Below are 144,179 nucleotides of genomic sequence, written 5' to 3'. Positions count from 1 at the left end.
TGGAGAGTATTTCTAATTCTTTTATTTACTCCATCAATCATACGAAAGTTTTACATACAATGATAATATATGTATTTTTATCTAATTATCATGCATAATGCATCATGCATAATGCTAATTATCATATATGTATATCATTATACCGGGTGTGGCCTGTAACACGAGCAAATAATTAAAACATAGATTGTACTCCTCAAACGGTGACACGTTTGTTCAACAACTTTTAAAAATTATGAAGAATTTATACTCTCTATTTTTCATACAAAATAAATATTATCTTCAATGGACGTCATCGCCACGCCATATCATTGCGATTGACGTTGCTTGTCACACCTTAAACATAACAAAATTCGCAATACATGGCGTCTTAGAATAAACTTTAAAGTATATTAAAAATCAAACCACAAGTAATTTTTAAAAGTCGCTGAACAAATGTTGGTCAGCATGAGGAGTACAGCCTACAGTTTAATTTTTTGCTCATATTACAGGCCACACCCGGTATATATATTAAACTAAATATTTCAAACCGTACTGGAGAATGCGGAAAAAAATTATATAGACTGTCGATCTAGTCAACACCGCAAGAGGATGAAAAAAAAAACCAGTTTACAAAGTGAAAGACTATCGATTCTTAATTCATAGACATTAAATATAAAAGTAAAGGTAAACTAAAATTAAAATAAGACTAAATAAATCTAAAATAAAACTATTATTAAATACACCTAAAAAAAGCCCCTGCCACGTTAAATTGATTCCATTTTGTTATAAAATTAAACTACCAATCAAACTCTATATACCGACATAAGTATACAGCTTAAGCCACTCTAAAAAAAATAAAAAATAAAACATAACTGCAATCAATTAAATTGTTATTGTTATGAGTACTTAACGTTGCAACCAGTTTGTGATACAAGACCGGAAGGATTTGATAAGGCTACATATAAATAATTGCTGTCCGTTATAATTGGTACTCATTGTTACTCAAACATATATGTATACAATCAGCTGCAGCGAAAATTGACACCCTCTGAATTCAATGCAAATAATAATTAATCTTAATCTCTTTAAACACTTTTCTGGATTATTGTAAAGGTATAAACAGAAATTAGTGAAATACTATGTATAATATTCCTATGGTGTAAGGTGTAAGTATTTTGGTAATTATTGAAAGATGTTAGGTGAGGTACTTATAAAGAGTATGAAACCGACGTTTTCAGAAAGTGACCTTTCCATCGTTTCGTTCAAAACCACCAAAGATATTTCGTGCACAAAAAGCTCACATGTTGAAATGTCGAACATTTCTGCCAGAGTCAGAAACATGAAATTAGCCGCGAACTGTTTGGAATTCGGAAGTTTTGAATTTGTGCTGAAAACGCTGGTTTTGGCCGCCGGTTAAACTGCTAGTTTTTATTAACTTTGCTGGATTTTAGAATAGAATAAAAATGGGTAAATTAAACACGAATCTGCGTGCGGCTGCGATGAATGAAATATGATAGTGAATAAACGGATGAGTTATGAGATAAAGAAACTAAACCGAGTAGAACTTTTGTATGTAATACTTATACATACATACATATATATAATCACGCCTATTTCCCGGAGGATAGGCAGAGACCACGGATTTCCACTTGCTACGATCCTGACATACTTCACTTTCATAACATTCCTCATACACACTCGCCGGTTTAGGGTGCTCTTGACCTGGCCTTTTTTCAGGATTTCCCCATTCTGATCAGAGAAAGTCCGCCGAGGTCTACCCCTTCCAACTCCAACTTCCAATTGTCCCTTATACACTCGCACTCCTTATTGTAATACTTATTCTCGCTATAAATTCTTTTTCTTAAATATTTGTTTCATGAATGGTCATGTTATTTCAAAATGTCGTTTCAGAATGTAAGCGTAGGTAGCGTTAGATATAGTTCGTTGAAGAAACGTTCTGGTCATTTTTTACTTAACGAGTACTTACAACTTCTTTTGGCTGATGAACAATAAGTACTTAATTTCAAATCTCGTGTCATTACCTGACATGATATGTCAGGTATGTGTATATGAATCAAATGGGTCTATTGTTTCCCATAAAGTTTGAAGTCATAATGTAATGTTTGCCCGAATTTTCGTTACTCATAATTTGGTTTTTCTCAGAAACGCGTGACTTTTAAGGATTGCGATAAAACAAACTTATCCTAACCTATCTATAGAATAACCTTGCAAAAATCCTGAAAAGTTAACGGTTTCGGAATTATGACTAATGATAATCTGACAATCATTACATTATGACTTGCAATAATTATGCCCAACAAAGAGATCCGGAACCAAACATATAATGCCAAATACTTATACCTCTGTAGGTGTAGATGGCTACCGTGGGTACATCCCTCTGTCGAAACTTACGGCTCGATTATTACGGCAAGAGAGTTATCTTTACTATATCGTATCTAGTTAATCTCTAATTTATTTCCCGAATTGCGCCGTTAGCCAAATCGGGACTAGTATTGATGACTGGCTGGTTCGCCCTTTGGCTGACCCAGATTTGTTTGTGGGCTTAAGTTTCTGACCGATTCTTCGAGTGCTCTTCTAATGGTGAGAAGTTAAATAGGATAGTTTGAAGACATACCGTACTTGTCCGTACATGTATTGGTGCGAGCGAGACGCACGATAGCTAAATGACATCATACAGATATCATTCTGATGTCAGTGTACGTTAGGGCCCCCCCACATCTGGCGTCTTTCGAGCGTCGGCGTCTACAATTCTATGGCCGTCGTCGACACAACGTGCGCAGCGACGTCATTTTCCATAGCGCTGGACCGACGCCGACAGACGACGAAAGACGCCAGATGTGGGGGGGCCCTAGAAGTCTAATAGTAGAGGTAGATGAAATGAAAAATGTTTTTTTTTGTACGGTATTTGTTTTTCGCTTCTAACTTTTATAATAATAAAAAAACCAGCCAAGTGCGCCTCGGACTTGCGTACGATGAGTTCCGTACGATTACGCAAAAAAACGGCCACAAAATCACGTTTGTTGTATGGGAGTCCCATTTAAATATTTATTTTATTTTGATTTTAGTATTTGTTGATAAAGCGGCAACAGAAATACATCATCTGTGAAAATTTCAACTCTAGCCATCGCGGTTCATGAGTTACAGACAGGCAGACAGATAGACAGACAGACAGACCGACAGATAGCCAGACAGACAGACAGAAAGACAGACAGACATACAGACAAACGGACAGCGGAGTCTTTTTCTTTAGTAATAGGGTCCCGTTTTTACTCTTTGGGTACAGAACCCTAAGAATCTAATAACGAAAAGTATAGCTGTGGTCAATATACGATAAAAATATGTAGAAATATATTCCATAATGAAAATATCCAGGAAAATGGGGACCTCTTAAAGCTTTCGGCGGTAAGCTTAAAAATGTATGTAGACACGGACAGGCCATTTTTACTCGCGGCCATCTTGTGTATTATTCAGCATCTTGTTTGGGCCGTTAGTTTTTATGGAACGTAATGAACAAAATTTCCGTAGGGGGCTGGCATAGGATTTGGTGCTATTTAAACATTTAAAACTGTATTTCCGGCCCGGTACGAACACGACCTTCAAACCTTCAAGACACTCACGGCTCGATTCGGGAAATGAATTAGAGACTCACTAGATATGAAATAGTAAAGATAAGTGACGTTCCACGGGTAAAGGTACCTTATGGCAGTTGGCGCTTACGCTATTATTAACGCCGCTCCAATATTATTGCGGCGCTAAGTATGCCACGTAATCACCGGCCATCATAAGGTACCTTTTTCCGTGAAACGTCACATACCTTCACTATTTCATATGGGTAAGTAATATAATATATACCAATTATTAATATAACATTCACAAGATATACGCTCACTTTGTATAATTTTGAATAATATAAGTTTTGCATTGTATAAAACCCAAATCATATAATGTCAAAACGGCTAATTTGTTTTTGAATAACATTCAATGTAGATAATTTCATATTGTATAAAACTTGAATTTCATAAAATTGATATAGTCGAACGATCAAAAACTATATCAGTTACTAGATCTAAGAACATAAATGAATAATAAATTCCGGTAAGTTATTAAACCATGGACCAATTCCGTTCTGGCGCTTCGCCGGCCGCTGCCGCGGCACGCTCGCTTCGCTCGCTCGGCTCGCGCACTGTTTGTTCGCAGTTCAACCTAACACTCCTCCTCGCTTCGCTCGTCGTCGTACCTAACGGAGACCTGTTTTAGTAAAGAACAACCGGCAGAAGATACTAATTACGTTGTTACATGTATGATCATATATTTTGGAAGGTATTTTTCTCATGTAATTATTATGTTATAATATATATTTGGTATTTCAAATATGTTTATTTGTAATAATTCCTATAAGTTATGAATGTTATATAAAAAATAATTAGCCAATACAAACTTTATATTATTTATTAATATATACGAAGTATGTTAGAGAATTTCTACCATATATGTTATAAACATATATTTTTTGTTGGTAGCCCCAACGTGTGTTATATGTTGTGAATGATATTAAAATTAGATTATATCAAATGTTGGTATATATTATACGACGCACCCATTTCATATCTAGTGAATCTCTAATTCATTTCCCGAATCGCGGCGCCAGCCGCCATAAGGTACCTTTTGCAGTGAAACGTCACATATCTTTACTATTTCATATCTACTGAGTCTCTAATACATTTCCCGAATCGGGCAGATTGTGTCAGCGGGAGAGCAATATAACTAATCACGTGCGATGACATAGGAATAAGCGGTTCAATGTACGAAATTCCTTGTGATAAGCGTCTTTTGTTTAACAAAGACTGGAAGAGATCCCTGAAAGGGATAAGTTCGCCTTTGTACCAATGATGTGTGTTCTAATGTTCTTTCATGTTTTATGTTTCTTTTTGTACAATAAAGTATTTTACTACTACTACTACTACTACAAAGGCTACATATTTAACCGACTTTCAAAAATGGTTACCAATAGTTGAAATCGGTTAGAATTGGACCAAGAAAAGTCTGCAGCAGATTTGATAGCCCATGCAGTGCAAGTGTTATTTTAAACGTCAAACTTCTATGAAATTATTACATATAAATAACACTTGCACTGCGTGGGCTATCCAGTCCGCTGCAGACTTTTCTTGGTCCGACTCTAGGTAGGTAACGGAGACGTAGTGAACAGTGGGGACAAGCAGGGCTTTATGACTCCTCTACACGATGGGCCAACACCGGCCAAGGGACGCATTTATGCGTTAGAGGGAGCAAGTGATATTGCTATCTCATTCTGCCGCATGGCTGCGTCCCTTGGAGTGGCCGGCGTTGGCCTATCGTGTAGAGGAGCCATTACGAAAGCTTGACAGTTGACACGTCTCGTCTAGCTCCGGACTTACTCTTACTTACGTCTGTCCGGATAATGATTTATGGTTCGGTGAATTAAGTCGAGGCCTCGGAGTAATTAACAATGGAGCCGCCATTAACAGGCGTTCCCCTCTGTCGAAAATAGGCGGCCAATGGTCAACCACATGTCAACCATATGTATGGACTGACGTTTATCTGACATGACGTACCTATACATTTGATGTGCCCCTCCCCCGCAAAAAACGGCAGACTATTTTGTACCGAATTTTTTTGACATGGCGTCTCCATTGGTTATATCCTCTAAGGTCGAGGCAGGAAAAGTTTGGCGTTGTCCTTAGAATCCTACTGAATATACAGTATGTGTCTGACCATGGGGCTTTAATTCCAGGGCTTGATTTTACTCGCTAAAATGAGCTAGGTACTTTTACTATGGGACTAACCCTAAAATCGGGGATTTTTTTTTGTCTTTTCCATAGAAAACATCGACATCTGATCAGCCAAAATGTATGAAAAAGTAAAAAAAAAAATCGGGATTTCGGGGTTGGTGCCATAATAAAAGTAGCTCAGTTTAGCGAGTAGAATCGAGCCCTGGATTTAAAGCTCGATGGTCAGTAACACCCTGTATGTCGGAAGATAAGTCATGACAAGTTTGATCCCACTGGAAACGTGTTGTAAGACGTGACTTGAGGTTGAGGCTCAAGTCAATCTCAAATAAATGAGTCAGGGCAAAATACTGGACATGGCATTTTTAAGTCTGTTTTAGCCATAGTAACAACACATTTTTATGTTAATCATACTGCGACGTAAGAAATAGTTAGTAATAATCTATTACATGTTTTAACGCTGCATAATACTGTCATATAGAAAAATAAATAAATATGGGAATAATGATTTGTCGCATGCTTTCTTGCAAGTTCCAAGTTCTGTAGGACTGACAAAATATTATTTTGTTCACACTGCTTCCTAATATTTTTTTATTTACTATATGTTTATTGCATTGAATAAGTCATTAAAAAGACAAATAAGTAACTTATGAACTAAATTTTATTTTGTTTGTAGTTTTACTTTATTTTATATTCAATATGTTACACATTGTATTGTTTGAAATAAAGTGTCATCAATACATCTATGATTAATACTAAATTTAACAACCCTAAATATAATATATCTAAAATAAAACAAGTAATATAAAAACTAAAAATAACATATTATTATTACTTATTACTTACGCTACCAGGAAAATATCGCTATGGTTTAATATTTGATGCAGATTTTTTTTTTTGGATGTCCAGTATATAGGACGTTATGGGTTATGGAAGGGTTAAGAAGGTATTCTTTGCGGGATGTTTTAATGTTTTAAGTTTTAATGTTTATTTGGGCACAAACGGTACATGTGTCTTATAACTAATGTCTATACATATTTCATAAACCAATACAGTTGCCACCACTTATATATTAGCTCATTAAAGAAAAACAAAATACGGGATAACTAAAATTAAAAAAATAACAACAGTCAAATTAGGACATACGGGATAAAAGTAAGTACGCTATTATTCTCTTTATTTATTTATCGTCTTAGGTTAGGTATTTTTATAATATGAATATAAAAGTAAAATATAAAAACACTTACAAAACAATAAAAATGCCCCGCTGCTGGCGGCACCCTAGGTTAGGTTTTTTATAATGTGTTTATATGTATTTTTATTGTTAAGTACGCTATAATTATTATCGTGAATCAAATGGCCTTCATACATCACTTGGGCTCCATTTTGTACATAAGTCATTCTATTCTACTTGGATCTACATATTAATACCCAAGCGAGTCAAATTGCGAAAGGGGAGAGTTCATTTAAAACTTTCGCGTTTTAAACACATAAAATCATAATTGGTAACGGGTGGAACCTGCGTTGAAAAGTCGGAAAAATAATTTTTTTTTTATTTTTTTTTATTTTAGTACATGGAAAACCAACAGCGCTATATATATCCAAAAATTACAATAGAATCACAGAGCCAATTATAGGTTCTCACTTACTTATAATACACAAAATAGGCTATCGGCACGTCACTGTGAGTCCGTACCTGCAATAATATAATTATTACTCTTCCAAGGCCGCAAAAATATGTGACGCGCTCTTATGGTTCTACAAATAAGATCGTGTCAGATATTTTTGCTGCCTTCGTTGCATATATTATTGCAGGTGACTGTACCGTCACAGTTTTTTCGGCGGCAGTGTGACCGATCCTACAACCAAGGGATCGCTGAGATTTGACACTGATGTAGCAAATGTGAATCAGAGAATAAAACAATTCATATTGAATTGGTTTCCGCTTATTTGTGGGTAAAACAACAATTTATTGGCTTACAGACGGGAATATATTTTTATAGACAAAGTTTGAGTTGTTTATTTATTGAGGATTGTTTTTTAGGGTCAACGGGCCGGAGGTTTGTAGGTTGGATAGAGTAATATGAAAACTTTTAGGCCTTTATTTAAGACGAAACAGGAGCTGAGTTTTAAATATTTTAGGTAAAAATATACCCGTCTCAATTACGGAAACGGCTCCTAAAACTAGTGCGATAAGGACAAGGCGAAAAATCCTGCGTAAAAATCTCAAAAATCGAGGTTTCGTACTCGACTGTCTCCTCCTCCAAAACTTAACCAATCGTAACCAAATTTGGAAATCTAAATGATTGTGAAATTATCTGTGTCGGACCGTTTTGCTTTTTTGGCTAATTGATATCAGTTTTGAATACTACGCCTCTCATTGCGGCATAGTCAATGAGGCAATTTTGGCCATTTTTGAAGGGCTCTAGCGCCTTAAAAAACAAAAATATCAAAAAAAAAAAAACGGTCTGACACAAATATTGACAATATTAATCTGTGTTGAAAAAATCATTGCTCTAACACCCACGGAGGAAACAGTCGAGTACGTTTGTATGGAGAAAGGACCACTCCTGTTGGGTCTTAAGAGTTGTTACGAGATGAGGTCGATAAATATTCCTCTCAACATTCCTATAGCTCTCGCTTCACATGATGTTCCGACGCCTTGAAGACTCGTTAAGTTGGGGGTGATTCAAAAAATGGTGAATATAACTTACTTATATTTCCTGGCTTATTTCCTAATAAGTAATGCTCAGAGAAGTTCGCTAGCAAAATCACAAAGTTTTAAGTGATGAATGAAATCATCGAGGTTCGAGTATATGCGTTGGTAACTTTAGTAATTGGTTAGAGTAGTACATCAGTACAAGTTCGTATTTTGCTTAGCGCAGGTTGCAGGGCGTTTTAGACATTTTTAGGGTTCCGTAGCCAAATGGCAAAAAACGGAACCCTTATAGATTCGTCATGTCTGTCTGTCTGTCTGTCCGTCCGTATGTCACAGCCACTTTTCTCTGAAACTATAAGCACTATACTGTTGAAACTTGGTAAGTAGATGTATTCTGTGAACCGTATTAAGATTTTCATACAAAAATAGAAAAAAAAACAATAAATTTTTAGGGTTCCCCATACATAGAACTGAAACTCAAAAAAATTTTTTCATCAAACCCATACGTGTAGGGTAATATGGATAGGTCTTCAAAAATGATATTGAAGTTTCTAATATCAGTTTCTTCTAAACTGAATAGTTTGCGCGAGAGACACTTCCAAAGTGGTAAAATGTGTGTGGGGGGGACACCTACTGTAACTTCTAAAATAAGAGTATGATAAAACTAAAAAAAATATATGTTCAAACCAATTTTTGGTGGAAGTTTGCATGGTAATGTACATCATTACCATGCAAACTTCCACCAAAAATTGGTTTGAACAAGATTTGGTACCTACGTCATAAACTATTAAACCGCAATTTTATTATGTTACTTGCTGTTACGGAACCCTTCATGGGCGAGTCCGACTCGCACTTGGCCGCTTTTTTTAATAGCCTATCGGCTCGATTCGGGAAATGAATTAGACACTCACTAGATATGAAATAGTAAAGTGTCATTCCACTGCAAAAGGTACCTTACCTTATAGCGGCTGGTGCCGCGATTCGGGAAATGATTAGGGAGTCCTTAGATATGAAATAGTGAAGATATGTGACGTTCCACGGAAAAAGGTACCTTATGGTGGCCGGCGCTTACGTCGCATAGCGCCGCAATAATATTGGAGCGGCGTTAATAATAGCGTAAGCGCCAACCGCCATAAGGTACCTTTACCATGGGACTACACATATCTTTACTCAGTATATCGTATCTAATTAATCTCTAATTAATTTCCAGAATCGCGCTGTATGTTGTGTCCCACTGCTGGGCAAAGGCCTCCCCTGTCTTTCGCCACTCGTCACGGCTTTGTGCATGCCAGTCGCCACAAAATGAGTCCAAGTCGTTTCGCCATCTCATTTTTGGTCTGTCTCTTGTTTTAAATAAATATAGACTGCTGTTTGATTTCTGTGCCTTGTAACAGTGACAGTGATTAAGATCTCTGCCGACAGAATTATAATCCATGATGGTACGTATATCAAAAGTAACTAAAAACTGTGCTGAATTTCTTCAGAATATCATTTCGGCTCTGACGGAATGGTGGTCTAAAAGCCCGCGAGGCCTACTTTGCAGTTTAGAATTTTAAATGACTGCTCAAAGGCACACATAACGGTCAGTGCCACAGATAAGAAACATGGCGTATTACATTTAAAGAGCGCTCGTAAAGAGGAGAAAATTAAAGTGTGGACACGAAAAAATCTGGTCATGCATGATATGCTAACATTTTTAAATGAATCTTTTGAATGAATGACCGCCTGTTGTTTACGTCTGTTTGTATTTCTGTTTTCTTTTATTGAGTGTGTGCAATAAAGAATACCTAAGTATTTGCATTGTATTGGACGTGGATTAAGTACAGTGCAAATTCCTATTTTGACCTTGATTCTATATTACATTTTCGTTACAAAAGCAGAAAATCACAACAAGCGGATATCTAAAATCGCATCCGAATCAAATCTATTTTTATTATTCGACCTCAATAACAACTCAATGTTCAATGATAAACAATACAATATAGGGCAATGTTACAATCTCATCCCCTCATGTGTACGAGCAAAATGTGATCTTCGATTATCTTCTCAATAGTATAATATAGGTATCTTATGTGAAGGGTATTACACGGAAAGAATATGTCTAGTCACTGTGACAATGTTTTGAGTTTGAATGGACTTATGTGCCTAATAGGGACCATGCGAGTTGAAGGGTCTGCCATCTTGTGGCCTGAATCGAAAACATATGTGCACATATATATTGCCAAAGCAAGTGCTACCATCTACCGTTCCCGTCGGTACGTTTCCTTGTGTATAGTAGGTTCTAGCAGCCTATGGGCTACATCGGAAGCATCAACGACACATTTACGCCTTGCGTCAAAAATCTGACGGCTCCTATGTGCTGCCCCCTATATTTCATGCACGGGGCCTATTAACCATATTATTTTCGTGTATGCAGGTGTTTTTAAGAAAAAAAGGAGTTATATTTTAAATTATACTGCTGTAATTATAAATATAACTTCTTTTTTAACAGAAGTTGTAACTAATTAGGCTCTAGATTTTGAGATTAAAATCTTGTATTCCAAAAAAGTTTTAATCTTGTCTCGAAAGATTCTTTCCTCCTTCCTTCCATCCTTCCTTGATCCTTTACTTCACTTCACTTGTACTGACTATAAAATTTACTTCGACAGAACGCCTCTATACTAAATTATCTTTAAAATTCAACAAACCACGATAGATAATTTGCAAAAGCGCGTGAACTCAGCAATTCATGATAACAGCGAGTAATGATCAGAATCCTATTTTTATTGGCTTCTAGTTACTCCAAGTAGGTTACAACAAGCAGAATCACACCAATATATTTAAGTATATCTTTACGATGTAAACAATGATAAAGGTTGAAATAGGAGAAATATTGATATTAGATTTAACTTGCCAACGTGTAAGTACTTGTGTTCTAGGTTACGTCACTCTAGTTACTTCTCAAGTTTTAACTAAACTAAAGAAAATAGAAAGCCACAATACATGTTACTCCAAAATCAGAATAACAAAGTTTAAAGTACCCCCGAGAGTTGAGCGATTGCTTCGTCGAACTAAAATTACATCGCTCCCAAGAGATGGCGCCACTCTCAGTTGGAAATTGGAATCTCAACTGCCAATTGTTCTTTGCAATGGACGTTTCGATTGTATTGAATAACTAAGTTTTACCGGTCAGCCGGATCATTAAGAGGGAGCGTAATACCAGGAAATTAGAAGAAAACAAAAGGTATGGTGCGCCGTGTAACACTTACGATGGAAGATTTAGCGATTGTGCGGGTTTTAACGATTTTGCTTCAACAAATCTTAAAGTAAAATTCTGTTTAAAACGTTGTTTATCAAATCCCTTGGCTATATCACTAGTTATTTCATTCAATATACTGGTATATATTTTATTGAAGCCATTTAGTATGAAATAGGGCCGTGGTACACTAGAGGATAAATATACTGATGAATCAAAAACAAGAATTCCTAGCATGTTTTGGCCACAAATTGTGTAAAATTCAATTAACAATATATAATGTACCTATTACTAATTCTACTTTTGAAGACTAGGTAATACGCTGTGAAGGTTTACCTAAAACGGTTTATTCTGAATTGTATTAAATTATAGACCGACCGCTTAAATGAGTGCTCGCCTGCGCGGTACGGGGGCGACGGGGAGGGACGACTAAGGGTGGCGGGGAACGTGCGGGCGCCGTACGCCTGCCGCCCGCAACTTCCCCGCGACCCTAAGTCGTCCCTCCCCGTCGCCCCCGTACCGCGCAGGCGACGACTCCTTTAAACGGCCGGTCTATAGAAAACTCCATTTACCCTGGACCGTCCTAATTTTTACTAAATTCATTAATTACTCTCCAAAATACCCTAACTGAGGACCAAAAAGGTTCGTCTCGACTTTTATTTATAATTTTAACACAAACGAGGATTCCAAGAGGCTCATAATAAGGCTTTTGTCAATGTATTAACACACGCGTTCCTTATTACAGGAGACCGATTCAGCAACGTTTGAACTGGTTTTGACACGAACTTGATGATAGTGATTGGCATGCGTCTAACACACGGCTTTCACTTCATTTCGCACTTAGTTACATCTTTACAAAGCAAGAAATAGGGGCTCGATTCGGATTTTGAAATAGACATCTATTAGATATCTTTTAGACATCACAAAGATACGATAACGATATGTTTAAGATCTAACCTGTCAAATTTGACATTTGCGCGATTCTGGAGATACTCTTAAACGATTTCCTCAGGATATGACTTAGAGATCCAATTCACATCTAATAGATATCTTACACTATCTAACGTAAAAGTGAAATTGGTTGTCCGAATTGCGCTGCAAGAGGACTAGTTGACATGTAAACTATAACGTATCTAGAATTGATCTAGTACGTGTCGTCTCTTGTGAATATCTTGAAGTTGGAATACGGCAGTAGGATAGGTAAAAATCACGGACCACCTCAACTACTAAACGGAGCATAGAAGTCAGTCGAGATCACCACACATATGCTCTCCTGTACACATTTTGTATGGCATAGCGACCGCTTATTTCAGCTGCGCCCACAATTAGGACCACTACTCGGATATTTTAAATATATTTATAATTATTGAGCTTTAAAGGTGTTCTTGGGTTACTATAGTATAAAATAGCATAGAATATAACACTATTGTGTTGCTGGATTCGTAGCAATTTACAAGTAAAATTGCACATATGTGTGGTGACGTCATGCTCTTTGTAAACGCTTCGTAATGCTGTCTCTGTGTAGTCTGTGGGTAAAAATATACTCGTGAATAATTTGGACGGTTTCTTTTAAAGAGATTTCACAAAATGTTCATTAATAAAAAGGACAACCGCCCGAAGAGATGGACATGAAAATCAGCATAATTTCTCGCGCAACATTAATTTCGTTTATAAAATGACACTTCCAAAGAAAATGTTTTAGCACGACAGCATTTAGTGGTATTTTTATACACAATATACTTGTATTTTATAAATTATTGTTCACAAAAATTTGTGGATGATGGATGTAATGAGTCATTTCTCAACAGAAGAAAATATATAAACGTCTTATAAAGGTAAGGTAGGATAAGACGAACATAGTTTATTTTGCTCGGGGCAAGACAATGAACAGTATGAGAATTCCATACAAGTGTTTGTCTAGCCTCGGTGATAGTTTTACCCCACCTTACCTTAGAAAGTTTAAGACTAACGAACTGAATAACTATAGAAGTGTTACAAGTTACAAGCTCTAGCCCAAAAGTTTATACGTGCAAAGACATATGTAACTTCGTATAAGATGAATAAAGGCTGAGGAAAAAAGCTTGCTAGTCCGTGGTCTCCATTCGAGCGGGCTATAAAACGTACTAAGCAGCAATTTTTTGGTTGGTGTTGCTACTTAATACCCTTATTTTTTTCTTCTTTCTCTTTCTTTTCTTCGACTCTTAAGAACGACAAGTTGTAGTATTTTGGCCGTGGTATTGTAATATGTCAATAAATGGTAAATATGTCTAAAATGTTATTTTGGAAAAGCCACATTCTTGAGACATCATCAATTGAAAGTGACTGTCAAAATTTTCTTTTCAAGAACGTACTAACTTCGAAAGTAACTTTTTGAAAATGATGAATGTACCCTTTAATTTGAGGATCCAGGTACAAAAAATACAACGAAAACAGAACTAATATAAATATATATTACTTCTTGTAGTGTGTGCATTTTCCCCATTTAAACCCGAATGCACTCAAACTCCCAAGCTGTGTACACTACACTTGAAAACGGCGTGCATTTTACTGGAATTGAAAAATGATCCTGCATTTATAATTTTAGATGTAAGCTATTAATATATAATATTATGTGTAGAGTTAAAGGTGACTCAGCTCAGGTAAGAAAGCACATCAAATTGTATGAAAGCATCTCATAACAATCAGTCAGATTCATATAATATGTATTCTCATTTCTTTTATTGATTTTAATTTCTTTTCCTTTTGTAAGATTTGATATGTTTTCTGAAAGAGCTACGTATTTGTGATTTCATGTACATATATGTTTATTTTTTTATATCAAATTCTATAAAGTTATGTACTCACTGAGTATAATTGCATGAATTCTATAGTAATTTAAATTGTATTTTTCTTAATTACTCGTAATGCATGTTAATTATAAGATGTAATAATGTTTTGAAAAGATGTGTCCCGCCGAGTTTGTTGCCGGTCCCATATTGGGATACCCTCCTCCAATTGAGGGGGGATTTAAATCTTCTCGGGGCAGAGGTGTACGGTTGGAGCCGGTAAAGGTTTATTTGACGTTCATAAGCGCATTGTAATATGCCTACTTGAATAAACTATTTTTTATCTTTTATCTTATCTTATCTTTATCTTATCTTTTAATGTAAAATTATAAATTTTATTAATTTAATAAGAGTAATTGCTACAAGAGATAAAATGAATGAAATGGAAATGAAAATAAAAATAAGGATTTTCTCTGAATAATAACTATAAAAAAACAAAATATTAAATTACATAAATTACTATAAGACATAAATAGGATTATAAAACTAAAACTAACTACTATAAAAAGGCATAATTAATACATAATTATGTTCATTATGGGTATATAATATATTAATTTATTTTTCTTTTTAATGTTTCTGAAACTGAAATTAATGTTTTTTTGAACTTATATATTCTAATTGATTTCAAAGAATTGTTGTAGGAAATTTCAAAACCAAAATCGTATTTAGAAAGCCACAATACATATACCTATTTCTACAGGATGTAGTGCATAATTATTTTCCATCGTATTTTCACGGAAACTTACGAACGTGTTAAGGCTATTTCAGTCCGTTTCGGTACAAAAAGTTACCGATATGGACTGAACATGACAAATACGAACGTTTCCAACAAAATACGACGAAAAACGATTATGCACTACATTCGCAGCAATAAATGACCTTTAGGTACGATTTTATTTACGATTTAATAGTACCGTAAAATTTGGGTGAAATTTGACTTTCAAACCTTGATATTAGATTTTATTTTTACATGTGAAAACTGAATGGTGTATATGTCGGCGGCAGATCGTAAAATCGGGCATATCGAGATAAGTATTCCTAGGCATATCATGAAACGCCGCCGTTTCATGATTTGACTAACGACTACCAGCCATATCGTTCAAACCTCAACGTTTGACGATTTGCCTGGCTACGTTTAGGCATATCAAATAAGTAGGGTGTGATATTCCTAGACAGATCATGAAACGCCGGCATTTCATGATCTTCCTAGCGAACACCAGCCATATCGTGCAAACCTCAAGGGGTGATATTCCTAGGCAGATCATGAAACGCCGGCATTTCATGATATGCCTAGCGAACACCAGCCATATCGTGCAAACCTCAAGGGGTGATATTCCTAGGCAGATCATGAAACGCCGGCATTTCATGATGTGCCTAGCGAACACTAGCCATATCGTGCAAACCTCACGGGGTGATTTTCCTAGGCAAATCATGAAATGCCGGCATTTCATGATCTGCCTAGCAAACACCAGCCATATCGTGCAAGCCTCAAGGGGTGTTCCGTTCTTAACGTTTAGTTTTTAAGTAATTAATCAAATTTCTGCGCGCTTCTACCGTTTATCGATGCAAAGCCAAAACGCACTTCACAACGATACAATATTGACAATTTAGCCAATAGGATCGTCCGAAAGTCTCGGGCGGCACGCTCAGGACGAGCCTCAGCAGCGCCTCTGTTGGCGAAAAAGAGAACTAGCGAGACGCCGCGAGCGGATCGACCGCTATCGATTTAAATCACATTATATGTATTAAGCCTCCAAAACTAAGTGTTTTAGTGATATATCGTGCGTGACAAAAGGCCTAAGACTGTTTAACGTACCGCCGGCCGGCGTGTGAAAGAGGAGAAGGTGCTGAACGTAAAAAAAGAACTAGTGGCATCGAGAGGATTCCGCCATTGCTGCAGTATCAGCTCAGTCCAGTGCGTGATATCCTTTGGTTATTTTATCGTGTTGTACCGTTTATTACCGGTGAGTACCTATAGATATTTATGCTCGATCCAGAATGTTGTGAATTGGCATTGCATCTCATTCCAAAACCGCGTCGTTTTGCAACAAGGGGTGATATTCCTAGGCAGATCATGAAACGCCGGCATTTCATGATATGCCTAGCGAACACCAGCCATATCGTGCAAACCTTACAGAATGATATTCCTAGGCAGATCATGAAATGCCGGCATTTCATGATATGCCTAGCGAACACCAGCCATATCGTGCAAACCTTACAGAATTATATTCCTAGGCAGATCATGAAACGCCGGCATTTCATGATATGCCTAGCGAACACCAGCCATATCGTGCAATCCTCACGAGGTTATTTTACGATGCGCCCGGTATGAAGCCAGGAATATCAACGAACGCCAATGCTCTGATCGATCTGCCGCCTCTTTTATAAGGCAGATCGTGATATGCCTGGGCAAATCTTAGTCAGATCATGAAATGGCGGCGTTTCATGATATGCCTAGGAATATCTCGATATGCCCGGTTTTACGATCTGCCGCCGACATATATAATATTAATAAGTGGTTCGGACGTTTGTATTTTAGTTTGTATTTTATTTTTATTTTATTCCATTTCATAACTTTGACGATAAAAGGGAAAACCCACCTCACCCCGTAGTGCCTCGTATTTGGGGTGAGAGGGTTTTTCATACAAAGGTGATTTTGGAAGATTGTTGGATCGATTTTTTTTATTATTCGTATTACTATAGCCCATTTTAAATTGGAATACATTATTTTTGTAGCAGTAGCCTTAAAATCCCTTCTCACCCCCCTCTCAAACCTTCTCTCCCCATTCATAACCCAACTCTCCTCGCGAAACCTACTCACCCCGTTTTACGGTAATTAAAGTGCAGATTAAATCTTCAAACTTACATGGGTTGAAAACGCCAAAGTATTGCAATAATTTCAAAACCAGCGGCAGTTTCAAGAGAAGGTATTCTGTACACCGCTTATATTTTGCGACAAACTTTTTATGAAATGCCTCCGTGAATAATAGCAGTGTTTCAAAGCGTAATTTATGTACCTGCCGTAGGAAAATGCAAATAACGTTAAATACTTAAATTCCTCCTATGGACGTTTCTTGGAAATAACGTTGTTTTTGGAAAACGTTTGCGAGAAAATTCCTCTATTTAAAGAAATATAATTTAACGTCCGTTTTTTATTTTATTTATGAATGCTAATATTTGGGCTAGGATTATTCAGGCAAATTATTGAAAGGTATTTAGAGTAGGTAGGCATTTAGCTTGATAAGAATCCAGATTGCATTTCAAAATACGTTAGGTCGAAGAAAAGACGCTCTAGGTTTTGAAGTAAATTAATTTATCAAAATGAATATTTGCTTATATTTAAGAATATTTTACGCTGTCCATCGCAATCCAATGCGACAACGCAGCGAGCATGATAGGCACCTTTATGTCAGGGACAGCCCGCGGCGGGTTACAGTAGGAAGATATTTATGCATGTTTAGTTATAGTATATTTAAGTTGTGAAATTTTGTAGGTACATACCGGGTGTGGCCTGTAATATGAGCAAAAAATTAAACTATAGGCTGTACTCCTCATACTGACCAACATTTTGTTCAACGACTTTTAAAAATAACATGTGGGTTGATTTTTAATATACTTTAAAGTTTATTCTAAGACGCAACGTATTGCGAATTTTGTTATGTTTAAGGCGTGACAAGCAACGTCAATCACAATGATATGGCGTGGCGATGGCGTCAATTGCAGATAATATTTATTTTGTATGAAAATTAGTGAGTCTAAATATTTCATATTTTTTAAAAGTTGCTGAACAAAAGTGTCACCGTTTGAGGAGTACAATCTATGTTTTAATTATTTGCTCGTGTTACAGGCCACACCAGGTATATTATGTATAAACATTCAATTATGATTAGTGTCATTTACACAAAAATTGGTTCTATTTTAGCATCTGTGTGTAAAGTCCCCGTGTACTTATAAAAGTACAAATTAAATTCGAGTTTTGAACTCATATAGAAATAAAGTTCCTAATTCATAAGTGCAAAAATTGCCCTGGTTACGAGGTTAAGTCAAAACAATTTAGCGTGATGGAATAAACATATCAATGAGCATATTTTAGACCGTGGACCATACCGTGGGGTGACAAGCAAAAGTCACTAAGTACTATCAAAAAGTTAAAGTAACAATGCACTTTATTATAATTGTAACACGGTTTATTGTCCAATAATTTTAATGGTGTTAGTTAGTGACTTTTGCTTGTCACCCGACGATACATAAATCAAGGCAATTCATATATTGCGCGGGGACAAATGTATGAACGTCTAATTAGCGGCCTAAGATGAAAATATGATAATAATTATGAAAAGTTGAGATTAGTATCAGAACTTCCATACTAAAATAATTTACTACACAGTAACCATAATACACAGTAAGTTATTGCTCCTGAGTTGAACAAAACACGATCACAATCTAAAATGCAATTATCAGTATTATCATAAACAAAACAATATAAAATTGCCATCAATTTGAGAAGCGAGGCTCTTATAGTTTATTAATACTTAAACCCTGTTATTATATTACGTTAGTCATTTTAATAATGTTATTAATACTTTATTGCCTACAGTAACCCTCGCCAAGTTTGTTACCAACGCTGAATTATGGCTCCTCTACACGATGGGCCAACCAAGGGACGCAGCCATGAGGTAGAATGAGATAGCAATATCACTTGCTCCCTCTAACGCATAAATGCGTCCCTTGGAGTGGCCCATCGTGTAGAGGAGCCATTACCCATTAAGCAGTAATGATGTTACCGATACAAAAGCCACAGAAGATTATTTTGCAATAGCTTAGCTCTATGCAACATTAGGAAAGTACTTGTAAATTGTTTTTAACATTAAATTATTACCAAACCTCTTCTCCAGATTTACCTTACTTGTATAATTATTTACTCCACAGTAATAACATTTTCTAGGCAGTTTAACTTTTGAGAATAATTACAAGTTACGAAAAGCAATTTAAGCACAGTTGAATTGTTACGAGTACAAACACAGTCATTAAATGTTGAATACAATATGTGACTTGGACCGATGTTGGCTGCCAAGTACTCTACAGTCAATGATGCTTCAAACACAAGCGGTAAAACTATAAGCAAAACATTTTACGTGCGAATACTTTATGAAACTTTGAAAAGTAAAGCTTGGGCAAGTTTTGACAGCTCAGTAGGTAATTAGGGGGGCCTACCGCGAACCACGTTCGACGTGTTGCCTCTCTGTCGCACTTGTAAATTCGCACGTAAGTGTGACAGGGAGGTGACACGTCGAACATGGTTCGCGGTAGGACTTCAGGTGAGCCAGTGACCCAGACCCGCGAGGTGGACACCAAAATGACATATTGTCAGCAACGTCATACATAGATGTATGCAAAATATTACCTCATTTAAGATGAAAAGTTTTGAGTCGAGATTTTTTTTTTTAATTTTGTTGTTTAATTAGATTAAAACATTTACAGAACAAATAAACATCTAATAAAAGTATAGTCAATACATTAGGTAGGTACTCATATACTATTGACAAAAAGACAAATTTTACCGAAATCTGACGATAAAAAAAATCAACAACAAAATAAGTCTAATCTACAAAGTCAAGTAGGTATTAGCTTAGATAAGGCTCTGGTAATTATCAAGTTTTCTGTGATATTGCCAGCCAGTACAAAGAATTCCGAGGATAAATAAAAATAATGGATGTCCCGATAAGAATGGCCGTCACAGTAAAGATGGCCACTGACGAGCCATCCAACAGTCCAAATAGCGTGGCTGCAATCCAAAATCGGTCCGTGAATGTCAAAAACGTACAATGTTTAATATTAGGATGCCGTCCATTTGGATGAATCCATTGTAACGGCATCCATTTGGAAGGCTCGTCAGTGGCCTGCTTTAGATTGCTGCCAAAAGTCGGATCCATCATTTATAGTCCATGAGCCGAACATCAAATTCTCGATAATAATAATAATGCGGAACAGTCAAATCAACTGACTGTATTTTATTACAAGCTTTTATTTACTTTCACCTGACCGTTGTCTGTCTGTCTGTGTCTGTAATCAAATCTTGTAAGTTAAATTTGATCCACTTCCCGGTGTCCGATTGAGCTGAAATTTTGCATACATACGTAAGTCGGGTGACAATGCAATATTATGGTGTCATCGAGCTGATCTGATGATGGAGACCGGAGGCGGCCATAGGAACTCTGTGATAAAACAACGAAACCTAATTGTGTTTGGGGTTTTTAGAATTGTCTCGATGAGTATTAGTTGCCTGTGGAAAGAAAAGTACAGTCAGTGATAAAAGCTTGTAACAAAAATGAAATTTTTGCCAAATTCTTATTTTACAAATGGATTTTTGCGTTTTGCAGACTGAAAGTTTTAATTATTCGATCTGTTTCCGATATCATATTGATCTGTCAGTGTTAAAAGTGACGGTTTCGGCTGAAGAAACGTCACTTGACACTAAATGATCAGTATCATATCGGAAACACACTGTTTTGTACTAACCGTACAATTTTAGTCGTCGTATTTAGCTCCTAATACTGAGCTCCTAATCCTACTACTTGATACTGGCGAAATATGGTAACATTCCATTTCTAACCGCAGCTGCACTCCCGGTACTGAACGCGTCGCTGTCATTGTCAATTTCCATACTAAAATGAACAGTAATGCAGCTGCGGTTAGAAATGGAATGTTACCCATAGTCCCACTGGACTGAAGCCATAATTTTAAAAGAATGAATGAATTAAGAGCGAATAACTAAAACTCAAATTGGCCTGTTTTATAGACAAGAAGAGAGGCTTAAAATACTTCTTTTAAATTTTTACATACCTAATCGATATCGATCGATAAATGGGAAATTTCTCATCAGATTTCCTTTCAAACTGACAGGATTTTGAGTTCGAAAGTGACTTTAAATATGGATAGCGTTATTCATAAACGAATTACAAGTATCAAGTAGCTGCTATCTATCGTTTGTCTTAAATCTAATCTCTAACCTAATGGCTCCTCTACACGATGGGCCAACGCCGGCCACTCCAAGAGACGTATTTATGCGTTTGAGGGAGCAAGTGACGTTGCTATCTCATTCTACCGCATGGCTGCGTCCCTTGGAGTGGCCGGCGTTGGCCCATCGTGTAGAGGAGCCATAATCTGTTATTTGACCTAGGTATTTGTAAGAAAGGTATAAAACATAAATTAACTAAATAGAGGCTTGCGAAGTTACATGAATAAGGGGGTTACGTAAAATGTATTATAATAGTTGCTAACAGAGAAATCATCTAACCAGGGTTTAGTCTAAAATCTAACACAAAGAATCTTGAACATAAGCGCTTTTCTAACGGCGCGATTCGGGAAATGAATTAGAGATGCACTAGATAAGATATAGTAAAGATATGTGACGTTCCACTGCGAAAGGTACCATTACTCCGACTGAATATTGGAGCGGCGTAAGGTACCTTTTGCCGTGGAACGTCACATATCTTTACTATTTCATATCTAGTGAATGTCTAACGGCGCGATATCTTAAAGTTCGAATCGCGCCGTAAGTTACCTCATTATATAGATCACTCAGATATTACTTAATTTATGACGTAGCTAAAGTTACTTTTATCCCTCGGCCTACAAAGACGATAGTTGCCAAAAGATTGTATCCTATATTTTACCGAGCTTAGGAAAGTTAGGGTCGTTAGGTGTGTGCGTGTTTCAATATAATTACCAGTGAGAAAATTGCGACATTGAACTTGCGGTACTTTTATAATGAGCGTCTCATGACCGCGTCTGAAATGGACGTAGATTTGGAAGCTTATATGATATGAGTTATATGTATATGTCGGAGAATGGCTGAAATGTGCCATCTGTCGCCTTGAAGAGGCATTTTATCACGCAAACCTTGACAAATAGAGCAAACTACTTAGGGTGTTACGCACACCTGAGTAGCGTTCGACGCAGTCCCGCCAAGACGTCATAGAGTGCGCTGTTAAAATAATTGAAGTCGAGAACAATTGAAGTTATGCTGTCAATCAATCTTCAGAAGAAGCACGATGAGAACGAACGGGAGAAGAAGACGTCTGTGGCGGCTCCTGGGTCAAATCCACTGGTTTGCTTAAGATAAGAAACGTATCGCGTGCTGTGATTTGTAATGAGTCTCGTGCAGTAAAGTTTGTGAGTTGGACATTGTATTTCATTGAAGGCCCTCGTCATCCACGATTGAAGGTTCTAATGTTCTGCCGATAGTATGATACGCCCACAATTCCCGACATATATAATGCTCGTTGTTTGTACACAGATGAAATAAGGCGTTTCGTGAACTAAAGATTTCTTTTGGTAGGATTGATCCCAAAGCCACCCAATTTTTAGGGGGGGGGGGTCTCAACTCTATCTTAATACCTAGGTATATTATATATTTACGTCATTTAAGCTACTAGGCCAAGTTTGGGATCGTTTTCGTATATATGCTGCATTTATTTTCATAATTTTTACTCATTCATTCATTTTCAAAATTATATACATATTTCTGTTGCATTTGATTTTGAATGCATATCCATTCCGCACATAATGGGGAGCACTGAAGATCTCAATTTTATTGCAAAGTAACAAAATAAAAGAAAAAAAAGTCGGCCCTAATCCGATCTCCGCTTGCCGAGTATATATTCATCGCTTCAAGACAATTTTAACCATCCAACTAATTAAGTTTAACCAACTGCATAATTCCATTTAAAATAATTTAATAATCATACCGTCACTAACGGATTAGCTCTCGAATGGAAACGAAACTTTCCCGTTTCTATTTTTCGTTCGTTAAAAGAGCCAATGTTGGTTAAAAATGAGAGTGATTTAAGACTTTTTGTAGATGTGACGTTTGGTAGCGGAAAAATACTAATGAACTAAGATTGGTTATTATTGCCAAACGAGCATTCGCCTCAAATTATTTATAAACTAAATTACGTGGTCTTCTTTCCGCCATCACTCTACACGGCAACATTTCAATCAACCACTTATGGCGCCTCTACACGACGGGCCAGCGCTGGCCACTCCAACGGTCGCAGATATGCGGTAGAATGAGATAGCATTATCACTTGCTCCCTCTAGCGCATAAATGAGTGCCTTGGAGTGGCCGGCGCTGGGCCATCGTCTAGAGGAGCCATTAGACGGTTGGCAGTCCTCAACTGTGCGTTTTTCCAAAAAAATCCTGCCGCTCACAGCACTGTGGAATGAACTAACGCCCGCGGTATTTCTGGACAGAATTCTTGTAGGTTTAAAGGTATCTGCTGTTGAAGGTGACCATGGGCGACGGTGTTTGCCTACCATTAGGCGATTCGTCTGCTCGACTGGCTCTAAATAGCATACAAAATGACCTAGTTGCTGACCTAGTTCTTATGATGTCTTGACTACTTGGTCTTCCTGAGGTGACTTGACTACAGACCTTCTTCTTCCTTGTGTTATCTCGGCATTTTGCCACGGCTTATGGGAGCCTGGGGTCCGCTTGAAAAGTAATCCCCAGCATTGACGTAAGCACTGGTTTTTACGAAAGCGAATGCCATCTGACCTTCCAATCCAGAGGGGAAACTAGGCCTTATTGGGATTATTCCGGTTTCCTCACAATGTTTTCCTTGACAAAAAAGCTACTGGTATTATCAAATGATCTTTGGTACATAAGTTGTTTTTTATTATGAATGGGCTTACTCATGGCCAAGTTTCGAAAAACTCATTGGTACGAGCCGGGGTTTGAACCCGCGACCTCCGGATTCAAAGTCGCACGCTCTTACTGCTAGGCCACCAGCGCTTTTGAGTCAAATACTCGTTAAGCGATGTAATTTCTACCGGTTTTTCGAGTGTTCGGAGGTAATTGGTCGCCGGAATTAGTTCTTTTGTAAGCCTTTTTCTTTGGGCCTTTGAATGCAACGAACTTTGAGACAGAATCCGATTTGGCTGAACGCAGAATAAAGATACGGTTCGGTAAGTGTTCACTGTGTTTGTTTTTCATACCATCATGGTGGCAAAAAAGTACTCAAACTAATTTTTATCAAGTAAACACGTCAGCGACCTATAGTTTTACTTATAAATTAAAGGAAAATAATCTGCTCTTCGGTCAACATACTTCGCAAGTTCGGGTTTTGCCGGAAGCGATGAATTTGTGGCATGTTTGTTTTTTCATAACATCTCGCTGGCAAAAAAGTACACGGCCTGTACACTTCTATTTTTGTTGAATGGTTTTCCTAATATTTTGGTGGATAAATATTTATGTACAGCTGCTGATACTTGTAGTAGGTTTTGACGACCGGTCTGGCCTAGTGGGTAGTGACCCTGCCTATGAAGCCGATGGTCCCGGGTTCGAATCCTGGTAAGGGCATTTATTTGTATGATGATACAGATATTTGTTCCTGAGTCATGGTTGTTTTCTATGTATTTAAGTATGTATGGGTGATCAATCTAAATGGGTCAGTATGGAGAAGTCAGAAACTATAAGAGATAGCGAAATCTGTTCTTAGGAACCATGGCTCCGATTTTAGATTTAATAATAATGGCATTCAATTTTTTTAAAAATCTATCATACATAACCGGGATTCGAACATGGTCAATATTCTTGTTGTTTGTTTGTATGGAAACTTTTAAACGATGCGTGATAGGTGGGGGGTGCTCGACCAAATATCATAGAGGGCCCCGAGACAAAACAAAGTACATTAAAAAAAATCAAAATGGCCGACTTTTTTTTTAATTTTTTCAAGTTGGTCCGAGCATGCTGAGAATTGGCATGCGGCGAGCCTGAAGGCCCAATATTACAATGTCAAAAAAATATTTTTGGAAAAATCCAAAATGGCGGCGGACACGGGCAAAGTAAAATTTTCAAGTAGGTTAAGCGAGCCCGAAGGGCGACCTTCATGCCGGGAGGCCGAAGGCCGACCCCGGTGGAAGGCCGAATGCCCTGAGCCGAGCATGCTGAGAATTGGCATGCGGCGAGCCTGAAGGCCCAATATTACAATGTCAAAAAAATATTTTTGGAAAAATCCAAAATGGCGGCGGACACGGGCAAAGACTAATTTCCAAGTAGGTTAAGCGAGCCTGAAGGGCGAGCTTCAGGCCGGGAGGCCGAAGGCCGACCCCGGTGGAGGGCCGAAGGCCCGAAGCCTCCACCCCGACGCCCAAAAAGCGACTCCCAATAGGAAAAGTGTTGGGTCGTGTTTAAGCTCCAACTTCCCCCTCTCGTGTGACGCTTCGGGCCTTCAGCCTTACGCAGAGCTCGGCCTTCGGTCTTCGCAAGCCTCGACGCTTCGCCGTGGGGCATTCGGCCCGCCGGCTTCGGTCACCAAGACAGTTGACTTGGTAGAACGCTTGGAAGCACCGAATTCACGCAGTTCGGCCTTCGGCCTCGCGTTTTGGGAGTCGGGGTGGAGGCTCAGGGCATTCGGCCTTCCACCGGGGTCGGCCTTCGGCCTCCCGGCATGAAGGTCGCCCTTCGGGCTCGCTTAACCTACTTGAAAATTTTACTTTGCCCGTGTCCGCCGCCATTTTGAATTTTTCCAAAAATATTTTATTGACATTGTAATCTTGGGCCCCCAGGCTCGCCGCATGCCGAATCTCAGCGCGCTCGGACCAACTTGAAAAAATTAAAAAAATGTCGGCCATTTTGATTTTTTTTAATGTACTTTGTTTTGTCTCGGGGCCCTCTATGATATTTGGTCGAGCACCCCCCACCTATCACGCATCGTTTAAAAGTTGCCATACAAACAAACAACAAGAATATTGACCATGTTCGAATCCCGGTTATGTATGATAGATTTAAAAAAAAAAATTGAATGCCATTATTATTAAATCTAAAATCGAAGCCATGGTTCCTAAGAACAGATTTTGCTATCTCTCATAGTTTCTGACTTCTCCATACTGACCCATTTGGATTGATCACCCTGTATATTATACAGGGCGTCCCACGGCTATGCCACATGGAGGGAAAGTACCCTAAATATTGTAGATGGAACATTTTACTGAAAGAAGACATTATTTTAATTTAATAAACAATTTAAACTGCATTCATAGATTTTTAAATAATTACGTGGTTGAACCGGGAATCGAACCCGCCGCACGAGAAAAAAAATCACCCTGTAGCTTTATCATACCGATCGAAAGGCTTGATCATAAGGATTATTTTTTGCTAAATGACATAGTGTCGGAAATAAAAGGAAGCCCATGAATTTTAACATTTTTAATTCAAAATTAATCAATTTAATTTATCAAATGCTCAAAATGTACTCTCATTCTGTTGAATACAAAGCCGCACTCTTTTGATTATTTCGCTAAATTTCACATCAAATGTTAAAATTCATGGTCTTCCTTTTGTTTCTGACACTATGTTCTTTAGCAAAAAATAATCCTTATGATCAAGCCTTTCGATCGGTATGATAAAGCTACAGGGTGATTTTTTTTCTCGTGCGGCGGGTTCGATTCCCGGTTCAACCATGTAATTATTTGAATATGTCTTCAGTTAACATAACGTGACAGTGAATTAAAATTTTCTAGATGTATGTATAGTGTAAAGTTTTGCATGCCTATATAGTGGTGAATTATGTTGAACTACCAAATCAATGTCCACCGTCTACAATGTACCATAATTCTAGCAAATAAATACTATGACTATGACTATGACTATGACTATTTAAAAATCTATGAATGCAGTTTAAATTGTTTTTTAAATTAAAATAATGTCTTCTTTCAGTAAAATGTTCCATCTACAATATTTAGGGTACTTTCCCTCCATGTGGCATAGCCGTGGGACGCCCTGTATATATTGTTGTCTGAGTACCCACAACACAAGCCTTCTTGAGCTTACCGTGGGGCTTAGTCAATTTGTGTAAAAATGTCCTATAATATTTATTTATTCATAGTAGGTGGTCTCAAGAGTTTGACACTTCGTCTATTATAATTCGTCGTTATCCGTTATTACGGTCCGCTTTCCTACTTGGTTTCCTCCACTAAGAGTTTGACACTTATTTAAAAGAAACAACGATTTAAGATTTTGTAAATAAAAAAAACTTTCCCGCCGTTTAAAACAAATGAAAGCGACAAAAATATTTTAGAGTGAAACTCGAAAATTCACGAAAATATTTTTTTTATGCCTGAAACTATTACTAAGAAAATAGTAATATCTTTTTAACACAGCGTATATTTTATAAAGGCTCTGTTTTATTAGCTCTTAACATGATACTGGGAACATTAGACACCGGCCTCACCAAGAAGATAATGCCTAAAGCACTGAAACCACAATAAAATCCCTATATTTCCTACAGGCGTCTGAAAAAGACGTAAAAAGACCATTTTGCGTACCTACACTCATAAAAAGAAATCCACTATATAAAAACGGGCTGGTACTTACAATTGTGGCTACAATAAAATAAATTACCTACTTACTTACTTATTACGCAGAAAGGGTGAGTATTTGGAACTTATGTACTGAATATCATTTGATATTGATATTTAGGTACCAGTTGCAATGCAAGGAAGAAGAAGACTCACGCAGAGAAGAAAGCTGTCATAAAAATCACTACCAATGTTTAACACTTTTAGAGACTTTGATCCTTATTTTTTCACTGATATGTGTAAAATTTTTGAAATTTCAAGAAGTATCGCCATATACTTGAGAATGGGCCATAGTCATGGCACCATCGCTCGAAAAGATGGCACCATACCTTTTGCCGATCATCGAGTGATATTTAAACAATTTAACACATATCAGTGAAAAGATAAGGATCAAAGTCAAATGGCGTTCTAAAAGTGTTAATCATTTGTGCCAAATGATAGCAGTAAATGTACTGACTACATAATTTACTTTGACAATATTCCTCTAGTCTGAATTCTCTTTGACAATACTAAGCAATCCGTTTTGCTGTTAAATAGGTAAGTATAATATATGTAGAATATAGCATTATAACATGTACGTTTAGAATAGAAAGGAACAGAATCCGAATCATTTATTTTGCTAGAACATTACACAGATGGTACAATTTATCATGTCAGTAGAAGGGTTACATGAATGCATGTTCTGCCATGTTATTAATTGTAGGTATGTACCTATAGTCATAATAATAATAATTTACCATTAAATGAGTAAAACAATTGTTAAAATTATTAAATTGCTTAACGGGACTTAATCGCGAATTTAAGTAGTTTAAGTAATGTTAAATAATCGTGGAAGTTTAAATAAATAAATAAATATAAATATTATAGGACATTCTTACACAGATTGACTAAGTCCCACAGTAAGCTCAAGAAGGCTTGTGTTGTGGGTACTTAGACAACGATATATTTAATATATAAATACTTAAATACATAGAAAACAACCATGACTCAGGAACAAATATCTGTGTCATCACACAAATAAATGCCCTTACTGGGATTCGAACCCAGGACCATCGGCTTCACAGGCAAGGTCACTACCCACTAGGCCAGACCGGTCGTCAAATAATTGTTAAAATTCATGATACAAGATACATAAACGCAAGTTATTTTTTACTTAAACCACAAAAACATTTAGTTCCTTTCATGCTCTTATGTAAGCAATAAATAGAAAAACTTTACACTTTTCAGCAGCTAAATAGTAAATTAAAACACATTCTTACCTACATAAGAGCATAAAAACAAGATTACAAAAGGTACAATTAGGCTTTTATACAGTAAATGCTCTCCTGAGGATAAAAATGAGTGAGTGAATATATTCCCTATTCCTGTAGCTTACCGAGAGTTTGCAAGTTAAGCATTATAATATTAAAGCAAACGGGACACGGCTATAAAAAAAAATGGAAACATTAACAAATATTGATGACGTGACTAAACATTAACTTTTCCATTGGCGTTTGAGTGCTTTAAGCCTGCTAAATTAAACAAAATAAAATCAGAAATAAACGAAACAAGATGAACAATTTGTCAATCATATAATTGAATCTTACACGCGTATTCGGGAAACGAGATAATCACAAGATCTAGAAACGATATAGAGATCAACTAGATTTACATTAGATATCGACTAGATGTCACTTGGATATCTAAGTCATAACTTGTCGAAATCGTTCAAGAGGGCCTCCAGAATCGCGGAAACGTCAAATTTGACATATCTATCTTACAAATATCTTTAAATTATCCATATCGTAACTTGTTGAAGTCTAGTAGAGATCTAATACATTTTCAGAATCGAGCCTTTAGTTTCATCAACCAAAATATCTGATCCCTCAAATTGCAATAGGGTGTTTGATAAACATTGCAAGCAGACCGGTAGACCCCCGCGAACCACGTTCAAAGTCTTCTTCTTCTTCTTCCTGGCGCTATCCCGGCATTTTGCCACGGCTCACATAGGAGCCTGCATGGGGACCGCTTGACAACTAATCCCATGACTTGACGTAGGCACTAGTTTTTACGAAAGCGACTGCCATCTGACCTTCCAACCCAGAGGGGAAATTAGGCCTTATTGGGATTAGTCCGGTTTCCTCACGATGTTTTCCTTCACCGAAAAGCGACTAGTAAATATCAAATGATATTTCGTACGTAAGTTCCGAAAAACTCATTGGTACGAGCCGCGGTTTGAACCTACGACCTCCGGATTGCAAGTCGCACGCTCTCACCGCTAGGCCACCGCTCTCAGCGCTTCAACCACGTTCAAAGTGTTGCTTAGATATCACACTTACGTACAAATTTACAAGTGCGACAGAGAGGCAACACGTGGAACGTGGTTCGCGGTAGGCCCTGCTACTTTGCCTCTTATATGATAGAAAAAGTGCTTAACACTTTTAATTGATCGCCTCGGGGTCGCAATAAATACATTTAGTAACTTAAACTAAGCTAAGTAATTAAATTCCTTGAGCTCCTAACTCCGTTGCGTTTGGTAGCCATTGCGAATAGCAAGTCTGAGGGCTTACCGCAAACCACGTTCGACGTGTTGCCTCTCTATCGCACTTGTAAATTTGTCCGTAAGGTTGACAGGGAGGTAACACTTCGAACGTGGTTCGCGGTAGGCCCTCAGTATCTTTCTTTAACGTTCCGGAAAAAATCTAATTATGTCTCTCTTTTCTGCTGTTCTTGCTGGCTGTGTTGCGCATAATTTCATTGAAAATATGGTTTGAGACTTTTTTCTTGTAGTCTGTTAGATTATCGAGGATAATTAATTTCCTTTTTCATATTTTTTCTAAGATTCTTAGCGTAATTAAGTAACGTTTTGCAGATAAAGACACCAAATACGTAGGTATAAATACTTCGTAACTCTACAGTTAGACGAAGAAAAGTCTGCAGTGATATTGACAGCCCATGTAGGGCAAGTGTTATTAACCGACGAAAAAAACGGAGGAGGTTCTCAAGTCGACGAGTATATATATATTTTTTTTATGTATGACCACGCATAATTTTAAAAGTCAAACTTCTATGAAATTATTATGTGAGTATAAATAACAGTTGCAGACTTCTCTTGGTCTAACTCTACTGTAAATAGGCTATTATAGTAGGTATTTAGTGGCCTTATCTACAATCTACGGTACAATACCATATTTCAATAAAAACAATTACTATGCATTTACAAACATATTAAAAGTCGTACGTCACAAAAAATTAATCACACTTAAAACTAATTACTGCTACTTAACCTTAACCTAACCAAGCTATAACTAGATAAAACTAAAACATAACTAAATATAAAAATCTCCCTCAACTCACCCGCTTCCGGGAAACTCCCCACACAACAATTATCTTAATTAAATACTGTTGGATGACTCACGGTACGAGAGTCCGGGTCCGAGCCGAGGCGATGCTTCTTTTTGCATAGAAGCTGATGCTTTTTATTGGTGAATACGTAATCGTCGTAAAAATTAAAATAATAATCGGAATTATAAAGTTAACAATAGCTAAAATAATACAAACAAATTCGTATTTCCCAATAAGAATCGTCAACACACCACAATATAAAAACAATGAATAGGAATCTCCCAATAAAGATCGTCTTTACGATGAAGAAAACAATGTCAATAACAAACAGTATAATAAAACAACTTCTGAATTAAAATGTGATTACGATTTCATTTACTAAGTATAGTTAAAATTTTTTGAACTGATCTTGTTCACTTACCTGTACTAACAATGGCATTGTTCTATTACAATCCTATTATCTGGTGGATGGTAAACCACAAATTAGGATAATCACCTCGTAGTAAAAGCGGATTATAACCGCCTTGAAATGTTAGTATAGATTAACGACTCTATTTCTTTAAACAATAGACTACAAAATACACTAACTAAATAATGGCTAACCTAACTTTTTTGCATTTAACCACCATCGACACTCAAAAAGAATGCACTCAGTAGAAAAACAGCTATGAGATACCATAATATTTCATTATATTATCGGCTCTACAGTCTTATCATAAGGATAAAATTGCTTTGAAGGTAAGAATAACACTTCATACGTTTTGCATTTAGAGATAACAGATGTGCCGCCAGGGTCGTACTCGCATTGTTGCAATTGATAAGCACGTGGTTTATCTGTTTATGTCGGAATGTTATTTAGTGGTAATTTTTTCTGACCTATACCTAAAAGTATACCTAATAAAAGAGCGAGCGAGACACCAATAAAAAATAATTACCTGGCCTGTTATCAAATTGTGCGTGTTAAGATTATAGGCATATTTTTGTATAAGAATCTGTTGATTTTGGACACATGGGATTATTTTTTTATATATACACTTATGTAACTTTTTTTGCCTCTAGTAGCATGTAAAACATTTCGCAGATTGAATATTGATATATATTTGTATAAGAACTTGTTGATTTTGATTAAATGTGATTATTTTTGTTAACTAATATGTATAATAAATTATTATTAATAATTATACAGTTTTATCTTTCTACATATTTTATTTAACACCAGAATACGTCCCTGTCGTGGCTAAGGTGCATGTGACTTTCCAAAAGATTCAATATGATATTATCTTTTTAGACCATTTTAACCCCATTCAACAAGAAATAAGGTTTAAAATTCAATATACATGCAATGTACTTCGAACTTATTTTGTAAGTAAATTGGTTGGCGCCTACGAGAACAAAAGCAGATAATAGGATTGTAATAGAACAATGCCATTGTTAGTACAGGTAAGTGAACAAGATCAGTTCGAAAAATTTTAACTATACAGAGGGTATTCCAACAAAATTGCATTTGTTACAAGATACCAAATACTTATTCTTTTCACTTCTTAATTTGCCCTGTAAAAGCCTAAGTAAAATTTATTTTACTATCAATAATAATATGTACATATTGAATATAAAATAACTTATTAAAATAAACTAAAACTACAAACAAAATAAAATTAATACTAAAACTTACCCATAAAATAAGAAACCTAATTAATAAAAAGAATACCCCCTCTAGTAGGTCCGCCTGTGGCATGGTACCCATGACGCTGGCGGCGTTTCCTCGCTGAACCGCCAGGGCCTAAGTTCTACAATAAAATTATTACAAGCTCCCATTTAAAATTCAACTAAAGAACCGTTTTCAACCTGGTTTCACTCAGTTTCACGATTAAAAATACATGAATCGCCTCAAAGATGTGACTGTTTTAAATATTTATTTACGACACCTCGGTCATTAAAATTTCAAAGAGTCCAGTGGCCAGTTTAACTGAGTCTATCCAAGTATCTAGTCTACTAAAAATAAACTGTCTGTCTGTTAATTCTCGGATGGGCATGGAGAAATTCTGTTTGGATCAATATCAACAACGTTTCCATCTTCACCACTTGGCACCATCACATTAACCCGGGGTTAACCGGTTAAACTATTAACACAGTGTCAAATTGTACTGGTAGCCATCGTAAGCCCGGGTTAGTGGGATGGTGTAAGTGGCGAATAAATGGTTGGCAGTCCTCAACTGTGCATTTCTCCAGAAAATTCCGGACCGATGGGTACGACTTTAAAACTTTCAGAAAAGGACGTTGAAGCGGTATGGCCATGTCGTTAAGAAGCCAGAAGATCACATGACTAGACAAGTCCTTAACATCAACATCGGCCCCAAAAGATTGGGCAGAGAGGTAGCCCCATACAACCTGCATGTCCGACATTAACAAAGACCTTAAGAAAGCCCAAAGAGATGTCTCGACGACGCAGAACAGATAGGCCTGGCGAAGAATGACGAGGAGAGCCGACGCCAAATGATATGGGAAAAGGCTAGGCGAAGAAGAAGAGAAAAGGGCGTTGAAGGCCAGCCTCACACTAGCAACCTTTGTGGTGTTGCAGGTGTCCATGTGTGACGGAAATCGCTTAACATCGGGTAATTCGTCTGATCATTTGTCTCATATGGGGGTTACAGTTTAGTACGAGAAAATTGGTGGGAGGCAATTTAATGTATTCTACGTAAAGCCGCGGGTAAGGCTAGTATTTACTTAAATGCTGCTATCTCGTCTGTGGAAGGGATCAAGCTTCAGCGGCTGCAAGTTTTAGGACTGAAATGGATGGCGGCCGCAAATAGGGATGTACGCCGAGAAAATTCTTTTCTTGAGGGATTTGAACTTAAAATATTAGCGATATTGCCTTTGTGGCCCCGAGAAAGACTGGCTAAAGTTGACGTCATATATTTTAGCTGCCGGAGTTTTTGAAGTACCAGCACTGGTTTTGTTTATCTACTTGAATATTTTGCACACTAGGGAACGTTGGAAGTCAAGCATATTTAACTTACTACTTTATTTTATATACGTTTAAAAATTATTTCTAGTTAAGGTCAGGAGGGATAAGGGAAACATACTTTGTTTTTTATTGAAAAGTCCTTCTACTTAAAGGTTTTAAGTAAATTTTATGAATTAGCTTTATTTTTAGTATTATCATTTAATTTAGTTTTTAATATCTTTAAGTATCTCTGTTTATTTTCCCTACAAGTGTCCACCTTCTCCCTTAGTTCCTTTTACCCCATCTGACCTTATCAATAAATAATATGTAAAAGTCGTAGAAGTTTTAATCGGTAGGAATATTTGTATTTCATGAGCACGAGTGATACTTAATGTAATCTTAATCGCGAGCCAGTTCGGTCAAAATGTCGGGACCTATTTCTATTAATTATGCGCGATATAAATGCTATTTAAACACTTTCGTTTCATAAAACAAGTTCCCCACAAATACGCATCACTAGAGTTCCAAAGATTCAACGGGATCTTAGCTTAAAACTTTGTCTGCCATTTTGTTTCGCAATACAAAGACAGCATGGAACATTAGTCTGAGTGGCATTTTAATAATGTACTTTCTAAGTCTGGCGGGTTAAAGTTTTCGTACACATTTCGTGTCAGCTTTATTATAAAACTCGTTATAATCTTTAGTGCCGGTATTATTGAAGAATATTATTTTTCTATTATCGACAAAGTACTTAAAACGTCCCAAATTACAAATAAATTAAATACCATTTTTTGTATTTTATTACATAAACCACGTTAACACGATATCAGAGTTCTTCAAGTTTAGGCCCACTTTCTTAAAAATTTGACTAAAGAAATTATCTTTAACTAAAAGATAGTATGTTAATATGTAGATACTTAATATCCTTTACCTTAATACAGTCACCTGCAATTTATCATATGGCACGCTTCTATGGGTTATCTATTTGATCGAAAAACATTTTTGCACATTTTATAGCACAACATATAAAATAGGTGATTTTACCTACAGTAGCAATAAGGTAAAACTATGTTTAACCTTATTAATGAACAGTCAAACATTTGAACGAAATTCTTCAGCTCGCTTTAACCCGAGGTAACTAAAGGGGTAATTAAAAGTTTGATTGCAAGCGACTGGTGAATAAACTCCCGCTTTCCTGCCTTGTGACGAAAGGTCGTATTTCCACGGAAATAGTAGATAAAAGCGATGTTTTGTAAGGTGGCGAATGTAATGACGCTCGTTTATTTCTAGATCTTGGTAACTAGTTCGTTAACTGTCAAGTTTGAAAGTGGTGGATTTCAAGATACAACCCCTCTGGTGTTATGACTTGCCATGGGCCAACGTAATCGTATGCCAATAGGCGATTCGTCTGCTAACGGCGCGATTCGAAAAGTGAATTAGAGATTAACTAGATACGATATAGTAAAGATATGTGACGTCCCACGGATAAAGGTACCTTATGGCGGTTGGCGCTGACGATTATTAACGTCGCTGCAATATTATTGCGGCGCTATGCGACGTAAGCGCCAGCCGCCATAAGGTACCTTTTGGGAACCTCACATATCTTTACTATTTCATATCTAGTGCATCTCTTACTCATTTCCCGAATCGAGCCGTAAGTCTGCTCGTTATTATCATAAAAAACCAGAACTCTTCCTATATCATCTTCTTTTAGCAAATATTCACAAATCATTTTGCAATGCCAATTTTACTTTTAATTGCTACAAAACATAATTTCATGTAAATGTACAAAATTAAACCATGGGGCTTTGTGGCAAGCGATTTGGGAACGTGCGAAGTCGGTGGCACTGATGATCGTCACAAACACAGGTAATCATATGGAATGTCCGACATTAGTACTAGCGGCAGCCGCTGTAACTAATTTTACTCCATAAGATTTAACGTAGAAATTCCGACAAAATGAGGGCAGCACCAGTCGTGCACATAGCGAATAAAGTAAACATCAATGTGGAAATACTCTATTGACCTAGCTGACTAGCTCTTTACAAAATTAACCAAAAGGTCATGTCATGACCCACAATAAACGCATGTTAAATTTGGCCCAGAACTTGTGTTAAACCCGAGTTAAGGCGAGTTTCCATGCGCTATTCATTAATTATGAATTAAACTTTAGTGCGCAAGTTCTAAGGAGAACTTTGGCTTAAGGACTTTTGACAGGCGTCGTGCTGAAATTTAACTAATATTTTGGGGGTTATAGAGTCAAAGCAAGCAATAACAAAGTGTGACAGTGTCATTATTAATGTCCAACGTCTATGAAATGGTCACTGACAATGGAGCGAAGTATTCTGGGTGTCCGAAGATCTGACAGGGTCAGGAACACAGAGCTTCGTTCCAAAACCTGAGTCGTTGCTGTTGGGGTGTAAACCGCCAGGTTAAAGTGGGACTGGGCTGGACATGTCTGCCGGATGCATGATGACAGATGGGCCTAAATACCTATAGCCACTAGCTGGCATCCCCAGTGTAGTCGAGGCAGAGGCAGACCGAGAAAGAGATGGCGGGACGACCTGGATGCTTTGCAGCAGGTTTGGCGGGATCTTGCTCAGCACAGGGAGGATTGGAAAGGGAGAGGGGAGGCCTTTGCCCAGAAGTGGGACACACACATAGGCTAATAAAAAATATAATAAGAAGGATGATGAAGAGAAAATTACAATATAATATTATGACAGTCCCACTTAATCTCCTCTTCAAGAAGGCAAAGTTAGCCTATAATAGACTCTATTACTTTGACCAGCTATTAGGGTTCCGTAGCCAAATGGCAAAAAACGGAACCCTTATGGATTCGTCATGTCTGTTCGTCTGTCTGTTTGTCTGTCCGTGTATGTCACAGCCACTTTTTTCCGAAACTATTATAAGAACTATACTGTTGAAACTTGGTAAGTAAATGTATTCTGTGAACCGCATTAAGATTTTCACACAAAAATAGGAAAAAAAAAAACAATAAATTTTGGGCGTTCCCCATACTTAGAACTGAATCTAAAAAAAACTTTTTTCTTTAAACCCATACGTGTGGGATAGGTCTTCAAAAATGATATCATTTTTTCTCAACTGAATAGTTTGCACGAGAGACTTGCAGAGAGAGAGATTTATTCATTAACCCTTATCTTGGCAAGGCTCAAAATATCTTAAATATAGACATTTATTTAGTTTTTTGTCACCTATTGAGCATACTAGGCTATTAAAAAATAAGGAAAAAAATCCCGGATTTTCCAGTTTTGGAAAATCATATGTATCATATTTGATACAATGCCAATAACTCGACAAAATAGTTACCTACTTTTTAGAAGAAAAATGAAGATTTTAATAAAAATAAAACATGTAATGCAACAGAAATTAGCATTTACTGCTAATTAAACGCATTCTAAAGCATCAGATGACTATTAAACCTGTAAAAATAAATTATATCTACGAATACCTGATCACATGGGCGGAAAATTTGATCCCGTAAAGTTTCAAAAAAGTCGTCAGCATATAGTTGAGTAAAATATGAAAAGTAAACAAATAATTAAAATTAAAAAAAAAATACATTTTTTTTACTTTGGGACCATTTTTTGCCATACACATATTTTTCCGTGCTACGGGCTACGGCGTAGCAATAATGCTACAGCGTACGAATATATAGTTAAATAACATCTAGTAATTAAAAAAATCAAAGTTTTAATAACTAAATAAAACGACAACTAATATTAAATAATTGAAGCATGTTTTGTAACCCCACAAAAATAATAAAAAATAAAAAATCATGTAAAACTATTTTGACGATAACTTAGCAATGTATTAAATGCAATACAGTCCTTTCGATATGTACATTTCTGAGTTCTTGGCAGTGTATCAAATATAATACGTAACAGTTTCATGTAAGGTTCTGTGTATTAAATGTTTTTAAATTTGAAGGCATTGTAAATATGTATGCACTAAGAGACAGTAAAGATATCAAAATGTAGATTATGGAAAAATATATACTAACATAAGAAATAATTGCAAAACTTCCAGTACGAACCGAAATCTATTGTTTCCGCAGCGCCATGTTGATTATTACTAATTAATTTACAATGACACTCGTGTCAATTATTTTTTTCTATAATTAAGGAGGGTAGCTCGACATATTGATGGCAGAATTATTCTGTTAGGTAATAAAGTGAACCTGCTAGATTTTTTTAAGTTCCATGTATCACGGGTGTTACGATGCCAAGATAAGGGTTAATAGCGTTAAAACCTGAATTAGCTATGAATCGTTTGTCTTTATCTGTCATTTTAATTTACGTATTTGTAAGAAAGGGATAAAACATGATAACTAAATGAGGCCCATAAAGTTATATGAATACTTCTGGTATGCAAATCTTTGTATCTAGAAGCTCAAATCTTACAAGCTATTAATCGCTCTCGACCTTTCGACTCAGCTTTTGAAACAAAAACACTCATTCAGTGCACCCGTGTTCTCGGTAGTCCCTCTCTAACTACACAGTAAAGAAAGGGAGGCAGAAACGAGTAAACAACATGTAGTAGGCTGGCAGACAACAACGAGGGCAGGTCAAGAGCCCTAGACGCTCGCGGCTCTGTTTTTAAATATTTTCGCAACATTTTAAACACGTATTAACAAGAATTTCGAAACAGAAACTACAGTTATAATGATGTTGTGGGGGGTTAGGAGATTGGTATATTAATTCTATTCTTAAGGCCCATTTGCACCATTCTACAGTCGCCATCAGATATATCGGAGCGGCCAAGGTGTTCACAATATCTGAACACGCACTCTAACGCCCTGACAATAGAGGCGTGTTCAGATATTTATGAGCACCTTGGCCGCTCCGATATATCTGATGGCGACTGTACTAAAAGGTTAACCGTTAAACCTGGAGTTACCATGGTTACCAGTACAATTTAACACTAGGTTAACGGTTTAACCGCTTAACCCCGGGTTATCGGGATAGTGCAAGTGGGCCTAAGTATGTGAATGGTACTTAATTTCCGCATTGGGTTAGCGTTGGTACCTTTACCCCAACAGCGCAAGTGCAAGTGTTATTTTAAACGTCAAACTACTATGAACTTATAACGTATAAAATAACTTTGCACTGCGTCTTTTCTTGGTCTAACTCCAATAATATTAACGTATTAGTCCTTACTAATACCTACCTACTTATATAGGTACAGTCGCCATCAGATATATCGGAGCGGCCAAGGTGTTCACAATATCTGAACACGCACTCTAACGCCCTGACAATAGAGGCGTGTTCAGATATTTATGAGCACCTCGGCCGCTCCGATATATCTGATAGCGATTGTACTAACCCGAGGTTAACCGTTAAACCTGGAGTTACCATGGTTACCAGTACAATTTGACACTAGGTTAACGGTTTAAAGCTTAACCCCGGGTTATTGGGATAGTGCAAGTGGGCCTAAGTATGTGAATGGTACTTAATTTCCGCATTGGGTTAGCGTTGGTACCTTTACCCCATCAGCGCAAGTGCAAGTGTTATTTTAAACGTCAAACTACTATGAAATTATAACGTATAAAATAACTTTGCACTGCGTCTTTTCTTGGTCTAACTCCAATAATATTAACATATTAGTCCTTACTAATACCTAGATACTTATATAGGTATAGTCGCCATCAGATATATCGGAGCGGCCAAGGTGTTCACAATATCTGAACGCGCACTCTAACGCCTTCACAATAGAGGCGTGTTCAGATATTTGTGAGCACCTTGGCCACTCCGATATATCAGATATATCGCCAGCATAATTTGTATAAGCACACATTAGTCGCTTATCGAAAGAAGACAAACTGTCGCGTCGCTCTGCTAACACGCGATAAGTCCGCCGACAGCGAGAAATAGCCCGGCTGAAGATAAATCGCGATCAATGGCGTATTACTGGACGATATAGGTGCTACTGTGGCTTCGATAGTGTAAAGCTGGCTCCACACCGCACATAAAAATAATTACACTTTAAATTATTCCCCTTCATTTGTTTCTTTTTTCGATTTTTAAAAGTTAGGAGTTTTCAAAAATATGTAAGGTGTAGCGGGACAATTTCGACGGCGGGGTAATTTCAACTAATCGAAATATCTTTCACACATCTTTTTCGCTATTTGCACGTTCGCTGCACTCTAGTTAATATAATGTATAACATGAGAGATTTTGCGATTAGTCGAAATTGCTGCACCTTATGGAATTTGCTATCGCAACTCCTATAATAATCATCTTAACCTATAAAAATCTAACGTAACTCAAACCTAAAGGCATAACTATGGTTAATATGCATCCGATTGTATACAATCTTTAGAAAGTCGTCGATCGTCTGCTATCCTCTTAAAATGTCTGTTAATTGCAAAGCATACCTAATGAACCATATTTTGTATTAATATAATATTATAAATATTATTTCAATTAAGTTCACGTTACATTGCTATTCGCCGAATGTTGTCCTCGCCATATGGAGTAAATGGGATATAATTCCCACGAACGAGCGCATCGGTGTCAGTTGGTGTCAGTGACGCACTGCGTCGGTATACCTACACACTATACACGTTTCTCACCGGCGGTATGAGTTTAGACAGAGGAACAACATTATCCCGGTGAGTAATAAGAATTTAGTATCTTCTGAAACATTTGACGGTTAAAAGAAGATAATTTCAGCCATATTTTTTTTATCAAGCAGATATACGTCTGCCAACGATACTACAAAATTTTACTAAAACCTTAAGAATTCTGTTTACCAGAGGCGTGCGAATTTTTACCCGGCTGCGTCAGAAGGAGAGTAGTGTTTTTTAGGGAGGGTATGTATGACCATTTGTTTGCAACGCTCTACAGCCAAAACGGCTGGATTTTAGATATTATGAGGTGTCCTTACCTTGAATTCGTCAAAATTGTGATAGTGATATTAGGCTATAGGTATATGTCACCGTAAAATTGTAAACACTCGTCAGTTTATAAGTAATATCGAAACTCCCTTCGGGCAAACTCGGCTCCGTTCGGCTCAGCATCGCTCCGAGCAATTTTTACGGTTGATACAACTTGACGTCCCTTTGCGTGCACGTCCACAGATAAGATGATGACTTAAATTTTGACAAACGCTAAATAGCCGAGAGGGATAGTGTCATACATTAGAAAGGGGTAGCATGATTCATTCCTGAATCGCTGTCGAACTTCGGTTTTGTAGGGAGTTTCCTTTCTGTACGGTAGTACTATTATTTAATCTGTGGCCGCGGCTCCTTCCTTTACTTTTACTCGACATCGGTAAAAGTCGTTCATCAAAATTCAACTCCGTATCATTAGACGGTAACAAAATACTTTGTAAGCGTCATAAGCTTTTGTATACAATACACTCGTAATACATTTTACAGGCTATAAACCCGGTTTATCTAACGGCAGGAATTTGTACCGTAAAGCGTTTTAGAGGCTGCCAAATTGTTTTCATTTGAGTGAGGAAAGTTTGCTGGTGAAAAGTTTTACAAGCTGATTTACTTATCAAATTTAGGCGCTGATGTGTTGTGATTGTTTTTGTTAATATTTGAAAATAGAATAGGCTACTGCTACGTAAATAATATATTCTAATTACAAATCAAGCTATTATAATTTTCATAATCCCAAAGTGTCGATCCAACAATTTTCAAAACTCACCTTAGTAGGAAGTTCCTCGTCACGGGGTGAGCTGGGATTGCCTACTATTATGTGTTGATCGTTTAAACTATGAAATGAAACAACAAATTATCATTGACAAACTAAAATTCATACATCCGGAATACTTTTTTTGTATATACTCGTAGGTACATCAATGTGCCATATAAAAATAAACTTTTATCCAGGTTTGAACTTCGATTTCGTCCCTACTCACCCCATTTTACCGTACTAAATTGATTAATACAATGTGACCAGCTGATTTGCCACGTAGTTCAAAATTAATACAAAAGCAGCATGATTATGTGGTAAATTGACCAATCGAAATAACTTTATTTTTGGTACCAAAGTTAAGAAAACTTTAGGTTAATTACATCATCTATTTTAGTTTTATTCGTATAATAACTGAAGCCATTGAACGTGCCACGACTTCATAAATGTATGAAAGTGTATAAGCAATCGCAGATAATATTTACTAAGAATAGTAAGAATGGTGAAAATCTGAGAACTATGGAGAATATCGATTGAGGTTCTGTTAGTTTACCTAATCTTATAATTTTATTATGCCATTCGGCTTGTCTAAACTTGTTATTTTGTTTGGCATAACTTATTTTTTTAGTTTTAGTATGCTAAGGTAAACGTACTAGTGCTCGACATGCTAATGCCCAATAGATGACACCTTGTTGTCATCTCTATTGACAATGACTTAAGTTTCAAAATGACATGCACTCGCGTCGAGCACCAGTACGTTTACCTTACACATCTTTTGTATCTGCTCGGACCAGTATAAATAATGTTTCCAATCGAATTTGTCACGTCATTTCGTTACAACCTTGTTTTCCAACAACATTTCACCACTCAAAGCCTGATTGAGTACCTTAACGTACGCATCTAAGTTTGACAAAGTCCTTCAAAGTTCACTCTATAGATTCTCAATAAATTCTCCTGTAGCTCAAGAACCTTTTCAAACTCGTCGCATTAAAACCCCCAGCCTCAATCACTTTCATTACCAAACTTTGGCGCGGCTCCAACTCAATATCCAGCCAATTTTAGACTTTAGCCTACTTTTTTTAGAGCTCTTTACGGTTCGTCACGTTTTTTAAACAATCGAACTCTCGCAAAGTGATTGCTCTGAAACAGCTGTTCAGATCTTTTGTGTTGCCGACGCAATCAATGATCCGTTAGGTAGATCAATGTTAGTTACGCGAATGGGTTTTGGATGTGTAATTTGATTGAATGAGTCTTGTTTTGATCGTGATTCGCGCATAGGACTTTTAGGAATAAACTATGAAGCGAACATTTATCAATTTTTACTTTTATTGACTGGGGCTACTTATTTAAAATCGTACATACCCTTTCATCATACGTTATCCCGGCCTAGCGCCAGGGTCCACTTTCCTGCTTAATCTTTTCCACTTCGGCATCCTCATGCTGGTTTGAGATAATATATTCTCTATGAATGTATAATAAATATACTTATAATTATATGTATAATAATAGTTTGTATCTCCCCCCTGGGAGCGGACGCGAAAAACATGGTGCGCGACATAGGCCGTCGACTTAGGCAGAAGGGGGAGGACCCCCGCTCCGAGTCGTTTCTGGTGCAAAGGCTATCCATAGCCATCCAGCGCGGCAATGCCGCGAGTATTATGGGCACTTTTGCACCGGAAGCGTCTAGGAGCGACCGCAGTGTTTAGTTAGTAACTTGTGTGTATTTAGTTTGTAAGTATGACTAACTGTACGTATGTTTTGATTTAAATTTAAAATAATAGTTTGTAACTTGTTTCAGAAAATGTCGAGCACAACGCGACTGGCGACGGCGGCGCTGATCCTAGCGCTCGTGACGTCGTGCGCGGCGCTGAAGTGCTGGCAATGCGGGCAATACAGCGACGGCGTTGGCTCCATAACGCCGTGCGCGAATCGCAGCGCCGCGCGCTTAGACAACTGCCCAAACAACGCCAAATATTGTATCGTAAGTAGTTTCAAAATTATAGTTTAGCAAGTTAGGAAACGATTTTAGTGTCCATCAAAATTTGCCATAAAAACCATCTTTAAGACAGCTTTACTAAAGAAAACATTTCGGATATATGGTTAAAAATAACAAAGCTAGCATTAATGCATCGCACTTCACGATATAGTGCATCGCGCATATAGCGATATGCGCGAATTAAGAGTGCCAGAGCTAGCACACTATAGTTTAGACACCAAGTGTGTCAAGCATAACGCTGGCGACGGCGGCGCTGCTATATACTAGCGCTCGTGTCGGCGTGCGCGGCGCTGAAGTGCTGGCAATGCGGGCAATACAGCGACGGCGTTGGCTCCATAACGCCGTGCGCGAATCGCAGCGCCGCGCGCTTAGACAACTGCCCCAACAACGCCAAATATTGTATCGTAAGTAGTTTTAAAAATATAGTTTAGCAATTTAAGAAACGATTTTAGTGTCCATTAAAATTTACCATCTTTAACTTTACTATAGAAAACACTTTGATTCGTGTGTCGCACTCTAATTGCTATATGCGCATCGCGCATGGTTAAAAATGATAAAACTAGCATTAATGCGAAAATGACAAAGATAGCACTATTTCTTGGACACCAAGTCTGACAAGCAAAATGCTGGCTACGGCGGCGCTGATCCTAGCGCTCGTGTCGGCGTGCGCGGCGTTAAAGTGCTGGCAATGCAGGCAATACCGTGACGGCGTTGGCTCCATGACGCCATGCTCGAAACGCAGCGCCGCGTGCTTAGACAACTGCCCTAACATCACCAGATATTGTATCGTAAGTACAATAAATAACTAAGTAACTAATGATGTGGCACTGCGATCCACGTCTTGGCCTCCGAAACAAGAGCATGCAACTTTTTCTGATTCTTCGCGGTTTCCTGCCAATTATACACCCTACCTATTTACCTTCTAAACACTATTTATGGCGACAGAACGGCGCGGCGTTGTTCGTCTGTTTTTGCGTCGGTGTCGGGTTGTTTGGATTATGCTCATGTAAATGATACATAACTTACCTAAAATCTATCTGATCACGTTACCTGACCGTGATTTAAGAGGCGCTTTAACCAAGTTTTACCTGTAAGTACCTATATTTATCGCACCTACTTATATGGACGTTGTTATCCAAGTTGTGGAAGCAATCTCCAACCACCTTTTCTTGCCAAAAAACTTTTACTTAACCAACAAATCAATATTATCTAGGTTACATACAGGGTGCACATTTCAAGGGGTCAAAATTGAAATAGCAACTAGTCGTTCCTTGATTTACGCTCGGTGACGCGTCTATAACTACATGTACCTATATTATACTATGGCTATGATTTTTCCCAACTCCATGGCTAATCGAAATCAGTTTACAAAAAGGAGATGACTTGTCAGTTAGACAATATTATAACAAACAGGAATTTGCCTTGAAGAACAGCTGCGATTAATGAAAAAAGTCAGTATCGCATAACACATATCCGGTAATGGAACCCAAGTCAATTTTGTTAAAATTACCGGAAGTAACGACTTCCGGTTATTTCCGGTGTGTTCCGGAAATTGATAGTATGGGTGGGCTGTAAAATTGATTTTACCGTGGAACTATATATTGTATAGGATATCCGAGTCGTTTTATTTATAGAAAACTAAATGGATAACGATTTTTGAAAGGTAATTATTGATAATTCTGTGAAGTTTTCCTGTCGTAATTTTACACCATGCTTTTTTTAAAGACGTTAGATAAAATTATAATGATACGTACAGCTAATGTTTGTTCCAATGTATCAAAATGTTCTTTTACAACGAAGGAGTACCACTATGATACAGTCGCCATCAGATATATCAGAGCATCCAAGGTGTTCACAATATCTGAACACGCACTCTAACGCCCTGACAATAGAGGCGTGCTCAGATATTTGTGAGCGCCTTAGCCGCTCCGATATATTTGATGGCGACTGTACCTTAATACTTATAACTATTACCTATACGAGTAGATTAGGTACTTAAGCGCTTCGCACACCTAACTTAATTCAGTAACTAACGACAGAGACGCAGCTATATGTTAGACGAACTACGTATAGCTACGTCTGTCCCTGTCATTAATTACTGAATTAAGTAAGGTGTGTGAAGCGTTTTTGATACATTGATACCTATCAAAAATCGTGACATTTCACAAAATTTCACGCCGAACGCGCCTTGTGTACTCAATGGCTTTTATTCTGGCTTCCATTTAGACCCATTGGTCCGCTCACTCTGTATAAGAAGCCACTTTCGAAAGCCGTAAAAATGGACTCCACACACAGACAATTCGCCACCCGATCTGATGAAATATGACACAGCTTAGGAAATGATCACCTTCGCGCCATCAATCTTTCTCAATACCTTGGGGAGACTGTTTCAAACTGCCAATGATCGAATCCGAGCGGTGAAGGTGTTGGAAGTTTAATTTTGCAGTTATAGAAGCAGCCATTACAAATTGTTAATAAAAAATATTACTTTGCTAATCCGCGAAAAGATAACGTGCTAGTCAATCAGTAACCCGTTATACTTACTTGCGTATTTTTTACATGCAATTAATATTTCCACCCTCCCACTGAAAAAATAAATATAACCACCACCAAAAGAACATTACATTAAGAGCCAACAGGAATGGTCTTTTCTCCATACAAACGTACTCGACTGTTTCCTCCGTGGGTTTTGATGCTAGAGCAATTATTTTTTCAACTCAGATTGTCAATATCTGTGTCGGACCGTTTTGCTTTTTTTGATATTTTTGTTTTAGGCGCTAGAGCCCTTCAAAAATGGCCAAAACGGCCTCATTGATTATGCCGCAATGAGAGGCGTAGTATTCAAAACTGATATCAATAAAATTAGCCGAAAAAGCAAAACGGTCCGACACAGATAATTCCATAATCATTTAGATTTCCAAATTTGGTTACGATTGGTTAAGTTTTGGAGGAGGAAACAGTCGAGTACGAAACCTCGATTTTTGATATTTTTACGCAGGATTTTTCGCCTTGTCCTTATCGCACTAGCTTTAGGAACCACATCCGTTAGCGAGACGGGTATATTTACCTAAAATATTTAAAACTCAGCTCCTGTTTCGTCTTAATGAAAGGAAAATAGAGAAACTCACCAACTTACTTACCTAATGTTTTACGCAACCGTATCTTTACTGTGCTACATACCTTATGGTCAAGAATTTATAGTAAATACAAATCAATCTTAGTCTCTTTACGTTAGCTTAATTCAAAATACAACCTCAGTAAGAGGCTCAGCGTACTTTGAATTGAGCCTTCTAAAGGGTTCCAGTAGCCCGGCACGTAAGTTTAAGATTTATGTCGCTACATGTACGTACATGTGTGTACATGTGATGTATGATGTGTTTGACGACCGGTCTGGCCTAGTGGGTAGTGACCCTGCCTATGAAGCCGATGGTCCCGGGTTCGAATCCTGGTAAGGGCATTTATTTATAATTATGATACAGATATTTGTTCCTGAGTCATGGTTGTTTCCTATGTATTTAAGTATTTATATATTATATATATCGTTGTCTGAGTATCCACAACACAAGCCTTCTTGAGCTTACCGTGGGGCTTAGTCAATTTGTGTAAAAATGTCCTATAATATACATATATTTTTTTATGTAGCATATCACATCGCATCAATATGTGACGTGAGCTGAACGGGAAATACGAAGATGTCCATTTGGGTCGTCAATCAATATGAAAAAACCATTTAAGAATATGTGCCATTCTCAACCAAAAAGGGTACTTCTCGTCGGTTGTCAATAAGGCACTATTTATACATAGCTTCAATTTGAAATCAACTTTATCGACCACCGATAATGTGGTACCTTTAAATGTGGGTAAATTGTTCCGTGTGAAAATCGTACTTAGATAAGTACGAGTAAGTTATTTTATTTTAGTTTTAACAAAAAACCTTAGTTTAACAAAGCTTAGTTTGGATCTAATACTGATCCCAAAAATTTACTGAGGAAAGCCTCACAAGTGTATCGCAAAGGAATCTCAAGAAGGCGATCGAGAAATACCTCGGCCAAGAGAAAAGTAACAAGAAGAAGTTTATGGAGTATTCGGCTTTATAACCTAAACCTTTTCCATACAAAAAACATTGCGTTATATTAAATAATTACATGCTATTACTACATAAATATGCGAGCATCTATCTACTTTCGAATGTCTATTGCGCTAAATTGATAGTAAAATATTGTTTTATACAGAAATCACGCAAAAAAAGTTTTATTTTTTAATAATGCAATACCAAAATAACGTTTTTTGCGTGATTTCTGTATAAAAATACGTTTTACTTTTTCCATTTTTTTAACCATTAGAACTATAAAGGATGACTTTAGACGTTAGACCGGGCCGTGTTCGGGCCGGAGCTTCCGGTGCATCGTTTTCTATGGGAAGCATCACGTGATCACCTGTCATGTCATAGAAAAATAAGCCCTGGAAGCTCCGGCCCGAACACGGCCCGGTCTAACGTGAGTCATCCTTAAAGCGCCGAAAAAATTTGAATTCACTATTTTCCGCATTTTGTATCTATTTGAGAACCGAGACACCTCAACAAATTTATGTTTTTCATGTTATACTTAATTTGCAAACTATTTATCTATATCTATCGTTTAGCAACTACTTTTTCCAAACACGCGACCAACACGCTTTTCCGTCCACCATTTCGCGTCGTTCCCAAAATGGCCGCCTCGTCGAATGGACGGTGAGCGATTAAGATTTGTCTTTGTGATATCCCCCGTTCGACAGCTTAGGCCGTTTAGATCGCGTAGACAGATGTTTTGTGTGTCAGTAGAAGATATCAAACTTGAAATCATATCCTTTAAATGGGAGGTTGGGCGTCGGCATTGAGAAATTGTGATAGACACTATACCGGGTGTGGCCTGTAACATGAGCAAATAATTAAAACATAGAGATTGTACTCCTCAAACGGTGTCATTTTTTTTTCAACAACTTTTAAAAATTATGAAGTATTTAGACTCTCTATTTTTCATACACAATAAATATTATCTTCAATGGTCGCCATCGACACGCCATATCATTGTGATTGACGTTGCTTGTCACGCCTTAACCATAACAGAATTCGCAATACATTGCGTCTTAGAATAAACTTGAAAGTGTATTAAAAATCAAACAACAAGTTATTTTTAAAAGTCGCTGAACAAATGTTGGTCAGTATGAGAAGTACAGCCTACAGTTTAATTTTTTGCTCATATTACAGGCCACACCCGGTATATACTTATAGTAGGTACATAGTTACTTACTTTTATGATACTTACTTTCATAAACTTAACTCTTAAAAAAAATATTAATATCGGTAACTTTGTAACGTGCACAGATAAGTTTTTAACCCACACGTCAAATTAGCTCCAGGGAGCAAGCTGAAAAAACCAATCTTCTAATAGCCTAGCCTAGGTAATCTGTCGGGTCGTTGAATAGATACCCTGCACCAGTTAGTCAATGGATGAACCTTTGCTGGGTTATAAATGTTATAATACATATATTTAGAATACCTGCCGAATCCTACGCCGCACCGGATCAGACGACTTTACTTGTATTGTTAAAGTATTTTTCATTTTTTTTAACATCGCAGTATAATTAAATTTAATAATTAAGCTAGTTTTAAGCATTTTAAGCTTTTCGTCTTAATTCAATTGAATAACTTACTGCAGGCGTATTATGGGTCGCTTTATCCACATTTATCCACGTGATAAAATAACTGTCACTTTTTAACCAGCGGGATAGAAAACGACAGACACCGTTTTATCACGCTGTCACGTAGACAAAAACAACCATCATATCCGTACTGAAGACTACGCAATCAAAGTACATTTCATATAATTGTTTACGTCTAAGCCTTGATACAATAATCGAAACTTCTAAGCATGAAAATAATATTCTCTACACCATATCGCGTATTCTCGTCAGTTACCATTTGGTGTCAGACTAAATCGCTTGCAATAAACCATACACTGAACCAGCCAAAGTGTTAATGGTTATAAACCCGTACTGTGTCCACTTTGCGCCGTCTCCGGAAATTAGCCGCTGCCGAATAACGGATACAAGCGCCGAGTGTATACTTTGGTGTCGTTCCAAAAGCTATACTCGTAAAGCACGATATGTATGGCCTCAGAAGATCCTGTATATGTAAAGCTACCGTTCTGATACAGACAGCAGATTACTGCTGCAGTAATGCTACGCAACTGGGACTGGGAAATAGAGTCTGAAGATCGCAACCACTGGAGGAAGACCCTGGGAGAAGAGGTAGTTTCACACGATGAATCGTGGTTTAATCTTCTTCCCACTAGGCGAGAACTGAGGCGCCGCTCTCCCAACTTCGTCACCGGACACGGCATTCTCCTGCCAGCTATGCGGTCGCGGCTGCCGCTCTCGCATTGGACTTAGTCTAGTCATTTGCGGAAGTGCTGCACTCTTATAGACGCTGTTTGAACCATCATTTTATTGATGTACAGGCCAATGATGATAAATGCTACGCGAAATTGCTGCCGCAAATGAGAAAAATCCGGGCAGTACCATCAACTTTGTCATTTGCGGAGCGTAATGCTAGTGTAACCTGAATCTGAAAGGTACAATCGCCTGCGCTCACAGTGTTCCACCCTTAAGGCGATTGTCGTTTGAACGCCTTGTAGGTAGCAGGTAGTAGTGCAAGGCAGTTTTTTCTTAACTGAAATTACGCGAGTACAGGCGATTCTACCTTTAGCTCACGTGTAGTTAAATCTGAAATGGGCTCCAAGATTCGACTCCCCACACTCGTTCACTGATGAGAACACGACCGATACTTGATTCAAGGTCGAAAGGGCAAGTTTGAGGTTACGAATGGAGGGTCTTTGATGTTGTAAGTGGAGCTAGAGTAGTATCTAATGAGGGTATAGTGACTTCAGCGATACGTTTTGGATACGTAATTTGACGACCCTGCATGTGAAGCCGATGGTCCTGGGTTCGAATCCCAGTAAGGGCATTTATTGTGATGACACCGATATTTGTTCCTGAGTCATGGTTGTTTTCTATGTATTTAAGTACATATTTATATATTAAATATATCGTTGTCTGAGTACCCACAACACAAGCCTTCTTTAGCTTACTGTGGGACTTAGTCAATCTGTGTAAGAATGTCCTATAAAATTAAAAAAAAAATCAGAGATGAGGATTTTATAAATATTATAGGACAATCGAACACAAATCGACCTTCTACTACAGTGAGCTCAATAAAGCTTGTATTGTGAGTACTAAGTAGACGACAATATTCATAATAAGTAGATATGTAGTAATAAATACATAAATATATGTAAGGGTTAACTGGCGTGGACTCACGGAGCGAACGAGCGGGTTAACGAAATATAGTATGAGCAACGCTAACCGCGGGTGCGTGAGACGGATTTTACAATGGCACCGGCATGCGTGCGCGCAGCTCCGTGTACCCGCGCCAGCTAGCGGATGGCATAAAAAACCAATAACTCAGGAAAACATATCTATTTACACACAAATAAATTACCTCATCAGGATTCGAACCCGGGATCTTCTGATTCATAAGCAATTCGACTGACTAGGCTAAGAGGCCAAAAATAAAACATAATTATCATAGATAGGTACATACTTAGAAACAGACAAAGTAAGGTTAGGTCTTACGTAAACTAATTTAATTTATACCTACCTGGCAAATGTAAAATATATTTTCTGGAACAAAAATGGCAGGCAATTATTACTTCTTATCAATATATTTAAATCTTTTAAATATGCAAAATTAATTCACTGACAACCCAATTTAGTCAAAGACTTTTGTCTGTTCTACTTCAAAGGGCAGATAATATCTAAAATTAAAATTGTACCTTACAAAATTGTCAAAGATATTCCTTATCTATGCTGAATCTTGAGAGTTTGGAAAGTTTTCGACGTGAAGGAAATTCTTAAAATGTAAAAAGACCTTATTACTGTATATTATATATGTATATATATATATGTAAAGTAAGATAACAAGGTTGTATTATCAAGCTGATCCGGTGATGGGATAGGAAATATTTATTTTTAAATGTAAAATAATAAGTCAAAATGGCAATCGTAACGCCTTAAAGCTCTCTTTACCAATGGGCCAAAAATAGATGTTTGTTATGTATCAAGATGTTTCTCCATTTTGGAATTCACGGGCCTACAAATCCCGGTCTTGTGATAGGCCTGCGTGGGGATATAGATCCAACACGTAGAGGCCCCTCGGAGAGCTTTAATGTCATGTAGAACGCCTGCTGGAACCCGGCGTTCACAGGCGCAACAATAAACACCCATGAACCGGTACCGGACTATTGTAGAAAAAGTGAATAGTATACCGGTCTATGCATTGAAGTTTGGATGGACAATGAGACTGGGCTATTGTAGAGAAGTCCGGACACCTGCCATAACAATGCTAAAACACGTTATCGAGGCAGGTGGTGACTTGCCGCTGACTAGATGGGCCCCTGAAACTGCCGTCGCGAAGACGACCAGGAGCAACATCGCTGTGAGCGGCTCAGGGGTGTCGAGAGGTGTGCGCCGCTTTCTACCCAGTGGCTGTTAGTTACCAGCCACTGTGCCAACTCGCGTCTTAGGCATCTTTCACTTCCACCCCTGGAGCATATAGCTCTAACGACTCCTCTCTGGACGGCCAATTAAGGCAAGCCAGAGCTGAGAGTCCTGCGGGTCCCCTTGGGGTCCACTCCGACCGACGAAGATCCACCGGAGACGGAGACCCTGACCGACTCTCGGGAGCACTCGGGTCCGTGGGGAGCAATTCAATCTACGATTCTTCTATTTCTGATTTAATAATTAATTAGAATAATAATAGTACTAATTTATTAGAATAATAGTACATAATTAGAATACTTCTTAAACGATATTATTTTTTATATTTTTTCATGTTTGCATAATTATATATGTCGGAGAATGGCTGAAATGTGCCATCTGTCGCCTTCAAGAGGCGTTTTATCATGCAAACCTTGACAAATAGAGCAAACTAGGGTATTACGTACATCTGAGTGGCGTTCGACGCAGTTCCGCTAAGACGTCATAGAGTGCGCTATTAAAACAATTGAAGTCGAGAACAATTGAAGTTATGCTGTCAATCAATCTTCAGAGGAAGCTCGATGAGAACGAACGGGAGAAGATGACGTCTGTGGCGGCTCCTGGGTCAAATCCACTGGTTTGCTTAAGATAAGAAACGTATCGCGTGCTGTGATTTGTAATGAGTCTTGTGCAGTAAAGATTGTGAGTTGAACAACGTATTTCATTGAAGGCCGTCGTCATCCACGATTGAAGGTTCTGATGTGGTGAAGATAGTATGATACGCCCACAATTCCCGACATATATTATAGATTACAGATGTTGCAAAGAGTAGCTCTATTGATCTTTATGGATTTCCCATCATTCTTATTTATAACAAACGTTCAAGATTTCAACCAATTTAGATAACTTTAAATTCTAGAAAAAACAGGAACATTTATGGTTTTATTGAAATTAAGTAAATTACATTCACTTAATTCGGCACGGGATATGCCAAAATTGTATGCTTCCGTAATAATTATAGCCCAGAAACACGGACAACGAATTTGAATCTTAAACTTATTATGACCTTACCCCACAATATAATGCCCAACGAGCAAATACCTTAGGCATACCCGTGATTAGAACCCTCCTCAACCACAAGCGTACTTGGTAAACAAGCTTCTGTGAGTCTGAATTACAATCAACAATTATCCACCTTAACTAATTTGCACACTACATAACAAACTTAGTATTCAATTGAAAACTATCCTTCTGGGATTGTGTTAGAGTCCAAATTAGAATGTTTGATTCAGAGCGATAGGAATGTACAGTGTAGTGCATATTTGTTTTCCATCGTATTTTCTCGGAAACATCCGTATTTGTCATGACAACCACAGTATTAAACCTCAGTACTTTTTGTACCGAGACTGTCTTGCACACGTTCGTAAGTTTCCGTGAAAATACGATGGAAAATAATTATGCACTACATCTGTAAATGATTTTGTACTAAATTTTCGACAATTTCTAACGCGTATTCGGGAAACGAGATAATCACAAGATCTAGAGACGATATAGAGATCAACTAGATTTACATAAGATATCGACTAGATGTGACTTGGATATCTAACTTGTCGAAATCGATCAAGAGGACAAATTTGACATATCTATCTTACAAATATCTTTAAATTATCCATATCGTAACTTGTTGAGGTCTAGTAGAGATCTAATTCATTTTCAGAATCGAGCCGTATGGCTTAAACAAAAGACAACAACATATATAATTAATATTTATATCAAAGTTCAATATTGACGGGATGGATATTCCTATAAATCTAAGTTCGTAGACTTCGTAGCTTCTCTACGTATACGTGTCTACGCCGTAGCACGCGTAGCCAAGTAAATAGATTGGTACGATACAATCCATTACCCCTCTTTTTATCCTTCTTTGGCCACATCTTACAAAGAAATTAGTGAAATTACTACTATCAGTCCAATATCAAAAGGTCGTATCACTCATTTGTTTTACTCGAATCTAAACCTTATTATAAACCTGATAAATTCTTATTTTGTATGTGGGAGAAGGTTTGCGAAAGTTAATCGATTTGTGGTTAGAATTACATTATGTTCTGAAGTTAGGAAAAAAGTAAGACGATAGATTAACGTAAGTGGTTTTTGTTAATAAGGTTCGGTCTCAATTTTATCTATATTTTAAGATAATTAAACTTTGGCGATACTTATATACTTTGATGATAATACATTGAACAAGATAGCCCAAAAATTGCTATTTTCAAACCACCAAATGCGTTAGTATGACGACATCGAAAGCACAGCTGGATCAAACTGGGTACAAATAGCACAGAATAGAACAGAATGGCAAAAATTTAAGGAGGCCTACATCTCAAGGATTGAAAAGGGCTACAAAGAAGAGAAGAGAAGAAAGCTAAACAAGAATATTTTGAAGATAACACGTTTTATTTTAGTCAAATGATTGTATAGTTTAAATATTTAATGACATTTTGTATAATACGTGTAGGTAAGTAATAAAAATATTCATAAAAATTTCAGTAAGAACATTACGAGCGGGTGCGGTAAAAAAATAGCCCATATTTTTTATCTTTCTTTAAGATTATTACCGAGGGATTTGCTTGCAGCATAAAATATTGGCTCGGAATTTAAAAATGCGTAAAATGTGAAATGTACGTGTAACATTCATGGCTTAATTGTGGCATTATCGCCCGACAATGGAGTGGAGAGCGCTGGTGGCCTAGCGGTAAGAGCGTGCGACTTGCAATCCGGAGGTCGCGGGTTCAAACCCCGGCTCGTACCAATGAGTTTTTCGGAACTTATGTACGAAATATCATTTGATATTTACCAGTCGCTTTTCGGTGAAGGAAAACATCGTGAGGAAACCTGCATACATCTGCGAAGAAATTCAAAGGTGTATGTGAAGTCCCCAATCCGCATTGGGCTAGCGTGGGGACTATAGCCCAAGCCCTCTCGCCCTCGAGAGGAGGCCTGTGCCCAGCAGTGGGACGTATATAGGCTGAGATGATGATGATGAATGGAGTAAAGTTTGGTTGGCTACTGGCAGAACTCAGTATCAGGTGTTTTGGAAAACTTATTGAATCGAAAAAATTAGAGTCAACTAGAAGAAATCGCTCTTTGGTGGTATAAGGGGCTACCTGCGGTTTTCATCGATTCTTGACAAGTTTGGAATCGTATCTCCTTTATTTGCACTACAGATAGATTTATAAGACAAACGGCTATCTATTCTTCAATCTTTTATCTCCATTGTTGTCTACCAGATTTTGAAAGAAATTAATAGGTACTTATTGTTTTATGATTTTTTAACATCTAACGAATTTTTAACGTCTAAAAAAACACTTTTTTTTCGCAACTAGATTGCTGTGAAGGATCTTACATATACGAAATCTACATATTTGGGTTCGTCTTTGACGTCTCAAAAAACGTGTCTAGGATTTTAATATTAAACTAATTAACACAAAAGTTATGGGCAGAAAACCAGTTTTTTGGCCTTGAATACGTAAATGATATTTTCTATATTTAGGTATGTGGTTTTTATATGGATGAACATTACCCTCTTTTGGCTGAAAGTAACCCAAGTTTACGGTACTTTTACTTGGTTTTAGCTGTATACAGTCGATGTTTCACGATTTTTTGCGAAGAAATTGCGGACGTGATGCAAGGTATGGGCCCGATTCTGATTTTGAAATAGATATCTATTAGATATTTTTAGACATCACCAAGATACCATAAAGATATGTTTAAGATCTAATCTGTCAAATTTGACGCGCGATTCTTGAGATACTCTTGAACGATTTCCACAGGATATGACTTAGAGATCCAATTCACATCTAATAAATATCTTACTCTATCTAACGTAAAAGTGACATTGGTTGCCCGAATTGCGCTGCAAAAGAGAACTAGTTGATACCTAAACTATAACGTATCTAGAATGGATCTAGTACGTGTCGTCTCTTGTGAATATCTTGAAGTTCGAATACGGCAGTATGGCTTACCGGGGCTTTTTGTGTTTCGGGAGCACACGGGAGCTTTGCTTACTCACACTTGCGCTTTATCTGATCCGCACTCGAATACTGAGAACTAGAAGATTTATTCGAAAATGTGTATCCAATTTCCAATGGATTGGAATAGCTATAAAATCTGACTATTAGATAGAGAATAGTTCAAAATTACCTACAGGTAAAGAGAATACTGTATTAGAGGCGGATTGTCATAGTAAATTATGTAGCCACTGTAAATTTACTGCCATCTATCGGCACACGACTAAAACACAAAATGAAAACGTATAAAATTATCAAAAAAATGTATATATATATGGATAAATGATTTTATTATTTTTATATTAATCCATGTTCATTCACTCATATCTATGTGTTAAAATTGTTAAATATGAAACGGTGTCGTTTCGCCATCTAGCCGAGCATAGGCTAAAGGTGTGTGCGGCATCTATCCGAGAATAACTTTTTCTTGATTTCCGAGGCACGTTTTTTCGTTAGACTTTATTCATCTTATACGAAGTTACATATGTCTTTGGTTCTAGCCATAATTATAGTTAGGTACTTAACATTCCATCTCTTAAACGTCAACGTTAATATTAACCCTCCATCAAAAAACTTTGTTTTCATACGCGATTTTAACCCTGCCTTCCGCTGATTCGTGTTTGCTTGCCCCGTGACTCCTTTTCCACTATTACTACACTCCCCATTCAAAAATGATCTTCCTTCCCCTACATTAAAGTTCCTTATAGCTTGTCACGATGTTGTCGATAAGGTGTTTTTGTCGTAAGGCTGTGTAGCATGGTTCTAATTTTTGTCTGTTGTGAGGAAACAATGAAGGTAGTATGAACGTGTAAGATGGGGTTAATATGGGGTGTGTGCAAACAGGGAAAATGGGGATGCGAGAAAATATATTTTCTATTTTTATAAGGTAAGCAAATAAAGTAACTTATGACATAGACACGCGTGAATTTGGGTCCAGTTCGCGTTCTTAAAAAGATACATGTGTATATACTTAGATTAACATCCATAACTCACGGACCGATTCGAACGTTAAGACACGTAAAATAAGATTAACATCCATAACTCACGGACAGACATAAGACATGTAAAATATTACGACTAATCTTCGGCAACCTTAATTCTTATTTAACAACTTTCCAAGTATACATTTTAGATATCAAATATACCTAGTAGCAGGCGTGGCTCACTCCGCGATTTCGTCGCTTTGCTACAGGTAGCTAAAAGTCCATCCGTTCGACCCCAATTTTGGGCTTTGCCATAAGGCGCGCGTAGCGCTATCGCCACCTAGCGGCCATATCTGTGCTGATCGTGACAGACGCGTTTTGTTAGAGAGTGAGTCAAGTACCTAGTACCTACTATTAATTATTCTGTGCTAGTGGTTGGTTATTTTTATTGTGTAATTTTTCTTTTTAGGTAGGGGCAGCAGATATTCGGTATTCGGCGGAATAGTAGGAACATTCGGTCGAATACCGAATATTCGGCAAAGTGGCCGAATAGGCCGAATACCGAATAGTTGCCGAATATTCGTAGCATTGGGAATTTCGTGGTAAACTAACTATATATGTTTTCTAAATACATTTATAATAGGGTATTATACTGTATGTAAAATACATTATTTTACACCATGCATGAAATAAAGCACCAGATAATTATTATAAAATCACAGATGGAAGTTATTTTTAAACACAAGTTCTATTTAATAAATCGGATAGAAATATAAAAATTAGGTGAGTTGACCGAGACGTCACGATGTAATGTTTCATATAAATTCCATGTTAGCAAATCGTTTTGACAGTTGTATAAAAGTAACTGATTTGACTAGTAGGAAAATACGCTTTTGTAACACAATACGCTTGTATGAAATGTAGTTTGGCATGAATAAATGAGTCTCGATTCTTGTTAAAAAAATGCTGACTCATCGAGTCGGCGTATCCTCATACGAGCTCTCAAATTAAGATAGATTCGAGCAGATACTCGTACGAGTAGAATCAGGGGGCCTACCGCGAACCACCTTCGACGTGTTGCCTCTCTGTCGCACTTGTACATTCGTAAGTAAGTGTGATAGGGAGGCAACACGTCGAATATGCTTCGCGGTGTTCAGGGCCCGGATTTTAATTTTTTTCTCGTAACGATACGAAACCAATGACAGCGTGATTGGTGACTTTATTGTGTGGAAAACAAAAGGGAAAATATATTAGGTTTCGCTTTTATAAGCGAAGCTAATATATTAAAAGTATTTTTATACCCCTGGGTCGAATTGGTTTATAAAATATGGGATTGGACTATGTATGTAATTTTAATAGTATATAATAAGTTATTTAATCACTAAAACACACTGCAAGTAAAACAAGCTTTTAATTGCGTTTTTCACTTTTTCTTAACTTTTTCACCCTCGCAACACTCAAGATTCTGCTTTTCGTAGCAGTTCTATTTTGAAATCTTTCGCTTGCACTAACAAACTGTGCTAAAAAAACTTTTTTCTATATAAAGAAAATAACTATTTCTCAGAGTACTGTCACAAAAACAGGGCAAGTGCGAGTCGGAGTCGCGCACGAAGGGTTCCGTACCATAATGCAAAAAAGGCAAAAAAAAAACGGTCACCCATCCAAGTACTGTCCCCGCACGACGTTGCTTAACTTCGGTCAAAAATCACGTTTGTTGTATGGGAGCCCCACTTAAATCTTTATTTTATTCTGTTTTTATAGTGGCAACAGAAATACATCATCTGTGAAAATTTCAACTGTCTATCTATCACGGTTCGTGAGATACAGCCTAGTGACAGACGGACGGACGGACAGCAGAGTCTTAGTAATAGGGTCCCATTTTACCCTTTGGGTACGGAACCCTAAAAAAACGCTTTCAAATCAATAACAAATAAGCTAGGTAATAAGTCACGCCCGTAGCGTGTTCGGGGCTGATTATATCGGTAAATACCTATCATATTTCCCAGAATCAAAGCGACATAAGTCCAAGACCTTACACACAATTTGAAACCGTATACATAGGTTGATAAGAGATAAAATCGCGTATAAAAATACAAAATAAGTCACTCGGATTCTTGAGTTGTATGCTTGTGACATCGTACATTTAGGCCCGTTGTTATGAACATCTTTATGTCTTGGTTTATTGCTCTTATTCTGCTCACGCGCTTGAGAGAGCAGGAGGTGAGACAGATTGTTCTATTGTTTCTCTGCCTGGAATAACGGAGGTATAAGAGTACCTAAATATTAGTTTTATATGTGTAACATGTTCTTGTAAATGTAAGTTTTATATATATAACATGTTCTTGGACCCGGACCCGGATGGACCCGGATATGTCCTTAAACCACGTCCAAGACCACCGGTGGACGGGCAGCAGCGTCCCTCAAATTCGGTGTACTCGACTGCGATCGCCAACCCGCCTGCCAAGCGTGGCGATTATGGCATTCACCCCCCAAAAAAGGGGGAGGCCTATGTTCAGCAGTGGACGTCTTATGGCTGAGATGATGATGATGATAGGCGTACCTAAATATTAGTTTTATATGTATAACATGTACTTGTAAATGTATAACATGTTCTTGTTTCTCTTGGTCGGTCCCTCATGTGTGAGGATCGTGGTCAGTATTAGGGTTGCATCTGGGGCGGATGATGTGCCTCCGCCGGTTTCTGTCCAACGTCTCTGACGACCGTGTACAAAGCAGATGATGACGAGGAACGAATCACTGGATTGAGCTACATAAACCCATAGTCCTCTCCAACGAGCGACACTATTAACCGCGGATCGTAAGAGAGGCGACTGAAATTAAAAAAACACCCTAAAAATTTCAATCGAGAGGACGGGTACAAATTATCGTCTACTTGGGGGCAAGTGACTCAAATGTTGAAACCAGCGGATATATCTTCGGACCAGTGTACGGATACTGTGAGTGTTGCGTGTCGTGCCGTGGACAATAAACATTGAACATTAACGGGTAGTTGCAATTTCTTTGTCTACCCCGAACATTTTTATACACTAATTTCGGGTAGTTTAGTGGTGTTTTATTAATATCTCCGTTGACATTTGTTGGGACGTCAGTCTTTCCGTGACACAGCTGGTGCAACTCAGCTGAAACGTCGGAATTAAAGGTAAAAACAAAAGTAATTAAACAGATGATGACGAGTCTTTAACTTGATCGGTCCATCTTATTGGTGAACGACCGCGTGATATTCGGCCTTCGGTGCATTTGTTTAATAGCGATATGATAAAATGCGGCCCGATTCGAATTTTAAGATACCTACGTCAAAAAGTTACGATATGATCGGATGTGTTAGTGTCAAAAGTGCGTTCTTAAAGGTCGAATCAGGCTAATGGGTAATATTACAGACATTATTTAAACAACAATAGCGTACGGGCCGTCAATAAAGAACCCTATTTTCTTATTTAAGACCCTCTTTATGAACAATTATAGTCCATTTCAAATGCCATTTACTCCAAAATGAACACAACATCTTGAGACAATCTGATTCCGGATAAATCCTCTGAAAATATCTCTAACTCTAAATATTACGCTATTCAAGTTACAACTGTAACGCCATGAATTTAAAGTTCTAATTCGCTTGTAATTATAAGGAAGGCTGTTACTAATAAGGTTGTATGAGGATACAACCCGACATTTCTTGGCGTTTATTACAGTCGCTCGCCGAGGTAGAGTTAGACCATTATAAGTATGCAACGATTTTGATAGCAGTGCAAGTGTTGTTCGTCACTACACCTTATAAAACAAAGTCCCCTCTGCGTCTGCCTGTTTGTGTGTTCGCGATATACTCAAAAACTACTGAACGCATTTTATGCGGTTTTAACCTATCAATAGAGTAATTCTTGAGGAAGGTTTAGCTGTATAATTTGTTAACCCGTGCGAAGCCGGGGCGGGTTGCTAATATGTCATAATTTCATAGAAGATTGACATATAAAATAACACTTGCACTATGCGCCAAGCTGAAGACAGGGCGTTTTGGCGCTCTTTAGGGGAGGGCTATGTCCAGCAGTGGACTAATGTAGCCTGATGATGATGATGATGATGAGACATCCGAACATCATCTTAAAAATGTAATAAATTATCTGTAACGTTCAAGTAATATTGATAAAAGTTATGTAGATATTTAGGTAATAATTTTTTTTTTATTAATTGATTTAGACCAAGATAATTCTGCAGAGATTTTGAGAGCACACGCAGTGCAGGGTGTTATTTTAAACATCAAACTTCCATGAAATTATGGCGTATAAATGACACTGGCACTGTGTGTGCTGTCAAAATCTCTGCAGACTTTTCTTGGTCTAACTCTAAGGTTCGTTTTTATTTAGCATTAGAAAGAAGGCAAGATTTGACAGGTCTCTTAATTGAAAAACGCTTTTTTAAAATCAGTAACTATGCCAGAAGAATATAATTGATGATCGTATGAGATTCATAATCGTTACATATTTGCCGAGACTTATTTTAACGTGTTTTTCAATAAAATGAGACATCAAGATTGTTTACCTTATTTCTAATGCTAAAAAACGAACTATAAAGGATGACTCACGTTAGACCGAGCCGTGTCCGGACCGGAGCGTCCGGCTTATCGTTTTCTATGGAAAGCGTCACGTGATCGCCTGTCATGTCATAGAAAAGTAAGCGCCGGAAGCTCCGGCCCGGACACGACCCGGTCTAACGTAAGTCATACTTAACGCCACTCGCTTGGTCTCTGTAGGCAATGTGAACAGAGCCTTAGGGCCCAAATGGTCGGGTTGAGCCCCCACGTTAATTTACCGAACGACCTCCCGCTCTAAGAATATACACAATGTTTATTTACGTACGCGTCTTGGGTTCCGCCATAGACAAAACATCCTCCAGACTGAGCAAAGTCGCGCTACCCCCTCTGCCACGCATACGGTAATTTTACTCCATGTTCGAGACGAAAGTGTCTTTGTGTGACGTCCGAGTCTTTGAACGGACCAATCACGGCACGGGACTTCGCTCACCTCGTCCCGCGCACGCCCGCATTTTTGGCATCATCGGTTGCATGAAATAATTGCTCTAAACTCGGTCTAGAGGATTCCTAGTCTATGGGTTCCGCACAGTAAAATACGTCTCAGTAATGAAGGATAAATGTATATAGAACCACTTTCACTACTCCTTAGCTTTCTCGTTGTATTTTTAAGGCTGCCTTTGCCTTGCTGACTGCGAAGCTTAGTTGACTAATAACATTGGTTTTAATCCAGCTGAGAGTAGAAAAGAAAAAACTGGGCAAGTGCGAGTCGGACTCGCGCACGAAGGGTTCCGTACCATAATGCAAAAAAAATAATAAAAAAAACGGTCACCCATCCAAGTATACTGACCACTCCCGACGTTGCTTAACTTTGGTCAAAAATCACGTTTGTTGTATGGGAGCCCCATTTAAATCTTTATTTTATTCTGTTTTTAGTATTTGTTGTTATAGCGGCAACAGAAATACATCATCTGTGAAAATTTCAACTGTCTAGCTATCACGGTTCGTGAGATACAGCCTGGTGACAGACGGACGGACGGACAGCGAAGTCTTAGTAATAGGGTCCCGTTTTACCCTTTGGGTACGGAACCCTAATGAACTACATCTAAGGATATTGGTAGATTCCCGCACTTCTATTTCTCCTTTCATCTTTGCTGTCGTAATCATTTCTTCGGAAAGGCAGCCTAAAGGATGACTCACGTTAGACCGCGCCGGGCTGTAACTAGATGCACTAGCTGATCTAGTTAACATAAATAATGATTGACACAGCTGATCAATCGATAATATTTTCATAAATTTTAAAACCTCAATTATTATATACAATTGTTAATTAAAATAAATACATGTAAGTAACTATAATATATGCATTCAGTAAATTAATTTTAAATAACAGCAAAACATTCTCACGAGAAATTCGAAACAACAAACAAAAACTTAACTGAGTCAAGTTTGTAGTGGGCCATTAATCAGAAAAACTGATTCGCTGAATCCAAAGAGAATGGAATGTGTATAGAGAATTACTGTCGGTGAATTTTGTAGTCACGAAGATTATGCTGCCATCTGTTGACGCAGTATTGAAACTAAAGATGAAAATGTGTAAAAATATCAATAAAACATATATATTTACATATAGACATAAATGATTTTTATTAATTTTGGAACGCCATGTGTTTTGATCCATGTTTTTTTACATTGATGTGCATTAGAATTGTTGAATATCAAGAGAGTGGCGCCATCTGTTAGAGAGTGGCTTTGTCTTGATTTCCGAGGCAAGGGGTTTCTTTTGACTTTGCTTGTCTTATGGGATTCACATCTCTTTGCTAAAACCACTCAAGATTGGAACTCGAGTTTAAAGGAAATAAATAACAAAGTTTTTATTTTGAAGTGCGCCTAACGCGTCAAATGCGTCAAACGCGTTTCGTTAATGTCTTTTATGGTTATAAATACCCCCACGCCAAGCTGGGAACGGGTGATTCTATTTTTGTCCGTCGGATTGTCACGATCTCTGGCTCGCCCGTAGACGTTAAAACAAAGGTGTTATTTTTACGGTTGAATGTTTGACATTACGTAGCTACTATGCTGCTTTTTGTCAGACTGTTCAATTGCTAGTTCAGTGTAAATACTTACGTGTGTTTTGGTGTTTTTGTGTTTTAGAGCCAGATTAGTGTCTGATTGCACGGTCAATCAACCGAAAACGCCTAACCTAGCGGTGATAAGCAGGCTTTTCCGGGAATCCAGTAGAGTGTTAGGTCCAGGTCGCGAGAGGGGCCTGGCGTCAACCTTTTTACCTACACAGGTGACGATTATACCTCTTACGTTATCTTCAAGGTCTGACAGAGGGATGTGAGGATCTCACGTGTGGATCATTAAGAGTAATCTTTACTCACTGAAATCTGTTGGTAATTGAAGAAGCGTGGTCTTGTTATATATATTTATATATTCACATTTTATATTTGGAATAGGGCGCCTTATTCGTCAGTACCCTTGGCTACGGCCTATACTGCGGAGGGAGGCAAATTACACAGACACTAGGGTTTGCAATACCTCGGTTTTGTCGGCCGAACGTTTACAGCTTAAATTAGGGTCCCTCTCACACACTTCCCCCCCCCCCCCTGTAATACTAGAGGTTCGCTTCTAGTCTTACACATTAGAATAGGTGAAATTGGGGTAGAGTTAGGGTAGAGTCATTATTTGGGTGTTAGGGTTAATTATTATTTCTTTCTTTATTATTATTTATTCTTTCACATGTATTTTAGTTACATACAGTGTTAAAATCATTAGAGAGTTAATTGTTTTAAAATACAGAATAAATTAAAGTCTAGTTTTAGTAGTATATGGATGGGTTACTGAGGCTCGTATATTAAATATGATTTAAAGGTAATACATTTTTATATTTGGTGAGATAGGGGAACAAAGTTATTTGAGGACATACTAAATAATTTTGTTATAGGGAGCTAGTGACAGGCGAAGCAGTTCACTAGTGACAATTTGAGCTTTTCTATATTGGGTATCTAAGGGTTAAAAAGTCATGTTTATTAGACGATCGCTTTAGTATTCCATACATTTATAGTATATTCAGATAAGTTTCTTGGCGTTTCTTCTTGTCTGAAAATAGGTTCCGAAACGCAGATAAAAGTAAATATTACATAGTGTTTAGGAATACCTATTAAAAACAAAACAAAATAAAATAGGTATTATTTAGTTTAGAGACCCGACTTCATCCGAGGCGTGACAGTAGATAAAGTATGTTTGTACGTATTAATTTTTGCAACATTTACATATGCATATTTTCCTTTAGCTAGCTAGATTAGCGAATGGATATAAAAGGAAAATATAATTACAAACAACAAGGGCTTACACTACTGTTCATGGTAACTGGTCACGGTAGGGCTCGGTAGAAGATAAATTCTAAAAAATATAATTTATTATTTAATTTTTTTTTTCATATGATAGTGTTATAATATAGAAATACAGTAGAAATATTTACAATTACATAGGGTATTTTAGGGGTAGTATTTTAAATCCAAATCTAATCAGTCTGCACATAAAAGACGAAGGGTACTAAGGTTCACAACGTATTAATTTCACTAGACGATCACATGGCCAAATTTATTAATTTTTATTTATTTATAATTAATTCTGGATGAGTTTTATTAAAGTAGATTAGCTAATAGTGGGTTAAGGTACATTTTTGGTGCCGTGACCAGGATTAAATATATGAATAGTTTGATACATAAAGTAGCCTTTTTGGCTACATTTTTGCTGCCGTAAGAAAACTGGAATGTGAACTGATTTGATTTGGAGTTAATTAAATATAAAATAAAATATTTCTATATACTAGTATCTAAATAAATCAAATTCTCTTCCTCTGCTTCATTGTACTGACGTAGCTTGCGAGTTAGGGACTTACATCACCTGAAACAAACATAAAAATACGTTAGTGTAAATAGACAAATAAAATTACCTAAAAATACGATGCGTTATACAAGTCCAAAAGAAAATAGGGGGCGATAGTTAAATGTTATCAATCAAATATATGCATATTTGTATATGTACGGACATATACTTATATGTATTAAAATTAAACTATTAATACAGTGTAGAAAACCAGTGAAAGTTAATTGTTTTAAATAAGTGTTAAATTAGCGTTATTTTATAAAATTAAAAATAAGTGTTAAATAAGTGTTTCTTAAGTGTTTTAAATAAGTGAAAAATAGTGTTAAAACAGTGTCATAAAGTAAATTAATTAACTAAAAATATATTAAAATGGAGAGATCTACAAGACAGCGAAAGGCCGCAACCAAGTCTAAATCTACACGTCAAAATATACAACAAACTACGCCATCTATCAAGAGAAGCACTGTTGATCGAGTTAATCAAAAAGCACGAGTAGCTCGTAAAAACATAAAGAAGAAACCAGATGTTAGACGTGGATTGTTCTATCATTTGCTAAGACAGACCGAACAGAAAATGACAGCGGGGCTTAGTCAACTACGTAACGAGCTTGCAACGGCAATTAGTCCTGTACAAGTGGAAACTATAGAGACTGCGGTTACAACATCGGAGCAACCAATGGAAGATACAGAGCATGTTGAAACAGTTTCAGGCAGTGAAAAGGAGCTTTCTACTGAAGAGAAGAAGACAATCATATACAATATTAAAAACACTAATATTGAACGTCCCAAGTTTGGCAAAACTAAATCGCATCCAGTGACATTTCTAGAAGACCTAGAATTTTATCTAAAAAGGGTCGTAACTGATGGAAATGAGATAGAAGCGGTTCTCGAATGTTTAGAGGGAACAGTTCGCGATTGGGCCAGATTGTATAAAGACAGGTGGACCAGTGTAGCAGAGTTCAAAGCCGATTTTCTGAAAACCTACTGGGGGACACACGAGCAAAATGAATTACGTAGGAATATTGTTCATGGAGTTTGGGACAAAACAAAAGTAAATAGTATGCATGATTATTTTGTGCAAATGGTTGGACAAGCAAAAATGTTGACATATGTTATCTCGGAGAATCAATTAGTGACTGATATAATGAGGCACTTTCCTCGTTATATACAACAAGCGTTTGCGTCATCAAAAATTACTACTATCTTTGAAGCTGCCGAGTTTCTACGTGCGATGGACGATGTAAACAAACAAGAGCCGCGAGCAGTACCATCAACGTCGGGGGCCTCGAAACCATCCAATCAGCCTATGAGAAAAAATCAGACACAATATCAAAATTGGCGGAAACCAGAAGCAACGACAGCTGTTATAGAGCAAGAAATTGTTATCGACGACTCGGAAAACTAATATCTGCTGATAAAAACGTCCCCGGGTCAGCTACAGAAACAGATGATAGGGTCAAAATTCTAAAAATGATGTATAAAATGAATTGGTTGCCAGGCCAATTGTTAGGAAAAAATAATAATGGGTTGCGAGCGCCAATAGAACTAGAAATAGTCAATGGTGAGCAAGGAGTGGGATTAGGTTATAGTAATTTAGAAACGATACAGTTAATAGGGTTACATGACTTAATTAACGTTTTAAAATTAAAAAGCGAATTGATCGAATTTGATGTAGATGACGAATTTATCGCGTCCGTGTTTGAGGAAGAAAAAGAAATACCGGAACCAAGTTCGTTTAAGAGTGAAGTAATTATACGTATGCGAGATTTTCTTATAAGAGCTTTGCTAGATACAGGTAGCGATGTGACGGCTATGTCTGAGGAATTTTGGGAGGTTGTAAAAAATAAATATCCTGAAATACCTGTAATGCCGATCAAGCCTTTTAATATCAAATCAGCGTCGGGGCACAAAAGTAAAGACATTAAAATAACAGCATTGCTACCTATCGGTATAAATGACTTACAGATGGAAATCGGATTTGTAGTAATACCTAATCTAAGTTTTCCAGTGATATTAGGATTTGACTGGATTAAGGAAAATGTAGTATCGATTGACCTAAGAAAAGAGAAGTGTGGAGTCAATATCGAATATAAAGGTGAAACCACTTGGATACCATTTCATGATCGATATAATGGATGGCAAGATCAATGCAGCATAGAGTCGTCAAACCAACCTCAAACGCAAGTGACATGTAAGGTCGGAATAACATTAGTAGAAAGTGAGAAAAAAGCTTTACATTCGGTATTAACAAAACATAAAACATTATTTGACTCAAAATTAGGCAGGGCTAATTGTTATCAACATGTGATAAAAATGGAATCACATGCACCTGTAGTAAAGAGAACGTACCCCGTGCCATATGCGTATCGCGAGAAAATAGAATTAAAATTACGCGAATTAGAAGAACAGGGAATTATTAGTCGTTCACAAACTGAATATTGTAGTCCGTTAACATTTACATTAAAGAAAGACGGAACAATAAGAGTCTTATTAGATGCGCGTGAAATCAATAAGAATATGATTTCTGAAACCGAAAAACCAACTTTACAATTGGACGTATTAAACTCATTTCACGGAGCGAAATTTATAAGCGTAATTGATTTGAATAATGCGTACTTTCAAATACCACTATCGGAAGAAAGTAAAAAATATACAGGTTTCAGTTTCAATGGGAAATCTTACGTGTATAACGTGTTGCCGCAAGGGCTCAAAACATCTGTGGGAAGTTTTAGTCGTGCTATGGATTGCATACTTGGTCATGACGTTCGTGAATTTTGTGTCAATTACTTGGACGATTTAGCCATAATTACTACCGGTACCTTGCAACAACATTTAGAACACTTAGACATAGTGTTGGGAAAGTTAGAAAAAGCGGGCCTAACTTGCAATTTAGAAAAATGCAAATTTCTATGTAAAGAGGTGCACATGCTAGGATATATAGTATCAGTAGATGGAATAAAGACCGATCCGGATAAAATTAAAGCGATTCAGGAATTTCCAGCTCCAAGAAAAATTAAACAATTAAGAGCTTTCTTGGGATTGTGTAACTTTTATAGAAGATTTATCCCTAATTATAGCGAAAATGTACAATCATTGTGTCATTTATTGAAAAAAGGAGTGACGTGGCAGTGGGGCGTCGATGAACAAAAAGCTTTTGAGACAATAAAAAGGACTTTCGTAGATGTTATTCAATTGCAACATCCTGATTTTAGCAAACCTTATTATTTGCAAACAGATTCCTCAGGTATCGGTTTATCAGGCGTACTTTATCAACTTGATGATAATGGGCAAATGAGAGTTCTCGGGTTTCATAGTAAATCTCTAAGAGGGGCTCAGTTAAATTATTCGACGACTGAAAAAGAATTTTATGCCGTTATTAATTGTTTAGAAAAGTTCGAAACTTATTTGAGAGGTACAAAGGTTATTATTCAAACGGATCATAAGGCTTTACTGTTTGTCAAAAACTGGAAATTATATAATGCGCGAGTAATACGTTGGATCAATTACTTAGAGCAGTTTCAATATGAAATTGAACATATAAAAGGTAAAGATAATATAGGTGCGGATGTGCTATCTAGGTACGTACCTCAAACTGATCTTTTGCAGGAAGATAAAGTACGGCTGCCTGAGATTCTTTATACTGAAACAGAAATAAATAAAGAATTGATAAGTAAATTAAAAAAGGTTAAAGAATTACAAAAACAAGATCCCGAAATTGACGAAATAATTCAAGGCCTAGAAAATGGTGATAGTAGTGATAAAATCGGTCGAATAATTCAAAGATGCTCGTTACAGGATGGTGTATTGTACTTCACTCCCGATAATAGTTCGAATAAAGTTCTATTTTTGCCAAGAATGTTAGTATCGGATATTATAAAACAAATACACTTAGAAATGGGTCATCAAGGGGCTTACAAGGTCATAAAATACATAAAAGACAGATTTTATTGGAGGGGTATTACGCAAGATGTTAAAAAACTAATAAGAACTTGTCATACTTGTCAAATGGTGAAAAATGATAATATCAAACACGTAGGACCGTGCAAGTCAATAGTGAGCAATGATATCGGAGATTTAGTCATGGCAGATCTTTATGGGCCTTTACCATCAGGACAGTTCGGAATGAGTTATATTTTGGTAGTTCAAGATTCATTTAGTAAATTCATCAAACTATTTGCGTTACGGAAGGCTACAGCGTTATCTGTGGTAGTTAGTATGAAAAAATTCTTTAAAATCATTCAACCAAAGGCAATTTTAACAGATAATGGCTCGCAGTTTATTAGTGATCAATGGAGGCGTTTTATGAAAGAAGGGGGGGTCAAAACTATATATACAACAGTTAGAAATCCTCGCCCAAATACGACAGAACGCGTGAATAGGCAACTTGGAGTATTATTCAGGACTTACTGTGAAAAACGACATCAAAGTTGGGTGAAAATATTACCAAAGATAGAAACTCTATATAATAATACGTTTCATGATAGTACAGGGTTCACTCCATGTGAAATAATGTATGGTCAGCCTACGCAATTAACATTTGACAAGGAAATTATTAGTCATATGAAGAAAAACATAGCGGACATTAGGCAAAAGGTTAGAGAAAATTTAAAGAAAGCAGCTGAGATAAGGCAGGCAAAGTTTAATCAAAATTATAGACTGATTCAGTTTCAAATAGGGGATTGGGTTAAAATAAAAAAATTAAATAAATCAAATGCTCAGCAAAAGATAACAAAAAAGTTCGAAGCAATTTATGAGGGACCTTATGTAATTGCAGCAATTCCCTATCCAAACGTATATATTTTAGTAGATCCATATACAAATATATACCGAGGTAAATACAATACAATACATTTGTCAAGATATTATAAAGGCGAATTTAGTAAAAATAGCTGATCCGGCAAACGTTGATTTAAATGTAATGTTTGACTGATATTTGTTAAAGACTGTATTTTTATTATTATGTATTAGATAAATGAATTGTTATGTTTCATGTTGATAAAAAGGTTTGTCTAGAAAATAACTGTTAAAAAAAATAGGTTAGATATTATAAGGATAGGTGTATTAGACATTGAATAATATTTTTAAATTTTTATAACATTGAGATTAATGACGTGTTTAGATGTACTTACCAAGTTTAGAGTAGTAGCATAGAGGTTTTATTATGATGAGTCGAGTGCGAAGGTGTTGAATGTTGTTTTGTAGCTGAAATCATTAAGAATTTTATTTTATTAAATGTAAAAAAAAAAATATACATAATTATTATTGTTATAAAGGTTATAATAGAAAAAAAATGTCAAATTAGAATAAGTAATTTTTTGGACTAAGTAATATTGTTATAGAGATTTTTAGTAGATGTTATAAAAAAAAGTGTCGAATTAGAATAAAGATTTTTTAGAATTAAAGAAAAAAAAATGTAAAAAAAAATAAGTAGGTAGGTTAGAATAGGGTCTTCAGTCCACATCCGGCATAACAGTAGTCCGTATGTGTGAAAGTAACACTATTCACATATACAAGTCGTTTCATGCATATACAATTAGACTAGGTAACTAACTTTGGTTTTGATTTTGTAATAACTTTGATTTTGTGTAATGGTAATTATCATTTATAAAAAAAATATATTAAATTACAGTAACCTTTTAAGCATGTATTCTAAAGGGTTGGACTACCTTATGTTACCCGAAGGCACAAATAGCGGTAGTGGATTTTCTTTAAAAAATATATATATATTATTATAAAAATTAAATAATTAGTTAAATATATAAACAAAATATTTTTAAAATAAAAGTGAGATAAACAGTAAATATTTTGAATTCATTAGTTATTCTGAAAAAAAAAAGTATTAATTAAAAATAGTATCATTATTGGTATGTTAATAACAAGTAAGCATTTTTATTACCTTAAAATAAAAAGAAGGGACAGCATTCAGCGACACTCGGTCTCTTGTCATGTGGAACATCTGAAAAATGGGAAGTATTCAGTTTAGACAGAGAACATAGATGTTTTGTAATTATTTTGGCAGACATAAATTTCAGTGGATGAAAATTATCAATAATTATTAATTAGACATACATATGTAATACTTTAAAAAAAAGTAGTTGGAAAAAAAATCATTTGAAAAATAATTGGAGTAAATGTTTCATTATTGTGATATAGTTCATTAAAATTGTTTTATTTAAATAAAAAAAAAATTAGGTTATGAAAAACATACTTACTTAGAAAATGATGTCTCATAATTAGGAAGACTAATTACATATAATCATCTTACACGAACGCCTAATGTATCCTGAAATCATATTAAGTAAAAATTTAAAAATCTTAAATTCAAAACAAAAGTTCTAAAAATAGCTGAAATACATCGTGAGACGCATTCAGCCACTTATAAAAGATCGGGAAAAAAAAAGGTTAGCAGGTACTCCTTTAGTGTGTGTGACGACGCTTTCATGTCGTGTTAGTGTAAACAAAGATTTTAAACGAGAAAAATAATATGGTGTAAATCAATGAGTTGGATTTACTAATCATATATATACGTTATGAATAAATAAAATGACACTAAAATAGTATAACAGATTAAATGTTAAGTATAAATTAGCACTACGTAATACATACTATATACTGAAAGTTCTGATCGTGTGATACCAAATTGATATTCCTAGAAAAACATTGTAGTTTATATTAAAACAAAAATGTATGATAGTAGAAAGAACAGAGTATTACTTACATTAAATAGGATCATCTATGTTGTCTAATAATCCGGCTTCATTTATGAGGGCCTGAAAAAAAAAATTAAAAATTAAATAAACATTATTAAGATTCTATGGAATCTGAAAGTAAAATAAATGTAATTCAAATTAAAACAACTTACATTGAAATCCAGCGGAGGTTCTTCGTCTTCATCTACTTGCTCCGGGATATCAAATAATAAATTTTGTAAACTTGGTGTAGGCTGTAAAATAAATAAACATAGTTAAATGCAATAAACATGTTTATATGTACAACAATAACATTATTGATTTCTTAATCATACATACTTCAACATTAATAACAGCGTGGTGTGGAGACCCCGGAGCTGCTTGAATTATTTGTATAACATATCTGAATTGTTGTCCGTTGGCTACTAATTTTTTCTATAACAAGAAATATTTTGTTTTAGCGTTAAATAGTATTGTGATAAAAATTTACAGATTATTAAAATAAAATATTTGCCAAAACATTGATATAATATAATAATTATGTAAATAATAATATAATTATGCAATATAAATATAATTAAATAAATGTATACAAACAAAATTATATACCCTTAATCTGCGGAGACGGTCCTTGAAATTCCTGATTTTCTTGTTTAACATTTCAAAATTATAATGAGGTTCGTCATTCATACACAGTATTAAAAGATCTAGACGGGCAAGCTCGGTCAGAAATTCATCACCATGATATAAATTGTTGATGTCCCAAATTATTGGAAATTGCAATATCTTATAGTCAATTTTTTAAGTTGCATTTTTAATAGTGTACACTTCACAAACACAAGCTAACACTTCAAATGAGGGTTTTTCGTTGCGTATAGTATAACCAATTGACAATTTGAAACCTATGGTTTGTGCCAGGGGGCGCCACTGTGGACGCCATAGACAAAGCAAGGGAAGTACTTATAGTATTCACCAATGATGTTGCTAGCAAACAAATTAATTGAAATTGAATCGTTTACAATATTTAAACTTGGATTTAAGTAAATATCATTAAACACTGTCATGAAAACATGTTGAGGTCATAAAATTTAGAAAGTTGAAATCGAATCTATCGATCGTATAAACAAAGGACCGTTTAAGACAATAGAATTACAAGGAAGGGTCATATTGAATGCACATGTTGGAGTTTGTAGTAAAAAAAATCAGCCAACGGTTCGAGGGGTTTTTTACCTGCTGTTGAAATGCGTGGTGTTTTGAGTACAAAGTTAGAGATAAAGTGTTATTTAGTTAATTTAGATAGTAAAAATACACACAATACATATTGAATAAATATATAATGAATAGTGATTTAGATTGAATACTGATTATTCAGCAAAGGTAGAATGCCGAATAATTGCAAATATTTGTAGCATCTCTAGTATTTATAGTGTAAATGTACAAAATAATAACATGTTTAGAAACAGGCTATATAAAATATGAAAAAATGGTATTTTTGAATATAACATAAATACTTTAACCTGAAATTTGTTACATTATCATAAAATATGAAAACTATATATAAAAAATATGAAATTAAATATTTATCTTATTCTGCATATATCAAGAGGAAAATCTATATTTGAAGTTATTACTTTAAAAATAATATTATATATAATAATAAATAATTTATGCGAGAATTGGTGATAAAATAATACACGTGGAATATATCATACAGAAACATGGCATAAATGTACAAATTTAACGAGTTAATTTGTATAAATAAATAATTAGATAAGATATAGAATTAAAAAGTAAGAAATACATTCAAACTTACCAATTATTTGTTCAACAGCAAAATACACTATAGCATTACACTTCACAATAGCACTCAACTTCACTACATCGGGTAAAATTCAAAACTGGTCAATGACAACGGACAGTTATGCGACGCATCTCCCTATTATCATTTCCGAGACGCATCTTTGCGGGGTTGCCATAATAAAATAATGAGTTATTGTATTACCATAGTAAGATATAAAACGAAACGTTAACTAAGATAGTATTAACGTTATTTCAATTGTTTTTTTTAACTTTAAAATAAATAATTTTGCAAAAACAAATTCTGTTTAGTATTATTATTATTAAATAGGAGGGAGATTGGGGTTATGTCAGAAACATTGTTTTTATGTTTCATAAAAATTTAAGGTTTATTTGGTACATTTTATTATGATTGCAAATCATTGACGTTGGCTATCTGTAGAAAGGGCCTAGTAAGAGTTGAATGAACTGGCAATTGAAAGGCAATGAAAGATTATTAACTGATTTAATTATAATAATAGATAGATGGACATTTGTTAATTTTGCAAGAAGTGTGTGAAATTTTGTTTATTTTGTAAGAATGATTTTTACGGTTAGACAAATGTTAAATTGCAATCAACCTGGATTTGTTGGTATTTTGTTGCGAATAATACACAAAATAGTCAACAAATTCTTATCAGTAGGCTAAAATCGTATGACGATTCGACCCATTTCAAAGGGTAGTTTTTGTTGACTATACACTCCACAAGAAGCTAAGACCATGACTAATTACACACCTCATCGTGAATAAGATCTTTGATATCAAAAGACGATGATGACATGTCAATGAACATGCATTATCACATTATTATTTGCGAAAAGAGTTATTGAAGCATTATTTTTAAATATATTTTATCGAGTTATTTGAGATATGGTTTTGTATAAAAAATGGTTTTAAGTTTTTTTTTTTTAATAGAAAGATAGATAGTTGTATTAAAATGTCTACAAGTAGGACTTATTTTCATATATTATAATGATGAAGTGTTTACAGTAGTGTAGGTATTTATAAATTAAATGTTTTTGTATGTGTTTCTTTATAAAGATTTTCAATGGGATTTATTTACAAACATTACATAGTAGTTTTGATTTAAATCTATGTTATGTTTGTGAAGGTAATATTTTGATACAAGTATCAGGATATTATCATGGTATTTTTAGGTTTCATTAACACTTTATTATTAATATGGGAGTAAGTCTGAAGTCAAATATCTTGTTCATGTATGGGACATTTTCCAAGAAAACTTGATTGGCAGGGGTGATTTGGTAATGGAATTTGGATTGAATTTTGATTAATGAAGTATGAGTATCCTAGTACTTATATCAAATGATTTTTCTACTTTGTGAGGGGAGGTTTTATTGGTTCATTTATTAACCGGACAATGTGGTTAAGTCGCCGGATAGAAAGATCCATAGACTAGGATGAAACCATAAAACCGAGCTACTAGAGTTTATTGGATTCACGACCCAATACCCTAGACCGGCAGGAAAATCGTGACGAAAAGATAATCATAACACATTATTAAAATTCAATGATCTGGGTTTCATATTGGATCAATCACAATCAATGAGTATTGGTTTTAACACACATCATACACCACACGTTTAGTATACAAGGGAGGGAAAAAGGGGATAATACCAACAAATTAAGGATATAATTTTCATTTTTTTATTGGAATAGGGTCCGAGAATTCTACATGTATGTGTATACGCATACATTGCAAATTCTCGAGGGGGCGACTGTAACTAGATGCACTAGCTGATCTAGTTAACATAAATAATGATTGACACAGCTGATCAATCGATAATATTTTCATAAATTTTAAAACCTCAATTATTATATACAATTGTTAATTAAAATAAATACATGTAAGTAACTATAATATATGCATTCAGTAAATTAATTTTAAATAACAGCAAAACATTCTCACGAGAAATTCGAAACAACAAACAAAAACTTAACTGAGTCAAGTTTGTAGTGGGCCATTAATCAGAAAAACTGATTCGCTGAATCCAAAGAGAATGGAATGTGTATAGAGAATTACTGTCGGTGAATTTTGTAGTCACGAAGATTATGCTGCCATCTGTTGACGCAGTATTGAAACTAAAGATGAAAATGTGTAAAAATATCAATAAAACATATATATTTACATATAGACATAAATGATTTTTATTAATTTTGGAACGCCATGTGTTTTGATCCATGTTTTTTTACATTGATGTGCATTAGAATTGTTGAATATCAAGAGAGTGGCGCCATCTGTTAGAGAGTGGCTTTGTCTTGATTTCCGAGGCAAGGGGTTTCTTTTGACTTTGCTTGTCTTATGGGATTCACATCTCTTTGCTAAAACCACTCAAGATTGGAACTCGAGTTTAAAGGAAATAAATAACAAAGTTTTTATTTTGAAGTGCGCCTAACGCGTCAAATGCGTCAAACGCGTTTCGTTAATGTCTTTTATGGTTATAAATACCCCCACGCCAAGCTGGGAACGGGTGATTCTATTTTTGTCCGTCGGATTGTCACGATCTCTGGCTCGCCCGTAGACGTTAAAACAAAGGTGTTATTTTTACGGTTGAATGTTTGACATTACGTAGCTACTATGCTGCTTTTTGTCAGACTGTTCAATTGCTAGTTCAGTGTAAATACTTACGTGTGTTTTGGTGTTTTTGTGTTTTAGAGCCAGATTAGTGTCTGATTGCACGGTCAATCAACCGAAAACGCCTAACCTAGCGGTGATAAGCAGGCTTTTCCGGGAATCCAGTAGAGTGTTAGGTCCAGGTCGCGAGAGGGGCCTGGCGTCAACCTTTTTACCTACACAGGTGACGATTATACCTCTTACGTTATCTTCAAGGTCTGACAGAGGGATGTGAGGATCTCACGTGTGGATCATTAAGAGTAATCTTTACTCACTGAAATCTGTTGGTAATTGAAGAAGCGTGGTCTTGTTATATATATTTATATATTCACATTTTATATTTGGAATAGGGCGCCTTATTCGTCAGTACCCTTGGCTACGGCCTATACTGCGGAGGGAGGCAAATTACACAGACACTAGGGTTTGCAATACCTCGGTTTTGTCGGCCGAACGTTTACAGCTTAAATTAGGGTCCCTCTCACACACTTCCCCCCCCCCCCCTGTAATACTAGAGGTTCGCTTCTAGTCTTACACATTAGAATAGGTGAAATTGGGGTAGAGTTAGGGTAGAGTCATTATTTGGGTGTTAGGGTTAATTATTATTTCTTTCTTTATTATTATTTATTCTTTCACATGTATTTTAGTTACATACAGTGTTAAAATCATTAGAGAGTTAATTGTTTTAAAATACAGAATAAATTAAAGTCTAGTTTTAGTAGTATATGGATGGGTTACTGAGGCTCGTATATTAAATATGATTTAAAGGTAATACATTTTTATATTTGGTGAGATAGGGGAACAAAGTTATTTGAGGACATACTAAATAATTTTGTTATAGGGAGCTAGTGACAGGCGAAGCAGTTCACTAGTGACAATTTGAGCTTTTCTATATTGGGTATCTAAGGGTTAAAAAGTCATGTTTATTAGACGATCGCTTTAGTATTCCATACATTTATAGTATATTCAGATAAGTTTCTTGGCGTTTCTTCTTGTCTGAAAATAGGTTCCGAAACGCAGATAAAAGTAAATATTACATAGTGTTTAGGAATACCTATTAAAAACAAAACAAAATAAAATAGGTATTATTTAGTTTAGAGACCCGACTTCATCCGAGGCGTGACAGTAGATAAAGTATGTTTGTACGTATTAATTTTTGCAACATTTACATATGCATATTTTCCTTTAGCTAGCTAGATTAGCGAATGGATATAAAAGGAAAATATAATTACAAACAACAAGGGCTTACACTACTGTTCATGGTAACTGGTCACGGTAGGGCTCGGTAGAAGATAAATTCTAAAAAATATAATTTATTATTTAATTTTTTTTTTCATATGATAGTGTTATAATATAGAAATACAGTAGAAATATTTACAATTACATAGGGTATTTTAGGGGTAGTATTTTAAATCCAAATCTAATCAGTCTGCACATAAAAGACGAAGGGTACTAAGGTTCACAACGTATTAATTTCACTAGACGATCACATGGCCAAATTTATTAATTTTTATTTATTTATAATTAATTCTGGATGAGTTTTATTAAAGTAGATTAGCTAATAGTGGGTTAAGGTACAGGGCCCGGGACGAAGCGTCCGACATGACGGCTGATCGGTGATCACGTGGTGCATTCCATAGAAAACGATGCCCCGGAAGGTCCGAGTTCTAAAATACACCGAGCTTTGCTCCAAATTCGGTGCAGGATAAAAGGAATCGGTTATATTAACAATTGACTGTGAAATTTCAGTGGAAGTTTTACTTTTCTGTGGAGAACCCAAAACGTTGTACTTCTTCTTCTTCTTAGCCCTCCCACATCTAGCGTCTTTCGAGCGTCGGCGTCTACAACTCTATGGCCGCTGCTCGACGCAACGTCGACGCAAATGCGCAGCGACGCCATTTTCCATAGCGCTGACCAGACGCCGACGCTCGAAAGACGCTAGATGTGGGGGGGGGGGGGGGCTTAGTCAGCGTCTTCATTGCTGAAGGTCGTCTCTATAATAGACGCCAAACGATCGTTCCGATAGGGTAATACGAGTAAACCAAGCTGTCAACAAGGATGGAAGCTGTCAAATGGAGGAATAGTTTGAAGAGTATGTACTATGTGCCTAAGTCTAAGTTAACATATTAATAGTAACGTAATTGTATAAAAAGCATGTAAGCAATAATAACCTATAACCACTTGACCGTCCGACGATAGCATAGTATCCGAAAAAAATATGTTCTTAACCGTCCGCGGGAACCTTACTATCCAAAAGGGTGGAAGAAAGAATTGATTTCAGAGCCATATAACGGAATATTTCGGCATTATTTACTAATTCTCTTGATGCGACAACATAGCCTAACTAACTAAATAGTTACCTCTAAAAAAAATTAGATGGCAGGGTAGTTATAATTTTTGTAGAAAATTGTGAATGCGCTGCGCGGGGCGTGCGTCGCTAAAAAAACCCGGACGGTTGACAGGAAAACAGTCTCGCGGGCCGGACGGTTGAGTGGATAAATGTGTTATGTTTAGTTTTACTTGCTCTCTCTCTATATACTTGGATACCTAGAATATAACACAATACATCTTCGGTAATGTCTCGTATCACTTGATCTCCATTCGACCCTCCAACTACCAACTCATCAGAAGTACTAAATGAAATGTTTTTTAAACTCCTTTTTTTCTTCTTTCAATATTCTCCTTTACCTTTGACATTTTGAAGTACTGTTCCAAGCTACCCTGTGCCAGATGCTTCGCCAAAGATAATGGCAGCTTATTTGGCACTTGGCACGCCGACGGTTGGCACAATCTGATTCTGCCGTTTGAAAACGGAGCAATAAATCTTGTTAGGCTTTTGTTTTAATCAATGTACGAGTATCTAGAACGGAAGTCTGCGTTCAATAATCTGATCTAAGTTTTATACAGTTTTGAGCGCATCTCAGCACCAATGCACTGAGCAACTTTTACTATGGGACCAACCCCGAAATCGCGAAAAAGAATTGGTTACTTTATACATTTTGGCTGGTCCGTTTTCTATGGGAGGGTAATTTTATTTTCTCGAGTACGCGGTTGGTCCCATGGTAAAAGTTGCTCAGTATAATCCCAAAACATCCCTGGCAACGGGAATGGAGTTATTTTTTAGGGTTCCGTACCCAAAGGGTAAAACGGGACCCTATTACTAAGACTTGGCTGTCCGTCCGTCCGTCCGTCCGTCCGTCCGTCCGTCTGTCCGTCTGTCTGTCACCAGGCTGTATCTCACGAACCGTGATAGCTAGACAGTTGAAATTTTCACAGATGATGTATTTCTGTTGCCGCTATAACAACAAATACTAAAAACAGAATAAAATAAAGATTTAAGTGGGGCTCCCATACAGCAAACGTGATTTTTGACCAAAGTTAAGCAACGTCGGGCGTACTGGTCAGTACTTGGTTGGGTGACCGTTTTCTTTTTAATTTTTTTCCGTTTTTTTTTTTTTGCTGTATGATACGGAACCCTTCGTGCGCGAGTCTGACTCGCACTTGCCCGGTTTTTTTAGCCACTGTGTATATCATTAGGTATCTAGTTAGTTGAAAATACTTGTATTATAATAAGAATTCTTACCCCGGCCTGTGTTTTACTCTACTCTTCAAAGGTGCGATTCCAGGAATAGTTAAGATGGAAAATACTTTGAAAAGAATCTCCGCCGTAAGCTTCAAGTTTTCTACGGAGTGAAGACTGAATCGTTCCCCGCAATTTTCTGCATGAAATCCAACCCTAATTGGTAAGATATTGTAGTTACTTGCGTTATTTTTCTGCCTAGGCCTATAAAGATAGACTAATTTGTTATAATTAAAAAAATATGTCGGGAATCGTGGGCGTATCATACCTACTATCGGAAGTACATTAGGATCTTCAATCGCCTCTTAAAGGCAATGGATGCATTCAGCCGTTCTCTGACAAATATATATATTGAATTTTAAATGTATAGCTGGATAAAATGATATTGAGCGGACGGTCTAGAACGCAAAATGACTAGTGTAATATTTTGCCTATATCGCTTTTAGTCTACATCGCGAACGGCCTAGAACGCAAAACTTTTTTATATCACACCGGTAGGTTAGGTTCTTTAGTTATCTTCAAATGGCCGAAGGCCAAACGGTACAGAATAGGAGCCCCGCGGAGCGGGGCTCCGTCGACATCGCTAATGTAAAGATTAAACGACGGAAAATGATGTAGGCATTTTGCGTTTCCGGACCGTTCGTGATGTAGACTAAGAGCGATATAGGCAAAATGTTACACTAGTCATTTTGCGTTCTAGACTGTCCGCAAATAACCCGATAAAAGCGGCCAAGCTAAAGTGGGACAAACCGGGGATCCGGCAGACCTTGTCGGCGATGGCGGGATAACTTGGAGACTGGTCAGATGTAGCTCAAAGCCGGGACGAGTGGCTGAAAGGGGGGAGGCCTTTGGCCAGCAGTGGGACACAACAGCTTCGTAATAATAATAAAAATTGAATTTTAGAGTTTTTTGACAATATTTGATATAAATATCGACTTCTGGCCGAAATGTGTCGTGTTTCGGAGGTTCCGGGGCAAACTGCCGAATCCGACACAAGAGCAGCCGATGCAACGGAGCCACGCCGTTTTGTCGACTAAATAGTATTTAGTTTTAAGTTTATAAAATACATATATGTATTTTAGTCTGTAAGGTATTTGTAATATGTGCCTTGTTGCCTGAATTAAATTTCTAAATAAATAAAATTAATAAACGGGTCTAATTTTATCATTTATCAGGTGGTTCAGCTGGGTTTCACCAGCTGTGTCCACTGACAAACAATATTTAGACAAAGCTCCAGCGTAACGATTCAGCGTGCAACATTTAAATATATTATAAAGAAGATAGATACGCTTTCCACATAGATTTTTGTAGCTCATATAATGACAACCGGTATCTCGGGCGAGACAACAAGGGCTCATTTAGACGATGCGAGAACTCGCATGCGAGTTTCATTACATTGCCGGTTGTGATCGATCGGCTGAATTGGATGGAACCAACAGTCCGCAATGTAACTAAAATCGCATGCGAGTTCCGGCCGTCTAAATCAGCCCTAATAAATTATGCGCGTGCAATAGAGATAGCATAATTTTTAAGAAAAAAAAACCGACTTCTATGGGGGCCGGTGAAAGATTATTGTAGATGGTACACTATGTAGAAAAGGAGGTAAAACCACCCACTTTTTTACTAGCATTTCGCTTCTGTAAGGGTCGTAGTTCTAGCCTAACCTAACCCACTTCTCTGATAGCAGTTCAGTTCTGAGAGGATCGCAGTTCAAACCTAACCTAACCCACTTAACGGCCCATGCGGTGCGGTGTACGGGGGTTTAAGCGGGAGGGGCTAGTAAGATTGGCATCATCATACTTATATACTTACACATTTTATGGTAGGTAATCATAGTGGTTTATTTAGTTAAGGTATCCTAGTGGTTTTCCGGGTCAAGGTCCGGGTCCGAGTCCGGGTCTGAGTCCGGGTCCCAGTCCGGGTCCGAGCCCGGGTTTGAGTCCAGGTCCGGATCCGGGTCCGAACCGGATCCGGGTATGAGTCCGGTTCTGGGTCCGAGTCCGGGACCCAGTCCAAGTCAAAATCGAAATTCGTAATCACCAAATGTGTACTATGCGTTGTTGAAGAGTTCTATTCTGGTCATCATCAGCAGTTCCATTTCATCAAATGCGACAGTTTTTAATGTAAATGCTTGATTTTATGATGAAAATACAAAAAAATCTATGCGTATGCCTTTAATATTTGAGGAGTTCCCTCGATTCCTTATGGATCCCATCATCAGAACTCGAGCTTGACAAAAATGTTGCTTAAAAACTTAACTTGCTTAACAAACATAACGAAGAGGAAAAATCGCCAAACGTGAACTATGCGTCGTTGAAGAGTTCTGTTATGATCATCATCAGCAGTTCCACTTCATCAAATGCGACAGTTTTTAATGAAAATGCTTAATTTTCTGATGTAAATACAAAAATCTCTATACGCATGCCTTTAATATTTGAGGAGTTCCCTCGATTCCTTATGGATCCCATCATCAGAACTCGAGCTTGACAAAAATGTGCATTAAAAACTTAACTTGCTTAACAAACATAACGAAGAGGAAAAATCTCGAAACGTGAACTATGCGTCGTTGAAGAGTTCTGTTCTGATCATCATCAGCAGTTCCACTTCATCAAATGCGACAGTTTTTAATGAAAATGCTTAATTTTCTGATGTAAATACAAAAATCTCTATACGCATGCCTTTAATATTTGAGGAGTTCCATCGATTCCTTATGGATCCCATCATCAGAACTCGAGCTTGACAAAAATGTACATTAAAAACTTAACTTGCTTAACAAACATAACGAAGAGGAAAAATCTCGAAACGTGAACTATGCGTCGTTGAAGAGTTCTGTTCTGATCATCATCAGCAGTTCCACTTCATCAAATGAGACAGTTTTTAATGAAAATGCTTAATTTTCTGATGTAAATACAAAAATCTCTATACGCATGCCTTTAAGATTTGAGGAGTTCTCTCGATTCCTCATGGATCCCATCATCAGAACTCGAGCTTGACAAAAATGTGCATTAAAAACTGAACTTGCTTAACAAACATAACGAAGAGGACAAATCGCAAACCGTGAACTATGCGTCGTTGAGGAGTTCCGTTCTGATCATCATCAGCAGTTCCACTTCATCAAATGTCACTCTTTTGGATGTATATGCTTGATTTGATGATAAAAACCCAAAAATCACTATATGTATGCCTTTAACATTTGAGGAGTTCCCTCGATTCCTCATGGAACCCATCATCAGAACTGGGTTTTGACAGAAACGGGACCAATCTGTATGCATATACATTCAATCAAAAAAATAATTTTCAAAATCGGTCCAGTAATGACGGAGATATGAAGTAACAAACATAAAAAATAAAAAAAATAAAAAAAATAAAAAAAATAAAAAACATACAACCGAATTGATAACCTCCTCCTTTGGGATTTGGAAGTCGGTTAAAAAGGAGGGTTAATGTACGAAAATCTATATGAAAAACGTTCTTTAATACCTCTCTTTAAAATATTTAGTTTTAAAAACCTGTTATTTTCAGTGTTTCCAGCCGTACCAGTTTCTTGGGCGGGATTATTAAAATTATTTACCTCAGTGGCACAAAAGAAAAATAATATTCTTTTCTCCGTTAGTTTTTTCCTTTGAACAGTAGTGTTGCTCTCAGTGAGAGACAATGGAAATAGTAATTTGGGGGAAATAAAAAAAAAAGTGAAATAATAATCGCTATGCAAATATATAACAAGTGAAAATATTTAGACTTCCGGATATAAGTTGTACGCCTTTTTAGGTAATTAGCAGAGCTCGGATAGGGTGAGCTATTTGCCTTATATATGACATAAGACATGTCAAATTATAATTACTAATTAGGAGATACAACTACGAGTGCGCTGGTGGCCTAGCGGTAAGAGCGTGCGACTTTCAATCCGGAGGTCGCGGGTTCAAACCCCGGCTCGTACCAATGAGTTTTACGGAACTTATGTACGAAACATCATTTGATATTTGCCAGTCTGTTTTCGGTGAAGGAAAACATGCTGAGGAAACCGGACTAATTCCAATAAGGCCTAGTTTCCCCTCTGGTTTGGAAGGTCAGATGGCAGTCGCTTTCGTTAAAACTAGTGCCTACGTCAAATCATGGGATTAGTTGTCAAGCGGACCCCAGGCTCCCATGAGCCGTGGGAAAATGCCGGGACAACGCCAGGAAGAAGACAACTACGCCGAGTATCAAAAGTGATAAAATATTATTACCACAAACTTTTATTTCAGGTACCTTAGTAATTAGGATATGTCAATATCTACATATTTAAGGCTGACTGTACTTCAAATTCTCTCGTTTCAAGCGAGTCAGATAAAACATAATTGACTTCCTTTAATTAAATTTCAATATCTCGAAACAAAGGCATTCGGAATAAAGAGCCACTCGATGTGATTTAAGGATTCGATCTACTTGTTTAAATTAACTAAAATTGATTGATTTTATATAATAGATCGGATCGAATAAACAGGCCAATTCCAATGTATCCCTGACTTAAAACCGATATTAAAATCATATTGGAATTAATCATACCTATAATGTAGCTGTCATTCGCGCGAGCGTCTTGCTCGTACTAATACATAAAGCCTTTAATGGAATGGAATTCCTTGCCGGCGTCTATATTTCCGTGTTCTTATAACCCGGCAACCTTCAAATCAAGAGTGAACAGGCACCTTCTGGGCGAGCTCACTCCATCGTAGGCCACGTCTACGCCTAGGCTAGTCTGTGGCCATGAGTAAGCCCATTCATAATAAAAAAAAGCCTGACCAGGAATATATATGATCACGCACCATGTTACGGAATTTCACTGGAACTATTTTTTTCATACTATACTTAACTGTCACCCTATACATGAGAATAACAGCGCCCTCTTGACAATGATCATATATTACTGGTCAGGCTTTACGGACAAGTCAGAGTCGGAGCGAAATGAAAGCGTGAATGACAGCTAATTCATTTGATACAAATATCTGTTCGATCGAACAGGCCTAGCCTGAAAGTAATCAAATATAATCAACGTACATAATATCTCGATTTAGTAAACAACCCAACGATTGAGACACGAGATAAATCTAAAACCGGATTGACGTAATCTGACAGCCAATAATTTATATCTCCCAAGAGATTTGGTTGAATTTGTTGCCTGTAACGGTGTCGGTTATTGACGACGCATATTTACGGGAGTTATACCGGGTGTGGCCTGTAATACGAGCAAAAAATTTTACTGTAGGCTGTACTCCTCATACTGACCAACATTTGTTCAGCAACTTTTAAAAATAACTTGTGGTTTGATTTTTAATACACTTTAAAGTTTATTCTGAGACGCAATGTATTGCAAATTGTGATATGTTTAAGGCGTGACAAGCAACGTCAATCACAAATGATATGGCATGGCGATGGCGTCCATTGAAGATAATATTTATTTTGTATGAAAAATAGGAAGTCTAAATACTTCATCATTTTTAAAAGTTGTTGAACAAAAGTGTCACCGTTTGAGGAGTACAATATATGTTTTAATTATTTGCTCGTGTTACAGGCCACACCCGGTATAAATGACAGTCCAGTTAAGAGCTATTATCATGGATAGAAATAAGACGGTTTGGGCGCCATCTTTATAGTCACGCGTCTTGATTAATTCCTTTGTTTTTTGGTCATTAATATTGTTTAAATTAAAGTGTAATATCGATAGCTTATCATACAGTAAACTAATATGGTAGTGTGCAGTAAATTGAGAATTAATCTTGAAATTCGTTTAACCACCATTTTGGAGTCAACGGTCGGTAGTCCACGTGCTACTTGTAAAGTCCAGCTATCGCTTTACAAAGAGCTAATAAAATTACCGTACACTGTCTTGTACTAACCGTACAATTTTAGTCGTCGTATTTAGCTCCTAATACCTTGATACTGATGAAAGAGTCCCACTGGACTGAAGCCATAATTTTAAAAGAATGAATGAATGAAAAAAATACGATACCTACACTATGTTTCTCAAGGAAAATAATCTTACTTGACTGTTCATTTAAAATTTCGAGTTATTTTAGAATTTCGTGTTATAATGAGCGGCGGTTATGCTCGTAAGAAAATGAAATCCGTCAGAACACGGTAATTATTATTTTGCCCAGAAGAGTTACAATGAGGTTGTTTCCTGTTGCTAAAATAAATAACGGTAATTTTAATATAAATCCAAAGGTAAGTACGCTAGAGCGCTATGAGGATTACACTTTAAAGCTTAAATTAGGTTCAAGTGCTATCAGCTTTTCAGAACGGGAAGGTTTTCAGTCTGTACTTTTGGAGAATTAAAATTTCAGTTTTTTTTAATCCAATATTCATTCTTCTTCTTCTAAGTCGTGCACTCTTGTCAGAGTGGTCGTGACTGTTTTGGTTGACGCACATGGCTGGTCTTCATTCCCGGTTATGTTGGTAGACTTCAAACTTTCTCTTGCGATGTCTCTCTATTTCTGACGAGTGCACTCGACTACGGATGACTTCGTCATTATTTTTAATAGGTCGGTCCGTCGCGTAGAAATCTTCCTCTGGATCTTTTTCCTTCGATCTGGCCCTGTACTACCAGCCTTTCCAATTATTCCACATTTCTGGATACGTGGCCGAAGAATTTAAGAATTCGTAATGCACAGTCGACGAAAGCCGTTCTGTTATCCTATACCAATACTCATTATGAGCGGCTAATCTGCTAATCAATAAAATATAATCTTCTTATAATTACATTTTTTAATATTCAATAACCCATATCTTATTACAGTTTCTGATTTCGTCTGACTGCTTCTGTATTTAACTCTCAGCGGTTCAATCAAGTAAGTACGATTTATATATTCGATATGTCTTGTATAGTATGTGATATGCGCAGGATTTAATCGACATATGATCTGCTTTGGCATTACAGTAATCCGATCTATGTATTATAATATGGGAAGTGAGGTTGGATGTTTCAGGTAGGTCAGCCTATTGATATGGAGTTTAGTTGTAATAAAACACCTAATTTTGAATAGATTGACGGCCTCTTAGCCTAGGTGGTAGGGACCCTGCCTAAGAAGAAGGCGGTCCCGTGTTCGAACTTCAAATCCTAGTGTTTTGTTCAATACAGAATATTTATATACTTAAACCGGATCGCTACGGTTGCAATGTTGTGAAATAAATGCAAACATCAATATCAAATATTATATCCAAGGTCAAATATCTTTTGACTATAATGTTTTAAAAAGATGTGTCCCGCCGAGTTTTTTGCCGGTCCCATATTGGGATACCCTCCTCCAATTGATTAAATTCCCTTGATTTAAATCTTCTCGGGGCAGAGGTGTAGGGTTGGAGCCGGTATAGGTTTATTTGACGTTCAGCGCATTGTAATATGCCTACTTGAATAAAATATTTTTTATCTTTATCTTATCTTATCTATAAATCGCGACACAACTATCACATGCCAAAGGAGCATAGCTCATACACACATAGATACATGGCACATCAAGGGGCTCCCCACATCTGGCGTCTTTCGAGCGTCGCGTCGGCGTCTACAATTCTATGGCCGACGTCGACGCAACGTCGACGCAGCGTCGACGCAACTGCGCAGCGACGTCATTTTCCATAGCGCTGGACCGACGCCGGATGTGGGGGGGCCCTAAGCGGGTATTTCGCTCGTTTCTTCCCAGACAGAACATATTGTGGAATACCTAATAAAATTTAAGATACCTCCTGAGGTATTTTCTTTGCGCTACAACATGGGGTTCTTCAAGAAGCGGGTATTTTGCTTTCTCAAGGGTCGGCAACACATAAATTAATAGCTCTTCCGATGTTGCTAATGTCCAAGGGCGACGGTGACCGCTTCCCAACCGATATCTACTGGTTTGCTGACTATCATTTAAAAAATTTGGCCAGTTACAATGAGTAGGTATAAAAACGTAACTTTTTTTTACTCTAGCCTGCTTTGGTGTCCCACTGCTGGGCAAAGGCCTCCCCTTGTTTTCTCCACTCGACCCTGTCATCGGCATTTTCCCACCATTTGGGGAAGAATGCGTCCAAGTCGTCCCGCCATCTCCTTTTCGGTCTGCCTAAACTCCGGCCTGCACCGTCTATTGTGTTCCGTGGGTCCCACTCAGTAACCATTTTGCGTGCGTGCGGCAGACATGTCCAGCCCAGTCCCACTTTAGCTTAGCGGTCTTGACGCCTACATCTACAACTCTGGAGCGTAGTTCCGTGTTTCTGATCCGATCAGTTCAGAAAAACGTCAATAAACGAGCATTTATAGGCACCATTAAACAGGCTGTTTCCCCCACTCTATTCAATAACTAACTTCTCCTACATATATCGCCATCCGACTTAGTCAGCCGGCGATAATCGACTACATAATTATCGGATACCGTGTAATCGATTACTGGGTAATCGAGTGATCAATCGGTAAGATTCAATCTGAGTGATATCTAGTGGAAATTTAGTGCTAAATGAAGTGTGTGCTACCAGTCGTACAGTCACCTGCAATAATATGTTATGTGTATGTGTGTTATGTTTTGTTATGTGTGTGTGTATGTGTATGTATGTGTATGGGCTCTTCGAAGGCCGCAAAAATATCTCTCTTCTTCCTCGGTCCCTCATTGCTGAGGATCGCGACCATGTATGCTACGTCTCCACAGTGTGCGATCATAAGCCATATGGGTCACGCACTGCATGTTGCCGCCAACCACTCTCTTCACAACATCAGACCATCTCGTGGGTGCTTTTCCTCGCGCTCGCTTGCCTTCTATTTGGCCCAAGATAATTTGCCTTTCTAGGTCGTGCTTTTTAGACCGCATGATATGACCAAAGAAGCTGAGTGCGCGTTCTTGACATTTTGTAGAGAGCCGTGTGGTGATCTTCAGCTCCTCTAGGATAGACTTGTTGGTTCTCATAGGCGTCCAGGGTATGCGTAGGAGCCTTCGCCAACACCACATCTCAAAAGCGTCAATTTTTGCCCTGTCGCGACTTTTCAAGCTCCATGTCTCGGCACCGTAAACGAAGATCGAGAATACCAGAGATCGGGTCAAGCGCACCTTGGTTGAACGACGAATACTTCTGTTCCTCCATATCTTGTCGAGGTTCGCCATTGCACTTTTTGCCATGCCAGATCTGCGGCGTATTTCGCCAGTACAGCCACCGTCACAGGTTATCAGCGACCCGAGATACGCAAAAATATGTGACACGCTTTTATGGCTCTACAAATAATATCGTGTCAGATATGTTTGCGAAGCGCTGGTGGCCTAGCGAAGAGCGTGCGACTTTCAATCCGGAGCTCGCGGGTTCAAACCTCAGCTCGTACCAATGACTTTGGAACTTATGTAGGTACGAAATATCATTTGATATTTACCAGTCGCTTTTCGGTCAAGGACATCGTGAGGAAACCGGACCAATCTCAATAAGGCCTAGTTTACCCTCTGGGGACCCCAGGCTCCCATGAGCCGTGGCAAAATGCCGGGACAATTTTGCGGCCTTCACTGCATAACATTACTGCAGGTGACTGTCGGTGCGATTCGGGAAATGAATTAGAGATTAACTAGATACGATATAGTAAAGATATGTGACGTCCCACGGGTAAAGGTACCCTATGGCGGTTGGCGTTTACGCTATTATCAACTCCGCCCCAATATTATTACGGCGCTATGCGAACGTAAGCGCCGGCCGCCATAAGGTACCTTTTTCCGTGGGACATCACAAATCTTCACTATTTCATATCTAGTGAATCTCTAATTCATTTCCCGAATCGCGGCGCCAGCCGCCATAAGATACCTTTTGCAGTGGAACGTCACATATTTTTACTATTTCATATCTAGTAAGTCTCTAATTCATTTCCCGAATCGAGCCGTGTACCATCGCCCACACCGTTAACTGTCAATCGGTGGACCATAAGACTTTTGAAATACGGTCCACAGATGTACAGTCACCTGCAATAATATGTCATGCAATGAAGGCCGAAAAAATATCTGACACGATTTTATTTGTAGAGCCATAAGAGCGTGTCACATATTTTTGCGGCGTTCGAAGAGTAACATATTATTGCAGGTGACTGTACAGTTAAGAGTGTTGCTGTTTGTACAAAGTGGAGTTAAAATCAAATTCAAAATATTCTCTATTAACCTGTCGGATCCCAAGACTCAAATCTGAGCCACAAAGGTTAGTGACCTTTCATACAAACAACATTTTTTTTGTATGAAAAGTCACTAACCTTTTGTGGCTCAGATTTCAGCCGTGGGATCCGACAGGTTAAAATTGTGACAGAAACACTATCTAAAACGTAACTTACTTTCTATGCATCTCGCTCGTACTCGCATATTAGTGCGAGCGAGATGTATAGAAGATAAATATAAATATTATATCATAGTGCCCACAGTATAGAAACGACAGTACCTACAGTCAGCAGTCGTGTAAATACGGCGCTGGCTTGTTTCGTTTATTGAATTATTAGTTCTGAACTATAGGCAATGAGATTCTTTGACTTTGGCCACAGAGGGATATCGGAAATGCGTTTCTTCACAGCGACGGAATATATACCTACTTAGGTAATAAACTACACTGAGAGAAAAGTACAACAAAACACACTTAGAATTACAAAAATAAACTTAATCCGAGGACAAGGAGAGTCAACTAATAGGAACAAATTGACTTTTGCAATTTCTATTAGTTCTTGCAATTTCTATTATCTGTTTGTTGAAATTATATTTGGGATTACTGAGCTGTTTGTAGAAATAAATAAACTTTACAGAAATAGTGAAACGTCCATAATTATTACTAAAACTTCATTTTTTTCCCCAGTACAGAACTGTTTTTTTAATTCCTGGTGATGATTTTTCTCTCAGTGTAGTGACACAAAACGGGTTAACATAATAAACCTAAAGCTTCCTCAAGGATGAACAAAAACAACAGAGTATTGATAGGTGAAAAGCGCATGAGAATCCGTTCAGTACTTTTCCCGATTCAGGGAAGAGACAATGAATTTCACGTTTCACGAGACGCCTAGGAATTTCATGATCTTACGGATATTACAATCGACCACCGACATATACCTAGACAAAATTCTCGGTGCAACTGACATTTTGACATTTTGACATGTCGAATAGAACATTTTAATATTGCACAAATATGGCAGGCAGGACTCGGCTTGCCACTCGTAACATTATTAATTAAGTAAAATGTCCAAATTGTCCAAGTATTCTGTAACATGAAAAAAGTGGACACATTATAAACACGCCACTCGCGGCCATGTCACGACAAGTCTAACCAGACGAGAAAATAGTTTTTACGCGGTTTTCACATGTTCTGCATTCCCTGCAGTTTTTCAAATGCAATATGCAGCTTATTAAGTATGAGACCCCAACCCACTAAAGTCGTTACTTGAAATAAAACCACTATCCCAGCTTAGTGCATTCTGCTGTACTTGCAAACCTTATTATAAAGTATTAAGTTTAAAGCTATAACGTGGCGCTTACGACTATTCAATAAAGGAATGTTTTAACCGTTCTGCGAAGACTAAAAGCCGTAACTTGTTAGTAGATTCAAGGCGCTTAAGTCTTTTTGTTACTACGCGTTGCGGTCGTCGTGTTTACAAAAGGGCTTAAGTGATTATGAACCTTAAGGCGCTTACGATCTTTGGTGAATTAATGTGGTTAGTGCCTGCTTAACTGTAATGCGGCTTTCAGCTTGAAATTTGGGAACCGGAGATGCAAAGAGACTGACAAAGTGAAATGTGTTTTGTTGGAGTTTGATGCTTCGTCCGCTGCGGGAGTAAATAAAACCTCCAATCTTATTAAAATAATAGTGCAAGACGTAGCTCTCGTACAACAAACAAACCAAACACATACAAATTCACGATATCAGGATATCAGGATATATATTCACCTAGCAAGATTTAGACAAGAATTGAAAAAAAAAAACACCTAAAACCGCAGTGCTCTTGAAGTTGCTCCTGCTGCAAGTCCTTCTGCGATACGAGTGATTTGCAAAAAATTGTACATAACAGAACTAAGCACCTGTAATTAGTCTAAAGTTAATTGATTCCATTGTGTTACCACAGTTAAACCATTTCTATTTAAGTGAGATGGATGAAAGTGTGTATGCTATAGCGCATTAAAAGCGAATATATGGTTTTTAAAGCCGGAACCAAGAGTCCATCGTATGTCCCTCCTATACTTCTTGATGGCCAGGAACTAAATAGAGTGAGCTCATTTAAATACCTTGGGCATTTGGTTACCGAAGATCTGCGCGATGATGCAGACATCGAGAGGGAACGCAGAGCTTTAGCGATGAGAGCAAACATGATAGCGCGCAGGTTCAGCCGATGTACAGCCCAAGTAAAGATAACCTTATTTAAAGCGTACTGTACATCGCTGTACACCTGTAGCCTATGGACAAGATACACTCAGCGATCGTTAAACGCTCTGCGAGTCCAGTATAATGACGCTTTCAGGGTCCTGTTGCGGCTGCCGCGGCACTGTAGCGCGTCCGGAATGTTTGCGGACGCGAGCGTGGACGGTTTCCACGCCACGCTCCGCAAGCGTTGCGCCGCGATGCTAAGCAGGGTGCGTGACAGCCGCCACAGCCTCCTGGCTATAGTGGGTAACAGGTGGGACAGTGGCTTGCTAAAGCACTGGTCCTCCCTACATGTTAGTCTTAATAATTGTAAATTTAATTTAATCTAATGTTATTTATGAATGTTAATAGTAATTTCAAATTTAAATTGTATTTTAATTATGTGTAAGTTGTTCGTTAATTTTAATTTTTAATCTTTAATTTAATTGTAATTTTAATTTTATTTCATTTAAAATATGGACTGTCAACTGTCTGAAATAAATTATTTTTATTTTTTATTTATTTTTATAGACTTATATGTGTACAAATCAAGTACAATAAATACAATACAATGTAATTTACATAGTTAATTTTCGTAACACAAATTAATCAATTAAGTTAAGACTAACTCACACTTAATTACGAAATTTTTTTTTGCAATTCACTGTGTTTCCTCACTCCATATCGGGGATAGTCCCGTGGCTGAAGTGACAAAATTTAAATATCTTAATTCCATTTTGCACGAAACTGCCAAATGCGACGCCGATGTGCTGCACAGAGTAAATGCCGGTTGGATGAAATGGCGATCGTTGTCAGGTGTCCTCTGCGACCGTAGAATGCCCATTAGAACCAAGGGAAAAGTGTACAAAACCTGTGTCAGACCTGTATTACTCTATGGCGCAGAGTGTTGAACAACGACTTGTGCGCACGAGGCCAATATCCATGCCACTGAGATGAAAATGCTCAGATGGGCAGGCGGAGTCACCAGGCTAGATAGGATTAGGAATGAACATGTTAGAGGCAGTTTTAAAGTCACTCCAATACCAGACAAACTCCACGAAAGCCAACTCCGATGGTATGGACATGTAATGCGTCGAGAAAAAGATCACCCGGTAAAAATTGCACTTGAAATTGACCTAGGCAAACAACCACCAGGCCGCCCAAAAGCCACCTGGTGGAGAAACCTGGAGAAACAGTCGCTAAAAATACCAGCAACCTACTATGACAGAGCCAAATGGCGGAAGCATATTCAGAGGGCCGACCCCAAATGAAATGGAAGTGGCACGGAGAAAGAAGAAGACTCATACCGCAGACTCGAGTCTATGGCAATACAACACTAGTCACCACACAATAAGGCCAATGACGCGTGACATGCGAGCGACGTGCGAGGGAAATGAAACCATTACCAACCGGACAGCGTGCTATCCAAGACAGACTTCTAGCAATGTTGCAAAGAAATATTTTATTTTAAAATATTCTATTCAGACATTAATCTAAATAGTACAGATGTAGTATAGTCAGTCAATCAGTACATGTAAGGTAAGGATGGTAGAGGAGACCGAGGTGAGTTGTGACAGAGGAGAGTTGTGACATTGTTGATTTTTTGGAATCTATTAATTAAAAACAAGGTCGCAATAGCGCGCGTTTGTTGGTTCAAGTTACGAGCTAACACACGCACACTGTTGCGAGCTCGCTAACAGTCATTAGATTCCAAAAAATCGACAATGTCACAACTCACCTCTGTCAAGACTCACCTCGGTCTCCCCTAGGCAGGTCTCGACGCGGTCTCAGTATATGACTGTCATCTTGAAACTTAACTCTTAAGTAATTGTCAATAGAGGTGACAGCAGGGTGTCATCTATTGGGCATTAGCATGTCGAGCACTAGTACGTTAACCTGAGTATTGCCATCCGCGAGAGGCATGAAATAACTTCGCTCGTATTTATAACTTGTGTGCAAACATGCCCGGAATGCTCGACAGTGTATTATTTCTGCTTCGATAAATCAGTTTTTTCAGACCGATTTCAATAAAAACCGGTGTTCCGTGTCGTACACTGGCGTGCACCAAATTGCTCAGTTGATGTTTATCTGTGTTGGTTTACGTTTTTTTATAGTTAGGTTATTGTTGATAATGATGGGGGTTTGATAGTTTTAATGGCGACTAATGCATCTAAAACTAGGTGTTGTATGCAGTTTTTATGTATCAAATATACTTTTACAGTACATAATGTCCTATTTTCTAAAGTGCACTTTTCGTGCGTATGTCAAAAGTTTAAAGGGCCATGTGTACTATAAAACGTTGTACGATACATGTGCGAATAGGTAATTCGCAACTCGTGCCGATTTCCTCTTTCCCGCGCTTGTATCGTAAATAACTATTTTTTTAATTACGTCCCGTTGAAGCGAATAATGTACCTACCTTGTTCAATCTAATAATCTTACGACCTTGGAAAAAGCGTGATCTCATTTTAAAGGCTGGCAACGCACTTGTAGCCCTCTGATGCGATGGTAATTACTTACCATTAGGCGATGAGTCTGCTCGTTTGCTTATATACAGGTTGGCTGAAAAATACCTGTATTCCCATTGCCAGGGAGGTTTTGGGATTATACTGAGCAACTTTTATTATGGGACCAACACCGAAATCACGAAAAAATAATTTACCCTTCCATAGAAAATGGAGCAGCCAAAATGTATGAAAAGCCAATTTTTTTTTCGTGATTGGTCCCATAGTAAAATTCGTTCTGTATAATCCCAAAACCTCCCTGGCAACGGGAATGAAGTTACTTTTAGCCACATATAAAAAAAAAACCGGACAAGTGCGAGTCGGACTCGCGCAAGAAGGGTTCCGTACCAAAATGAAAAAAAAAACGGAAAACAATGCAAAAAAAAAACGGTCACCCATCCAAATACTGACCACGCCCGACGTTGCTTAACTTTGGTCAAAAATCACGTTTGTTGTATGGGAGCCCCATTTAAATCTTTATTTTATTCTGTTTTTAGTATTTGTTGTTATAGCGGCAACAGAAATACATCATCTGTGAAAATTTCAACTGTCTAGCTATCACGGTTCGTGAGATACAGCCTGGTGACAGACAGACGGACGGACGGACGGACGGACAGCGAAGTCTTAGTAATAGGGTCCCGTTTTACCTTTTTGGTACGGAACCCTAAAAACGTTTAGCAAAATGACTACTGTTGCTGCTGTGTCTATAAGTAATATGTACCTAATACTCGTAAAGTTTCCTTGATTTTTCAGTACCAAATGATACATTTAGTTCTATTTGAATTATTAAATTCTACCTACAATGGAAACTAATCGCGTATTTAACTTTTTAGTTCCGACGTTTAAGTCCCGTTGTACAATTTAATAATGTGCAAAAATCGAGAAAGTTCAAATCAGTGTCTATTTGAATTGCTTCGTCGTTTCTTACCTTGTTAAAATCTTTAGCAGCAAATACCTAAAATTTTACAGGTATTCATAAAGAATATAGCATTTCGTAATCAAAAGATATCGATCAACAAAATGAACAATAATAAGTTTATGGCAAAAATTTCATTTTTGGTACAAGTTTTTATCGCACACTGTACTTTTTTTTCCACAGACAACTAATTTCATCTCATCGAGACAATTCTAAGAACACCACAAGCACAATTAAGATTTGATTACACACAGACAGACAGACAGACAGACAGACAGACAATGGTCAGGTGAAACTAAATAAAAGCTTGTAAAAACTTTTCGCAATCATACTCAACGTGATATTTTAATTTACTTTTCACCACACAAGCTCGGAAAAGCTTACTTTGCACTTCAAAAACTATCAGCAAAGTTGTATTTTATTCACTTGTGAGGCAAAGTAATCAAATGCAAATTTTGAGTTGTTTTCTTATGTTTTTTAGGGTTCCGTACCCAAAGGGTAAAACGGGACCCTATTAAAGTTAAGACTTCGCTGTCCGTCCGTCTGTCATCAGGCTGTATCTCACTAACCGTGATAGCTAGACAGTTGAAATTTTCACCGATGATGTATTTCTGTTGCCGCTATAACAACAAATACTAAACACAGAATAAAATAAAGATTTAAATGGGGCTCCCATACAACAAACGTGATTTTTGACCAAAGTTAAGCAACGTCGGGAGTGGTCAGTACTTGGATGGGTGACCGTTTTCTTTTTGCATTTTTTTCCGTTTCCGCCTCGTACTTGCCCGGTTTTTTAATATTTATTTTGGGATGATAAATATTTAATAACTAATCTAAACATTCATGGATTTTATTTGGTGTGATGTTTCACATTTAATATTTATTTCGGGTTGGTGTGGTGAAAAATTTTATGTTTCACTCGGGGGCAGCTTTTGTTTAACCCTCGTGATTTGAAACCCTCGCAACGCCCAAGATTCCATTTTTTCGAACCACGAGAATAGCGAGCAATTTTGGAATCTTTCGCACGCTCGGGTATCATATTAGCACGAACGGTTTAATAACAGCTTTGCCCCCTTGTGAAACAAATAACTATTTCATCACACTCGCTCAGTAAATGTGGAATTGCACGCAGATTTAGCGGGAGTTATAGAAAAAGCGTTCTCCCTAGGGAGTTATGAAGTTTCTAGTGCCATAATTGACAGTTTTTTGTCTTTATACTTAATTTTTGTATCCCAAGTGTGATGAAAAACATTGTGTGTAACTCGGGGCGTAATAATATTGCAAACTGGAGTCTATAAATCGCTCCGGCAAGCCGTCGCGATTTAACTTACTCTCGTTTTCAATATTCAACTTACGCCCCATGTTGCACAATGTATTACATCGACCTACATACATTTTATTTGACCGTAAAAATTTAGATAAGTAGGTAGGCAAGTACTCACTGCTGTCAAAATTTATCTCTCCATAAACCGTCATGGCACCCGCGGGTCCCTTTTCTGTTAACTCTTGAGTTACATGCCTGAAGGGACCTTAAGAATGTTTATAGGTGTGGAATACTTTATTTTCTGCCTTAGATAGTAAAGACATATTCACGAAAAATGGGTTCAAAGAGGTTAAAGTGATTTTTTAAGAAATATGAGCTTTTTTTGCAGATAGAAAGCTTTATTTCAGCCCTAGAGCAGTTTAAAAGGTGGATGAGATACTTTAATGTATTCGGCTCGATTCGGGAAATGAATTAGAGACTCACTAGATATGAAATAGTAAAGGTACGTGACGTTCCACTGTAAAAGGTACCTTATGGCGGCTGGCGCCGCGATTTGGGAAATGAATTAGAGATTAACTAGATATGAAATAGTGAAGATATGTGGCGTTCCATGAAAATAGGTACCTTACGGCGGCCGGCGCTTACGTCGCATAGGGCCGCAATAATATTGGAGCGGCGTAAATAATAGCGTAAGCGCCAACCGCCATAAGGCACCTTTACCCGTGGGACATCACATATATTTACTATATCGTATCTAGCTAATCTCTAATTCATTTCCCGAATCGCGCCGTTTGTCTTAAAACATTTTTATAGTTGATATTAAACTTTCGTGAGACAGATTTTCAACTGTTTAGTGGACAACGGTTTTACTCACTTGAATTTTTGAAACATGAAACATTTTTGAAACACTTGAAACATGTCGCCAATAGCGACTAAAAATTCAAGTGAGTGAAACCGTTGTCGTCTTAAAGGGACTGATTAACAGTCCGCCGGACGGTATTCGCCTGTCAGTTAGAACAAAATTTTGACAGTTCCGAACAACTGACAGGCCGATACCGTCCGGCAGACTGTTAATCAGTCGGCCACTTAACATTTTTATAGTGTAATATAAAGGAATTGGACATTCGAGGCATATGGACATTCCAGGAATTGGACATTCGAGGCATATGGACATTCCAGGAATTGGACATTCGAGGCCAGAATGAAAAAAGTCCTGGCCTAAAAATTTTAATGGTATCGTTTGCAAGAGATTTCAGATTAATACAAAATTTATTTAGCTATGGCCTAGTTTTGAAATGAACTTATAGTGGAAAACATCTATGTAGGCTCTCATGGATACAAAAACGAATTTTTAAATCTCTTATTATTTTGTCAAGATCACGTCATTAGGAACCGAATCAAGATACGATCCTTTCAATCATAACATAACAGAGGGTCTACCGCGAACACCGAAATCTGCGGGCAATTTTCTCGGTCACCGTAATTTAGTCTTCATCATCATCATCATCATCTCAGCCATAAGACGTCCACTGCTGAACATAGGCCTCCCCCTTGCAGTAATTTAGTCTTAACTGGAGAAAAAGAGAAAGATGCCCGCAATTAGCGCTAATTGTTCGCGGTAGGCCCTCAGTACTCATTATCTTGTCAACAACACAACACGACTGATAAACAAACAAACAAATATTCTCTATTGACAACCAACACGCCAAAAATCATACATTTAAATTGATTGCCGGCCCTAAAGAAAATGAATAGAAAACAAAGCCAGTTATCATAAACATATCCAATATCCATACCCTAGTAATAGAATCACAACAATATTATATCGCATAGAGGGTTCGATAGGCGACAAGTTTCGAAGATAGTTACCCGCTGTTACCAGCTGCTGAAAGACAATATCGACGTGCGGTGATTATCGATAGTTTTCTTTACGAGTGAGTGTTTTCGTATATGAAAAATACTCACTGTTAGAAAAGACAGTCAGATAACATCTAATAGGGAAACTTCCCTAAGTATTAAAAAAATAAATCACAACAATAAGGAAATAAAGCACCAGACAAATATCAGAAAAACCAATTTCTATTTAACAAATCCGAAAGAACTATAAAATGTTGGTAACTTAACCGTGACGCCAGTGTTCTGTATTTCAAGGAGATTTCCTAGTGGCTAATCGTTTTGACAGTTCGAAACAAGAAACTGATTTGACTAAGCAGTCAACTACCCTATTATAATTTGCTTCCATTTCATTTATCCTCTATTTACTTGGGATGTATCTTTTCGGTAAAGTTTCTTGTGCGAGGAAATAGTTGACCGTCAGTTATATTCTCCCCGCTACTAAAAGTCAAGGTGTGAGTTGGTAGGTACTGTGAGTTCAAGCCGGCATGCTTGCCTGCCTCATATAGGCCTTATAATTCTTATTCGGAGAAATTATATGATTTTATACAAAAAAAAAATTCTTAATTACTCGTAATGTATGTTAATTATAAGATGTAATAATGTTTTGAAAAGATGAGTCCCGCCGAGTTTGTTGCTGGTCCCATATTGGGATACGAGGAGGGTAATTGAGGGGGGATTTAAATCTTCTCGGGGCAGAGGTGTACGGCTGGAGCCGGTAAAGGTTTATTTGACGTTCATAAGCGCATTGTAATATGCCTACTTGAATAAACTATTTTTTATCTTTTATCTTTATCTAAAAAGTGTAAATACTTCCAAATTAATAGTTAAATTTTTCAAAAAAGTAAGTTACTATTTACAACTGCGTTTTCCACCCAAATTGCCCTAGCCGTTTTACTCTGTAGCCCACTCCCTCCATTACCCTAACGACATCCCTAATGTATTCAAATTGTGGACCAAACTCGAGATACGTTTGCTGAACGCTGACACCATCAATTAGTGTAAGTAATTGCCCAAGTCTCCCCTGAAGAAGTGTGCTTGAGGTCAGAGGGATTAATTGATGATCTACGCATTAAGTAATGTGGAGTAAAACAGAAAAACCGGTAAATAAAAGTACTTTCATTTCAATTTATTTATTTAAAAGAGAATAATAGCCCAGGATGGTTAGTAACAACAAAAGCAGAAAGCGACAAACACACTCAAAATACCACATAATGTACTTTGTACATAATAATATTTTATTACAAATGATCACAAATAACTTTTCAGATACCCATATTAACTAATATTATAGAACTTGATACATTTCCTAAGAACTTACAATTTTATTGAGAATTAGGGACCAAAAATATGTCAAAGAGAGAACAATGTTAAAATTAAGAACCGATGAATAAAGTAACTTTTTAACGACTCACCGAAACGAAAGCTAAAGAACTTCGCTAACAGACTCCAACGAAACTTCCAGGCCAATTCGAACTCGCACCTAACATCAAAGCTATTATATTTGAATCATAATTATTGTAATCATATGAATTAGCTGACTTTCGTGCGTTCATTTCACTTGGTCTTGTACCTACTTACCTTCTTGTATTAGTACGAGCGAGACGTCCGTGCGAATGCCAGCTAACAATATTTAATCCAATATTATTATGATATCAGGTGCTCGCATTGATCGCAGAACCGATGGGCGATAGGGCAGAAAGGTTCTCGAGTGGCGACCACGTACCGGAAGACGCATCGTGGGAAGGCCCCAGACTAGATGGACCGAACGATCTGGTTAAAGTCACGGGAAACCGTAGGTTGAGGGCTTGAGGGCAGCGAATGACCGTACGCTGTGGAGATTCTTGGGGGAGGCCCTTGTCCAGCGGTGGACGTATTTCAGCTGAGATGATGATGATGATTAGGTGCACGTTCGAATTGGCCGGTTCAAATTGGATGGTCACGCCGGCAATTTAAAACATTTTTAAAGTCCATGAACTTTTAATTTTTTTAGAAATGAGAGTAGAGCAGTGAATTATTTGGTTTTTTGTATCCGCTGACCTAATTATGATATCAATCCATTATATAATGGATACGTGATTTGAATTGCATCTGTCATCCCGATACATAATAATTAGAGCTTTGTACAAAAATTTATTCAATTAGCACTTATTGCGATCATATAGGACTTGCAATTCGATTGATTCGTTTTTTTCGGAGACCGTTTGCCGTATTTAAAATTTTAAACTGCTTCAACTGTTACTGAGACTAATGACTTACTTGACTTAAGATCCTATGTCCCCTAAATGGGGCAGAGCAGAGGGCGTCCACAGTGACTCTCCATGTAGATCGATCTTGAGCTTCTCGCTTCATTTCGCTCCAAGACTTCCCGATCTTCTTCGCCTCGTCCAACACCGTATGCCGCCAGGTTTGTTTGGGACGGCCACGCTTTCTGTTTCCTTGGGGGAAAAAAAACTGAGACTAATACCTACTGTGAATAAGTAAAAGCGGCATATTTTATCTTTTATTTAAGGGGGTATATTAGGGGGTTGAGATGAGTAAGCTGATTTTTTTTCCATCAGCGTTTGTCATTATTATTTTATTTGGACCTTCTGGTTACCGTATTAAAATGGTCTAAATAGTAGCATTTCTAGGTGCAAAATAAAATACAGAAAATATTTTAAGAATAAGCTCAAATAGTGAAGTATTTTATACACCTGCAGTAGCACCGCAAGGTACCAAAATACTTAGCCTAAAGAATTTCAAGTTAAAGTCCATTTTTTGGCCGAACCCACACTGCAGCTATTTTACTGTATATTCAGGAATTACAGTTGTTAAACACTGCACTGAAACAGTTGGAGTTTCGTGAAATATTTGCTTTCAGGGTAAATATTTGCTAATTAATTCTATGCTGAAATATTCTCAGATGTTCATGATTAAATAGTTTTCAGGCTGTATTGTAAAGTAAGATTAAATAAAACTTAACGCTCAAGTGGGCGGTTTGAAAAACGTAAATTATCAGAGATAATAAGTATAAATTTTGTATGATATAAAAGTCTAAATAGTTAATTTACGAAGATTTTTGACCACCGGCCTGGCCCTGTCCGTAGTTACTCTGACTAACGGCTCGATTCGGGAAATGAATTAGAGATTCACTGAAATAGTAAAGATATGTGACGTTCCACGGCAAAAGGTACCTTATGGCGGCTGGTGCCGCGATTCCGGAAATGAATTAGAGATTCACTAGATATGAAATAGTAAAGATATGTGACGTTCCACGGCAAAAGGTACCTTATGGTTATCGTATCTAGTTAATCTCTAATTAATTTCCCGAATCGCGCCGTATGAAATCGACGGTCCTGGGTTCCGACTCGGGTAGGGCCATTTATTTATCTCATGAGCTCAGATATGTATTTGCTTCCGAGTTATGGTTGCTTTCTTTGTATTTAAGTATTTGTACATCATATAATATATCGTTGTCTAACAAATCACCAAAACACCAGCCTTCTTGAGCTTACTTTGGGGCTTCGTCAGTTTCTGTACGGGACGTCTTAGAATTATAATAAAAATCCTATGCGATGATATTTCATTAAGTATCAGATTGAACGTTACTAAAATCATACCCCCTTTTATGCATTTCATGCATTCTATCAATTAAATATCTTTTACATGGAAGAAAACAAGCTTTAAAGAAAATAAATGGAAATTATTTTTAAATATTAAAGTCAAAGTCAAAGTCAAAAATACTTTATTCATGTAGGCCTAGTAACAAGCACTTATGAACGTTTTACATAATAATATATTATCTTAAGCTAATTATCAGAGCAATTTATTGAAGTTAATATTATTCCATAGTAATATTGGATTATTATACAGATCAAATTTAATACTAAGAATTTCACAAAAAGATCGTCAAACATAAAAAAAAATTGTATAAAAAATACTAGTCTAGAATGTTTCTAGAATAAAATCTAAATGTCAATAACAAATGTCAATAAAACTTAACAAAGAAATACATACATTGAATTATCTATTTCGAGTCACCATTAATCCCACGTTGTTTTATCACTCATGTAGTCTTGTGTGGTATAATAAGCTTTAGAAATAAGTTTACGCTTTACATAATTTTTAAATTTATTAATTGATAATTCAGTAATATGGTTTGGAAGTTTATTATAAAATCTTACACAATTACCCATGAATGATTTTTTAATTTTATGGAGCCGTGTGAAGGGCACTGCGAGCTTATGTTTATTTCTAGTATTAATATTATGAATGTCACAATTTTTCCTAAAATTAACAATATTTTTATGTACATACAGAATATTCTCATAAATATATTGACAGTGCACTGTCATTATGTCAATTTCCTTGAATTTATCTCTAAGTGAGTCTCTATGGTTCAATTTATATATTGCTCGAATAGCCCGCTTCTGCAGAACAAAAATGGTATTTATCTCTGAAGCACCGCCCCACAGTAAAATACCATATGCCATAATGCTATGGAAGTAACTAAAATATACTAATCGAGCTGTTTTCACATCAGTTAACTGACGGATTTTGCTCACTGCAAAAGCTGCAGAACTCAGTCTACTCGAAAGAGTAGCAATATGGGGACCCCACTGAAGTTTAGAATCTAAAGTTATACCAAGAAAAACTGTACTATCAACTAATTCCAATTCCTCATCCTTCACAATGACACTTGTTTGCACATGCCTTACGTTACTACTAGTGACAAACTGAATACATTTAGTCTTTTTCTCATTTAACAATAAATTATTAACATTGAACCAATTTACTACCTTTGAAATAGCATCGTTTACATCATTGTACGCTTGTTGCTGTCGTTTGACTTTGAAAATAAGTGAGGTGTCGTCTGCAAACAATACTATGTCATGGTGGGTCTTTACAAGGAATGGCAAGTCATTTATGTAGATAAGGAACAGAAAAGGCCCCAATATTGACCCCTGTGGTACACCCATAGAGACCAATGACCCCGGTGATCGCTGTCCACTCACATCGACCCTTTGTATTCTACCATTTAAGTAGGACTTAAGTAAATTCAGTGCCGATCCTCTAACTCCATAATAGTGTAGTTTCCTGATCAATGTTTCATGACAAACGCAGTCGAATGCCTTAGACAAATCACAGAAGACACCTAAAGCATCTCGTGACTCCTCCCAGGCATCGAAAATATGCTTAATTAGCTCAACACCAGCATCGGTTGTTGAGCGACCCCGTGTGAAACCAAACTGCTTATTATGCATTAAATTATTGCCGTTAAAATGTCGTACTAATTGTGAAAGAACTAATTTTTCAAAAATCTTGCTGAATGTTGGTAGCACAGATATCGGTCTAAAGTTAGTGGGGTCAGAGCTGCTACCAGATTTAAACAAAGGAGTTATTTTACTATGTTTCATTAAATCAGGAAACTCGCCGCAATCGACACTGTTGTTAAATATAACTACCAAGTCAGGCGCTACAATTTCTACTAAGGATTTGACAGCATGGACAGAGACTCCCCAGAGGTCATTCGTTTTTTTGACATTAATTGATTTAAACGCCTTTATTACATCTGAGGTACAAACATGTTCAAAATGAAGGTCTCTACAACACTCTGGAGCGTTATCTTTTAATAATGTAACAGCAGATGAGGGTGATGAATTTAAATCCTTAGTTGTGGATACTGGTACCTCGGTGAAAAATTTTTCAAATTCAGTAGCTACTTCTAAATTGGAATCTATAATTTTGTGATCAATATTTAGTTTCAGTTCTTTCATTGTGTGTTTCGAGCGACCAGTCTCCACATTAATAACTTTCCAAGTTGCTTTAATAATGTCCGGACTATTTTTAATTTTCTGACTTAGATAATTCCGCTTAGCTATATGACAATCTATTTTAAACTTCTTCGAATATTCCTTGACATGTTCTTTAAATTCATCACTCGTATTAAACCGCCGTTCCTCATACAAAGCATACAGTTCACGTCTCCGTTGATGTAAGTCCGCAGTAGCCCACTCACTAAAAACAGATGCACCACTAACTACGACCGATTTTGAAGTAAATATCGCGTTATAATGTTCCATAAAAGTGTGAAAGAATGAATTATACATACTATTAGGACTCATATCGGAAGACAAAAAGGGTAGCGCCTGAACTAGACTTTGCTTCATTCTTTCCACGCGGTCCGAGGTTACTGGTACAAAAGTAATTTGTTTTCTCAATGTATTTTTCCTTAAGGCCTCAAATACCATTAATTGGCCTAAGTGGTCTGATTCTAAATTGCTGATAACTTTTTTAGTAATAGGAAAAATATCACTGAAAATATTATCTATACAGGTGGCACTAGTAGCAGTCACTCTAGTAGGCTCCATAAACATGTGGTTGAGATGAAACGATTTGAAAAGATTCAACAATCTACAAGACATTGTTGAATGTTCCAAAATATTTATATTAAAGTCGCCGCATATAAGTAATTTCTTACTAGAAGGTGATAGTTTAAGTAGGACAGATTCCATTGTTCTTTCAAATATTTCACAATTACTTAATGGCGGCCTATACACACAGACAACAATAAATTGCTCCAATTCTACTGCACTTAGTTCTATAGTCCGTTCAACAGACATGGATACAATGTCCTTACGTTCCTTAGATTTTAACTGACTATTTAAAATAATTAATGACCCACCATGTATGGAACTAAGTCTGGTGAACGAACTTCCCACCTGGTGATTATTAAATTGAGGCATTAATTCATTATTATTTAACCAGTGTTCAGTAACGCATAAAATATCAATATTGAAATTTATGTCCGTAACCCACATTTAAAACCTACAATTTGAATTTTATGAATAAATATCAAATTTTAAAGGCAGCCGAGAGTAAAATAAGTTCATTTTTTTGAAACTCCACTATCACAACGTCGGGAATAATGCAATTTCGTAGTTTTTCTTCATTAAAAAGCAAATTAATTTTAATTTCTGTTTTGCCTCACATTCTAGTCGAGATCGTGGACGCCAGTGTAAAGTGAGCTCTAGATACGAAACTACACACAATAATAAAATAGACAAGAGTGATAGAGAGCATGGTATAATAATCTACTCCGCCTGGTACTCTCTTCCCGTCTTTTCGTGGTCACGTCACTGACACAAGCCTACGTAATCATGCGACAGCGCTATATGATAATATGCGATAGCGCTATATAAAGTGGCTTGTGTCACTCTGGGAAGAGAAGACCATGTTTTATTAGACTATGATTGAGAGGCAGAAACCGAACATTCGACTGTAGTGTTTCATGGTAGCCCATGTGATTGGCCTAGTGACGCCCTCTACGCAGAGTTTTGTGTAACAGCGGTTTCGCACTACGTCCGATCCGAATCCGAATTACGCACTAGATCCGATCTCCGTCATCCGATTTCTTTCCATCATTCAACGTGTGCGGTGCGTAACTTACCATAGAAATAGTTCTACGGCTACTACGGACCATATTTTCACGGGTTCGGATCGGATTCGGATCGGACGTAGTGCGAAACCGCTCTTATATTCTCTATTATGTTGGTTTTTCAGAGCGCTACTCGCTCGCGCTTGTCAAGCATTGTAATAAGCCCCTGAGCTTAGTGTGGTTTGCTTTAGTTAATTATGATAAAGCGGACGTGTCAATTTTGGATGTTTGCGGCCATCATTTTAAAAACTGTATATTTCACCCCTACTAAAAAGGGGTGGTAAATATTTATTTATTTGTTATGAATTTAATCTGACCAACATCGATGCGGACGCTACCCATAGAACAAATGCAGCCTGGCTAAAATGGAGAACCCTTACAGGTGTGCTGTGTGATGCCAAAATGCCGATTCGGCTGAAGGGCAAAGTCTACAAAACGGCAGTAAGACCAGCCATGATGTATGGTAGCGAGTGTTGGGCCGTCAAAAAGCAGCATGAACAAAAGATGCACACGACTGAAATGAGAATGCTAAGGTGGGCAGCCGGAGTAACAAGATTGGACAGAGTGCGGAATGAATATATCCGAGGTTCTTTTAAAGTTGCTCCCATAGTGGATAAGATGGTGGAAAGTCGTATGCGATGGTACGGCCATGTAATGCGACGGGACGAAAACAACGCTGTAAAGAAGGCCCTGGCTATCCCGGATAAAAAGAGAGGTAGAGGGCGACCGCCCGCCACGTGGTGGACAACCGTTGCTAACGATTTAGAACGAGCTCAACTGGACAAGCAGACAACCCAAGACCGACTGTCTTGGCGCCGTAAAACGAGGAGGGCCGACCCCAAATAAAGGGATAAGGCACGGCAGAAGAAGAAGAAGATGAATTTAATCTGAATTTATTTGTCAGCAGCAACATCGCTGGATGAAAAAACTGAACAAGTGTGAGTCGGACTCGCCCACCGAGGGTTCCGTACTTTTTAGTATTTGTTGTTATAGCGGCAACAGAAATACATCATCTGTGAAAATTTCAACTGTCTATCTCGGTTCGTGAGATACAGCCTGGTGACAGACGGACGGACGGACAGCGGAGTCTTAGTAATAGGGTCCCGTTTTACCCTTTGGGTACGGAACCCTAAAAATGTCAATTTGATCGCTGACAGATTATATCCATAACAAATCCAGCCGGCGTATTATGGATAGCTTTATTCATCTTTATCCACATGATAAAATAACTGTCACTTTTAAACACCGTGGGATAGTGACGGACACCGTTTTATCACGCTGTCACGTAGACAAGAATGACCATCCTATCCGTACAGATCAAATCTCTAACCTGCTTTAGACCTGACCGATTTCGGCCACAGCGACTGTGTGCTCTGGAGTAGGCAATTTTTAATTCGCGTTATTAGAGTGTAGCTGATCCACTCCCTGGAGCGCCCTTAGGTGGCTCACGTACAGTCAGCAGCAGAAGTTGCTAAGCGGGCGAGGTGTTCAAAATGATCTTGACGCGACTTTATTGTTAAGAGAATAAGAGCGTGTCAAGGTAATTTTGAACACTTCACCCGCTTAGCGACTTCTGCTGCTGACGTCCCTTTATTCTTACTAAATACTCGAATACCTACTTAATATGGGTAAGACTCCTAATTTGTAAAATTTTTGCTTGTTTCAGAAATATGTGAGCGAGTTGACAGTGGTCCGGGACTGTGTTCCTACTTGCAGTGAAAAAGGTAAATATTTTCTTTTCTTTTCACCACACCAGCTCGGAAAAGCTTACTTTGCACTTCAAAAACCGATAGCAAAGTTGCATTTTATTCACATATGAGGCAAAGTAATCAAATGCAAATTTTGAGTTGTATTCTTATGTTTGCTGGTTGAATTGACTTTTAAATGATTAAGTTGAATGATAAATATTTAATGACATTCATTTGGATTTCATTTAGTTTATTTTTGTTTCATATCTTACAGTTAATATTTTCTTCGGGTCGGTTGGTGTGGTGAAAAATTTTGTGTTTCACTCGGGGGCAAATTTTGTTTAATCCTCGTGCTTGGAAACCCTCGCAACTCTCAAGATTCCATTTTTCAATTTTGGAATCTTTCGCTTGCTCGGATATCAATATTAGCACGAGCGGTTAAACAACAACTTTGCCCCCTTGTAAAACAAATTTCTATTTTCATTATAAACCTTTTTGGACGGTCACGTTACTACCAATACTAAAAAGTTTTAAGAACTTAACTTAGGCAAATGGAAAATATATTGAGCATTTCGGAGAAAACTAACGGCCCGATTCGAACTTTAAGATACGTCAAATTTTACGGCTAGATACGATATGGATTAGATGTATTGTGTCAGAGTCAAAAGTAACTTTTCACTTTCGACACTTCTAATCTATATCTTACCTTGCCGTAATATTTGATGTATTTTAACATTCGAGTATATAAGTAAAAATATTCCTACAGGTACCTGTATTACGTAAGCAGTAAATCAGGCTAAAAATCTAGTAAAATCCGGTTCAGGAAATATATTCGCTTAGACATCTAATATTTTCCAACCTCGGCTATATTCTCGTAAAACACAAACACAACTCAGTTCACGATTTGATTTCCATCAAACCCTGCTCCGTTTATACTCCAATCTATAAAACTATTTGCTCTCGGAATAAAATTTATGCTGCAAAAATGCGAACTTATTTTTTTTAACGAAGGTTATATTCTATTACCTTATAAATAAGGTAAAATAAAAGCTCTTGAATATAAATAAACCTTAAACATAAAGCTCTAAGTATTTCAATGTAATAGAAGAACAGTACGACTACCATCAGTTTGGCATTGACATAAACGCTATCGTGAACGTAATTTACTTTCTGTATATCTCTTTCGCACTAATATGTCAGTACGAGCGAGATGCATAGAAAGTAAATTACGTTCACGATAGCGTTTATGTCAATGCCAAACTGATGGTAGCCGTACAGTTCTAACTGTGATAGTAAGGGTATCCGGTGATCAGGTTACAAAATCAAATCAAATATTCTAATCCCGGTAAGCATTCATTTGCAAACTGCAAAGATAATGCCGAATCCAAAACGGCGCTTAGTCGAAATGCCAATTGAAATGCATTTGATAGTTTGCATAGTATGGCCTAATTTTGGACAAAGCTTATTGTGTGATTATATTTGTGAAGTGTAGCTTAGCTTATTGCATGAATTTCAATGTTGTTGACATTTAGGAGGCATGTTGTTTCGAATTTTGATTTGCAGTAATCCTACGCCTGATGGATAACATCCGTATGCATATTGTGTTAAAAGGATTATGGTTGTATTTGAGGAGTGATTAGTCAGTATGCATAAAATAAAAACATTGGAGAGAGAGAGAGGGTTTGGCTTTGTTAATGAAGAATGTCTAGAAAATATTGGACGTCCTTGCCTACTGGTATAAATACATTAAATTCCAATGAAAGTTCCAATGAAATAAAAGAAAATTTCAAATTCAAAATCACAAGTCCTGAGTCTTACGGGGTTAAACAAATTTATAAACGGGTGCATTCATTATAACAAAAGGTTGCCCTGAAAATGTCAAATGCATCGTTTTCGAACGGCATCCGTCCATCCAAGGTTCTGCATAAAATATAAGGAGCTAAGAGGTCCATTAGTCTAAGCCCGTATTCGTGTTGCTTTCAGTCGAAAATACGAGCTTAGTCTATTGTGACCTGCAATGAATAATTAGTTCTTCAGATCTATTCGGCAATTTAGTTCGCTGACGTTATTGTCTTTGTTGCTGTGAAATGGAATGTCAGGACTACTTTTAGCGTCTTGCTTTTAAAATTTCTGATGAGAGGAGTTTTTGAAGACTGACACTATTAAAAAGATTTCCAGCTTGCTGGGAAATACTTCCTTAAAGCTTCCTCAAGCATGGAAGGAAGGGCTTGGGCTGTAGTCCCCACGTTGGCCCAATGCGGGTTGGGGACAAGGACAACACATATGTACATAGCTGAATTTATTTGCAGATATATGCAGGTTTTCGCAAGATGTTTTCCTTCGCCGACTTTCGCGACTTCAAAATTTGTGATAAATATCAAACGATAAAGTGTTAGAGCAAAGATTAACAAAAATTAAAAACAATCTTAAATCTTACTCCGTCTGCGGTAAAGAGTTAGCCCCATATCATTCAGTGCAGACTGTGGCGGGATAAAGTGCGATTTAAATAGTTTGTCGCTTCATGGAGATTGGGCCCTGCTAGGCTTTGCCTCCGAGCGACGGCCGACACACATTGCTGTTAAGAGTTTCATTATCGCCACCTATTTTGTTTTATTTTCGGTGAAGGAAAACATCGCGAGGAAACCAGACTAATCCCAATAAGACCTAGTTTACCCTCTGGGTTGGATGGTCAGATGGTAAAAACTAGTGCCAATTCTTCGGATTACTTGCTAAGCGGATCCCAGGCTCCCATGAGCCGTGGTAAAATACCGGGACGACGCGAGGAAGAAACTTTATTTTATTTTTCTAAGGAGCGAAGGCGAAGGCATAACAAATTTCGCCACAACTTTTCACCACACCACTAAATGTCAACCTTGACAAATCAAATCCAAACGAACGAACGTTATTAAATTATGTATTGTTCAAAATTATCACTCTTTTATTATAGACTTTTAGACAATTCTACTAACCAACACAAGTACTTAAACAACTCAAAATCTTTCTCATCTATTTTTGTAGAATAAAAAGAGATTAATCGGGTTAGTAGATTAACAATGAGCAACTTTTATTCTACAAAAATAAAAGTAAAGGTATATTACATAACAAAATACAAGCTTATAATATTAGTAATTTTGTATGTAAAATCACTAATAGTATTAGCTTGTATTTTATTTTGCAATAGGCCTGAAAAAGTTTATTGATATTGTTGCATATACTTACTGCTGTGACGCAACGACCCGAAGTGGATCTTGGCCTCCAACACCAAAAACCGCCATGCTATTCTGTCCAAAGCCGTTTCTAACCGCCGTTTCTACCCGTTTCGTTTCGTACACATATACATGGTCTTCAATATTATTGCTATAATTTATTGTTCTATATTGTTGTCAGATAATTGAAAATTTCCCAGGTTTATTAGTTTTCCAACTAACATTCTCTCTTACCGTATGTCCCCTGCCAGCATTTGCGGAATCGGTCCGGATTTGGGGCTCCATTTCTATCAGCCCTAGCTATTGTGACGTCACTCGCAGACGACCAATGGGCGCCAAGTGACCTGAGTATTAAGGTTTATTGAGCTATGACCTAGGACGTTCAGCCTTCTGTGTTTATTACCGTCAGTTCAACAAGAGTCCAAGTTTACGACCGGTAGATTTAATTTTAACAATCTGTTATGTTTTTGAACTGGATTTGATACGACCTTAACCTTAATTATCATCTTACCCCATCATAAAAATTTACGGGCCTGATTTAGTTAAATTATGTTTTAATCCTTTCTTAATTTCTGTCAAAATGACAGGTAAGGACAAACGATTATTAGCTAATTGAGGTTTGTAGAGCGTTTATGAATAAGCGGGTTAGTAGATTAACATTAACAATGAGCAACTTTCAGAACATGAAAAGAGGAAAATTTTTGGTCCAATGCTGTTATTTTTAAAACAAAGCATTGAAAAATTATTTTGGATAAAATTTTGGTAAAATCAGCTACATCACTGGTGGTATACCTACTCTTAAATAGGCTTTTTTTCACGAGTAATGTTATTTCAAAATAAGATACCTACCTACAAAAAATCCTAAATTTTATTCAGCCTATCTAAGTAATTTTATTCAATCAGTATCACCTTAATACACAAAGCTTACTATACAAAGGAAACATCTTAAGAATATTTATTTCGTATCTTGAAATATATTTAAATTTAAACGAGTTTACCGATAACGATATCTTGAAAGACATTTCGTCTTTATCTGCATCATTTGTATTCATGTAAAGTTTTAATAAAGCACAATGGTGCGATTTTCAAAACGTAAGTGATTTTGGGATATCGGGGTGACCTGGACGTATACAGGATGTTTGGTACATCGTTTGCCAAATTAAAACGGCAGATAGGTTGAGTCATTTGCTAACTTCCTAGGCCTAGAAATTTTTAATAAATTTTTATTAAATTTTTAATTTGGCAAACGATGTACCAAACATCCTGTATAAAAAATATGGCTGTCTGTAAAGTCGGTTTACGGACATTATTTTGCGTTATAATGGCATAAGAAAATATTACCATTACACTTCCATTACATTACGTAACGTTACCATGGGGATCCGCCCACAACGTGACAATTTTTCGTGCATGCTACCGGTGTTCTTCGAATTATAAGACGTTATCACGTCAATAAACATTCACAATATCAGGTACTGTAAAGAGAGACGACCTAACTGGGAGGGCGTCGTCGATAATTAAACATGTAATGCTTATTCTTTCATACATTTTTGACGTGATAACGTCTTATAAGTAAATCGATGAACACCGGTAGCATGCACGAAAAAGTGTCACGTTGTGGACGAATCTCCGTGGTAACGTTATGGACAAATCTCCATGGTAACGTTACGTAATGTAATGGTAATGTTTTCTTGACGTTATCACGCAAAATTATCGTCCGTAAACCGACTTTACAGGCAACCATATTTTTGTTATTTACTACCTATTTATATTTATCATGCCTGTCTCTATAGGAATGCGGGCCCGCACATTCTTTCCATCTGTCAGTGTCTGCCAGTTCCGAATTTAAATATGTAAATCTACTGCCAGTCACCGCCCATCGACAAAGAAGGCTGTCAAGGTGGGAAACCTTTATGGTTGCCGTATTTAAATTACCCGATCGACCTTATTTCACGTATCGGTTTAAAAAGAAAAATATGACAAAAAATTCGTCTTTCTTAAATCGAAATTGTTTCTTAGCATTTTTGAGCAATTCTCAAAAAGTTTGTACCTACATTGTGATCATATCTTAGATTTCTAAAAAAATGAGTATGCTGGTAAAGTACATAAAGCTGAATAACTTCCACCATATTTCCCAAAATGTCCCAGAAAGTTTTTAAGAAACATGCCTTTTTTGTTACCAAATGTGTAAGAAAATCTGGTCAGCATGTACTTTCTTCTTCTTTGTCGTTATCCTCACAGCTGAGGGTCGTGACCACCATAAGTAGCTCTGTCTATAAGAAGCCTCCAGGCTGCTCTGTTCTGAGCCTGAAGAAGTGCGGACTGTGTGCCACTATTAATTGCCTCCAGGAGTGGATCCGTCCAGCGAGTAGGAGCTCTGCCTCTACTTCTTGTTCCCTCGACACGGCCAATCATTATGATTTTCTCGAGGTTGTGTGATTCTCGTCTCGCCACGTGTCCAAAGAAAGAAAGAGCTCTCCTCAAGCAGGTTACAGAGAGAGGAGTGAGGACTTTTAGTTGGCTTCGGATTGAAGCATTGGTGCGGCGTTCAGTCCACGACACTCCCAGCATTTTACGCCAGCACCGCATCTCGAATGCGTCAATCCTATCCCTTAGCCTAGCTTTCAGCGTCCATGTTTCGGAGGCGTATAGGAAGATAGAGAATATGAGTGTACGCATTAGTTTAACTTTTGTACTGCGGTAGATGTTGCGATTCCTCCATATCTTCTCTAGGCGCGTTACTGCCGCCTTTGCAATCTGAGCTCGACGTACCACTTCGCTCTCGCAGTCTCCATCATTACGAATCAAAGATCCCAAGTAAACAAACTGTTCTACAGACTCTAGTTCGCGCAACTGGAACGTTCTCTGGGATTTTCCCGCTCGGTCGACAAACATCAGTTTGGTTTTGTTCCGGTTTATCCTTAATCCGTACTCCACACTAACGGATTCCAACTTTTCCAGCAGTTCCGCTATCTCACTTTCGTTTGCGCCAATGATAGTGGTGTCATCAGCAAACCGCAAGTTGTTGATAAGGTGACCACCGACTCGGATACCACCCTTCCAACACTCTGCGCATTATGTGCTCGCCAATGAGGTTGAATAACTGCGGGGAGAGGATGCAACCTTGTCTTACGCCACGTTCGGTTTTAAAAGAATGAGACAACGCATCATCGAGTCTGACTTTCGATTGCCCGTCAGCATAGAGGTTCTGCACTAAAAAGGTCAGGTGTTCCGGTACTCCCATCTCCGACATGATTTTAAACATAACAGCCCAACTGATACAGTCAAACGCTTTAGCATAGTCAATAAAACAGAGAGCCATTGGGATGTTAAATTCGCGTACTTTCTGTATCAGTTGCCTCATATTCAAAATTTGTTCCCGAGTTCCTCTATTCTTCACGAATCCAGCCTGCTCTCTAGCTATTTGTCCGCTTATATAGCATTCCAGTCTTCTGTTTATAATATATAGCAGAACTTTAGCCGCGTGCGAGATGAGGGAGATGGTGCGATAGTTCTCACACTTACGTGTGGAGCCTTTTTTGTGCACAGGAACAATAATGGATTCTGTCCAGTCATCAGGCCACTGCCCAGTCCTCCATACCTTATTACATATACTGTGAAGGATTTTATTGCCTTCTGGGCCTAGATTCTTGATCAGCTGTGCAGTGATTCCGTCGCCTCCGCTAGCTTTCCTTTTGAGCTTGTTAATCGCAGCCTCCACTTCGTGCAATAAAATGTAAGGCTCTCTCTCTTTGAAATCCATCCTTTGCACTGAAGTTGTATCTTCATTTACACTATAAAGTTGTTGACAGTAATTTCTCCATCCTTCCAGTACCTGTTGCTGGTCTATTATAGTTCTTCCTTTGTGGTCGTCAATTGTCCAACAACACAACTTCCTCTCTCTTGTAAGGAGTTTTATCTTCTGGAACATATCCCTTGAGTGGTTTGTTTTGTTGGTCCTCTCTATCTCCTCACATATGGTATCAATTTGAGCATTCCTGTCTCTTCTGCAAAGGCATTGTACTTGGGTGTTAAGCTCGAAATACCGTTGTCTTTCGCTTTCAGAGTCAAGACCACGTTCTCTCAGGGCTCTTCTTTCAGTAACGGCCGCCCAGGTTTCCTCCTGCATCCATTCTGCTCTCGGTTCAGCCTGCCGTGTGCTCTTATTGACCGTTAGGGCGCAGTCCTTAATAACATTTTTTAGCCGTTCCCACGTCGTATTAGAAGATTCCCAGGGGTCCTGGTCTATTTGTGTCAGTCTCTGTTGCAGGAGATCCTCGAACGGTAATTCATCTCCTTCGCGCAATCGGAGGGTTCTATCCGGCTTTGCCTTCTTGACAACTTTAAGCCGTGTTTTAAATTGTGCAACGAGCAACTGATGGTCACTTCCGCAATCAGCTCCTGGACGAGTTTTTGTTGATATTATTGATGACTTCCACCTCTTCCCGATCATGATGTAATCAATTTGGTTCTTATGTCCCTTAGGGGAGAGCCATGTCCAGAGCCTACGTGGATGTTGCTGGAAATAAGAGTTCATAATGCTCAATCCGTTCCCTGCACAGAATTCAAGCAAAAGTTGACCCCGCAAATTCCGTGCTCCCAGGCCGAATTTTCCGACAACCTCACGCAGATCATTGTCATCATGCGTCTTACCAATCTTGGCATTGAGGTCGCCGAGGATTATGGCTGGGTTATTGCTAGGGATTTCCCGGTAGGCATTTCCGAGTTCGCTGTAGAACTGCTCAATTACATCTTCTGATGACTGCGATGTTGGTGCATAAACTGATATGAAGTGTATGGGATACGGCTGTCCTGACACTTTCAAAATCAATATCCTGTCGCTGATAGCATTGTAACCGATGACCATGTCTCGCAAGCGTTTTGACACGATAAAACCTACGCCACTGAAGCTGTTGTCTGGACTGCCAGCATTAATTTGCAAATTGCCGCTAGGTGTTATGAAATGACCGCTGTATTTGATATGCGTTTCACTAAGCCCCAACAAATCTAAATTGCATCGACTCATCTCCTTCTCGATTATATCCGATTTTCCTATTTGCTGCATTCCGCGCACATTCCAAGTCCCGATGTTCAATGGTGCCGCCCTTAGTGATAGTTTCTTCGTGTGTGCTGGAAACTGCCCATCAGTAGTCCAATTTCTGCAAGGAGCCTGTGGACGCACTCTCTTGCAGCCGGTCGCACATTTCACACCAGACGACCCGGAACCGTACTGGCGCCGATGGTCAATCGGGTGGCATGACGATACACTTGCTCTATTATCTGTACTGCTCATGGTGATTTTCTTGGGAAGCGCTGTGACGGTAGTTTCCCGTTGCTTTCCGTCCCAGTCTTTTTGAGGCATTTCCTCCTCACGGCCACTGCAGCCGACCCGATAATGGGTTGTCAGGATATCATAACCGCCGCCTGAGACTCGGCGTTGACGCTCGTTTGGCACCACCCGGGGGACACGTGCAGGGTTGTAAAAGGTATCTCCTGCGGACGCGAGCATCATCATCCCCCCCATGTACTTTACCAGTATGTTTATTACCAGCATACCAATTTTTATAGAAATCTAAGATGTGATCGAAATGTGCAAACTTATCGAGAATTGCTCGTTTAGAAAAGCGTAGGTAGAGTTAGACCAAGAAAAGTCTGCAGCGATTTTGATGGCCCACGCAGTGCAAGTGTTATTAAACGTCAAACTTCTATGAAATTATGACGTAAAACAACACTTGCACTGCGTGGGCTATCAAAATCGCTGCAGACTTTTCTTGGTATAACTCTAAATAAATTCGGCTTTCTTAAATCGAAATTGTTTCTTAGCATTTTTAGAAAAGCGTAGGTAACATAAGGTAAGCGCAACTCATGTGGAAATGGAGGAACGCTTCTTTCACAAAATTATTTTCTCTTGGAAACGGAAAATGTCGACAGGTGTCATGTCTAAAAATTCGTACTTATATTATTTGAGGGGTAAAAATGTATTGGAAAAGTTATGCGATATTAGGTTTCTCCTTAGATATCACGGGCCTATAATCCCGGTTTTTTGATAGGCTTGCGTGGGGACACAGATCCAACACGTAGAGGCCCCTTGGAGAGCTTTTATTATTATACAACGTAAAGATTATAGCCCCTTCAAATGTTTAGTGTATTTGTTAGTAAAATATTTTAAACTTTCACGTTTTAACACATATTAACTAATATTTATAGACGGGTATCGCGAATTTATTTTAATAAAGTAAAATAAATTCTCTATAGGGGCTATAAATGTGAGTTAATATGTTATGTATTTGTTAATAAGTTTTTGGGATATTTCATGTTAAATAGAGCCCGTCTAAGCTTACTTTTCTTTTCATCAAATGTCATGAAAAACGTCATATTTTCATAGAAATTTGACTTAATGACCACATTGCCGCAGTTTGGTATTGAAAATATTATGCAGAGTTAGCTTGGTCCGACTCTATCTTTAAGTTTTATTTCCACCACCACCACACCACACCACATTTTGTTTTCTGGTTTTGTCCCTACTCCTAACTTAATTTTTTTGGCCATTTTGTGGCCAATTTTAACTTAATTTTTGTGGTCATTTTGTGGGCACTTTTAAACAAATTTTTGTGGTCATTTTGTGGCTACTCCTAACTTAATTTTTGTGGCCACTTTTAACTTATTTCTTGTTTCAGAATGGTGGGGCGCCCGCACGTTCTGCTGCGACACCGACGAATGTAACTCGGCGCAGACACACACGTCTCTACTAGCCGCCGTGTGCGCAGGAGTGGCCGTGCTGTACGCCGCGCGCTGACCGAACAGCTAAGCCTTTCTGATGCCAAGGCTCAGGTTCAAGCCTTGCGGTACTCAGATTTTAAAATGTGTTATCCTCTAGCCGCCCAGACATCAAAACTTGTTAAAAAATACTTTGATTTGTCAAAATAAAAATTAGAAATACTTATAGCGGAATAGGAGACCTTTGTATAGGCCTCTGGGCAGCTAGAAGCTAAAGTACTGGTTTTTCCTTGCGCATTAGTACACGCGACACTGTCGGCCTGATTGTAATTTTAATAAATGTCAAATATTTAATATTGTTACCACGATATATCGGATATGTCAATGTCAAAGTGATGTTTTGTTTGAAGAAATGTCGCTTTTGACACATCCTGATCCGATCCGTATCGTATCAAAATCTAATTTGTGACGTTTATTAAAATTGGAATCAGGCCGTGTGAGTCCTGGTTACCAGTCATCTCGCATTTACGGTATTGTTATAATAAATGTATATATTATAGCAATACCATAAACTCGGGTTATATGTATTAGGCCCAGAGAGGGCAACATTGCCCACTCAGGAACTCAGGAAAACCTATATTGATTAATTAAATTTTATGAGTGGGTACTAATATTACCCTTTTGGGCTAATGTAACCCGGAGTTTAGAGTATCTATCAAAATTATTCGATTTTATCTTAAATCAATTATTTTATCTAGTGTTATAGAAAGCTTAAGGCGTGAGTACCTATGAGAAAGTATTTTTTTTTATGAAAACAATTTAATTTTCTTATAAAAACAATCCGAGCAAGAAATCGACAACATCAAAAGGAACGTTTTTATCGAAATTAGAATTAGAAATTAAGTTGGAATCTTTTAAACAAATTAAAGCGGAAATAAGTTTCCACGAATAAATTTAATGTTTTTAAGTAAAAAATAAAACATATACCTATTGAAGCTAAAAACTCTAGAAGAGTTAAAATTATACAATAAATTATGCATTTATTTATCAAAACCTAATAAACAAATATGTAAATACACGAAACAAAAGAACAAAGTAAACGACGAAGAAATATGACTATAAAATTTGACTTAAATGTCAACTCTTAAAATTATTCCAACAGCACAACACTATTACATTATGAAGGTATTCTAAAGAAAATTGTTATTTGTAAATAGTATTCACAAACGCTTTTAAATAGTTATTAACACAAAATATTGATTGATAATATTGATATTAATAACAAGTTTCATTATATACTAAGAAATATCATTCTTGTCTTTTTAAATCTCACGTGATTGAATTTTGTGCAAAAATAAAAAAATACTCCTAGATATACATCTGTGGACTTTATTACAAAAGACATAAGGACTACCTATATACAGTTAACAGTGAGGGCAATGTAAATTACACATCTAGGTAATATTAATGGCATTGAGTCAAGTCATATAAAATACATATTTTAGATGTCATTAAAGATAATTAAATGTATACAGTAGTTATAACTAATGTTAAGTACCTACAATACAAACATTAAATTCAGGATATTGCCTTCAATCAAAGTTTTTAGATAATAGGTACTACATTTTTAATTGGTTTTTATTGCAACCTAAAGTAAACCCGCAAAAATATTTTACGAGTCAATGCGCGCAAAAAGAGAGAAGCATTGGATACCAACATCTATTAACAAGAGCTTGTCATAAAAATACTTTATCATCATTATCATCGTAAAGATGAGCGTCATTATTGCAGGTGATATTAAAAATAAAAATGAACCTCTTTGTGCTCTCATATACGCTAGTATTTAGTACGAAGCGCTTTATTCCTAGAAATAGAATTATTAATAAGCAATAACTTTTCTTAAAAAATAACAAATTTACCAAATACATCTACATAAAGTAGTAAATAAATTAGAATAACAATAATCAGTACAGTCAGCAGCAGAAGTTGCTAAGCTGGCCAGGTGTTCAAAATGATCTTGACGCGACATTATTGTTGAGAGAATAAGAGCGTGTCAAGGTTATTTTGAACACCTGACCCGCTTAGCCCAATCCGCATTGGGCTAGCGTGGGGACTATAGCCCAAGCCCTCTCGCGCTCGAGAGGAGGCCTGTGCCCAGCAGTGGGACGTATATAGGCTGAGATGATGACCCGCTTAGCAACTTCTGCTGCTGACTGTACTAAGCCTACTGTCAATATTTTATCGAATAAACTATCCTAACAGTGCCTAGACTGAATGCGAATTCAGGATTCAAAACTGACAAAATACTCGTATTTTAAGTACAAAATATCCCAGATATCTTGAAAAATATTTTTTTATGTTTTAAGAGCCCTTCAACGTGCACACTAGCGCCACTACTAAATTATCGTGATTATTTAAATTTCACGAAAGATATTTAAAAAAGGAGGCCGCTACGGGCTGTATTGTGTATTTAAGTACCTTTTGAATACATAAAACTAGTTTTTATGTTGCTGGATTCGTCGATCTAGGAACTCAAAACAAAAACGGCCGTTTTTACTTTGCACGTTGAATGGCTTTTAAGTAATTGTTAATTTTTTAGTTATTTCATAAAATCATAAAACGTATCGAGTGACGAGGCACTGTCTTAGACCGCTTTCCCACTGATGTCCAGTTTTTAGCAGGATCCCGTTTTAGTAGTATATGAACTGATATAGTAACTTTCACAGGAGGATTCTATTTGCGGGATCCTGCATGCATACTACAGAAAACTGGATCCTGCAAAAAACCATACCTGCAAAAAACTGAACGTCAATGGGAAACAGCTCTTTGATCTAGTGGGGTAAGAGATTATAGTTCTAAATCGCTTCTAAACCAAATACAATTTTACGGGTATTTTGTTAACATGATTATTAAGTTCTAAAATATAGGTTTTAGCCACTGTCTTTTTTCATTCTTTTTATTAATTCAGTGACCACATAATTATTCACTTATTATTAAAATAAAATAATTCGTTACTGTAAATGTTTTGGGATATTTTCTACTCTCGGTTCGTATTCTGTCTTCCATGAATCAAAACTAGTGGAACAGCCATAATCGTTAAGGCCCCAGCTGCTGCAAGATTAGTTAGTTGCCAATTTATTTTAATAGCCTCCATGTTCTTTACTAACTAGATAAACGGCTGTTGATAACACAAGAACACCATTCAATGTTGATGTTTATTAAGGTAAACGGCCTAGTGCTCGGCATGACAATGATTTCGATTCGGATTTAACTTGTTACGATATTGATCTCATTTTACGATAACGATACGATTTACGATGACTGGTGTATGCGAAATGAAAGTCTCGTGTGAGAATAATTTGAGATGCGCTCATGCGCGTCAATCACCAAGGCGATCGTGAGTGTCGTATCAAAACCAGATTGTAAGCCATAACAAATTGTTAAATTATAATCGACGTCAATTACATAAGTTTAAGATGACAATAGGTACATCCCAATACATGTCATCTTTGAACAACAGTGACGACCACTCGAGTTTCTCTTTATCTGTGTGAACATTTTCACTTCCATCAATACCAACGCAGTGGATATAATTATCCTTAGTAAGTGTTGAAAAATGTAGTTAAAAAAGAATAAAAAAACTTTTGGCAGAATAAATGGTGTGGATGTGTACGAGTATAAAAAATGCACTGTCTTTTCGAAATATTCGACGAAAATTATTACAATTACCTACTCAAATACATAATAGGGTTTATAAAAATTGGCAACTTTTGTTGCTAGGAATATTGACTAAGAGCTAGTTAAGGGTTAAAAAGCTTACATTGTTTGAAAATTGTTTTTTGATTTTTTTACTTCAACATAGTATGTCGTAGTATGTCAACTTTAACATTAAAATACTTTAATTGCCTTTTACTTTTTTAATTACAGATCTCTGGAGACGCAAAAAATACTAATACATTTCATGTTTATATTTTTTCTCTTGGCACTTAATTCAAGAACAATTCTCAAACAAAGTAAGTAAAAATCATAATTAATATAATTAATTAAGTAATATTCTAACGAACGCTTTATAATAATTTATCACTTATTGACATCAAAAGCTGAAATATTCTAAATTATCGTAATATATTAGTAGGAAGTAATTAAGGATAAGGCAAAAAAGTTTATTTAAATGCTTAAATATTTTCGCAGAGAAAATTTAATGAAAAAGTCAAAGAGAAAAGTATTGGTTTTTATAATTAGGTACCATTTTACTTTAATATACGAAGTTTACTCGTCTTAATTTTAATTTAAAATGTTGGTAAAGATATTTTTTCTCTGGCTACATTGAAGGATTTATCATCAAGGATTTTAATTTAATTAAAATTCACAGTTCCTCTAAGAACTTGTTTTAATAAATAATTACACAACTGTCTACTTGCTAGAGAGAATCCACAATTTTTTGTTATGTAAACGAAAAATATAGTCATTTACCAATTAAATACTGTTTTTGTAACATATAGGAAAAAATATATAAATTAAGTTGTAAAATATTTTATTATAAACATATTTGTTTTAGAAAAAAGTTTGGTACATGATAACTCTTTCCACATGCACTCTTTCTACTTAAGAATATAGCGTAGAACTATTTCAATTAGGTATCCTTTGTATTTACTTTGATCAGTTTTATAATAAGACACGCTGTTTCTATTTCGTTTTTAGCTAAATAAAGACCAATTTATCATTCATTGAAATTGTTGTGTTTTTTTATAAGTACCCGAAACGCAAATATATTTTTACAGCACCATAACATTTTCATTTTACCCTCAGACCATAACCACAAGACAATTTTATTGAGATGCTTAAAATGTTGTAAAGAAGTGTTTTATTTTCGTAATGAAAGAATGCCTGGGACGTTTCAGTAATTTTACCGTGCACAGCGAAAAAGTAAATAAGATCTTTGTCCATGGTTCATAAATTGCTTTTATGATTGATGTGATTTTTATTTATTTGCCAAAAGCAAACTGACGCAGTGGTTGAATTGTTAATTTTTAAGACTTCTCAAATAAATCGTATTCAAGTTTCAAAAAGCCTAAAATTTATTCGTTCTTTTGTTCGACATTTTAAAAATACCTTTGCATATTGAATGTATTCCTTGAAGCGTGTTTAATTTAATCGGATTACTGTCATTTCGGGGCAAAGAATTAAATATTGGGAACGGTTTTATTTGGCACATCGTTGGCTTTTAGGATTTGTCCTGTCTAGTGTGAAATGTTTTCCCATTTGTTTTAATGCTTTTCAGCGTCCGACATGTTGAATGGAATATATTAACTCGTCTGAGGATTTACAGATGCAGACAGGCATGTAGTTTATCAGTATAGCGTAATGCAGTTTTAAGTAGTAAAAGTAGTTACGTACATAAATCCTGTAAAACTAATATCAACAATGTTGTTAGATTAAATTCTTTAGTCACAGTTTATACATACAAAACATGTTATTATATAGACGCAGCTTTTTTAGAATACCGTCAATAGGTACTTTGAACAAATAATATATCTTACACTGCTACTCAAAGTTGAAAGGCAGTAACTCTGTATGCATTCCGTGTATAAACTCAAAAATTCTCTTGAATATCGACTATTTTTGTTAACGAGTCCCATTTCCGACATTGGTTCTTATCTTCTAAATGATTTTTCGTTCTCCAACTTCCCATAAAATTTGAAATTCTTCGAGACTCACTACACCATTAATCAGCGCTAAATGTGTTCTTAGACAAAAAACTTAGTTTGAGCTTATTTGTTTCGGGAGTGTATTTTGAAGTTTAGACATTTCAGATTTAAAACATGATTGATAGTCGGTAATTACGGGATTTAATGCTAAGTACTTTTCTTTTCTAGACGCAAACACATGTGTTTACCTAATTCTTGCTTAATACAGTTCAAATTCAAATTAATTTCCAACTTTTTTAACTCCCAACTTGAACAAAACACTGGCGGCCAACTTTCGGGCCCCACGTTGGGCGCCAACGTAGCTTTCAATGTATAATATTTATAAAATAAATAAAGAAGAAGATAAAACAGAATCATCACACACATGCCGTGTGCTGATACAAAAATCTGTAAAATTCGTCTAAGAAGGAAGAAGAAGACAGAACGAAGAAGAAATGAGAAGACATAAGATGTCGTGTGCCGGCATTAGAATCAGTACGCTTTGTCGTCACTGCGTGTGCGTTCACAAAACGAACTGATTCTTTAGTCGACTCATGCGCAGATCTACAGATCGAAGATAAAGAAGAGAGAAAAGAAGAACTAAAATATTTTTATAAGGTATGTATTTTTAGTTGTTATTTGATGAGTCGTCTAATTTTTATTACTAAATCACATACAGGAACACGGTTTAGCAAGAACATAAGTTGTAACTTGATTATTATAAAAGGCTCAAAGTGTGATTAAGCCTACGACGCTGATCGGTTTTGATCATTTAATGAAATGCCATTTAAGAATCGATCACTTCATGATATGGTTAGGTTAGGTTTGAATTTTCACGATGTGGCCAACCGATCATTTCGTGAAACGATTGCCACATCATGAAATGATCAATTCAAGATCTGGACTCCACGACATCCATACTAATTAATGGTCAGAAAACCAGAGTACTACATAGTTTTGACTGAAAACTGTTCAGATGGTTATTAATGTATGGAGCCAAATTTCGATGATATCTCCGAAACCCATTAAGTATCGGTTAGATAGGGGGTATATCTTCATGAGGGTCAAATTGGTAGCTTTTAAATATGTATTTTATTGGCCTTCGTTTGATTCATGCTATAGATTGCAATAAATTACTATTCCCTACCCATTTAATCAGCTTCAGTGGCACTTGAACTCAATTTGCATTTAATAACGTTTTAATACGTGCTAATTAATTACGTTACATAAATTAGCAGCGGATAAACAAATATGACGGGGAAATGTACGAGCCATTTTACCGAGTAATTAAATAGCTATGTGCACGTAGAAAAATGGGCAAGCATAGCAAAAATTGTTCTCATAATTTATATAGTCGTCAGTAGAAGTAGCTAAGCAGCCCAAAGTTTACCAAGATGACAATCGTACGAAAACGTATAATTAATGTATGGTAATGACAGACTTTCATTGACGATGGCATTTCTATTTATGATGGTCATTTGGTGTGCCCCTGGGTGTTCAAAACGATTTGCACTCACTCATGTTTTCTTAAAAATAAAGTCGTGTCAATTGAACACATACTCATTGAATTGAATTGAATACATAATTGGACATAAAGGACCATGGGCAACTTCGTATGGAGCCTGGTCCAAAACCAACAGAAATGAAAATTAGGTCATTAGATAGATATTTCTGTGTACTTCATTTCTTTCTATGGGCACCAAGCGAAAATCCACTGCAGAAATTGCATTACATTGCATTGGAGATATTGGTATTTTAGTCAAAATTTCGTCACCCTTATTACCTGGGCAAACGACCTAATTCTCAACTCTGTTGGTTTTTAGGCCATTTTGACGCATAGTCCTTTAATGTATGTTTAACCTTTGTACATGCAGACTTTAAGCAAGTGAGGTACTGTCATCATAAACGTCATATTTTCATACCGATTTGACATCAATGATGACATCAGCACACTTTATTATTGCAAATGCTCTGCAGAGTTAGCTTGATCACAAACACTAGAACTTGGCGCTTCACTACCCCGCAACCGTCATCACTCGCCATGAAACGACTGACGTTAATTTGTTTGTGGTCTGTGGCTTCGCCTATTTGGTATCCGATAACAATTGCCGACATTATACCACTTGAATGGGTGTCATTTATTAATTGATTATAACATTATGACCATGATAGAGTTATGAGGATAGTAAATTTAAGGCTTCTCCATACAAACGTAGACCTATTTTCCTTTGGTAGTTGACGTTATGAGAAATATTTTAACACAATTGAATCTATACTTGATACGAGTATACTTAGCTAGGAGTATACTCGTATCAATCATAGCTTGCTAACGTTTTGTTTGACTTTTCTCGATTTTTCGACTCTTACAACAACACAACACAGCATTTCAAGAGGTGGCAAAACCCATGATGGTCCTGGTTTCACTTGACCCGAAAACGGGCAATAAAACACATGCGCGATGAGGGTCCCCTCGGTGCGGGGCCTCATTTAACTTGTCACAGATGCGGGCGATTGTGCCGTTCAACGATCGGGTTGTATAGCCACGAGAGAAGATGCTGCTTAAATTATTTGGAAAGATGCACAAGGCGTGAATGATTATAATTAAGATAAAGGAGCGAATTAATATTTTGAACTGGCAATAAAATGTCCTTGAACAGAAAAATGCCACTTTGATCCTTAGCAGGGAAGAAAAAACCCATGCACGAATGATCACAGGTTATGTGAAAAATGTATTTTATTATTTATAATATATTTTATTCCTTCCTGATAATAAAAATATTCTTAGACACGTTTCAAATTATCTAAAAGCCTATACTCATTTCGCCATACATTTCTATTATACGAAATCTCGACCAAGTTCGCGCCTCAACTCCTTCAGGCGCAGAACTAACTCAAACACAAAATGACGTATTTCCATACAAATTTCCTGTCACTTACACCCTTTTAGCTTTGGCCGTTTACAGAACTGTCTTAGTTCCAAAAGGGATTAGGTACATAGTATAGTTTTGTGAGTTATGACATTTGGGAGTTGGGGTTAAGGAACTGTCCCCGTTAACAATTCAACTTGGAGCTGAATTAAACATGCATGAAAATATGCAAATGTCACCTCGAGTTTTCCAGATGGCGTGAGTTACGGGCGGCAGCGGTGGCGGAGGCGGCAAGAGGTTTGTGCATACAGTCGTCATCAGATATATCGGGGCGGCTAAGGCGCTCACAAATATCTGAACATGCCTCTATTTTCGAGGCGTTAGAGTGCGTGCTCAGATATTTTTCAGCACCTTGGGCGCTCCGTTATATCTGATAGCGACTGTACATGGTAAGTATTAGAGTTGAGACATTAAGTGATTAATATAAGTAACTGTTAGACCAGAGACCCTACCGTGAAAAACCAAAACCGAAATTTCTTTATCTGCCTCTCTATCGCTTGAATACTTATGCAAAAGCGATAGAGAGCCAGATAACAAAATTTCGATTGTCAGTTTTCCCGGTAGCTGCTCAGGCCAAGAAAAAGTCGCGTTAGTAATTTCCTCCCGGGTGAAATCTTTTTTCAGCAGTTAAATAAGATATACCATGAAGTCGCGTAAACGTCACCTGCTACTGCGTAGAGGCCCACTGATTATCAGTCCGCCGGACGGTATTGGCGTGTCAGTTATAACAAAATTTTGACAGTTCCGAACAACTGACAGGCCAATAGTGCCAATACTGTCCGGCGGACAACAGTCAATCAGTGGGCCCCTATTAGTGGACAGCCCGACACTCCACCGGAACATGTTAAAAATAAAAACCACATATCTTAAAGTAATTTAAACTTTCAAAAATTTTTAACTTTTGATTTAAATAAATTATTAATCTTCACTGCTACGTGGTTTTCGAATAAATATTCTATATTCTGGTTTCTCAACGGTTTCGAAACTGGCCGAAAGTTTAGAATCTATAAAGTTAAAACAGATTTCCTATTCATTATTTATACTACTCATATAAAATTTTATAACAAGCGCATATTGCAACTGCAAGGTCCTTTTTGACCTTGAACATTACATAGAAACCGCTAAATCTTCTAACTTAAAGCAACCAAACCATCCCTCCAGAGCAAACTAAAGGGCATTATTCAAATTCAGCTACTTGATACTAACGATTATTTGGCCTACCCCTTTAACCCTTATCTTGACAAGGCTCAAAATATCATAAATATAAACATTTTTTAATTTTTTGTCACCTATTAAGCATACTAGACTATTAAATAATACATGTCAGTTTCATGTAAGGTACTGTGTATTAAATGTTTTTAAATTTGAACGCATTGTAAATATTTATGCACCAACAGATAGTAAATGCATCAAAATGTAGATTATGAAAAAATATACATATACTAATCTAAGAAATAAATGCAAAACTTCCAGCGCAAACCGAAATCTGTTCTTTCTGTGGCGCCATGTTGATTATTACTAATTAATTTACAATGACACTTGTGTCCATTATTTTTGCTCGACATATTGATGGCAGAATTATTTTGTTAGGTAATAAAGGAGAACCTGCTAGATTTTTCAAAGTTCTATGTGTCACGGGTGTTACAATGCCGAGATAAGAGTTAAACAGCATAATGTTTAATACCATAATTATATCATACGAGGGTCAACCGTTTTGTATGTGAAGTCACGATCCTTTTTGCATGTATAATAAGCACATTATAATACAAGTGTGCTACGTTAGTACGTTGGTCAATACAGTCGAGGCGATAATGTTCGAGCGAGTGCGCAATTCGAAAGCCGATGTGTGTAATGATTTGACTAAATCACACGTGTTTTAGACAACGTTTTTAACACTCTTGTTACGAATAAAATATGGTTGTCTGTAATTCTGTAAAGTAGGTTTACGGACGATAACTTTGCGTGATAACGTCATAAGAAAACATTACCATTACATTACGTAATGGAGATCTGTTCACAACGTTACAATGGAGATCTGTCAACAACGTGACACTTTTTTGTGCATGCGTGGTGTTCATCGATTTATAAGATGTTATCACGTCAAAAACGAATTTTACTTATATATTAATCAAATTTTAAAAATATTAGAATAAGTACAATTATACAAAGTGTTATCATTAAGTATCTACTTAGTACTCGTATTACCACTTTAGTTCGATAATTATAATTATAACATTACCGTACAAGTTTGATAGTTGCAGTGAAAAATGTACCTACGCGGGTTTTATATCTACAATTATGAGCAGACATCGTACATTTTCCAGCATTTTTGGTGCAGCGGAGTGGTGTTAACTAATGATTAATTACGTTAATATTAACCTTAATTTAACACCACTCTTCTGCACCAAAAATGCTGGAAAATGTACGTTCATTGATTATGAGCGTAAAAGCGGTTAATTTCACAATAACTCCCACATTATGAGTGTGTTGAAAAATATCCTCCAACTTATTCAAAGTCGATTACGGCGGTATTTCATTGAAGTTTATCGACGTGTACAATAATTTATCAAGCAGCTTCTCACTCGTCGGGCGCGCACAATAGACGCATTTGCATCTCCATTCAAACATTGTATTTTAATATTTATTAGCCTGAATGTTGACGAGATTATTGTATTGGTGTATTTAAATGTTTGTGTATGGAGTTAGACCAAGAAAATTCTGCAGCGATTTTGATAGCCCACACAATGCGTTATTTTAGACGTCAAACTTCTATGAAATTATTCTTCCTCGCTTTGTCCGGGCATTTTGCCACTGCTCATAGGAGCCTGGGGTCCACTTGGCAACTAATCCCAAGAATCGACGTAGGCATCACGAAAGCGACTGCCATCTGACCCACCAACTCAGAGGAGAAACTAGGACTTATAGGGATTAAATAGTCAAACTTCTATGAAATTATGACGTATAAATAACACCCGCACTGCATGGGCTATCAAAATCGCTGCAGACCTTTCTTGGTCTAATCCTAGCATATCTTCATTTTCAGTCCATGAGGGCATTAGATTATTTTAAAAACCGGGCAAGTGCGAGTCGGACTCGCGCACGAAGGGTTCCGTACCATAATGCAAAAAAAAAACAAAAAAAGCAAAAAGAAAACGGTCACCCATCCAAGTACTGACCCCTCCCGACGTTGCTTAACTTTGGTCAAAAATCACGTTTGTTGTATGGGAGCCCCATTTAAATCTTTATTTTATTCTGGTTTTAGTATTTGTTGTTATAGCGGCAACAGAAATACATCATCTGTGAAAATTTCAACTGTCTAGCTATCACGGTTCGTGAGATACAGCCTGGTGACAGACGGACGGACGGACGGACGGACGGACAGCGAAGTCTTAGTAATAGGGTCCCGTTTTACCCTTTGGGTACGGAACCCTAAAAATGGAACAATGATTTCGTCCTTCTGCCCCGATATTCCTGACAAAAACTCCTCAAAGGTTAGCTGAAAGACATCACATACCATACATTCGCCTTTGTACCTGTATTTCTGTAAATATTATGGAAACCTGTGTTGTGTGAAATAAAGTGATTATTACTCTTACTACATTTTGGGATACGAGTAGGTAGGTTATTTTTATTTCATATTGGCTATAGGCTATACAGTTAATTTAAATCAAAATATTAATGGACTTTTGCGTTCTTTTCCAAGTAATAACAAAATAATGCGGTATAGTGTAGACTACAGAAGTCACCTTTTTTATGAACATTAAATAAAACAATATTTCTTGCTTTCTAAACTTTAATAACTATAGCAACCGAAAAATTTACCGAGCAACAGAAACATCAAGATCGTATCAAAACCAGTTCAAAACCATAACAAGTCGTTGAATCTGAATTGGCCTCGTGGAACACAAAGCGTGTGTGGAATTGTGCCCAAAAATTACTCTTCCCCTTTTAACATATCACCAGCTTACTGCTTGACTGATGTCGTGATTTCCCACATTACGGCGCGGCGAACTATTTTCGATCCTATTCCCCTTTTTTTAAGGTTGACCTTTCGGTAACGCGCTCCGTAAATGCAAAACAACAGTATTGTGAAGATAGATGCTGGTTTAGTGAGGCAAAGTGCATAAATATGTCAGGGGGGTACCTATTTAGCATCTTTGTTTATACTGTGTGCATTTCTTTTTGACATTATAGTTCACAGTCTACAAGTATTCTTTGACCTGGGCCCTATTTCACCAACGTGACAAATATCGCATTTGTCGACATCACTGTTACTGACATCACAGGCCTCCATAGGCTACGGTAACCGCTTACCATTAGATGGGCGGTGTGGTTGTTTGCCACCAAGATGTTAATAAAAAAAAACTCCACTATATCGCCAGTAAATGAGTATTTATTTTGCGAAGCTAATGACAATTATCATAAGAAATACGACAATTGTCACGAAATTCCGACACAGAACTCATTTGCTGTCAAGAATTACCTATCGATAGTTCTATGAAATCTTGTGACAATTGTCATCATTATCATCATAAACATCACAAGAGAAATAGCTGTTTTTTGCCGATATAATAAAGTTTTTTTTAAATGATACAATGATGGTGACAAACAGGAATACGGGCCGCCCGATGGTAAGCGATAACCGTAGCCCATGGTTGCCTGTGACGTCAGCAACAATGAGACTTGTCGAATTGTCGCACCTGTCACGTTGGTGAAATAGGGGCCTGATTTGCTTCTTTCACAAGGTGTAGGTATTAAAAAGCATCCCTTAAAGAAGTACTTACAAGTAAAAATACTTATTATAGAAGTCCACTGAAACAAAAGCTCAGTGGACTTCCTACAGTTCAGCTACTTGCATCTTGTCAGAAAGCTCAGAATGTGGTGTAGTGTCTACAAGTAGCCTCTGACTTTTGCCACCCCCACAAGGCATGTTCAAGATCTTCCGATGATGGAATATCTCAACCAGCAGCAACAATACCCCGAGTATCATCCCATATAAAAGAAGCAGTAGAATAGGATAGCAGTCGACGAGTGATACAGATACGAAGCTGCCTCCTCGGACAGAGCAGACCGGCTTCTTGGAGTAAATGATGCGGTTGGTACGGTCGTTTAGGCCGAACTCTTCGTTTCTAAGGAGGCTGGAATAGGAATAGGTAAGATATGAGAAGATACAATCATTATTGGGATCTCCCAAAAATAATCCCACTAATAAATTTAAAAAGTTTCTATGCTGAGGTATTTTCCATTGTATAAGAGTTGATCTAAAGGTTAAATAAATGTAATAAGAAAAAAAAGACACAAGTTTCATAAAATAAAATAAAAATAACAACTCTCAAATCAGATAAGGCGAACCCATCTTGGGCGTGCAATTACTTCTGCAATTTCAACAAATGGCGCCCGAACAAAAGTGACAAAAACAAGACACAATATGAAATGGATCACTAAACTTATCGATCTTAAAATACTAATAAGATATACATGTGTCTTCTGCTGAGCAAAAGGCCTATCCCTGTGACACCTATCGCAGGCGCCAACTTCACAGTTACAGCCCGATTCGAACTTTAAGATACGTCAATTAATAGATCTAGAAACGATATGGATAAGATGTATTGTGTTAGTGTCAAAAGTAATGTTTTTGATTGAGGAAACGTCTAATTAACACTGACATATGTCTAATCCATATCGTTTCTAGATCTATTAACTGACATATCTTAAAGTTAGAATCGGGCCGGTAGGATGGTTGCTGTTATTAGTATTTACCCTATCTTAAATATCTCCCGATACGGTGACCCTCTTCTAACTGCTTGCCATGGATTATCATCTTGAAGGTACGAAATTTCCTGAAGACCACATTTTTCATGCTCGTAGAAATATTTCTCCATCACTTTGTATGCTACTCCCAAGTTACAGTTGAGGGCAAATGGTTTCTGAAACAGACAAATCATTATCATTCACCAAACATTACTTTGAATTGATATTGAGGACGCAGCAGAAGAAGATTCCCAACAAGAACCAACAATCGAGGGCACCCGCACAATATTTTGTTGTGAAGATCGGGAAGGCCTATGTCTAGCAATGGACTTTCGGCTGATATTATGATGATGATTTGCCATCACACTAGAAGGATCCTGATAGCACTTCTCTAGCATTTCTGACACAGTAAGGATGATACAGAATCGCTCTTTCGTATTTTATCTTAACTTTTTAACATAAATATCGCCTCTAGAAACATACTAGAGATCTAGGCTAAAATAATCTTAGAATTCTAGTAACAGTTTTTAAAGTCACCTTTTGTAGCTGCAGTACTCCTTCCGTCAGATCAAAGAACTTGGGTTTTGATCCACTCGGAGCTATTTTTTTCTCGTAAATTGCTCGTCTTATCGGTTCTTTCTCATTCTAAAAGAAACTTAGAAATTAGGTAACTCACGTAGGATGTAGGATGACTCACGTTAGACCGGGCTGACCCGGCCGTGTCCGGGACGGAGCTTCCGGCGCTTACTTTTCTATGACAGACGACAGGTGAAAAAGAAAGCGCACAGAAGTTCCGGCCCGGACACGGTCCGATCTAACGTGAGTCATCCTTAATTCGCTTTGTGGTATACATAACAAATAAATATGTTACTACTTATTTTAATATTATTGAACCTACTGACCAAAGTTCGAAGCATTTGCTTTACCCTTTTTCTTAATTTTCGGAATTTGCTTTTTTTTCCTTACAATATTCGTGTTAATGTTTAGATAAACAAGGGTATGACTCATTAAGCTTGCCTACTTACTTTGCTGGAAGAAATGTAAAAAAAATCGACGTGCTAGATAATGTACTCATTGCTGCAAGAAATATAAATTATCCAGAACAAACATTATTCCTCCATAACTCACCATCAACAAGATAGAAGGACGTAGTGCTAAAAGATATGATTAAGTGCAATGTGTCCGAAAACGACGTCGAGGATAGGGCGAAGTGGAAGCAAATAACACGGAAAGCTGACCCCGTCACCATGTGGGATATATAGCTCGGAAGAGAGAGAGAGAGAGAACTCACCATAAACCAGTATCTGTTATAAGGCGTATCTTCAACGCCAAGCTCCAGTTTGGAGTTAAGCAGATCAGTGAGTGTACGTATTTGATTGGAACTAGATTGCAGCAGGACCACGATGCTTGCTGAATACGCCGTGTAGAGGAAGAGGAATACTAGGAATAATATTAGGATCATTAAGCGGCCTAGCATACCTGAAAGTGAACGTTTTTTATTTTTCAATTCAGGAATATTACAATGCATGTGTCTCAAAAACGACTACCAGTTCTAACCCTACATTATAATAGGTATAAATAGCCTCGAGAAGATATCGGCGCAAGAAACTTGGCCAACAATACTTAAAAGTAGATTGCTACTTGCAGTAAGATACTAAATGACGCATCTGTACGGATATGATGGTCGTATTTGTCTACGTGACAGCGTGATAAAACGGTGATCTTTCTATCCCGCAGAGTTAAAAAGTGACAGTTGTTCTATCACGTGGATAAATGTGGATAAAGCGATCCATAATTGCTTGCTGGTTTTGAAAAAGAATAATAAGGTACCTGTACCTATTGTGTCATGGTACAGATAATTTAACAAGTAGTAATGACATTACACAAAAGATAAATACAAACCCTTTAGCTCCACAGTGCTTCCTTGCTGAGAAATAGCGCACATCACAAAGATCGTCACGTCGCTTATAGTTGGGACCAACACTGCTGTATCGTCGCCTTTGTGCTGCAAAATTATAAATAAGTACATATATTATTTAGACAATCCATCCATCCATCCATCGTTCGGCTCGACTCGCATCTCAACCGGCGCCTGCCGGTGTGTCGCCGGCTTTTTCGCTCTTATTGCGCAGAAGAAACGCTTTTTCCTATCGGCTTTATATCTGGGGAGACCCTTATTGTATGAATGTCGTGGCGTGGTCGTGTCGTGGCCATATCATTCAATAATCAATTCTAAGATTCGGCCACGACATCTGCGTTGATAATGTCAATTAAAATTAAACCACACCTATTTCTGTAATTTAGGTCTTTTCAATTTCCATACAATATTACGATAGAATTATGTAGCTATAGGAAAAAGTCAAAAAAAGGTTAAAAATGAGCTTTTTTGTAGAATAATGAAAGTTAGTAAGTAGTACAGTAACCGCTAGCAAAGTCATAATAAACCATGAAAAAACAGAAAAATTACGAAAACATTTTAAAAATTTTAACAAATTACCTTATCTTTTACCTTTTTCGCCTCCCAGTATGCACTAACGTACATGGCAACAATCAGTACCATCACAAATGATGCTATACAATACCATACAGAAGCTTGAAACGGTAACAGGTACAAATTATTCTGATAAGACAGTGGTGGCTCTCGGAATAAAAACTTGACCGAAGATGCCATGGGGTGAGACATGTACTCTACATGCTGCATACGTTCTTCTGTTATAAATAGTACAGCGCCTGTAAAAACACTTTTTTTTATAAAAATATCAGCGAATTTCCAATTAAGGTTATACCGGTGTAACATGAGTAAACCGAATAATTTTAACAGCGTATTCCTGATCATATTTAGAGACAAAAATGTCCTATAAACTTTTTTGATATTCGCCTAGTTTCATTAATTAAAAGATATTATTAATTAAAAAAAATCAAGATTTTATTGTTACATAGTGTAAAAGGCCTTTTTGATGGTGATGTTGCTGCTATGGGACGTAGTCTAAATATCCTTATTGATAGATGTCAAAAAGTGACAAGTTAAAGTTTGCAAAAAGTAGGTTCTACGAAAAAAAAAAATTGAAGTGACAAGTTTACCAAAAACATTTATTATTTATGTACATTCATACATTCAAAAAATTTAAAACCACAAAACAATTTTTTTTTTTTGCGAAATTGATCTAAACTCATATTACATTATTTACTTCGTTTGACCTCAGAAATGCGTGGTTAAAATTATTCGGTTTCCTCGTGTTACACCGTGTATTCAAATGAGAACTGTCGATGTCGCAGTGCTGACACGGGCAATGTCAATATCAATACATTTGATAAAATAAGTCACAGATTGAACGATTTAATCAATCAACAATGTGACAACGACATTAAATACGACAGTAACGCTATTTACGAGGATATTTATTTATTTGTTTTTATAAACTTTATTGCACAATTCAATATTTACAACAATGTACAAATAGCGGACTCAATGCCAAAAACAGAGATACATACATATAGTAAAAATGGTGAAGAGAAAAAAAGTTTATTGAATGATAATTTTTAAAGCACACTAAACTTAACTATCCGTCCACTCCACATTATGCGAGCTGAAACTTTGTTTCCGTAAACTGCAGTATATAGTGTTTCAGACATAGTGTATACCAAACATTGTTTATAACATAACTAATTATCAAATTATTAAAACCTGCAATTTCTGCTGTTCCGTCGGCCAAATGTCCGACCATGCCATACCAAGTCCCGTTGGCGCGATATCCCCATTGGTCCGTGAGGATGAACTCTCTGCTCGCGTTCATGAACTCGTAGAGTGGAGTCAGCTGGTGGTAGCCGCTTTTTGTGACGGGGTCTATTTGCTTATACCTGCATTTAGGGCCACCCCACATTTAGCGTCTTTCGAGCGTCGGCCTCTACAACTCTATGGCCGCTGCTCGACGCAACGTCGACGCAACTGCACAGCGACGTCATTTTCCATAGCGCTGACCAGACGCCGACGCTCGAAAGACACTAAATGTGGGGTGGCCCTTAATAGAACAACACGAAAGGTGGACACATATTGCGCCCGGAAGAGTTAGTCTCTCGAGAACAAAAAGATCCTGCAGCTGTGTGAAGTTGCAGGTTTGGATCGAAAGTTGTAGTAGGTGGCGATCACAATAGATCAGAGATGGTCGCAGTTATACATAGGCTTTGGAGCCTTATAAAGCACCTGACATGAAGAATAAGAAGGTATTACAACGAAATAGTGCGTATTGTCTCAAATACAAGTCAATATTTTTTTAATATAATTAACGATTTCAACTGTGTATTTAATATTGTTTCTGAATAACCTTACTGAGGTAAGATGGGGTAAGACTATCACTTGTATGAAGTCCTCAAACTGTTGTGTTGTTTCAAACTGTTATTCAATTGTTCATCTTATATACCTTATTGAATTTCTGACTTATATGTATTTTAGTTTAGTTTAGAAGTGTATGCAAGGGCCCCCGAAAACAATAAGATAAGATAATGTAAGTTAAAATATGAAAATTAATATAAAACCAACAAAGTTCTTACTGTAAGACCTCCAAATCAGCAAAGGAGCTGTTGTCAGTAATAACCATGGAAGTGGCGATACTGGCCCTGGCTAGATCCCTCCGTCTCACGGCCAACGCCTCCTTGGCGTGACTTGAAATAGTGAGACCATTTTCGGTTGACCAGTTTCCGTAGTTTTCTATTATCCATTCACGGTTCGGCTTTATTTTGTACACTGTCGAATCAGAACAAACTGACTGTCAGAAGTCAAATCAGTTAAAAATCTAAGACAGATTTCATTAGAATTCTTTATTCAATTCATTAGATTTCTTTTCGTGTGTTTTTTTGTCTGTATTTTGTATGTAATTCGACATTAAGAGACCATATACATCTCTTAGTAATTGTAATACGTTAGATTGAATTGTTAGTTTTATTTTATAAAATTGTTGATGTTATTATTTTTGCTTTTATGTAAATTCAATGTTGACGTGTAAAAGTGCCCTTGTGGCCTATTTGCTGAATAAATGTTGATGTTGATGTTGATATTATAGGTACAAAAGTTATTACTTCTATATGGATATCAGTTTTTTTCAGACCTGTCCGCCCTCGGAATACCCAACTGGCGTGAAGTGGCGCAGAATAGGGCAGAATGGCGCTCTCTTGTGTCAGAGGCCAAGATCCTCTTTGGGTCACTGAGCCAGTGATGTATGTATGTATGTATATGGATATCAGTTAACATCTTATGTGTTAAAAATATAACACATTTTATAAAAAATGAGTACCTATAAAACTTAGCTTGATATGTTCACATAGATCATTTGTACTGAGATCCTTAGATACAATAATTGGTACACAATTTGAAATATTGATGAATGATCATTTAAAGTATTTAAACGATATAATTATTGATAAAAAATTGATGATGAATGATGATAAATTATTGATAAATAAAATATTGATATAATTTAATTTTTCATACTAGCATTTTCAAGATGTTAAAAAATTAGGTACCGCGAAAGTTAGATTTACGAACTTGGTAAAAATATAGGTTATTTTGGCGTGTTTTGATTTTAATAACATGATTTAGATCTAGATTTAGTCTAGATTTTTTTTTGGTCACTTACTCAAATTAATGCTGTAGCTATTATTTATTAACTGCATGACATAAACTTCAGAATCTGGTAGCATATGCATGTTATATATTTCAAGAGGTACTCTGACTTCGTTAGCTGGTCTGTTAATTATAAACCATCTATGAGGTCTCCCATAATATTTTCGAGATGCAGCCTAAAACAAGATAAAAGATTAATAGTTAACAGTACATTTATTAGGGTCCTTATTTCGTCGAAGTATTTTGGTTTTGCGAAACAGCCGCTTAATGTAGTATCCACTAAAAACCAATGATTTTTTTAATTTTATAATCTTATAATAGGCTCTTTCACAATTAAATACAACATTTACAGTGCCGTCATAGGTGAAGTGAAAAGAAAAATACATAGCAACATTTATAAATACATCGTTATAGTAATTAAGTACTTCGTCTACTACTGATACTCGTGGTATGGCTATCATTTTACCACAATTAGCATCTTGGTTAATGTTAATGAAAAAATGTTAATGAAATTGGTAATCAAATCTCAATTGAACATATTATAACTTACTTCATTTAAAAACGCTTTAGTTCCTTTGCAACTAACGTCTATCAGGAATATATTTTTTTCTGGATAAACAAGATCGTTATCGTGTAAGGCGCTTACGAACTTTATAGATCTTGGTTTGTTTGCTTGTGTCAGACTAATTGTTAACTTCTTTTTACTAGCTGAAATAATTAATAACTATATTTAGTAAACATTTTTCTGCAATAAATTTAATTAAATCACATTATTCTTATTAACTATTATAATATTTCACTTAAGAATAGTTAATTATTGTATAATTACTAACTATTCGTCCAGCATAAATTTGAAATCACATCAGATGGTTTGTTGAAAGATTGAATTACATCAACTATCACTTTTATATCGTTATCTTTCAAAATTGATAAAGCAAAAGATGAACACAAAAACATCGCACAAAAAAATGTAACACATCTATACATTATTATAGGTAGTTTTATAGAAATGGATATAACTATAGAACAAGAAAATCTTTATTAAGCGATTCACGTTCTATTGCATAATACATATATAAAATCCTGTTGTTGTTGTTTTGTAGTAGTAGTTGTTGTTGTACTCGTATAGGAAATAACATCAACTTATTGTGATATAACTTGTGGTAGACCGTATTTCATCGAAAGACAAGATCAAACTAGAAGGCTTTGACAGTGTTTGTTAATAATTATCAGAAGAAAATGAGGAGGCGTATGCAGACTTTATGTATAATTGATTCCAGTAGGTAAGAGTGTGTTAAGATCGAGAATATGTTGACATGTAATTGAATAAATGAATACTACCAATAAAATTAATATGAATATGTTTGATCAACGTACAGCAATCGGCTATTCCAGATTTTGGTTCAAATATATTTATAAATATTCGTATAGTTTTGATAGCCAACTGGTATTGCTAATTCATGAATATAAAATCGCTACCTATATGCAAAGAAAAATTGTTTAAAATTTTAACGGCTCATTTTATTGTTTTATATTTTATTATGAACCCATTATGTCCCACTGCTGGGCAAAGGCCTCCCTTTTATTTCACCACGTATCTCTATACCCTGAAGTCTCCCACCAGTCTCTGGGCCCGATTCGGATTTTGAAATAGATATCTTTTAGACATCACCAAGATACGATAACGATATGTTTAAGATCTAACCTGTCAAATTTGACATTTGCGCGATTCGGGACATACTCTTGAACGATTTCCACAGGATATGACTCAGAGATCCAATTCACATCTAATAGACATCTTACTCTACCTAACGTAAAAGTGACATTGGTTGCCCGAATTGCGCTGCAAAAGAGAACTGGTTGATATCTAAACTATAACGTATCTAGAATGGATCTAGTACGTGTCGTCTCTTGTGAATATCTTGAAGTTCGAATACGGCAGTCTGACAAAGGCGTCAAGCTCGTCCCGCCATCTCGATCGAGGTCTGCCGCCTTACAATCTGTAGGACATGTTAGCGCGAAAAAGGCTGCCGACATTCGGGTGACTTTGTGACATCATCACAGCAGTCCAGGAACAGAGAAACGTCAAATGTGAAGTGCAAATAGAATACTTGTTTCTACTACAGTGACGTCACTCGTGAGAAAAATGATGTTCGGCGTTTGTGGCCACGTTACAGAAAATAAAACTACGATTTTAATTTCTTTACCAAAAAAAATTTTTTTTTTGTTTATAACAAAATAGTATTAAACTTGTCTTTCTAGTGGTAAAAAACTAGAAACTAAGAATAGATGTAATTGTGATATTTATAATCATTAAAATTTGCCTGTCACATTAAACTACTAATCCCGATAAGTTCCTTTCCTTCATACACGAGTGCAAGAGGAACGATTTTTACAATTGGTACTGTGTTTTTAAAACCTGAATATGTCTAGACTTGTCAGGTAATGGATAATGCACTAGAAAATGGAAGCGTATAATTACTACTTGCATAAACACTGTGTTAATGGACGGGGAGGGTCCGTCGTTACAGAGTGCATAAGTAATGCCTGGCCCCGATTTCACCACGGTGACCTGACAATTGTCGACATCACTGTTACTGGCGTCACAGGCCTCCATAGGCTACGCCGCCGCTTACCATCGGACGGGCGGTGTGCTTGTTTGCCACCAACATATTAATTAAAAAAAACTCCATTATATCGCCAATAAATAAGTAGGTACTTATTTTGCAAAGCTAATGACCATTGTCACAAGAAACACGACAATTGTCACGAAATTCCGACACAGAACTTATAGGAATTAAGTCAAGAATTAGGTACTCAAAGTTATTTTAAATCTTGTGACAATTGTCATCATCATCATCATAAAGTTAGCAAGTGAAATACCTGTTTTTTGCGGATATAATAAAGTTTTACCGCGGCAAACAGGAATACGGCCTGCCCGATGGTAAGCGGTAACCGTAGCCTATGGATGACTGTGACGTCAGCAACAGTGAAATTTGTCGATTGTCGCACCTGTCACCGTAATGAACTGAAAATAGGGGCCTGTAAAGTTGAACTCTTATCACAGAATAAGTAATGGTACTACCGTACAGAAAGGACACTTCCTACAAAACCGAAGTTTGACAGCGGTTCAGGGACGAATCATCATATCCCTTTCTAACTTATGGCACTATCCCTTTCAGCTATTTAGGGTTGTCAAAATTCAAGTTATCATCTTATCTGTGGTCGTGCACGCAAAGGGACGTCAAGTGGTGACAGCCCTAATAGTTGCTGGAAGCTATGAATGAATGAATGAAAACATTTATTTTCAGACAACTATTGGCCCATAGATAAATACCTTAAAACTAGCATACATATGATTACAAAATATATCTTAAAACTAAAATCACAATTAACAACCTGACTGAGCAATGCTGAGCAGAACGGAGCCGAGTTTGCCCGAAGTCAGGAGTGTCTCCCCACTGCTCTTACTGAGGTAATAATTATAATTGTGCAAGTTTGTAGGTATCAAACATACCTGTTCCTACTTTACGTAAAAACGGCTAATAGGCCACCAAACGAAGGAAAAACAGGGGAAATAATTCGTGTATGAGCGAATTTTGGCATATTTGTAGGTTGTAGGTCAAGGTGCCTTACACAACTTACTGAAAGTACTGGTTGAGGGGGGGTGTGCTAACGGGTGGAGGGGGGTTTAAAGGTCCCTTTTTTTAGGTTTTCGTACAGAACTCGTAAACGGTGGCTCATAGCAAAAAATACATAAGTAATCTATATAAAATTGCCTACAAAAAAGATTCCGTACACTTTTTTGCTAGGATCAATATTCAAGAAGATATCAACACGGGAACGTTAATTAAAATCAATTTTGTGGTCTGTTTTTTTATATTTTCGTATAGAACTCGTAAAGAGTGGCCAATAGCAAAAAATGTTCTGAAACGTAAATAATCTACACAAAATTTCCTACAAAAAAATATAGTACACATTTCGCAAAGATCAATATTTAAAAAGTTACTAAAGAAGGAATGTTATTTATAATCAGTTCTAAGGTTCATTTATTTTTAGTTGTTCGTAAATAACTCGTAAACGGTAGCTCATAGCAGAAAATGTTCTACAACACAAATAATCTACATACAATTTGCTACAAATAATATATTGAATACTTTTCACTAGGCTCAATATTAAAAAAGTTAATAAGCGAGAAAGTTAATTATAATCAATTTTAAAGTATCTTTTTAGTTTTTCATAAACAACTGGTAAACGGTAGCCCATATCAAAAAATTTTCTTTTACATAAATAATCTACATAAAATTTCCTATAAAAATATATGAAATATTTTTCTCTGGGACTAATATTTTTTAAAATATAAAAGGGGGAATGTTAATTACAATCACTTCGCAGGTCCCTTTTTTTGCTTTTTCATAAATAACTAGTAAACGGTTGCCCATTGCAAAAAAAACGTTATACTTAAATAATCGTGATAAAATTCTCTACAAAAAATATTATTTATACTTTTTCGCTAGGATCAATATTTCATGAGATATTAAAGAGGGAAATTTAATTTTAATCAATTTGCCGGTTTTTTTTTTTAGTTTTTCGTAAATAACTTGTAAACGGCGGCGCATACATAGCAAAAATTGTTCTTATACATAAATAATTAACATAAAATTGCCTACAAGAAAGATCTAGTACACTTTTTCGCTAGGATCAATATTTAAAAAGATACTAAAGAGAGAAATTTAATTATAATCAATCTACACATAATAGGAACTTTATTTTTAAAATTGGGACGTATAGTTCTATAAATAAAATGTCTAATTATCTTCTAAAACTACAAAATCATCATCATCATCATTGCTGAAGGTGATTTCGATGGGGGCTCCGTTAGTGCATGAGCCAGAGCATACACCGCAGACACTGAATTACCTGAACACTGAGCATACACCGCAGACAATGTGATACCAAAAATGAATTCAGCACCCCCGTTTTATACGAAAATGATACCAAACTCGGCCTAGCAGCTTCACTAATGTAGATATCAAGACAAAATTGAAAGCCCTAAATTAAACTTTCAAGAGCGGATATCTCAAAAACTATTCAAGATATCGAAAAACTTGACTGAATAAAACTTGTAACAAATTTTATCAGCTTTTGGTGTGTCTTAGTAGTCATTTCGCTAAGACGCAAAATTTCCAAGATATAAGTGAAAAACCGAAAAACGAGACCTTCTTTCCCCCCTCTAGCCCCCAGCACCGGGGCTACGGCCGGGGACTTTTGATATGTTCACCTCCTAACTAGTCCAAACAAAGTTACGGAGTCAAAAATTGTGTTCCTAGCTTTTCCCTCTATAACTTCTTATTGCTTGGCCTAGTAGTCATGCGCAAAACGTGTCACTGAAAGGAAAAGGTTCATGATTCATCTTTCATACGCTATAAAGTAGTTCAGTTGAACTAGTGAACTAAGGCACTGGTCCCACCGCGAGCTAGTAAGCTATGAGCTATCCGCTATAAACACGAACAAAAGATAAGCACTCCCGTGTAAATAAAAGAGACACGGCGATATTTATAGCTCACCGCTGGGCGAGCTATCGCTTATCTTTTGTTTGTGTTTATAGCCGATAGCTCATAGCTTACTAGCTCGCGGTGGGACCAGTGCCTAAAAGAGGGAAATGGTGCAACCGACCCTTACTGCCCTATTCGAACTTCAAGATATTCACAAGAGACGACACGTACTAGATCCATTCTAGA

The 144,179-nt window shown here is 37.0% G+C and overlaps 2 protein-coding genes and 1 long non-coding RNA gene across 4 annotated transcripts; 1 reads left to right on the top strand and 2 right to left on the bottom strand.

Annotated features, from left to right (window-relative positions):
* Positions 1 to 43,951: 43,951 nt before the first annotated feature.
* Positions 43,952 to 123,181, top strand: LOC134674984 (uncharacterized). The gene is made up of 4 exons (XM_063533129.1): positions 43,952 to 43,988; positions 44,048 to 44,184; positions 108,512 to 108,569; positions 118,417 to 123,181. The coding sequence occupies exons 1-4, from the start codon at positions 43,952 to 43,954 to the stop codon at positions 118,533 to 118,535; spliced, it is 351 nt and encodes a 116-aa protein (XP_063389199.1). The 3' UTR covers positions 118,536 to 123,181.
* Positions 69,389 to 72,685, bottom strand: LOC134675292 (uncharacterized). Its single transcript, XR_010099721.1, has 6 exons — positions 72,640 to 72,685; positions 72,496 to 72,547; positions 71,990 to 72,060; positions 71,674 to 71,733; positions 70,907 to 70,979; positions 69,389 to 69,417 (listed from the first exon to the last, which is right to left on the bottom strand). It is a non-coding gene; the product is annotated as an uncharacterized LOC134675292 (long non-coding RNA).
* A 7,670-nt stretch (positions 123,182 to 130,851) lies between the features above and the next one.
* LOC134675019 (ionotropic receptor 75a-like) lies at positions 130,852 to 139,622 on the bottom strand. 2 transcript variants are annotated; one of them, XM_063533169.1, is made up of 11 exons: positions 139,272 to 139,622; positions 138,989 to 139,146; positions 138,452 to 138,614; positions 137,370 to 137,562; positions 136,507 to 136,679; positions 135,319 to 135,551; positions 134,724 to 134,826; positions 134,113 to 134,300; positions 133,359 to 133,466; positions 132,831 to 132,997; positions 130,852 to 132,208 (listed from the first exon to the last, which is right to left on the bottom strand). In XM_063533169.1, the coding sequence occupies exons 1-11, from the start codon at positions 139,423 to 139,425 to the stop codon at positions 131,908 to 131,910; spliced, it is 1,941 nt and encodes a 646-aa protein (XP_063389239.1). In that variant the 5' UTR covers positions 139,426 to 139,622; the 3' UTR covers positions 130,852 to 131,907. The 2 variants fall into 2 exon arrangements, with proteins under 2 accessions (XP_063389239.1, XP_063389240.1); XM_063533170.1 differs by lacking the exon at positions 138,989 to 139,146 and having other exon boundaries at positions 139,272 to 139,379.
* Positions 139,623 to 144,179: the final 4,557 nt, after the last annotated feature.

Source organism: Cydia fagiglandana, chromosome 21 (genome assembly GCF_963556715.1).
Source record: "Cydia fagiglandana chromosome 21, ilCydFagi1.1, whole genome shotgun sequence".
Lineage (NCBI taxonomy): Eukaryota > Metazoa > Arthropoda > Insecta > Lepidoptera > Tortricidae > Cydia > Cydia fagiglandana.
The sequence above is the reverse complement of the archived record's forward strand: the minus strand, read 5'-3'. Positions and strand labels throughout refer to the sequence as shown.

Excerpts from the sequence above, each read along its gene's own strand:
- LOC134674984 (XM_063533129.1), top strand. The coding sequence starts at position 43,952 with ATGCGCGAATTAAGAGTGCCAGAGCTAGCACACTATA. Across the intron at positions 43,989-44,047 it reads GCCAGAGCTAGCACACTATA|CGCTCGTGTCGGCGTGCGCG; the intron begins GTTTAGACACCA and ends GCTATATACTAG. Across the intron at positions 44,185-108,511 it reads ACAACGCCAAATATTGTATC|AAATATGTGAGCGAGTTGAC; the intron begins GTAAGTAGTTTT and ends TGCTTGTTTCAG.
- LOC134675019 (XM_063533169.1), bottom strand. The coding sequence starts at position 139,425 with ATGTATAGATGTGTTACATTTTTTTGTGCGATGTTTTTGTGTTCATCT. Across the intron at positions 134,301-134,723 it reads AAGCACTGTGGAGCTAAAGG|GTATGCTAGGCCGCTTAATG; the intron begins GTTTGTATTTAT and ends GTTCACTTTCAG. Across the intron at positions 132,998-133,358 it reads GAGTACTGCAGCTACAAAAG|AAACCATTTGCCCTCAACTG; the intron begins GTGACTTTAAAA and ends TGTCTGTTTCAG.